The sequence below is a fragment of the Podarcis vaucheri genome (genome assembly GCF_965113315.1).
Source record: "Podarcis vaucheri genome assembly, chromosome: 8".
NCBI lineage: Eukaryota > Metazoa > Chordata > Lepidosauria > Squamata > Lacertidae > Podarcis > Podarcis vaucheri.
In genome coordinates, this window is record NC_138766.1 from 35,956,021 (window position 1) to 36,077,916 (window position 121,896).

General features: G+C 42.6%; 3 protein-coding genes and 1 long non-coding RNA gene across 14 annotated transcripts; 2 read left to right on the forward strand and 2 right to left on the reverse strand.

The window, feature by feature from the left end:
- Positions 1 to 3,958: 3,958 nt before the first annotated feature.
- Positions 3,959 to 14,218, forward strand: GMNN (geminin DNA replication inhibitor). Of its 6 annotated transcripts, none has more exons than XM_082235069.1 (7): positions 3,959 to 4,123; positions 6,310 to 6,382; positions 9,784 to 9,897; positions 10,554 to 10,686; positions 12,182 to 12,264; positions 12,344 to 12,454; positions 13,788 to 14,218. In XM_082235069.1, exons 2-7 carry the CDS (start codon positions 6,329 to 6,331, stop codon positions 13,965 to 13,967), a joined length of 675 nt encoding a protein of 224 aa, XP_082091195.1. In that variant the 5' UTR covers positions 3,959 to 4,123; positions 6,310 to 6,328; the 3' UTR covers positions 13,968 to 14,218. The 6 variants fall into 6 exon arrangements, with proteins under 6 accessions (XP_082091195.1, XP_082091199.1, XP_082091197.1 ...); XM_082235073.1 differs by having other exon boundaries at positions 10,557 to 10,686; XM_082235071.1 differs by having other exon boundaries at positions 9,787 to 9,897.
- Positions 14,152 to 15,551, reverse strand: ARMH2 (armadillo like helical domain containing 2). The gene is made up of 2 exons (XM_082235075.1): positions 15,232 to 15,551; positions 14,152 to 14,907 (listed from the first exon to the last, which is right to left on the reverse strand). Exons 1-2 carry the CDS (start codon positions 15,428 to 15,430, stop codon positions 14,432 to 14,434), a joined length of 675 nt encoding a protein of 224 aa, XP_082091201.1. The 5' UTR covers positions 15,431 to 15,551; the 3' UTR covers positions 14,152 to 14,431.
- Positions 15,552 to 17,245: 1,694 nt separating this feature from the next.
- On the reverse strand, positions 17,246 to 117,226 carry RIPOR2 (RHO family interacting cell polarization regulator 2). Of its 4 annotated transcripts, XM_082234946.1 has the most exons (23): positions 117,008 to 117,226; positions 50,062 to 50,188; positions 48,248 to 48,403; positions 47,099 to 47,177; positions 45,938 to 45,961; positions 45,311 to 45,364; positions 41,444 to 41,593; positions 40,181 to 40,244; positions 37,150 to 37,193; positions 36,162 to 36,287; positions 34,525 to 34,673; positions 33,993 to 34,122; positions 33,370 to 33,516; positions 31,418 to 32,104; positions 30,362 to 30,543; positions 29,034 to 29,202; positions 27,816 to 27,951; positions 26,791 to 26,952; positions 25,064 to 25,222; positions 23,358 to 23,563; positions 21,741 to 21,824; positions 19,354 to 19,444; positions 17,246 to 17,965 (listed from the first exon to the last, which is right to left on the reverse strand). In XM_082234946.1, the coding sequence occupies exons 1-23, from the start codon at positions 117,090 to 117,092 to the stop codon at positions 17,865 to 17,867; spliced, it is 3,312 nt and encodes a 1,103-aa protein (XP_082091072.1). In that variant the 5' UTR covers positions 117,093 to 117,226; the 3' UTR covers positions 17,246 to 17,864. The 4 variants fall into 4 exon arrangements, with proteins under 4 accessions (XP_082091072.1, XP_082091069.1, XP_082091070.1 ...); XM_082234943.1 differs by lacking the exon at positions 33,370 to 33,516 and having other exon boundaries at positions 117,008 to 117,217; XM_082234944.1 differs by lacking the exons at positions 33,370 to 33,516; positions 117,008 to 117,226 and adding an exon at positions 89,530 to 90,088.
- On the forward strand, positions 71,242 to 89,520 carry LOC309539180. Of its 3 annotated transcripts, XR_014222744.1 has the most exons (5): positions 71,242 to 71,347; positions 80,795 to 80,906; positions 82,310 to 82,486; positions 85,443 to 85,589; positions 88,053 to 88,395. It is a non-coding gene; the product is annotated as an uncharacterized lncRNA (long non-coding RNA). The 3 variants fall into 3 exon arrangements; XR_014222743.1 differs by lacking the exons at positions 80,795 to 80,906; positions 82,310 to 82,486 and adding an exon at positions 89,382 to 89,520 and having other exon boundaries at positions 88,053 to 88,180; XR_014222745.1 differs by lacking the exons at positions 80,795 to 80,906; positions 82,310 to 82,486.
- Positions 117,227 to 121,896: the final 4,670 nt, after the last annotated feature.

Genomic DNA, 121,896 nt, shown 5'->3' on the forward strand with positions numbered 1-121,896 from the left:
TGGCAGCCTCTAAACTGGAATTTCCCACAGAGGTGTGTCTAGTATCTTCATTGTACAACTTTTGTCACATGCTGAAGACACACCAGTTCATCCTGGCCTTTGACAATTAAGGTATATTTTGTGGGACTTGCCTCTTTTGCTGAATGTGTACTGTTTTGTTCCATTTGGAACAGCTTCACTACTGTAGTTTTTTTATCATTACAATGGTTTTGTTGTTATAACTGTATATTATTATATAGGGACGCGGGTGGCGCTGTGGGTAAAAGCCTCAGTGCCTAGGGCTTGCCGATCGAAAGGTCGGTGGTTCGAATCCCCGCGGCGGGGTGCGCTCCCGCTGCTCGGTCCCAGCGCCTGCCAACCTAGCAGTTCGAAAGCACCCCCGGGTGCAAGTAGATAAATAGGTACCGCTTACCAGCGGGAAGGTAAACGGCGTTCCGTGTGCTGCGCTGGCTCGCCAGATGCAGCTTTGTCACGCTGGCCACGTGACCCGGAAGTGTCTCCGGACAGCGCTGGCCCCTGGCCTCTTGAGTGAGATGGGCGCACAAACCCCAGAGTCTGTCAAGACTGGCCCGTTCGGGCAGGGGTACCTTTACCTTTACCTTAACCTGTCCTGGGACATGGTGAAGGCTGGGTAAGAAATCTTACAAAGGGTTGGAGTACTAAGATGCTGAGGGCTAAATGCGCACCATGCTCTGCTTGTGATGGCATGCTGTCCTGTGGCAAGTGGGCACTTTGCCCTGCAACCTAAAGCTGACAACTTTCCATATTACCACACTCAGCTACAGGTTTTGGAGGGTCGGGGCAAGGTGCCCCCCTCAGCACTCAGTGGACCTGGTTTCCCTGATTTGTTTCAGAGGGGCTACATGCCTGCCCACCCATGGTGGTAGCAATGGCAATGCTGAACAGAACTCCGGGCTGTATTTTTATTTACAGCTACATCAGAGTTGGCATTATGTTGACAGTTACCACCAAGTTCAGGCATGCAACCTGGAGAGCCACTCAGTGAGGCTGCTGTGTCCCTCCAATTTTTGCTGCAGACCGTTTGCCTGGCAGCAGCACTGATCTGGGCCATATGCCCAGATTCACCAGCAGCACTGCCTTATTAATGCTAGATCTGCCCCTGACATACCCACATTGGGGGCAGGACCACCACAATTAGGAAGACAGCAACAGCGCTAGGGTGTTCAGGTGTGCTGCCCAAAGCGCCATTCAGGCTTGCTGCCATACCACTCCTAGTCTTCGCTGGCTGCTCCTGCAGCAACAGCAGTTACACTTGAGCCTCAGCAGTTGGCTGCGTGCTGGTGCCAGGCCCGCATATCACAAAAAAACAACAACAAACCACTTATTGCCAGAAACCCCACGGTCAATGGCATATAGTCCATTGCAGTCATGGTACTACTTGAACCAGGGCTTTTTTCAGCCGGAACTTGCTGGAACTCAGTACTAGCACCTCTCAGGTGAGCACCATTGCCATTCTAAAAGAATGATGGAGATGTTCGTTGTGAGTTCCGGCACCTCTTTTTCTAGAAAAATAGCACTGACTTGTCTCCTAGGATCAAGCAATACTCTGCCCACTGGATAATTTTCAAACGATAAAGCCTGGTTGGAAATAGTTTATTTCAACAGAACTTCCTATATTCAATTCTGAAACTTTGTCCTAGATATTGGCTATAATCCCAGGATGGGGGAACACTGTATGGTTATGGAAGTGTCACTACTATCTATTACTCTAATCAAGTGATTCTGTTCTTATGTTCTGGTAAAAAAAAAGAGAGAAGAGGGCATTTTGTTTTCCATAACTCTGCATTTTTTTTAATGTTGCCTTCTCATGCAAAACAAATTGGCTGACCTCAGTGGGAAACCTCACTGTTTGTTCAAGAGCCTATTGAAGTGCAAACGGTCATAACATCAGAAGTATTAATTTGTTTTGAAACAGATAAACTGAACCCATTCTGATACGCAGCAGTAGAGAAAAGAAATATTGAGATTGGCAAAATGTTTAAATGAATGCAGATGTCACAACATGTTTTTATATGTGCCAGACCTTTGTGCTCAGCAGGCTGAAATAAAGTGATGTAACCTGAAACCTTTCTTTTGGATATCTAGGATTAATTATATATGGCAGTTCCCACAAATGAGCCTCTCGTCTAAAATGATTGAAGGGAAATTATTTCAGTTCTGTAATGAGGGATTCTTTACAAATCCCTCCAAGCTAAGGAAATTAAGAACACTGATTGAATCATAATGGTGCACAATAGGAAACCTTTTCATCAGGTAAAGAAGGAGTGGTTCCATTATTAGGAACACCTGGTCAGCACACATCCACAGCCAGAGGCAAAGTAAAGGGAAAATAAACAGAAATTCAGGCTTCTAACATTAAAGTTATCATATTGCTTATTTCCAATATACAAATTTTAACTAAGTGATTGTGGAACTCACACAAGCAATACATCTGTGGTTTCCAAATATTTGTGAAAAGATCTCAGCTGACCTATTTATTGTTTGTCCTGTCCTGATTTGTTTGCAGGGAGGTTTCAGTCACATTGAAACAAGTGTAACCCCACACTTTCCAGTGCATTTCCCAGACACTTTCCTTACTGCTCTTTTTAACCCAAATTATCTACAATTTTTGTTTAACCCACAAGAAAGAAGGTTTGCGGGTGTGGCAAAAGGAGATAGGATCTGCCCATGTGATGCCCACCTGGTGTAAACTCTAGCTCACATGGCCCTTATATGTAAAATGTATGATGATCTCCGCCAACAGTTTTTAGACCATCTATGTATCCCAATATGGAAACCAGGGAGAGAGGTCATACGCTCCCTATTACAGGGGAGAGATCAGGAGCTCACGAAGACAATAGCTAAGTTCCTCTATTTGATTTTTTGCCGCCAAAATACGCTACAGGGCCCTGCCCTTGCTGGAGACCCATAGAGGTGAAATAGAGTGCTTGCCACCTTTTCTTCCCTTTGCAAATGACTTGTCTATCTGGCCATCAGGTCTTTCTCTAGGCTATGCCCTCTCTCCCCCCTAAACTATTCTGCAATATTTAGTACATAACTGACTTCCCGTGGTAAGTGTGAGGTTGTCAGGGTGGTGGTGATGATTGTGCACTGATTTTGTGTTATGCCAGGCACCCCACAGCAGCCATGTGATGTTATGCCAAGATTCCCTATAACAGCCATTTTGTGAATGACGCCCACATGACTTTCTCAAATTCAAAATGGGCCCACTGGTCCAAAAAGGTTGGGCTTTTAGTTTGGTTTTCGTTTTTATTCTTTTTTCTCATCTTCCCTGATGAAATGCCTGCTCCCATAGAAAACAATTCAGGGATCCGGGATTTGTGTAGCTGTGATGGGGAAGCAGTGTGTCAACAAGAAAAGAAAACGCAGCATAGATATAGGAGCTCATGCTCTTCCTCACTCGGTTCATACAAAAACGTGATTTTCTTCTGAGTTTGTAAACATTTAAAACAAAAGCTCTATTATTCTGCTGCAGGTACGGAACCCATTTACTTGGGAGTAAGCCCTGCTGAAATGACTGAGGACTAACGGCAATCCACTGCCACTTACTTCTGAGCAATTATGCACAGGACTGCAGTGAGCTCAATGGGGCTTTCAGGTAAGCATGAAAACTCATTTTAGTCGGGAGTAAGCCCCACTGAACTCAGCACTCAGTTTAGGTTTGTGGCTATAAGCGACGCTCTCCTTTGCTCCGCCTTAGACAGCCTCCAACTGCCCCCCCCCTTTAAAAACAACAACTCCCAACCCCAAAGCTCCTCCCAACAGCTTGTTATGCTGCTAGCGCGCGCGGGTGGTGGGGCGGCTCAAAGGAAACGCCGGAAGCAACCATTGGTTACGGCTTTCCCCAACCCCCCGAACGTGATTGGCTAGAAACTGTTCGCCGGAGGACAGGGGTACAGGCGGAGAGCCCGCCTGACGCAACGACGCTCGCCCGCCCACCCGACGCCGCGATATATTTTTACGGCTGCGCGCGCGCAAGAGAGAAAGGCTTTTCCTCGTTCAAGCGAGCGCGCGGGATTAACGTGCGAGGGGAAAAAAAGGCGGGCAGCGGTGGCCGCCGGGAGTCTTGGTCGCGCGGGCAGCTGAGCGAGCATCGAGGCGGGTGAGTTCAGGGGCGAGAGGGTCGTTATCCTGAGGGGCCACACACACGTACCCCTCCACAGACGCTGGGAATTGTAGCTCGTGAAGGGTGGTGGGAGTTGTAGTTCGGGGGTTGAACTACAGTTCCCAGGTTGTGGTGACGATGGAGTGAAGGTGCTTTAAGTATATGGTGATGTCAGCCATTTCTAAAGCGGGGAAGGCTCCCCTCTTCTGGCTCCCCCCGCCCCGTTCTTCAAAGAGGGGCTAGTGCTCGCGGTGCTGTGGCTTGTGCTTGGTTATTATCGTTTGAGAACCTCGCCTGCATCTTTGACCCGACTCGACACGTGAAGGAGCTTCCCCACATACTTGTTTGAAACGAGAAGGGACCCCAAGCTCAGCAATGCAACTTTGGGGGCAGTTTGGAAGTTTGCGCCCTTCCACGTGGAAGACCTTTTCCTTGCTTTTGGTGAGGGAGCACAGCCAGAGGCCCTCAGTATTCATTGACATACACAGAGTGAACATGCACATTTCCTTTTTGGAGCTACCCTTCAGAACAGGCCGAGCTCCTGCTGAAAGGAATCTGGTGTGGCTGCGAGAGGCACACAGGTTATCTTTTCATGGGTTTGGCAAGGACTACTTGATAATTTTTTTAAAAGATCTACAGCTGCATATGATATTGCAGGCTTTCCATGTCTGAGGGGAAAGCTACAGATGCTTAACTGTATGTGGGCTGCTTTAACTCTTTCCTGAGTTATTTCCTATTATAAGAATAGTGGTCTTGGTACCAAATGCAGCACTTACCTAGCCCTCACTTAAAAAAACCCATATTCCAGCTGTTCAAGTGCTCTGGATATTTTCCACAAACTGACAGCCACATAAACTACTACTGATAAATGTTTAAGAACAGATTCGGTTCAAGAACGGACTTCAGGAATGGATTAAGTTTGTAAACCGAGGTACCACTATATTAGCTTCAGAAGGAAGGAATATGTGCTGTTTGGGTGTGATTAGAAATTGCCTTTATTCTTGCATATAATGCAAGAGGGGTGGGTACCTTTTACAGCTTTCAAGGCTCTTCAGGGATTTAACTGCAATATTAAAAGTTGAATTAGGTTGTGGCCAGGTCAGAATTGTCTATTGCCTTCTCTCTTTTAGAGGATAAAATAACATTTAAGGTGCACATTTGAGAGCATTTATTGAAGATAAACTATTACTTGCTATGTTTTAACCATCCTTTACTGTTAGTTTGCCTTCTTATTCCTGCAGGTGCAGTGGAGATTGTGCATATGAAGCCAGTAGTGGTAAATAAAGTGGAAGAGGATAGCATAGGAATAAAACTCTGTAATCACAATTGCAATTTGTCTTTAGTGCTTTGGAACATTGAAATGCTAAACGAAATGGAGACACGTAAAATCACTGTAGATAGAACATAAGATCTTTGAATAATGGACCACCTTTGCTACTTAGGGAATGTTTAGAGGTCCTTTCCATAGGACAGTTCTAGCACTTTGCCCATGTTTAACACATTACTTCCATATACAAGTTTGCTATTTTGACATTGTAAAAAAGATGGTCCCAGTTGGTGATAATACAGGCTCAGGGTTATGCTGTAACACAAAAGAGTCTTAATACTCATTGCCTTCCGACTCAGAAATGTGGTCAGCTAAACTGTGAGATTTATGTATGTGCATTTTTCAAAATATAACCAATAAAACCTTTGCCATGTAAAGCTGAGGCATCCCAGGGCTATCATAAGGACACATTTCTTAGCTCAGATTAATCATTCTAGCATTATAACAATCAGCTGGAATGGAAATATGGTGTCCCTGCTTTCCTTTTCTCCCATGCCTCAGTTTAGTCATATGGAGTAGCTGCTTGTGATATTGAAATTGCTGGTCCTGCTATTATGACTGGAGGTTATAAGGTGTTAAGGTGAACTTCAAAGTTAGGAAAAAATATCTCTTCTGATATTCGCTTGGTAGATGAAAACTGCTGTTAGTGAACCATAACTCTGAGGGCTATGCAGATGATTGTAAGCTCAGTTTGCTTTATGGCTTTTAAACCCAGAGTTAAATGGAGGTTTGAAACTGCTTTCAGGAATTGGGAGAGAACCATCCAGACCTAATGTATGAACTCTTTTGATTTGTCGCTGCACTGGACATCCCTGCTTACTTTAATGTGCTGCTTGTACATTTTATGCCCATATAGGACTACTTGAAAGCAGACAATGAATTCTAGGATGAAACAGAAACTGGATGTTGAGAAGCCCCTTGCTACAAAGGTAATATTGATACTTGCCAAGGTGTAATGACAAGAGGTGATGTGTATACAGCGCTATTTTCATAGAGTTCATAGATACGAAGCTTGTACTTCTTTTTATAAATAGACCAAGACTGAAGATCTGTTCAATAGGTTTAGTGCATAACTGGCTTCAAACTAATCACATGATTCCTACAGCATAGGAGCCCTTATCATATGTTACTTGCAATATGTATTCAGAATTGTCTTCAGAACTGTATAGATCAAATATTGCCGAGAACAGGCTTCCCCAACCTCGGCCCTCCAGATGTTTTGAGACTACAATTCCCATCATCCCTGACCACTGGTCCTGCTAGCTAGGGATCATGGGAATTGTAGGCCAAAAACATCTGGAGGTCTGAGGTTGAGGAAGCCTGGCCTAGAACCAACCACAGATACCTCTGCAGCACTACAGTCTATGCTACTGCCTTGCTTATTGTCACCAGGATTTGTGTTTTACATATGAGACTGAACCTAATTGAGTTATAACAAGGAGGTTTGATGTATAGTGTACCTCGGTTTATGAACTTAATCTGTTCCGGAAGTCCATTCTTAAACAGAGGCGTGCTCTCCCTAATGAGGCCTCCCGCCGGCGGTGCCCTTCCACCATTCGGATTCCGTTCTTAAACCGGGACACTATGTCCGGTTTTGCAGAGTTTGTAGACCGAATCATTCTTAAACCGGACTGTTCTTAAACCGATGTACCACTGTACAGTAATGGTGGTAGCCTTGCCAAGGGATTTGAAGGATTCTATGGCAGAAGCTATAAAATGTTGCATTCATAATACTGTTTTTGTTTAATTGGAGAGTGAAAGGTATGAAAATACGGTAAGAGAGGAAGCACCTGTTAATAATAATTAGGTGCTATTCAGATGTTTTGGATAATATGTCTTGGCCAGTACTTAAACGTGTACAGACATTATGTGTGTCTTGCCCTAGAGCAGTGATTTTCAATCAATGTGCTGTGACACCGTTGGTTGCCTTAAATGATGGTCAAGGGTGCCATGAGCAACACTGGCCTCTGCCCCTCTTCCCTTCCCCTCTTTCTCTGATGCCCTCACATCTCTGCCTCCTAAAGGCTTGCACAGCTGTTTGTTGCAGCAGCCCTGGCTACAAGCTCCCCAGGCTAATGGTGCCTCTGGGGCTGGCTAGGAGCAGCGGCAGAAGCTGCCCAGAGGACTCCCAATGTGTTTCCTGCTTGGCAGGGGGTTGGACTCAATGGCCCTTGTGGTCTCTTCCAACTCTATGATTCTATGATTCTATTCTATGATTCTAAGAGAGGAGAGGAGGCTGAGGGAGCATTCCACAAGGGAGGGTGTTTGAGAAAGCATGAGAGGCTGCCAGCTCTGCAGGCAAGGGATGATGTAACTAGGCTCCTGAGCCCCACAAGGGTGCCGCAGAAAGAATGTATTTGGTCAAGGGAGAAATGAGTTTGGTCAAGGGAGCCGTGGACTCAAAAAGCTTGAAAACCTCTGTCGTAGTGTCTTAAAATGTGATCTGCTCATAGTTGTGTGCAAAGATCCTATGCCCTTTGAGTGATGGATGTTCTGTGCTTTCAGTTCTACAAGGCATATTGCTTGGCAGCCAAGCCAACAAAGAGGACCCATTCCCAATAATAATAATAATTCTGGGCGGCTTCCAAAAAATATTAAAATACTATAATATTATATACTATAACATTAAAAGCTTCCTTAAACAGGGCTGCCTTCAGATGTCTTCTAAAGGTCTGGTAGTTGTTGTTCTCTTTGACATCTGGTGGGAGGGCGTTCCACAGGGAAGGTGCCACTACCGAGAAGGCCCTCTGCCTGGTTCTCTGTAACTTGGCTTCTCGCAGTGAGGGAACTGCCAGAAGGCCCTCGGTGCTGGACCTCAGTGTCTGGGTAGAACGATGGGGGTGGAGACGCTCCTATGTTCCTTGTAACTAGTACAAAGTTGCAATACACAGGTGGTTGATTTGCTCATCCCCTTCACATGCTTGGAGGGGCTATAGCTGTGTGGTAAATCGTAAGATTTGCATGCAGAAGGTCCCAGACTTGATTCCAGGTAGGGCTGGAAAAGCTTGCTGTTTGAAATGGTGTGGAGGTGCTGCTAGTCTAGACATGGGGTGTAGCTTGATACAAGACAGATTGGCATGTCAGAGATGAGACCTATTCTCTCATAGGAGGCCAAGGAGGTGCTTGTAGCATCTTTAAAGCACAATGTAGGTGTAAATTGCCTACCTTGCACCCATCTTCTAGCTTGTCCTTGTCACCCTTCACTATAAAGGTGTTTGGATCATATTTTGGCCCAGGGAGGCATGTTCTGCTGCACTTAAGGTCGTAACTGCTAAAGTGGGAGGAATACTCATCATGGTTTCCACAGCAAGCTAATTTGTGGATTCTTACCGAAGAGTGATGCTGCTCATTTTGGTAGAATAAAGGAAACTGAAGAGGGAATCTAAACTGTGTAGCGATAAAGGGGATTGTTGGGATGTTGGCTTCGCACCCATCTGTTCTTGACCCTGCTGCTCACTTCTCTCCCCCTCCCTCCACTTTGCCAACCTCCATAGTTAAATTTGTACTTGCTGTCTGGTTTTGCTGTTCAGAAGGCACTACCTCGTTAAACATAAAATATTAAAAGTAATAGGTTAATCCAAGCGATAGGCTGCAGTTGTCAGAAATATTCATTGGCTACTTCAACAGCAGTATTATTTGAAGTGTAGCACAGTGCTGGTTCCCAGAGTACCTGGCACTTGTCCTTTTAGTTCAATAGTAAAGCTAATTGGCAGTAGAAACTTTACCGTGGGAAAGGTGAGCTCTTGCCATGTGAAGTACAGTGTGAATCGCTAACTTTCTCACGCTAGTATGACATTATGTTCCTGCTATCCTTGTTTGATTATCTACCATTGTTTGCTATCTCATGGTGGCAGTGTAACATATTTTTTAAAAAAAGAACTAGCAGGAAATGGGTATTTACATATGACAAGGAAGGTGATAGACATTCTGTTCCTCCAAAACAATACCCTGGCTGGATCAGTGTGTTATGTCTCAGGCAAAGCAACTAGGCACCCAGCACAAATCAAAGGAAATGTGCACTCAAGTAATTTTTTTGTCATGTAAAAATGTGTGTGTCTCAGGTGCTCTCAATACTCCTTATTGGTTAAATGAGATTAAGCAGAAATTCAGGCCTGCAGTTAAGACAGAGTTCAAAAGCCAGTATTTAAGATGCAAAACTTGTGTTTAATATCATGTGAGATCCAGTTTCTGTATAAAGATGACCTGATTTACTGCATGTAACTGAAATGTATGTAACCCTTAAATGTCAATACAAGCTTTCTTGAAAATTTTGAATTGACAACCTTCAATCCTAGGTGAAGTAGATTAATTGAATGTGTTCTTTTCAAAGCAGGCTTCTACAAGCAATAGTTCTACAAGCAATAAAAGTTGCACATCACAAAGACAGACCCTTAAGATGATACAGCCATCTATTACAGGTTGTCTTGTTGGAAGGGCAAAGGAGGTATGTACTGCTGCTGGAATGCAATCTTAGCAATATATTTTTGGAAGCTAGAAAGCTTAAGTGAGCTGACAGTTAAGCTGAAATTTGCCTGTTCTGTTAATTTTCATTGATAATACAGTGGTGCCTCGCAAGACGAAAATAATCAGTTCTGTGATTCTCTTCGTCTAGCGGTTTTTTCGTCTTGCGAAGCAAGCCCATTGACGGATTAGCGCTATTAGCGGCTTTTATTGGCTTATCGGATCAGCTGATAAGCGGCTTAGCGGCTTAGAAAAAGGGGGGGAGGAAAAAAACCCCGCAGGAACTCGCAAGACATTTTCGTCTTGCGAAGCAAGCCCATAGGAGATTCGTTTTGCGAAGCACCTCCAAAACGGAAAACTCTTTCGTCTAGCGAGTTTTCCGTCTTGCGAGGCATTCGTCTTGCGGGGCACCACTGTATACAATTAGATTGCTAGTCTACACAGTATATAGGCTTGCATGTACCAATGGGTTTGAATGCTATGTTGAATGCACCTGAAGATCCATCTTCAGTCATTGAATCCCTAAAACTTTGTTCCAGATGACAAGTGGGAATATAGTTTTACGGTTAACTGAGTAGGTGGGTAGAATGGCTTGTTAAGACATGCCCGCTTGGAATTCTCAACTAATAAAACTCTCAGCAGGCCAAATCTTCAATCAAGAGGAAACTTTGGAGTGATCAGCTTACCTCAAAGGCTTCCAAACCGGAAGTTGCTGTTGAAACAGAATATAGAACTGTAAGAGGTGTTCAGGCTTCCGATCTTACAGTAAAAGGTAAGTTGCTTCTTAAGAAAAAAAGCAGTGACAATCTTCTAATAAGTTCTGAGCTGGAAGGTATATGTAAACATGAATTGTCTTGGTGAAAGAGCTCTGCTGGATATGACTCAAGATCTATCTAGTCTTGCATGAAGGCAATGGCTTTTCCAACTGGTATTTAGAAGTAGTCTGTCTCTGAATCTGGAGGGTAACATATATGCAACTTGACTAGTAGCCATTGACAGGTTTTATCCTTTATGAATTTGTCTGGTTTCCTTTTGCGTTGCTGTGCTGAAACTGTGTAACATATGGTAAATATGAACAAAATGGACTAGTTGGGTCAAATAGACTAAAAAGGGGATGAAAATAGGGCAAAACATTTTCTGCTTCTGTTCCTCTCCTCTGCTGCTTTCTTTCCCTCTCGATACTTTGCCAGTGATAAGCAAGTGTGAACCTACAGAAAATAGTATGGTACACACTTCTCAGTGTGGTTGCTCAAATGCACATTCTTGCATGCATAGGTTTTTGTTTCTGCTTTGACAAACTTGGGCGAGTTTGGCAGAATATGGAAAGCACTTAACTGCTGCACTGTATTGAAATGAAGGTTCACTTAGTAATAGTGCCACACTGCCTTTGCAGATGGCATTTGACTTGACATATCATGTACTGGGGCCCCCCAATACTCTTAGCTAGTTGAGCAGGCTTAGTCTAATCAAAAGGAAGCATGGAGATAAGCAGCTTGATCAGCAGCAATTCTTATGTTTAAGTCATGATTTGCTGTTCCTGTCTGCTTTAATGCTGTATTTTTTTGTGTGTGGATGGTTTTAGTAACTGTAAGCTGCTTGAGTGTTTCTGCAGTGGAAAAGTTGGCTATATATTTTCTTAATAGTAATAAGACTTGAGTCAAAAGTATGGGAAGGGAGTCCCAGAAATCAAATTTTGAATACCATAGTTTGCAGTCCTAGGAACATAGGAAGCTGCCTGAGTCAGGCCATTGGTCCATCATGTTCTATATTGTTCCATCAAGTTTCACTGACTGGCAGCCGTTTCCCTGTGCTTCAAGCCCTACCTGGAGATTCCAAGGATTGAACCTTCAACCATGTGCATGCAAAGCATGATCCACCAGCTTTGTTGCTGCACTTGTATGCCACAGTAAGCTATAGCTAATGGCTTGTCATTAATGTACAGATGGCTCCTACTTTGCTCCTCACAGTGGGAGAAATCAGTGATGATCCTTGGCTTATAAGGCATTATGTCTGAACTGGGGGTTGCAATTTTTCATTCCAAACAAACTACATTGTAAAGCCAACATTTGCTCTGGCCATTTGTGGTTGATTTGAGCAAATAAAGCATAAACTCTGGTTCAGACAGAATGCAAAAACCAAGGATCATGGCTTAATGCTCACACTAGGAGGAGCAAGCAGAAACTGCCTGCATGTTCACTGTAAACCAATTAACAGTGGTTTTCTATGATGTGCACATGGGGACTTTAAAATCCTTAATTTCTTTGCAGGCAATCCTTCATCTCGGTATTGGAAGGAATTGGCTGAGGAGAGGAGGAAAGCTCTGTATGAGGTGTTGCAAGAAAATGAAAAGGTAATTTTATGTAGTATCAGCAAAAGTATCAGCTTTTCACTACCATTGATGCTTAAACTCTGTCTGCTTTCCCCCCTAGCTCCATAAGGAAATTGAATTAAAAGATGGTGAAATTGCTCGTCTAAAAGAAGAAAATGAAGAGCTTGCAGAGCTAGCCAGCCATGTACAATATATGGCAAATATGATTGAGGTAAGCTAGAAGCTACAGCAATATTCTCAAACTGTATTCTGCATCTTGTCTAATCTTGCACAAGGGATTGTTACCATCTATTATCGGGGCTACTTTGCAAAAACGGAGTAAATGGTGAACAAATGTGGGTGGTGGAACATATGCTCAAGTGCCCTGTTGATAAACCCAGACAAAAAGTGTTATTTTGATCAATCTCACAAAGATCTTGTGCAGGGGTCAGCAACCTTTTTCAGCTGTAGGCCGGTCCACCATCCCTCAGACCATGTGGTGGGCCGGACTATATTTTTTTTTGGGGGGGGGATGAACAAATTCCTATGCCCCACAAATAACCCAGAGATGCATTTTAAATAAAAACACACATTCTACTCATGTAAAAACACGCTGATTCCCAGACCATCTGTGGGTCAGATTAAGCAGGCAATTGGGCCGCATCCGGCCCCCAGGCCTAATCTTGTGCATCCTGATCTAAAGTCTAAAAGCAGGATATCTTGGAACATGAATCCTTTTCTTCGCTTGTGCTTTTTTCACCGTTGTTATGACATTATGCTTATAAAATATCTCTTGGAGAAGATGCTTCTGATAAACAGTGGTTCAAAGTGCTTTGCCATCTTGTGTAAGAAGTCTAATCTGGTGTTGATATAAAAGCAAAATGTCAAATGTGAATTGTATTGTGTTCTACTTAGCTTTCCCCTTTTTAAATGTAGGCACCAGTTTTTAGGTCATATATTTCAGCTGATAACCTAACAACTGATACTTGTAGCTTGTACACAAGTAACATCAGTGTTGGGGTCTGTGCTTTGCAGACATCTTGTCTAATCTGAAGTTTGGAGGTCATGTGCTAGGACTCTCCCAGCCTTGCCTCAAAATTATTTTCTGAGGTAGTCTCTAGAGAAAGTGACTATAAAGTCAAAATTGAATATACTGTACACTTTTCTGCAGGTTAAAGTTGTATATCCAAAAAAATAATAATGCAGGATTCTGTGACTCTTAGACCTGGTTGAGACAGTGTGAACTTTTTTTACTTCATCTCAACCAGGTCTTAACAGCACAGAATCCTGTATTTTATGTCAGTCATTCACATCTTGCCTCTGCATTATTCTCCCTTCCCTCCCACCCCCCACGATTTGAAGTAAGATAATAATTCTTACCGCCATGTAAGATAATGTTATTAGGAGAATGTGCAAGGTGCTTTGCAAATTGTTGTATAAAGCATGTAGTTCTGGTGTAATATCTCTAAAAAAGTTAACTGCTGTATAATATATTACTTGGCTTCAAAAGTTAAATTCTACCACTGTTCTGACAGTATCACTAATGTCTCATCATACCTCTCTAGCGACTAACTGGACAGGCACCAGAAAGTCTAGAGACACTGAAAAATCTAGACCTGGAAGAAATTGCATATGAGGAAAGTGATTCTACTGAGGAGGATTTAGATGGAGAAACTGAAGGGGAACCTTCACAGCTCTCGAGGAATTCTACAGATCTGCTGACAAATGAAACAAGTAATCTCTGAAAGTATTGGGCCTCTGAAAGGGAAAATGAACTGCCCATGTGTCATGTCTGGGGTGGGGAAGAGTAGAATCCTTTGAAATCTAAAGATTCACTTGAAATTTCAAAGGGTGGGTTTTGCAGCGGTGGAAGTGTAATGGAAGTGTTAGACTTCATCTGGTTACTTGATTAAATGGGAATACTATGTATTTCAATTTGTAAATAGCTTTTTATTCATGTATGTGGAACTGCCAAATAAATTTCTCTGCACAGATATTACACAGTTGTAAAATGCTGTACTTTAGAACATATATTGCAAGTCTAAGCCAGCTATTTAAGAGGTAATGGACACAGAATAATAGTTCCCACCCCCTTTAAACCTTTGAGAACAGAAGTGTAGTACATATGTATGCTATACGTCAGCCCCAACCAATAATTTACTTAGTATTTCTGGATACTTCCCCAAACACCATTTATCACCTGGCACTTTTATTGCAAGCTGGATTTCTTAGGTCTACTTGTTAGTGATTCTTTTATCTGTTCTTGGTAGGCTAGAAGCGCTAGCATTAACTTGGCATAGTTTTGCGGCCAGCTAAACCATTCCAACTTAGACAGGGACTCCAGACTTTTACGTAGCTTTTGGCCACCCACTTCATTAAATAACCTGAGATAAGGGATGTTGTTACAGCAGACAACAGTCATAAGGTAGCAAACCCAGAGCTTCATAGTGATTATATCTAGAGGGTCGTCATCTTCAGGGTCTTCATCTTCATCCAGATAAGCAAGGAGAATTTCCATAAGATGTCTGTCTTTGGCTTCATTTTGGTTTAAGTAGTTTAGGTAGCAAATGCCACACAACCCTTTTAATACATAGGTCCTCACTTTCCCAGAAGTGTCTGGCATAAGCAAAATATTAATCATATCCTGAATGTATTCTGATGCAAGCAAAGCAGCATTGACACCACCTGTAAAGGAAGACATGTTACTGATTATTTCACTAATATGCTGGAACACTGCTATGCCTGAATATTTGTCCGTTTTTAATGGCTAATGTAAATTGAGAGATTTCCTAGCCATGCGATGGAGTCCCTTGAATCCTGACACTTGAGCTATTAAACATACTTACAATCTTACTGCACATTTACTCAGTCATATCTAGTGTTGTTTCTACTTGGACTAGGACACAATTAACTTTGGTCTCTTCATTTTAATGGGCCTAACCCAACTATAACTTAGTTGGACAATACACTTTTCTCAAACTGGCAGCTGTTGTCTATTTACATGCATACCTGTGTAAGTTAGAAGTCCAATATATAATGCAGCTGTGGCTCTGTCCTCCAGGGGCAGCTCTGGATCTCTCAGCTCAATGCCGTAGGTTTTGATTTTATGGTGGTGAAAGACAGGGTCTATGAGCTTGATTGCGGGTTCCCTCTCATGCTTGATATGCTTGTTATACCAGGCTGCTATTTTGCTAAACTTGCTTCCCATATTGCCTGAAGACTGGTTTCAGGAAAAATGTCTTTCTAAAGCTGTATTTCACTCTACCAACAGGGAAGTGTTGGGACACTGAAGTATTGATTCACATTTGACTCGCAAGCCCACACAGCTGGTAACTAGGCAATGAGTGCAGTAAATAGAATGGAAAACGGAGATAGTATGATGTCATACTTGCGTAGATTCTTAGCTATCCTATCCTGCGGTTGGTGGTGGGTTAAGCCAGTAAGTTATATTTTCACATTTCTTAAAAATTGAGATTTATCCTTCTGCCCCATGGGCCTAAATTATCTCTGTAAAGAAACTTGTTTCCCTCCACAACCAATACTTTATTGTTGATCATACCTTCTTACAGATAGAGCTATTTTCCCTTACCTGTCCAGCGGTGGAGGCTGGCAAATCCAAACACCACCTCTACTACCATCTTCCCAACAAACTTGCAGAAGGACTAGTTGCTCTCCAAAGTTTCCTGGAGGTAATTCAGCAACTGTCTGCAGGCAGCCCACTCAGACTTCCAGGTGTACTTGCAGATCTTTGCTGTAGCTTTAAAAACTCAAAAGAGAAGGGAGGCAGTTTTGCAGTGCTTTCTCCCTAGTGCTGAAACATGTTTTCTGCCAACTCTTCTGACATAATGATAGGCAAACAAAGCTGGGGTGGCAGTGTACGCGATACCTGGACATACTGTCATTTGAGGTTACTTGCTGTTTTTCTCTCAGAACTACCATCTTGATCAAGTTGGAAGTCCAGGTCTAGCACTGGTGGAAGAAATAAGTCAACCAAAGTAAAAACAATGCTATTTAGTATTTCAAAAATAATCTTTATTATAACTTAAACAGGAGCCGTATATATGAGAAGTACAAATACCACAAACCTAGAAGGCAAATGTAAGCCAAAAATCAATACAAAAGACGACAATGAAAGACTGTAGGCTTGTGGCAGCAATGTGCTTTAAAAACCAGAGCACAATTACTTATTTCACATTTCATAAAAGAGACTTTTCCCCTTCAGTAAAACCTTTGAGTGACTGTACAGCTTTTAATCAGAATATTTATAATTTATAATATACAGGTATATACAGTGTTACAACATTAACAATTAAGAATACTGGCTTGCCAATGCATTTTGGCAAAAAAGGGGGGAAAGACTTCTGTTAAATTTATTTTAAAAAAACCAACAACCAGCACTTCACAATCTGTATGTCTCCAGGGAGGAGTGCCCAATGGTTGAAGAGCTATGAGCTCTTTATTGTCTGATGAGGGCTTCAATAAAATACCTTCAAGTTACAATCCATGCATACTAACTTGGGAGTAACCACCATTGCACACTGGGATTTACTTCTAAGAAAACTAGCATCATAGCATGCTTTCTGTCACCTTGATTGTTGCAGATACCGTATTTTTCGCTCTATAACACGCACCCGACCATAACACGCACGTAGTTTTTAGAGGAGGAAAATCCGTAGGCATGCCACCCGTAGGCATTCCCTCCATAACACGCACAGACATTCCCCCTTACTTGCAAAAAATACGGTAGTGTGTGTGCGAACGACTCAATTTGAAGTACCGTAGTCCCAGAGATCACCACTTGTTCTCTTTTACATTGAAATCATTGTAGCTCCCAGCTACAAATGCACAAAACCTCATTCTTTTTTGAAATGTCAAGGAAGGGGAAAGGAAGATTAAATATTGGTGTTTTCATGTAAAAGTATAATGTGGCCATATGCCCTTTCTGGAAAAAAGGAAAACACCTATTTGTTTTATACAACCTGCACGATTGCTTGAGAATGTTTGTTTGTTTGTTTTTATTTATTTAAAAAAATCATTTGGGATTTATTAGAGGTCATTACTGGAAGCCAGAAAAGAGCAAGAATGGAAATAAGAAATGAGTCAGAATTACTAAAACCTGGAGTTTGCATCCTGCTGTTTCCAGAGTCAGGCCCGTCATCTGAAGATTGTTCATACTAAATGGTGCTACTGATAAGAAAAACAAGGCAGGAGATACTTGAAGGCAACTGAGGCACAGCACATATGGGAGTCATAACTGCTGTTAAAAGTCCTACTCAGTTTGCTTTTTCCTTTCCACCGATTTAGAGGAAGCATCACAAAGTTTTAAACTGATGCAATTATATTCACAGAAAACCCACCATATACAATTTAAAATGCCTCATTTATGATTACAAAACATCTGTTGTATTTGCCGAGGCTGACTGTATGGCAGTGACCTAGTTTCACTCAAAAGCAAAGCAATGCAATCTTTGACAAATCACTGTTTTCATTATAAGTTACAGAGCGAAGCTAGTAAGAGCCCTCAAATTCATTCTTCTTCTTCTTCGAACACCTGTGAATCTTCTTGCAGTTCAGCTACAGCACCGTTGTGGTTAAAGAAGACCAGCCTCTGAAGCTGTTGTGCTAATATGCAGATTAAACTCTTAAAAGGCTGTGGCTACCTCAGTCCCACGTCGTACACCAACCTTAACAAATTCACGAGGGAATTTATCTAGCTGCTCATATGCCAACCGTCCATCTTCTCCTGAGCAGAGAAAAATGAGAAGCAAGGCAAATGTCACATGAACTCAGAGGTTCTCCTGGCTACACTTTCAGAATAAAAATATGCTTGTGCCACACCAACTTTTAAAAAAGTGATAAATACATTGGAAAACAAAAAGAAAGAACTAGCAGTGGTTGATTTATAACATAGAACAGAACTACTTTATAACATGATCATGGGACATCCAGAAAATATAAAACAATGCAGCTACGTAAGAACATGAATTATTCCCAAAACAGTATACTGATTGTCCTTGAATCTCCTACCATGCTTGCCATTCTTTCCTGCTACACCCTTTGAGAACCACTGCATTAAGGGAAGGTTAGGTGCTGTTCAGTGGCTGCAAATTTATGGATTCAAATATTTGTAACGTTCCACTTTTGCAGACCCCAACAAAGAGGTATATATCATACAAAACAGCAGGAGCAACAAAAGCGTCTATTAAAAAAGCAATAAATGTTGGTTGGGAAAAAGAAATTTGCATTGCAAAGGCCTGTCTGAACAGCACTGCTTTTAGGAGATGCCTAAAGGAAGGGCAGGAATAATTCCTGCTGAACCTCTACCGCAGGGAGTTCTGCAGGGCAGAGCCTGCCACAATGAAGGCTCAATCCCTAATAAAGGCTGACCAAACCTCGGGTGTGGAAGAAGTGCCCCATCAAAGGATCTCGGTGATTAGATGGAGCATAAGGGATCTTAAGGGGGCTTTGAGAATTAGCAAAAGAAGCTAGCTCAGAAGCAAATTGGCAACCAGCAAATTGACATCTCAGCAGAGGAGTAAACACATTGCCAGTAACTTGCTCCTGTGAGCTGTTTGGCTGCTGTGTTCTGCACCAGCTACAACTCCTGAACCAGATACAAGAGTGGCCCCACATAAAGTGTGCTACAGTAATCAAGTCTTGATGTTACCAATGTGTGGGTCACTGCGGTTAAGCTACTGTGGTCCAGGAACAGTAACAGCTGGCATAGTAGCCAGAGCTTGTAGAAAGCACCCCTAGCCACAGAGGACTGCAGACTTGCTCCTTCAGAGGGAGTGCAACGACAATTAGAACAGGTGACAGATCTATCTTCCGCACGTAGGAGCCACCCACCCACCCACCCCTGTCTTCCTAGGGTCCAAGCTGAGTTCATTGATCATAGTCCAGCCCACCATTGCATCCAGCCACTGACTGAGGGCTTGCACTGCCTCTCCTGATTCAGATGTTATGGAGTTTGGGACTCACCAGTGCTGTGCTAGTGCTTCCTAGTTTCTCTTTGTCATTGCTCTTCTATTACCCACACCCCACTCTCTGCTTTTGTCCCATTTTTTCATCAGTTTGCTTTTACTGTCTTATTTATTTAATAGTGGAATGGCATAAAGTTAGTCAACCTACCAAGAGAAAGAAGGGTTTCAGAGGCTATCTTCCTGATCTCTTCATTGTCAGACTGGCAAAGCGTGACTAGCATTTTAATACTTTCAGTTGCCTATACCAAAAACATAAACAAGTTAATTATTTTCTATTCTCGTTCCAAATGGTTTATGATAATCACTGATTCTCTGTCCAGTTGTTCAAATCTGTGTGAAACATTTTATGAACTCATCTGGAGTTTGCTATTTCTCTGCAGAAGCCCAGAGCTCAAATCCAGAATCCCACATGTGTTGTGCAACAGAGGAGGGCTTTTATCCACATATGACTTTCCTCACTACGTGATTTCAGTGGGGACAGCAGAGCCACATGCAAAATGAAATATCGTGTGGATCTGCTCCCTCCATTGGGAGACACCTGATACATTTTGGTAGGGCTTGTGGCATGAAACTGAAGATGCACAAAACAGTCAAGGAAAAGATAAACAGCTCACATCAGCTGGATCCCTGCAGGAAATGCTGTTGCAGGTCCTAGGTTCTCTTTCACAAGCTTTGTTAACTTTTGTCTTATTGTCTTATGTACCTTATTGCATTATGAACAAAAGCTCTTAAAATGACTATTATTCACAACGATAGATTTATTACTATTAAACTACCACTATGCTACAAGAGCCACATTTGTCATAATTAAAAGGTTATTACTAAAAATCTTTAGTTAATTCTGTATTACAATGGCATTCTACAGCTGGTTTGGGTGTACACAGGCAAATTTCTATGGGTTTTTTTTGGTCATTTCATGACTTGCTCTTAATTCTGTCTTCCCTGAGATTAGGCAATGCACCCACAGGTTAAGCGAAGTTTAGGGTGCAATGCTATAGTCTCGGATATCCTGTAGGTAGTGCTCCAACACTAGTGAGGCCCAAAATGGGGAGTGTTTGGAGCATATTGGTGGGGGGGAGCTGAGGAACCTCAGAACAGGGGTGTAGGAAGAGGTGTGTGGGTCACCCTAGGTGTCATCCTGAAGGGGGGTGACATTTGGCACTACTCCCCCAAGCCCAGCAAGTGGCAAGCGGCAAAGCAGTTGCTGTGGCTCTCCCCCTTCCCCCGGCTCGCTGTAGGCTTGGGGGCGCGGGGGGGGCGCCGAATGTCACCCCCTTCAGCCTGAAGGAGTTAATGTTCAGGGCACCCCTGTGCTGAGATCAGCCCCCGGGGAGGATCATGCAGCTGCACCAATCGGCCCCGTGGGCAGATCACCCTGCCCCTTGGGAGGATCGTCCTCGCCCCCGGGTGCATGGGATGTGTGCTGCTCAGCTCCGCCACTGCCTCAGGATACTCAGCTTTTTCATTCTTCCAACAACCCCTTCCCAAACAGAGCTGGAAGCTAGGCCAGCAGTTATGTAGGCAGTGGAAGAGGAGGAAAAACAACTGGTTTCCCACCACCGCCATCACTTTCTGCCCTGGCTGCCATGACCCAGCAGGGCTTGGGAAATAGCAGTGGGTCTGCCCCCCACCCCCACCCCGCCCACCATCACTGGTGCAATTGCTCTGCCCCAGTACTTCTTGTGAACTGAAATGGTGCTACAATCTATGTGGTGGTTTTGTTTGGAAGTTTTGTTTGGGACGCGGGTGGCGCTGTGGGCTAAAGCCTCAGCGCCTAGGGCTTGCCGATCGAAAGGTCGGCGGTTCGAATCCCCGCGGCGGGGTGCGCTCCCGTTGTTCGGTCCCAGCGCCTGCCAACCTAGCAGTTCGAAAGCACCCCCGGGGGCAAGTAGATAAATAGGTACCGCTTACCAGCGGGAAGGTAAACGGCGTTCCGTGTGCGGCTCTGGCTCGCCAGAGCAGCGTTGTCACGCTGGCCACGTGACCCGGAAGTGTCCCCGGACAGCGCTGGCCCCCGGCCAATAGATGTGAGATGGGCGCACAAACCCCAGAGTCTGTCAAGACTGGCCCGTTCGGGCAGGGGTACCTTTACCTTTACTTTTACCTTTACAAAAACCACAACATGATAGCGATTTAAACAGATCCTAGTCCAAATGTAGGTGCAATGGCAGTTCTTGGTGGTACTGCACTGGCAAAGCCTCCCTTCCCCATTTTCCAGTGTTCTCCATATATAGTTGTTGTTGTTCTACTGCATAAGCATTAGTTTTCTGCTTATAAGTTAAGTCTGTGCACCTCCTAAAGGGGCAAGAGCTCTCATGCACAGTTTACACTTCTCATCCTGGAGATACTTCAAGATTCTAAATTACTTGTGCAAAAAAAATTAAAAAATCCTCACTTTTGCAAAGTAATATCAGGATGGCTAATGCAGAAGAACAAGACTCTGATTGTTACTGTTTGCTCAAGAGGGGCTATTGAAACCCTTGCTGTTGCTTGACCTTTTGTTGTGCCTGGGAAAGAAAAGAAGGCAAACTTTACCTGGAGGCATTTCAGGGCCAGACAAGCTGCCTTCTGCAGGTGGAGGCTGGGCTGTGCAAGGGTTTCACAGTAATAAATTAAAGCCTGGGAGGGGGAGAAAGAGGGAGGCAATGAGGAGGAAGCTGTAACTGCATGTCACAGAAAGACTTAAGGCAGCACTTAAGGCAAAGACTGAGAACCAGCAGTCCTCCCTATGCTGTTGGACTCCAACTCTGCCCCACCCAGTATGGGCAATGATGAAGTACGAAGGGCATTGCAGTTCAGCAACATGTGGTTCCCCACCCGAAGGAGAAACTAAAGCAGATTATGTGCTCCAGGGGCCATTCCAAATTATTGGCATATGTGAAGTGCATGCAGCTTACTTATTCCAATTCAAAACTATAAAACCAAGATAAATTAGGATTAACAACAATTATAGCAAAACCACCACCTAACTAATGCAATCCAAAAGCAAAAACAGAGGTAAAGAGTCTGAAAACCTTTACACCAGGGCCCTAATCCAAACTCACAATGAATCAATGCAATACCTGAAGCAGTGCTTCCCTGGGTGTAAAGGATCACAGAGTTGGAAGGGACCCTGCGGGACATCTAAGTCCAACTCCTTGCAATAAAGGTCTCTCTTGCCCAATGTGGGGCTTGACCCCACAACCATGAGATTAAGAGTCTCATGCTCTACCAACTGAGCTATCCCAGCTGGGGTTATATAGGGAGAGATGCTGTTTCTCTACATGCTGCTGCTTGGAACTAGGGCTAAACAGTCCTATAGTCCCAACCCCATTTCCTAACTCAGGGTGGTCCGGTCCTCAGCAACATTGGAGGCCCCTCCTCCAGCTGCCTTCTCAAAGCCAGTATACCTGAAGGAGCGTCTCCACCCCCATCGTTCTACCAGGACACTGAGGTCTAGCACCGAGGGCCTTCTGGTGGTTCCCTCACTGCGAGAAGCCAAGTTACAGGGAACCAGGCAGAGGGCCTTCTCGGTAGTGGCCTGTGGAAAGCCCTCCCACCAGATGTCAAAGAGAACAACAACTACCAGACTTTTAGAAGACATCTGAAGGCAGCCCTGTTTAGGGAAGCTTTTAATGTTTGATGTATAACAGTATTTTAATATTCTTTTGGAAGCCGCCCAGAGTGGCTGGGGAAGCCCAGCCAGATGGGCGGGGTATAAATAATAAATTATTATTATTATTATTAAGCAAGGCATGGAGCTTTAGGAAGAAGGCGTGAGAGCTCTGCCAGAGTCCTCGAGTTCTCCATCTTCCTTCCCAAAGCGAGGCTTTGGGAAGGAGGTGGGAGGCCTCTAGGACCTTGCCAGAGACTAACACCTCTTTCCCAGAGCCTGGTGCCTCATTCAGCTTTGGGAAGGCAGCATGAGGGCTGGGGGTGACGCATCAAATTTTGGCCTTGCTCCTCCCACCATACAAGGCAGCATAGGGACCATGGGTTCTGGGTCGAAGTACTCTTGCAGCCCACTTGATATGAAATGTTAGACCGCCCTGTCTAGCTAGAGAGTTCCTTCCCGCCATGAAGCCTTAATAGCCTCAGAGAAATGCCCTAGCTGAAATCTAACAGCTCTACCCCAGTACTCATAATTTTGTTACCGTTTCCCATCGCACCTACCTTTTCCCTGAAGTCCTTGTCTTCTGCTGCAGCCGACAACAAGGATGCTACAGCCTCGTGGGTCTCCCTTTTGGTTTCAGTCAGGAGGAGGAGAGCCAATGATTTCAGTACTTCTTGCTGAGGTGGGAGGCTGAAGGAGGTTAAAGTGGCTTTATTCTGCAAGAACTTTTCATCTCTTAAGGACTGCAGAGTCTGCACCATTAAGGCTGAAATGGAACAAGAATGTCCCTCTAAGTTAGGGCATGCTTAGGTTCACCACACAAAGACAGTGGCAACACAAACGCAAGATCATGTCACAAGCCCCCCTGGTTCAGCATCCTGGTCTCATAGTCATAGCCAACCAGGTGGGGTTATTGAACGCCTGCAAGCAGGACCTGAGTGCTTGTGATTCCCAGCAACAGGTGTCCAAGTTGTCGCATGTGTTTAAGCTACTCCATATGGTAAAGGCAAAGTCTAGAATCAGTTTGTGAATTGCCTTCATTGGAAGGCAGTGTCCACATTACTACCAGCTGCTACCAGGAAGTCTGGCAACTTCATCCACAAAATGAGGAGGAGGCACTCTAGGTGTCACTGCTACCACCTGGAGTGGCCAACATGTTGGGTCTTTAAAGCCCATAGCCAGAAATTCAGTGGTAAAAGGGACTGGCGGCAGAGGAGAATCAATACAGAGCATAAATATATCTTGCCAAATTTGTTTGCAACTGTTACCGTATTTTTCGCCCTATAGGACGCACTTTTCCCCCTCCAAAAATGAAGGGGAAATGTGTGTGCGTCCTATGGGGCGAATGCAGGCTTTCGCTGAAGCCTGGAGAGTGAGAGGGGTCGGTGTGCACCGACCCCTCTGCTCTCCAGGCTTCGCGGACCTCTCAGCAAGCAGCGGGAGCCCAGTGCTGGGCTCCCGCTGCTTGCGGAGAGTTGCCTGCACTCAGCGCGTCCAGGCTTCGCGGACCTCTCCGCAAGCAGCGGGAGCCAGCGCTGGGCTCACACGGCTTGCAGAGAGCTGCCTGTTTGGGGGCTGGGGTTGGGGGAAGCTCGAGAAAATTTTAAGGAATATGTGAGGAACCGGATCAACCGTGAGTTTTTCCAGCAGCCTCCATAAGTCAAAATTAGTTTAACAGTCACCTTACTTTCTTCAACCATCCAGGTTGTTTTGCTGGCATCTTTGATATGGGACACCTTGTGGCAAACTGCAGAGTTTTAGTTGTTTAGTTGTTTAGCAGAGTTTAGAGTTTACACAGGAAGCTTGCCTAACTATTGGTCCAACTCCCATCTAACTCAGTTTTGCATTGCACTCTTTCACTGACCTGTCTTGAAATGCTGAAATCAACCCTAGGACATTATGTGTTCTACCACCGAGCTATCACCCTTCAACTAAAACAGACTTTACATTACATCATTCGCAATGGCTTCAAGACTCTCGGCTAATAGAAGTTATGTGTTTGTGTGTAAATGTGTATGGTTTTTATGCGAATTAACACGTAGCAGATCCTGCTATTCAGGGAGAGCCCATTATTTGATCTTCAGATTTCCCCCAGCCATAGGCGTCGTTTTTGCCTTAGTTCAAAGCACACCGTTCATGTGTGCATTGTGAACCTTAACTTAAAACATACTCCTGGATTCTTTGGAGCAGCAAATGGAATTATTTCATGCTGTGCTTTTTTTTTTTAAAGATAACGTTCCCTAGGAAGCAGTATGATCATCCTTACCTTCTCTTGCAAGCTGAAGCAAATAATTTGCCAGATCGTGGACATTTCTGTTGGCAAAATAGTTGTAATACTGGAAAACTGTTATGATTTCCAAGGGCAGACTGGAGGAGAGGACAGGCTCCGCTCGATCCAAGATATGTGATACCAAGGTTTTGAACACTGTGCGTGACAAGATTAAAAAAAAAAAAAGCAGATTAAAATTCTAGGAGGCACTGTGCTGATTTAATAAGTTTGCAAGTTTGTAAGTCATGGTACAGTGAATGCGGATGTTGCTTTTGATTCACATTCCTTCCCTAGTGCAACAGAGCCTACCTTCACCCTGCTACTGGCACTCATGATAGGACTGCCACATGTCCAGAATTTCCCAGACATGGCCGGGATTCAGTCATCGGAAGCAGTGTCTGGGCAGGAATCACTGAAATGCCTGGGAAAATCTGGATGTCAGGAGTATAGATTTTGGCAAATTTACTTAACTCAAAATTCATTATTATTTTTCAGGGTTTTTTGGTGGTGGTGGGGTGAAGCTTAACTACTTTTGTGTCCAGATTTTCACTTTTTGAAACATGGCAACCCTAACCTATGACCAGCAGAAACAAAGAGTGCTTTATGCGCGCCTCTTCTGTGGATACGCCCCCAGCTCAGAGCTGCTCTCTACCAGCAGAGAGGCACCTCTGTCCCATCTTATTTACCTGCAGCCAGTGGATCAGGGCTTAGGATTGCTTTCTAAGTCACAGTAGAGCACAAGGGCTAAGGAACTGAGGCAAACGTGTTACATAAAAGTTGGGTTTTTATGAGGGATTTGAAGCAAATAAAAAGGTGGTAGCACACAGGCGGTGTGGGCAACAGTTACAAGCATACAGAAAAAGGCCCAAGTGTTGTAAATGAGAGTAAAGCCTCATGGAATAAACTTCAATGTAGAAAAACAGTGGACATGGGGTAGGAAGTGGGTGGAAGGAGCAGGATTTGGAAAGGAAACCAACAGCACCACTTTGACCCTCAGTTAGATCAACCTGTAGTAGCAGTAGCAGTAGCAGTAGCAGTAGTAGTAGTAGTAGTTCTTCAGTATTAAGTACCACATTCAACAGCTCAGTTATTGCTAAATGTGTGGCCATGCAACGAAGCCAGCCTGGTGGTATCTGTCTCTTGGGAGACAATGGAGGACTGTGAAATTAAACCATTGGAGAGTTACAGTGCCTTCTGTGGCTGTAGAGACTGATACGGGAGAGACATGTTTTGTTGCAGCTTGTCAACAGGCAATTCGAGAGGATCTAAGGCATTCTGGTAGGCCAAAACTCAGCTGTGAGCCAGCTAATGGGTTTTTGGGTTAACAGGAGCTGGCTACTTTTGTAAGGGAAACCTATATTTCTCCAGAATCTGATGGAAAATGCACACAAAGCATATGTATCTGCAAGTATTATAAAACAAAAGATGAGTAACTGGAAGACTGGAGCAGAGTAGCAATTTTTGCCTGACTGGATACGCTAGTTTATATAAATCATCAACTAAATCAATATTTGTGCTTCAAAAGCCCTTTGTTTGGGTTAAGTCATTTTGCATTTTGGAAAATATAACAAAATATTTCAGTGTGCTAATGTCAGCAAGCAACTTTGAAAGACTTAATATAGCTGTCAGTAGCCATGATTTCTGCTGCAGAGATTTCTTGCAGACATCATCAATGAGACCGATGCTCTTTGCTCCTACTATAGAAACACACTGGAAAACTGTACCTGTTTCTGCAAGTCCCGGGCACTCGTCATTCAGCGTTGTAGCGAACATGGCATCCAGTTGCTTGATCATCTTGTCAGCAGAGATGTGGTAGAACCCAGAGGGATTGGTACATTTACTCCAGAAGGAAAGCAGAGAGACCCTTTTCTGGAATTCCGGAATTGCTGAATGGAAAAAAGATCACAAAAGATCACTGCTTTCAGTATAAGGAAGATAAATATTCTAATCACAGCTGAATGTTTGCAAAGCTTAAGAGGCCCCACTGAAGGAACACGGACTGAAAATGCCAATTTCGTTTGAAATTATAAGGGGTTGCACTGGCTTTTCGGAGTGAAAAATCTAAAAGGCAAAAGCAGATTTGTTCTGATTTGAAAAGGATAACTATAATTCAATTGCTAATCACCCTTTGTATACTTTGGACATGGATCCAGATCAATGTAAGCACCTTTATCCCATTGATTCCATGGTTAACCATGTACATTTCTATTGAAAATCAATGGCTCACAAGCTTGACTGGATTGTATGTGCTTACAAAAGAAACTGTAATTTAGGGCTATTGCTTTTCTGCACATCCAGGCACTATGGTAAAGGGTTTGGTTTCTTAAGAATTTCAGATCTCGTTTTTAAAAAAGGAAGAAGCAAACTTCAATCTAGCCCACATGGTGGCAGAGATATGCATTGATAATACACTAGGAAATGTTTGTGAAAATGCATTTCACTTCTGAAATGAATAATTTCTTTCAGTTTTCAACATTTCTGTTTCCTAACCTATGACTAAAGCCTATGATGCATGTTGTAGGGGAAACAGAAACTGCTAATCTGTTTTATAGTCCTTAGAAATATGGCTGTTTCAATGATCTGGTGGACATGAATAATCCAATTATCGTGAACACACTTTAAAAACAACACACCCTGAATAAATACTTGTGCATAAATGGATACAGGACTGTATTCCACGCCATGCTTAAGGAATATTTAAATAGGCACGCATCCTTTCAAAATGGAAACTGTCTATGCCAGGTCTTACCTTCGCATACAGGTCTGATGTTCCCAGTATTCTCATTGCTGATCTCTGCAAGACTCTCAATCACTAGAACCTGCTGAGACAGCTTATCAAGGAGGTTTCTTGTCACAAAGGGAGTTTTACTGGAGAATACAATTTGCTAGTGAAACAACAAAAGAAGAGCAAAATTTTAGCACGTTATGTATAATAAATTCTCTGGATAGAACTTACATTAATTCTGCTGATGTGTGTAATGCGGAGGCATGTGTATTTTAGCAAGCAAAAATAGTATTTTATTCTACAGATGGGATCCGCAATGAAGTGTTGCAGTGTGAGGTTGTCCTGCTCAGGATTCCATCCAGTCATGCCATCTTTCAAGATATCCCACCCCATCATTCCAAGTTTTCAATCCCCTCCCAAGAAAACACACACACACATGTTGTTACAGAAGTTGGGTGCCTCCCCCTCTCTGCCAAGCAGTGGCAAGAGCCCATGGGGTTCTAGGCACTCACAGAGGTTCTGTGGGCCTTTGGAGAATTGAGACACGATGGCATTAAGAAATATGTTTTATTTCTATTTCTATTTATACCTTCAGTCTGCATGGAGGGAGTCTAGATCTCATAGCATGGTCATTTCAAGAGGGATTTGTCTCCCACAGCAGTGCAGCTGAGAGGATCAAGGCATTTCCCCCGTCCAGCCTGCAGCCAGCCTGCTCAAGATGGATCCCAGCAGCCCTTGCTCAAGATTCTTTTCCTGTCACCTCACATCCAGTTACCCTGGCAACCTTACAAACCCGCAGTCTGCTTACATTGCCAATGGCCCTACAGTGGTACCTCGGGTTACATACGCTTCAGGTTACATACGCTTCAGGTTACAGACTCCGCTAACCCAGAAATAGTGCTTCAGGTTAAGAACTTTGCTTCAGGGTGAGAACAGAAATCGTGCTCTGGCGGCGCGGCAGCAGCAGGAGGCCCCATTAGCTAAAGTGGTGCTTCAGGTTAAGAACAGTTTCAGGTTAAGAACGAACCTCCGGAATGAATTAAGTACTTAACCCGAGGTACCACTGTATATTGTTTGTTAATGGCTTTAGCTTGCCCAGGTCGTTTTTTGCAAGGCCAAGCCCAGGAATTCCTCTGCAGCTTGTATTTCCCCCTTCACATCCCAAATAATCAAAATCCTAACATTTTTTAATTTCTAGGGTTTAGGGGGTCCCCTCCCAAAAAAACACCCCACTGTAGGTACCTGAATAAGCTGTGTGCAGTACTGTAAGTGCTTGACTATGGTGATATCAAGGCTTTCGTTCCCCGTGGTCAATGGAAGAGGGCTTCCAGCGACACTGGTACCAACTCCTGTGTCTTCTGTCAATGCTTCGCTGAGATGCCCCCTGGCTTCTGGGTGTTCTGACCTGTAACTGTTCATGCTGGGAGGTAAGTGAGTGGTTTGGATTTCTTTTTATGCAAGCTCAACATGACTAACACCATGTAAAAGAGGGATTGTTGAAAGCACCGACCTGTAACCAGAAAGCCCTCACGAGGCCAAAAGGCTTTTAATGAAAGCATCATACCTCAAAACTGGCAGTGGCACAAGGTAGCCGGTGCCAAGTAAGTGTCCACATTTAAAGGATATATGGCTTCCACAGTGGCCTACTTGTTTCTCTCAAACAATGCCCCTTTTGTAAAGAGCTCTCGCTGTGAAGTCTTTGAAATTGGCCTTCATTAGAACTTGCTTTCTTAAAAAAAAATAATTTAAATGCACCAGCCACCCTGATCTGTTGACAACATGGTTTGCCAAACTGTTTTGCAGATTTCACTGGGTTATAGATTAGTGGTTTTGAAAAGTTATACAATTAAGACTTAATCTGTCAGTGCTTTACTAGCACATGATTAATTGCCAGCCAAGAAATTAATAAACAACAACCCACAAGTCGTTGAAGCAGAAGACATGGTGATTTCATCAGGTGTTTCAGGCACAGAACTCAGGTTTCCCATTTATTTATTTACAGAATAATGCAAATCTCAATGTTTAACTGATTGTTTCACTCTTTAAACAATTTTATTTCTCAGTGGAAGGTGGATTATAGAGCATTTAAGAAAAGCTAAAGGGTGTCACTAGTTGTGCTATTTCAAAGCAGCAGCAGGGAAGCTACCAGGCTTTTCAGCATCTTCATCCAAACAACATCAGGTTCCTTAACCACCTTAAACAAAGAGTTATGGGTTTTATCAAACGAACTCTTACTCAAAGTAGATCCATTGAAACCAATGGTCTTAAGTTATTCATGCCTATTGATTTCAGTGGATCTACACCAGGGGTCAGCAACCTTTTTCAGCCATGGGCTGAACTCATGAGCCATGAGTTGGGGACATTTCAGCCAAACGGTAAATAAAATATGAGCAACACTGTAAGCAGTTCTTCTAAACTAAATTATAATTGCTCTGTAGGGAAATCACTTATCTATAAACCCCAATATTTAGTTTAATCTTCCTTTAACAATGTGTGTGTGCCAGGACTGAAAGGACAAGTCCGAGAGTTTGGGCTTAAGTAAGAAAAGTACAAGATATTGGCTTCCGTACCTGTTTTTCCCAACTTCTGTATCTGAGAATACACAGTCAGTGCCTCGACCGCCATTGCAAAGCTCGTCAGTACCACCATCATCTTCAAAGTCAGAGGTGTTGAGGAAATCAAAACTTTCCAGTGCACTCTCAACTGTTAGGCTTAAGCTGGATGACCTGCTGTGACTGATTGCTGGTCTGCACTGCAACAGGAAAAGCAAAATGAATATGTGAGGATGAGGGAGCTGATGAATCCATACACACTCACTCCCCCACCCGCAACAAAAAGGCATAGAAACATTTTTTTTTAATAACAAAGAAGAAATTCTCTGCATCTTCCTGAAACTACCAGATTCAACAATACAGTTTTTCACATTATGTGATGTAAATCTTCTCTTTCTAGATTCTTATACTGTCTGGAAGTTGTCTGCCAACCAATGAAATGACTTTTAGTTGACACTTGTTTTTAATTGTAACACCTTTTATAATATGTCAATATAAAAGATACAATTTTAGTATATTTGTGGGGTACTTTCTACCATTGGTGTAGTATACTTGTGTGAGCTGGGTGCCCGTTGATTTTAGTCACATAGATGTCTGGTATTCACTTTTAATTTATTTATTTACGAATAAAGCTACAGTGGTACCTCAGTTTTTGATCGTCTCCATTGACGAACATTTTGGAACGCCGAAAACCCGTAAGTAAATGCTTCCAATTTCAAACGCACCTCAGAAGTTGAACGGCTTCTGCTGAGGTACCACTGTATTTTTCTCAATTTTCTCTGTAAATTTGTAGACCGCCCTTTATGCATCGGTTTTCGAACGTTTCGGAATGGTCTTCCGGAACAGATTACGTTCGAAAACCGAGGTTCCACTGCATTTCTATACCGCCGTATAGTATACAAGGCAGTGTACACTATAAAACAGAAAACATCATTTAAAAGAAAAAAATACAGATAATCATTCAGGTGACTAATCAAAAATTAAACAGCTGCAAAGGCCTGTCAGAACAATAACAACAACAAAAGTATTCAAGAGATACAAGAAAGTTAAAAGCGAGGATGCCTGACAACTTACTTTTAGGATTTCGTCTAGGTGTGTTACTTCTTGGTCCAAATCCTGAAATTCTTTAAATTGTTCTTTATGAGGTTCAAGTGCTAGAATAAGTCCCTGAAATGCTTCTTCTAGGCTTCCGTCAACACAAGATTTATAGCCTTCCGATTCACCACTTATTGACCCCTCACAGTGCAGCTTCTCAGGTGTCATTGGGCATTCTCCTGAAGTGAGTCTTTTAACCAGCTGCTTTGTGATGTTGCCTTCAAAAGTATCCAGTTCCACAGGCTTGAGCTCTGACAACTCATCTGTGTCCTGCAGAAGTGATACCTGGGCACTATTATCTAAGAACAGGTTGCTGCTTCTTGAACCTAGAGACTTTTGGCAAACTTCAGAATCTATGCACGAAATCTTATTTTCCTCATTCACTAGCACATGCTCTTGTGGTTTTAAGTCTCTGGATTCAGGTGTAGAGTCTACAGATGAGCTTGTACAGATATTGTCCATGGTGTGAGTTTTTGATAACTTCTGCCCATTGTGTTCTGGGGGCGTGACAGTAATTTCAGGATTAGGGTTATCTATGGTGCAGGAACCCACTAAACTGGATGATTGGGTGCAATCTCCATTGGGAATATCACTGAAGCTGAACGACATTGGCCTTTTCTCATTTTCTGCCGTCCCATTTTCAAAGACGTCATCAGGTGAATTTGACTGCAAATGTAAACAAGAACAGTTAAAGATGGAAAGCGGAAAAACTTTCCACACAAAATTTATGCTAAGCCACTAGCAGGAAATGTAAAAGTGTTAAAGGTCTGTTGACTTATTTGATGCCTAGTTGTAAAAGAAACTTACCTTTTATTATACTGATTTTTTTTTAAATGAAATGATATGAACAGGAAGATATCAGTAGGCCAGAAAAAAACACAGCAAACAGAAAAGATCAGAGTTGGTCTATAACGAGCATAGGAAGGTTCTAAACCAATCCTGAACTGATGTTCTGTGAGAGGTACTGCAAACTTACTTAACTTCATGCACAAAACAGAGGAACAACAAGATTTGTGTTTGCTGGCCATATGCAAAATATGTATATGGAATACTGTAATGCCATGTAGCATGACTTTGTTGATATTACTACGTGTTGACAGATAATAAGTTAAAGGGTTAGAGAATATCTTTCTCTTCTTGCTCAGCATTTTTCACACTAAACTGAGGCATACTTTTAAAGTTTGAGGTTGTTTCTCTTTGGTATTTTGTTTCAAAGGGAAACAGCCTCAAACCCCAATGGGGCATAAATATGAACAATTAATTTCTAGTCTGCATCAAATTTATTTTATTTTATTTTCATCCTGCCTTTCAGTAAAATTGGTCCCCATTTAAATTTTCTTTCTATCCTGCATATAGAATATTGCCGGAATATTGTTTACAAGATATGAGCCCCTTCAATGTACATAGAGTCATACCTTGGGTTACAGCCGCTTCAGGTTGCATTTTTTCAGATTGCGGACTGCCAAAACCCAGAAGTACCGGAAAGGGTTTCAGCAGTTGCGCATGCGCAGAATGCTAAATCACGCTTTGCACATGCGCAGAAGCGTTGAATCGTAACCCGCGCATGCACAGACATGCAGATGCGGGTTGCGAATGCTGCAGGTTGCAAACGTGCATCCCACACGGATCACGTTCGCAACCCGAGCGTCCACTGTACATATATACATGATATGTATATATATGTCTTCTTCCGATGTTCATGTGTTTTCTCTTGACCTCTTGTCTAAAAAGAGGTTACAAAACTAAGGTCAACCATGAACAACAGTTAATTCCAAGTGTGAGTGTACAATAAATTCTTCAACACATGGTCAGCAAACTAGACAGATCTCACTGAGAGTATCAGAATCTGGGAAAGCATGAAAATAAGAGTAATTGCTTGAGCAATGCAGGGAGATAACTTATAAAGACAGCTCCCACCATTCAAGACTCACATAATGTTCTAGCCCTGCTCTAGGTCTCAGCCTGAGAGACAGCAGATCACTAAAGGAACGACTGCGGCGAAGCTTGTCAAAGAAAGCATCCTGCAGAGGATCTAAAATGGAAAGCTGGAGCCTGTCTTGTGGAGGATGCATCCATTTCTTCAACCATTAAGCAAAAAGGAAGCAATTAGTTCAACTAAATCACTTTTATATGAGACTGTACGTTATAGGAATCTTTGGCTAAAGCAACTCTTGGAAATTAGAACATGTCAAAGGCCTCTATAGGGAGCTACAACAGCAATAAATGATTCATGTGCAACGGTTTATGAATAAAACAGTAGATTGTTTACAAATAAAGAATACACATATTAAGGTAAAATGTTAAAAATATTACTGCAACTTGGGTAATAGCGAGGGATCTATTAACAGCCGCTATCATAGTTAAAGGGGACAGGTATTTTAATAGTGGTTATTAGGAGTTAGAAATAAATTTGTTGTGCTTTGAAAAAGCTTAGAAGAAGATTGAGGAGCATCAGCACTGAACTTACGTAATCACAAAGTGGTGTGAAACTATGCATTGACTATAACTGTTATTTATCCACTGAGTCCGTATTAGAGAGGCACATTGAACTTACAAAGAATGAGTGATCCTTGAAGGTCGGGGTTTCTGGAGTGCCTTGGCTATACATGGACACTCTCCTTTGGAGAGCAGATGCTTTGTTTGTGTTGCCTGCGGATGGGGTCAAGTCCTCAACATCAAATGGGCTGTAAAAAAGAAGAAAGAAAAGGCCTCTCATTAGACTGAATTACTGTTACAAGGCACACTTGTTTTCTGTTCATTTTTAGGTCACCAGAGCAGGGACCTCCATCATCTTCCCAGTGAGTCTCTGTGAACAACACATTCACAGGATAGCCCTCTGGTACTCTGTGTTAATTAATCTGGAATAACTATGACCTACTGGTTTACATTTTACAGTCATGGAGGGCCAAAGTACATATTGAAATATGAAACCTTATGGTTTTTGTCTCGTATTACTAATCTTAGTTTACACAGCAAGTCTTTTCTTCAGTCTCCTTATTAGAGAAGCAAAAGACTATGGGCAGGGAGGCAGGAACCCTCTTGATCTGAAGCACCATTCGCACAACCACCAAGTCAGCTTCACTTACTGCCAGGTGATTTCCAGATTCAGCTTTATCGTGCCGAGGTCATTGATGTCCACAGCAACAACTTGAGGCTGAGCAGCAAACAACTCTTTTGTCTCGCAGGTAACACTTCCCACCAGGATGTGAGTAGCAAGGCCTTTAACTTCTGTGACCTTCAAAAGCAACACATGTTAATAATTAGAAACAGAATAACTATGTATTATGAATGGCACAGTAAGTCGGTAGCAGTGCTTAGAGTCAACTACAGTGGAATCTTGGTTTTCAAGCTTCTCGGAAGCCAAACGTTTCGGAACCTGAACTTCGAAAACCTGGAAGTAATTGCTTCAGTTTTTGAACACGACTCGGAAGTCAAACGGCTTCTGCTGCGTGGTTTTCTATCTTCTCAATGGAAATTGCTGACAACCCCTTGCGCCTCAGATGTTGAATGTTTCAGAAGTCAAATGGTCTTCCGGAACGGATTACGTTCGACAACTGAGGTTCCGCTGTATTCCACATTTTTCTACAGTGGCCTTGCTACATAATATTGCATATTTTCTGAACCGGAAGATGGAACAATCAGCATTTGACTGTTATGTCCATGAGCAATGATATGAAAATCTGCCTTTTAAGAGACATTTGTTTTATCCACGACAAGAAAGTAGGCTGCCCTAGGACACTTTTGTTAACATATGCCATTTGTGGGGTTTTTTGGTGCACCAAACTGCGGCTTTCATATTACTACCTAGGATTCAACCGCCCTTCACCCTAAGGTCCCAGGATGGGTTACTGTATTGAAAACAATATTAAAAACACTTTTTGAAAAAAGAGTATGGTTGAGAAGGGTAGTGATGCACTGACAACCGAGTTCCTTATCTGACTCAATATATAAAATCACTGCAGGATACCTGGAGTCTCTCACAAAAATTAAAGGCATCCAGGATATGGTCTGAGGGCACATGCACCTTGCTGAAGCTAAGCTCAGCAGGTCTGAGTTTGGTCAGTGACTGGGTGGGAGAACCACATGCACATTGCCTATTCAATAAACTTTATTTGCGTAGCCGACAGGCCATAGCATCAAAGGACAAACACATATAAATATAACCTCGGAGGGATGGTCAGATGCAGATAAATTAATAATCTCAGTACTTAAAACTTGGCAGAGGTAATAAAATAATAATAATAAAACATAATGATAATAATAATAATAAGATCCTAGGCGAGGAATCCGGGTGGCGACACTGATGTCATTCAGATAGCAGCTCTCAGTCTCATTGCTCTCTCGATAAATTTGGCAACCTTCTCTGTTGTCGAGCTGTTCTGGTCGGCTAGGAGTGAGAACAATTTGGCTTCACAAGAGCGACCCGGGATGGCAGATAGGAGCGGCGTGATGGTCTCGTCCCTGAGATCTTTATATAGGGAGCAAGACAAGAGAACGTGTGACACAGTCTCCACGTATCCAGCTCCACAGGGGCAGAGCCGTTTGCCTTTGATTCCAAGATGAAAAGAAGGTGGGATTATAAATGTATGAAGATAATACACATAAATTCAATTAATAGCAGGAAGTCTGAATGGCACTGCTTACTACCTGTAGAGCAGCATTATAGTCCTACTTGGCTAACATGTGGCTAGTTAAATGAAAACCATGATACTTATACTGATACCTTAATGGAGATCAACCCAACGATAAGAGGGAAGAAGACCATTTCTTCTCCATCCCAGCTTTGCTTGCCATTGACTTCTATTTTGCCTTTCAGTTTCCATCTCTGACGGCCATACCTCATGAAAATCTGTGAAAAAAGGAAAAGTTGTAGTGTGTTCTCTCAACTCACATATTTGTACTATCTGTTTCTCTCACACTCTGTCTCTTTGAACAAATCATAGTGAGAAGGATAATAGTTTTATCCAACCTAATACACTGTAGCTACAATGCATGCACAGTGACAGAATACCACTATGCATTTTACAGTTCGACCTCTTTTTTGAAAACGACAATGGCAATGTAAACCATAGCTTTTCTAATCTTCCAGAGAGCATGCCGAATAGATTTGTACTTTGTAGTTCCAGAACATTAGGAAGAAGAGAAAGCTAAGGAGTGGTCACTTTTGTTTAGGGGTGCTATGGAAGTTTGGAAACCTTGAATGTCAATGCAAACAATGTGTTTTCATGCAGCGTCACCAGCGCACCCCACTTGAGCACAGACTCACAAATTGTGGCCTGGCCAGAGACAAGTGATTACGTTGTAGGTCCTACTTGTTGATGAACTTACATCTCTCTCCTTGAGGGGGGAAAGAAAAGCAATGAAAGGGAGAGAGAGGCTGGCTTGAACTTTTCTCATTGAGTCAGCGTGTCCTGGCTGGATATGGGAGCCACAAGAGGAAGAAAACCTATGCCAAGAACAAAATATGGAGAGGCATGCTGACACCCTTCCAAAACAAAGCTAAAGAAAGATCTGTTGTTATCTTGCTAGCCATCCATCAGCTCTCTGGGACCAATTTCATAGTCTTTACGTGGGAAAGGCTCAGAGTGCATTCATCCATAAATAGAGAATAGTGGGACCTTTCTTGCTGTGCAGGATATGAGAACAGGAAGAAATGCCATGTGGAAACCTTTGAACGTGATGGAAAATGCCATTTTTACAAAGTCACTCACCTCATACTGGTCTCCAGGGCAAAGTCGAGCAAAACCAGCCAGACCTAGGAGCCAACAACATTTGAGATCCGTTTCAGAAGAAATGCTTATGCCCTCTCTTTCTTACAGCAGTGACTCTATACTTGGAACTTGATCACCAACACTCCACAATGCTGCCAAAGCTCTTATGCCATTGAGAGAGCAACTCTGAACTCTGAACTCCATCCTCCTCTCTCGCCAAAGGAGGAGGATCCAAGCTGCTCCATCCAACTCCTTCAACTACTGCTCCTCTGAAAATGGTAGTGATGGATGCCTGGTTTATTGTTTCTGTTACTAGGGTTTATTATGGGATGCATGGGGAGATTGTTGGGGTAGTTGGTAGGTTCATTTATTTGGGAGCCCTGAATGCCTAATTTATTCTCTGTTCCCTGGCAGGATTTGTTTGCTGACTTCTGACCAGGCTCTTTAAGTACAGCTCGCCAAGACAGATAAAGAATCAAGCTCATCTTCAAATAAGCAATGCACTGGGCAGCACTCGGCTACTGCAAAATCTTCCATCTTACATTCTCCCTCCCCATATGCCAGGCTTTGCTAGATTATATTTCTTGAAAGGCAGAATTATGAGGACAATCAGTTACCTTCCTTTCCATGTAGTAACAGCAGCTGCTACTATTACTACAAATAAAAAAAAGGTAAAGGACCCCTGACAGTTAAGTCCAGTCGCAGATGACTCTGGGGTTGCAGTGCTCATCTCGCTTTACAGGCTGAGGGAGCCAGCATTTGTCCGCAGACAGTTTTTCCGGGTCATGTGGCCAGCATGACTAAGCTGCTTCTGGTGCAACAGAACACCGGAACCAGAGCAGTGAATGGAAACGTCATTTACCTTCCCGCTGGAGCGGTACCTATTTATCTACTTGCACTTTTTTGCTGTGCTTTCGAACTGCTAGGTTGGCAGGAGCAGGGACCGAGCAACGGGAGCTCACCCCGTCGCGGGGATTCGAACCGCCGACCTTCTGATTGGCAAGCCCAAGAGGCTCAGTGATTTAGACCACAGCGCCACCTTGCAAATAGTAATTAATTAATGAAATAGGGAGCATTTTCCTGTTAACTTTTAAAATCCTCACAATTCTGAACCAGAGAGGGCTACTCCAAATATGCTCCCTCCCCGCACATTCCACATACAAAACACACATGGTATTTGACTATCCAGAAATGTAAGATAAGGGGTCAGCTCACTGTTGTGAAGGGTGAAAAACTGTTTACTAGGTGTGCTCTTTACTGGAGTGAAATGGTAACCCCACTCAGGAATATCAGAGCACACGTGGGCCTCTTGACTGGGGGCACAGATTTGGGACATTCATTCTACATGACAGGCAGAGCATGAAGAAAGTAAAGATGAAGGTTAAATGAGTGACAGTCATTCTTATCATTAATCATAAGGCACTCATAAAGCTGCATGATCACACTGGCACCCAAGACACACTGCTGCATTATGAACAGCTCACCTTAACTACTGGTTTTGTTTATGGAATCAGATGGCAGTGGCCTAAATACATAGGAACAGCAAGGGGAGTGTAGCTGCATGGCATTCCTATTTTCATCCCATTGGTGGCAGCAGCTCCTCACAAACTGTGCTGACTTTTCATGTATTTAAAAGGGGTTTTGGAGAAATTATTCATTTGCGGTCTACAAAATAATTATTCCGGAGCAACTTCACTTAAATAACATACTCAGGGAAAACCTCGTACTGGCACAACAGCCGGGAGGAGAAAAGGTGCTCTGTTTTAATCAATGAAAACCTGCCACAGAAATCCTGTGTCAAACTCGGAAATAGGACACAGGACTCTCCTGAGTCCCAGTATCCTTAATTCATGGGAACTGGTTTCCTTTCTGCTGTCACATAGCATTTATTAAAACAACATTATTTGGGGCAAATGTCACTCTTGCACTAATGGCTGGTCTAACATATATTGACGCGGCTGTGCCCTGTAGCTTCATTCTTATAGCTAAGGGGATCTTTCCCTCTGCCTGTGAAAATAAAGACATTGTTTCTCCTGCCCTCCTCCCACACTGCTCCAACTTCCAGAACAATGCAGCCCTCTTTCAGGTTCATATTACCTCCCACTTTCTAATTTATTTATTATTTATAAATAATTTAAATTTACTAGCACGCTGCCATTGGCTCCATCTCCCTTTTGATGCCTTAGTATAGGACAACTTGATCTCTGCAGCCCATCTCCCCTGTTAAACACATGGGGCAAACAGAAGCAGGTGAAAACAAATGAGAAATGAAAAACTCTTAAGGCATTCCCAAAGTGCCTCTGCATCAGTTCGCTGTGCTCCTGCACACATTGGAACCTAATGAAAGTCTATTACATCCTGTCATATGTGGTTAGGGTTTAAGCTCCAGCTTCCAGAAACATAGGCTCCAAAGTGTTTTTTCCTGGTTTAATCCCAGCACCTACATTCATTACTACTTTCTGGGGTAACCTTTATTGTACAGATTTATTCGGGTTCACAGGCAAAGGAGAACCAGGCTTTTGCAACATCAGTATGCGGAATGACAAAATCTCAATTGCCCAGTTTGTGAAGGACCATAGCTCAGCGGCAGAGCTTGTGCTTTTAAGAATCAAAAGCTTGATTCTGGGAAATATATTACACTCCCATTATAATCTAGATAGGTATTAAAAAATACTCTCATTCTTTGTCTCAGAATCCCTGAGAGTGACAGCATTTCTTAGCTCTCCCCCAAACTTCACCCCAACCATATCACTTTGAAGAAGAATGCATGCTGAAAATCTTAGAAAAATGTGCTGTAAATACTTGATATTTCACCATGTACAATTGCTGCCTGTTGCTTTGAATGTTGAGCAGAGTAGCGGGGTTCTTAAGCATCCATAACCAATGTGATGGGAGGAGGAAAACAAACCTCTCATCTAAATTGGTTTGTGCTCTCAGTGTTTTCAGAAACACAAGCACAGAGAGAGGGAGAGAGACAGTGCTTTCCCTGTGCTATTTGTGCAGTGAAAGTAATGAAAAGTGAGCCAATTACCTTTCATCTTAATGCAGAACTCTCCCATTAGATTTTCCAACTCTCCTTCAATAGTACACATGTTCTGTGTGGGGAAAGAGGAGACTAGTATCAGTTCAACTATCCAAAATATAGAAGTGCCTTAAAATATACTATATAACTGGGTTGTTGTTGTTTTTTTTAAAAAAGTAACTATATGTAGAAAGTTCCAACGCAGTCCTGACTCTTGCTGAAGCTTGGAGAAGGCGGAAAGGAACAGGGAATTAAAGAATGAAAATATGCTCCCAGAAACAGATATTTTTTCCCTTATTGTCCATGGAGTCAGGAGCTTAGCAAGTCTTCCCCAATGTCTAGACTCTAGCGAGCCAGGCTGACATCGTTACAAGTCATGAAATGCTGGCGCAAGCAATCCTTTGACTTTTGGCAGGGCTTAGAAGTCATTTCAGGACTTCTAGAAAGCCATGGCCAACTGTAGCTCTTCCAGGGCATGTACACACACTGAATGCACACTTGTGCAATTTTCACATGTGACAATTTATAGAGAAGCTTTACACCAATTTCCATATGGGAATGCTTTCCAAGTAAGAATTTTGTAACAATAACTTTTTGTAACAGCCCGCAACCCTCCAGCTCTTGGTCTCAGACAAGCACTTGGAAGTTTCTCCCAGTCCTTCTGCACCTGGGAATGAAGTCTAGCTCTGCCTTCAGTACTCCAGCTCCGCCCCCCCTGCAATTCTCTCTGGCCTGCAAGCCTCATCTTCTGTCCCCCAAGTCCAGAACTCTCACACAAGTGTTTCTAAAGCTCATTCTCTTCCACGCAGAAATGGGCACTGGAAGAATTGAAGTGAAGCCCCTGGTAGACAATTTCACAGACAATTTCCCAGCCTGTTAAACCTCTGTTCCCCCAGATACCTTTCAAAAATTCTGGAATTGAAATTATGACACCAGTCAGGATTTCCTTGGTGAAAGAATACTTCCTTGCCAATTACTTCCATGGTAAAGGAAGAAATCAGTTCCAATATCTGTTGGGCAGTTAACACTGAACAAGTGTTGGTCTTCTTGTAACTCTTGAGTTAGCAAGATGAGGTCCACAGTATGAACCTCCACTCTGGGTGGTAGGATCCACAAGGCTGCACATGTATGAAGCTATTGGCAGCCGATTCAATGCTTTGATCAATCCATAATCTGTCTTCTCAGCACTATAACAACGCAATCAATGCTCCCACCACAAATTAGTGGTAAATTTAACCTGCGGAAGATTACGTGCAATGGGCCATCATGTACCTCTGTGTATTCTTTGTAGCTTTTGTTGATTTCTGTCAAACTCTCCCGAGCTGCCCTACTGGCAGGGGACAACCCAAAAGCTTGTTTCATTTTGCTGGCACCATCGCGGAGCCGCCTTTGGATACAATAAGCTTCAAGCAGTTCGTCAACCTGAGTGGAAAAACCAAAGACCACTGAGTTTTGTTTTAAGGGAAAGAAAAAGGAAAGTTAACTGAAAGGAAGTTAAATGAAGCAATCCAGACTATTTTTCTATACACAGATTGGTGTGTAGACGACTTCATTGCTGATGCCACCCCTGCCTTCAAATTGAAAATAATTCCACTGTGGAAAAGGCACCTTCCTATTTACAATGTCATGATGACAACAATGAATTCATCAGCAGCCTCTCGTATCTCTGTCACTGCCTCATGCTTTTCTATAATTTGTTCAAACCTTCCCTTCTCTCATTAGGCTTTCTTTAAAAACTTACAAAAGATCCCTGCTTATCAGCTTTCGTTGCTTGGATTAATTATCAGAATAAGAAAAATGCATCAGCAATATGCCACTGTATTGCACTGAAGTAGCTCCTCGACAGAAAGTTCAAGCTTCTACATTCATTGGCCCCTTCATGGATTACTGCTTTGTCATGGCAAAGGGGCTTGAATAACTCCAAGAAGCTGAGCTATGCCGTGCAGGGCCACCCAAGACGGACAGGTCATAGCCGAGAGTTTGGACTAAATGAGATCCACCTGGAGAAGGAACTGGCAGACCACTCCAGTATTTTGCCAAGATAACTCCATGGACATAAAAAAGGAGAAGCTTTGAGAAGGAAGTGAGTTTCCAAGGCATGCTCTGGTTCATGGGGTCACGGAAAGTCAAACACGACTAAGATGACTAAACAACAACACGTTAGTTGGAGAAAGCTCATCCATCATTGTCAAGTAACACTGACAATCCTTGCAATATAATACGCTTCACACATTGTCCATGCCTAAACTGGCCAGCTGGAGAAAAACCAGAAATTAAAGCCCAACCCTCTTCATTCCTAACGGATAAAATGTATTGCAGAATAATCCTATGTGTGTATGGGGTGTTAAGGGAGGTGTGTTAGGGTAGTACTTCTGGTGGGGAACACATTGTGCTTCTTCTGGGGTAGTCTCTCCACCTCTGGTCCCCACCCTGCATGCAGCTCTCACCTGTGGCTCCTAGAAGCTGTCAGCATGCAACAGTGGCCACACCCCGGGAAATGTCTTTGACTGGCTGGCTAAACCAGGTGAGGATAACCAATGGGTCACAAACCTTTGGCGAGTTAGGGATCCTGTGTGTGAATACAGGCTCTGAGAGTTTGAGCCGGCAAGACCAGTAGTGGGTCCAACAGTCAAGAAGGTGGTTTCTGCACGTGCTGTACAGGGAAGTGAGGGGCAGATGGGGCTCCTCAACCTGGGAGGGGAGCCCATGTAGGAGAAGGAAAATTCTGATCCTTAATCTCCTCTGTTTTGAGGGATATCTTCGGGAGAATAAAAGGCAAAGGAGCAAACCCTACAGAAATCCAGAGTGGAGTCTCTAAGATGGTTGGATAGTGCCTTGTGTTCCGGCAGCTCCTGCAGCCAAGCTGATGTCAAATGTATTGCTGTGCTTTTCTTTGGACCACATTAGCGAGACCAAGAGAGGGGTCTTGTCATCTAAGCAGCCCAGGGCCTCCATACACACTGCCCAGGCTTGTGTCCCAGGGAGGTCACTTTGGTGCTGCTAATGCAGCTGTTTGACTTCACCCCCAGAAGTGCACTCCATTCTCTCTTGAGACAGACAGATGTCAACAGCAACAACTAGTTAGCCAAACCTGCTTCATTAAAAAATAAGATATAGATGCCTACAACACACATTACAGCTAGTATTATGTTAAGCACCAATCCTCAAAGCTTAGTCCTAGTAGAGACAGTTTAGAAAGGCTGTAAATGGTATAGCACTTGTGGGTCAGGCTACTGTCTCCATCCTAGAACCCTGTTAACAAGGGTGTTAACAAGGGTGTGGTATGACATTTGCACTCTCTTTCTCTTTCTGAGTGGAATTATCACAGACCCATCTGATGTGCTACAGAGCTACACATTAGTTACCACATTTCCTGTTTTCCTTGCTTTGTTTCCTGTTCAGAGTATAATTTCGAGTCACAGCTCTCACTGGAAGACCAGCATGCACTGGTCCTCAGACATTCAGCTTAAGTTTTGCTACTTTCCATTAAAAGGTTTCCATGAGTTAGTTGCTTACATTCTGGCCTCATAAAACCTTGCTTCACATGAAGTCCCTTTTATTTGTCACCATGGGCTACAGAACAGAAAGCTAATATGCTGAACAATTTAGTGTGGAATTAGCTCTGTAGCAACTCACTCTTCGCTAAAAACACCGAAATCACTTGGCTCTGAGTGGGAGGGACTTGAACAAAAAGTACTCTGCTGCATGACATTTTGCTGGCAGGGAACATATTATTCTAGGAACTATTTTCTTGATGAATATTTGATCCGTGAGTATGGGAATAATGGCTGTGTTCTGGATGCCCTAGCACAGAAGATTTTAGCTGAAAGCAGGCAAACAATTCCTACTTGCTGCTATGCTCCTCGCTATAAGCAAGGGCTGCCCTTGGGGACACAACTGCAGTGTAACGTTGGAATGACACTGCTAGCACAGGGCCAAAGTAACTATACCTAAGTATCTTTAAGTTGTGTGAATCGTTGCAAAAATGCAAATAGCCACTGCAGGGGGCCTAATCAGGCTTTGCAAATCAGGGGAGGGAGAAGAGAATTTAATTTATCCAATTATTTGGTCCAAAGGATAGCCTGGCATTTACTGACACAGCCATCAAGTATAAAGGTAAAAGGTAAAAAATGTAAAGGACCCCTGGACTTAAGTCCAGTCAAAGGTGACTATGGGGTTGCTGCACTCATCTTGCTTTCAGGCTGAGGGAGCCGGCGTTTGTCCACAGACAGCTTTCCAGGTCATGTGGCCAGCATGACTAAACCACTTCTGGTACAACAGAACACTGTGACGGAAACCAGAGTGCACGGAAATGCCATTTACCTTCCCTCCGCAGTGGTTCCTATTTATCTACTTGCACAGGCATGCTTTCGAACTGCTAGGTTGGCAGGAGCTGGGACAGAGCGCTCACTTCGTAGCAGGGATTCGAACCACTGACCTTCTGATTGGCAGGCCCAAAAGGCTCCGTGGTTTAGACTACAGCCCCACCTGTGTCAATTATAGGAACTCTGTGGTCCATGCAAGGTGTCTCTTCAATTAGAGATGCAGTGCACCCTCGCCCTCAAGAATCAAAGCAATGCACAGGCACTCTCTCTAGGAACGCTCTCATTAAAATGGCAAGAATTTACTAGTATTATATGAATTAGTCACCTAGTCAAAATGGAAAGGATTAGCTAAATAGCATGCACATATTTTAACCTGAAGTGGATATCTTTTGTTTAATATTTGCAGGTTCACTTGATGGCAGAGAAAAATGTCCCGTCTCCTGCTGAAGTCCCCTTGGCAGGTTTTTTGCCTAGCAACTGGGCGGAAAACTGGACTGCCTGTATCAGGCCTTGGAGCATGCACAGAACAGTGGTGCCTGTGTTGTGTTTGCTGGGCCTACCTTCTCTTGCAACATGCCTCAGGGCAGTGCTATGCTGAATTGTTGGGTGGTGGCAACAACTGGGGGCACATTGTGAACTCCCTTGAATCCCCACACCCCACTTGCAGCTGACATAAGCAATACCACCTAACCAAAACCTTCTTGAAGAGGTCTTTGTGAGGAGATCTCTGTGGAATAAAGGAGAATGCTAGACTGGCTTTTGATAAATAGGTTAAGAACAAAGTTAAAAGCAAGATGAAAGGACAGCTGATTACCTTGCTGATGTGGAACTCCAGCTTTCTCATATATCTTTCAATTGCTTTCATTTGCTGCAAAATAAATTAAAAATAATTAGAATGGGAAGAATGACAGGCAATTGAGATGAACTGAACTGATTTGGCCTTTTTGCAGAACTGTCATATTCTCCTGCCAAACCAGTTTGGCATTCGGAAGGAACACTGCTTTTCCTTAAAGGTGAATACTTTTAATTTCATAGCTGCCTTTTTGTAATTAATAATAGAGTCATGTACTTGAAAGTACATTATTTTCTAAAAGAAAATGTAAAAATCAGTGAGGGTTTGGACAAAGAGGGGCTTTTTCAGCCTTTTACCGGTTTCCACAAAAATACAGTAGTAGAACTATTACGAAGTCTGGGTCAAAAACTTGCTGAGAGCAATACTGAGTTCATATCACAATCCTCAAACCATTTTCTCTGAAGTAATTATTCTGGATTAAAAGTTGCTGTTGCAAAATGAATGAATAAGGACTGGTTATGCCCATCCTTCTACTGTCTCCTTGCATAACTGTAGCGCAATCAGAAAGGTTCCCTTGCACTTATAGTCTGCTGCCACATAGACTGGGTTTAACATTTATTTTTGCAGATAAGTTGCAGATAGACATACCTTGTCTAGATCATACAGCACCCCCTGTAATGAATGAAATGAAAGGATTAATAGTTCAGTAGACATTCTCTCAAGTGTGATGCTGAATTGTTGTCTTGGGCTTTAAGTTAATTTAAGAAGGCAAGTTTTCCCTCCCCAAGATGAAGCGACTTTTGTAGCTGGCCCTGAAATGTGTGGATAGATTATGAAGACTTCTAACGGTGGAAGAAGATTGGAAAAAATTTAAAGTATATCTTCAAAAATACTCTAAAATTAAGGACTGTTAGAAAGATGTTGGAAAAAGAAAATTAGGTAGTTTTGGTAGATATGATATAAAGGATTAAGTAAAAATGAATTGATGAAAGTGATGAAAGAGAGGAGGTTAAATTATAAATACTTTAAATTAAATTACTTAAATGAAAATAAGATTGGAAGGATTTGCTGGAAAAAATGATCTGAACTAGAATACAAAATTGGGAGGTGTGAGGAGGTCAAGGAAATAAGTTAGGGAAGAAAGTTATGTAAAAAGGTTTAATCTGTTTTTTTTCTTATTTTAACCGAATGTATTTTTATATCTTTTTCTTTTTTTCTTTCTTTGTTATTGTTGTATTCTTTTTTGTATGTTGTATTGTTCTTTTTGCTTTTTGTAACTTTAAACTTTGAATAAATATTATATGAAGACTTCTAAAAGTATTCAACAACTTTTGGATTTTTTATCATCACCATATGCCTAGCAATGCAGGGTTTTCTGCAGCGCTGTTTGTGAGAGAACCACATGTGGCTTTGCACAAAACAGCAACTAGTAAAGAAAGAGTGAAACTGACCGAATGGATCTGCCTTGGGTGATGATGTGGATGGCAACACGGAACAGTACCAAACAGTGTGGGTCAGGCACTACTTTGTGTTGTTTTGTACTTAGTCAAATGTAGCACAGCTCCTAAAGTGCAATGCATTCCAGCGGTGGGATCATCTATCTGTGACAATTGCCACCACATCATAAAATCGCAATATCAGAGGGAAGGTTCTACCCAGACAGTACATTTTAAACATGTGGACACTTTAACACAAATGCCTCCTAGTCTGAAGTCTTTGGTTGTGGAGACCTCATGGGGGGAACTGTACCACTTGCATTACAGCTACCTGAACCTCCTTACTCTTTTGAGTCCTACGACAAAGACATACCAGCCGTGAGTTTCTTTTCATGTCCTTTAGCTGAGCAGTCAACTTATCCAGCTCTGTTTGATGCACTTCCAGATACTCACTGCAAAGATAACAAAAAGCGAAACATCAGCCCTGTTACGTTTCAGTAATGAAGTGCCGATTGCTGATTTCTGTGGCAAGAAAAGATGTTTTGCTAAGTTTTACTCTTGCCACGAACTGCTCAACCAAGTAATTAACAGGGCAATCCTGTCCACTCAGAAGCATGTCCTACTGAATTCAGTCAGACTTGCTCACAGGTAAATGTGTATAGGATTGCAGCCTTAGAGAGCAGTCTACTTCCCCCTTCAAGCCACTACACTGGCTGAACAGTTTTTGGATGCAGCTAAGGTTTCCCTCTGTACCAGATTTTCAGGGCTTTGCTGGTGGGGATGCGGACAGTGCCTTCACCACCATGGAAGTCCTTGCTGCATCTGCCAAAAATGTGGGCAAGTGAAAGCTAAAGTCAGCAGTATGTTCCCACCATGGTAGGCAGGGAAAGAGTGGAGCTGGTCTGGGTAAGGATCTGCACAATCTTAAATCAGAAGATGATGGGATGCTTTCATTCTTCTTACCTTTAAAAGCATTTTATAGTCAGGGGGCAGCTGCCCAGACATGCATATGGCTTCTGATGCTCATTTTTTAATTATTTTAACATTAAATTTATATGCTCCTTTTCTATAACAAAAGTATGCTCAAGTATTATGCTTTTTAATCAGCATTGGCAAACTGTTTTGTGTTTGTTTCTCTCTCTTAATAATAAAGAAAATGTAAAAGCAGTTGTAAAGCACATGGTGAGTGTGTGCGCAAAGAGAACTGTGAACTTCACAACTGAAGTACTGTAATACACACAGCTATCTAAAGTCACCCACCCCCTCGCCCCAAGTAAGCCCATTAAGTCTAGCATCTAAAATCACCCAGCTGTACCACTGTGGCTGAACATCTAAAGATTCTGCAGATCTGCCCTGAGCTGCTAAGAGGAGAAGCAGGAACTCCTTGCTTTTGGGGAGCTGATAAACCTATCTTTGACATCAGAAGTTAAAGTCTTATTCCTTCCAGGGGGGCAACAAGTTGTTCTTCCGCAGAGCAGTAAAGACACTTTTAGTGCTGCTCCAGACTTATAAAAGCTCTTACTCCAGTCCATTCTTTAAGGCCCTGTAAACCTCTTCCATCCTTTCTGGCTGAGGCTCTTTAGCAGCGCTGTTACTCTTGTGTCCCAGGTTGTGCATCTTCTTCACTTTTGCCTGGGGTTTCTTGAGCACAGAGGAATTTTCAATAAAGGAGTTACACCTGCAAAACGAACATTAAAGGAGAGCAAGGGGTGGAAGAAAAGGTATAAATCGTGATTATCTGGTTATCTCAAAGGAGCATCACCTAAGGAGCTTTCCCTAACTTAATCTTTACCGACTCAAAGAAATCTGCTTACTGTGCTGCCTGCCAGAGGACGGAAAGTTTATGGGTTAATAGGTCTGAGCAAACATGACATTCTATCAGCACCTGATATTCCACTCACAGAAATGTGCAGTGCCGCTGAATTTGATTTAATTCTTTTGGTTTATTTAGACCTGCAGTGGGTCTCCTTGCGAAGGCTCAGTGTGAGTAACAATAGATTTAAAATGTACCATGCAATGAAACTAAATAGAAGAAGAGAAGGGCAGGTTATTGCACTGTGGATCTTTCAGGTCGTTAACCACTTTGATTCATATTTAGGCAAGATGTAATTAATATTAAACAAAGGCACAATCCAAACGAGCTAAGCAGCTTGCTCTCTGTCATTTTAATGGAGCTCTTGCAGGAGACTGCTCTGGTGGCTTAGGGCCTTAACTCAAGTCAACCTGCAATGAGCTCTTTGCCTTTATGCTTTGTATGCATATGGAAAAAGTTAATATCAAGTAAAGACTATAAATAAAAAAGCAACCTGCAACAAGCTTAACCCTGGCCACAGAAGCCACCTTAAATGGGGGGAGGGGAGTTCTGCAACATTGCTGAAAAAGTTAATGTGTAATAGCCATCTGTCCCTAAGCATCATTAATACCAGAACATTATTATATGTGACGTAAACTGCAGATGGTATTCAGCTATAGAGACAAAACGGGCACAGAAACACAGGATGGAGACAGGGACAATTTCAAGTTTGAGTGGGCCCTCAGCTAAGCACCCTCTGATGGGTTTCTGCCTCCATCAGTGGGGCCTGGTGGCCAGCATAGCTTTGGCAGCACCAGTGTTTTGTTTATGTCCTCCATTTTCAGTTCCCACAATTTTCTCCAGATGAACTGCCTTTGGCAGTGTGGACATTGTGGTGTTGTGGTAACTAGATCCAGATGCTCAGCACTGCCCAACAATGCCAGGTTGCTGACTTTGATCCTAGGAAGAGGAGAAAAAACGGGCTGCTGCCTATGCTTGACTTCTTGCTCCAACCCTGGCCTACACTCCTGTTTAAAAATATATATGTTAATTTCCATATTCTGGCCTTGTGGTGGTGAGTGCACACTGTCTTGAGAAATATTGCTACAAACAGCATGTCTGAACCTACTGCAGCAGCAAAGAGAATCCATGAAGCAGTTAAGATTAAACTGGATCTAAAGCAAATCAGACTGTTTGACACATCTGTAAGGGAAAGAAAGGGCTAGACCCTGACTGCATTCCCTGTGGAATGGTTTCCTTTGTTTTATTATGACTGCGTGCAGCTGCTTCCCATCACCCACCCTCAATTGTAAAGCCAATGAAAAACCTTGCTGAAGTCTTAAAAGACATGATAGGTCAAGGAGATAACCTTTGGTAAAGCCAGAGCTGTTTTCTGTTTGCTTAGTTTAAATTTCACCACAGTCAGGTCTATAACAGAGGCATCCTTTGCAATAGATAACAAAGGGATAACAACAACAGACCCCAGCAAAGCTTCCCATCCCCTATTTACAAGCTGAAAGCCTGGCTTTGGAGCTGCTACTTGCCTTGATCTTCTTTCCTGGAGACCGCTGAAGCCAGCAAAGGATTGACTTCTAATAATCCCATTAGGGCCTCCTGGGGAGAACGAATGTGATCCTACTGACATGATTTCTGGGAATCTGGAAGATATTCCTGCAAGGTAAGAGTAAGGAGGTCAGGTGCAATGGCAAGTTACAGGCAGGTTTAAGATACAGCTTCCCAAACTACAGCTTCAGGAAAATAAAAGGTAAATTAACTACACGACTTGTGAGATCATTAAAGATATTCAAGTCTCTAAATACTAAAGTTGCATTTTCTTTCAGCAACCAGAACTCCCATTTTAGGACCAGAGGTATCTCTGTAAATAGGAGTCTGAGAAATGTATCCCTTTATTTCCATGGATTTCCCCCCTCTTTGACTCCTTTGCTCTCAGACACCCACGGAAAGTCTGCTGTGTCTCGGAGATCTTTGTGTTCCAAACAAAGCTGTGTGCATGCAAAGAGAACTTTGCTTCTTGCTCCTGAAAAATGAATTGGGCAAATGAACATGGATTATAGTACAGTGGTACCTCGGGTTAAGAACTTAATTCGTTCTGGAGGTCCGTTCTTAACCTGACACTGTTCTTAACCTGAGGTACCACTTTAGCTAATGGGGCCTCCCACTGCCACCGTGCTGCCACCGCACAATTTCTGTTCTCATCCTAAAGCAAAGCGCTTAACCCGAGGTACTATTTCTGGGTTAGTGGAGTCTGTAACTTGAAGCGTCTGTAACCTGAAGCATCTGTAACCTGAGGGTACTACTGTACTAGGCTAGCACATGTGTACTATTGACTTGGTGTATGACTGGTCATGGGAATGCAAAGTCCAATGTGCTTTATTATTCTAGCTTGTACAAAAGTCTACATCCATTTACTAATTATATTGCTTCCCCACCCCTGTCAAAAGTACAGTTGTACCTCGGGTTACATACGCTTCAGGTTACAGACTCCGCTAACCCAGAAATAGTGCTTCAGGTTAAGAACTTTGCTTCAGGATGAGAACAGAAATCGTGCTCCAGCGGCACGGCGGCAGCGGGAGGCCCCATTAGCTAAAGTGGTATTTCAGTTTAGGAACAGTTTCAGGTTAAGAACGGACCTCCGGAACAAATTAAGTTCTTAACCCGAGGTACAACTGTAAATGTGATCGAACCAAATATGAGGAATATTTGGGGCAACTGTCTGCATGAGTAGAAAAATGATTATCTGTATCAGAAATGAAACCTGGGAGATTACTGCCAGAGCCCTACAAGCATCTTCATTCAGAGGAGAAAGAAGCACAACAAACGAAGAGAAGTGTGGGTACATTTAGAGGCTGGAAAGGTAGAATATTATCAGTGTGGTAATTCAGGAACCATAAGTAAAAGTATGCAAACTGATTAACAAAACTCTTTTTTCCAGTAATTAGGAAAGCAGACAATTTTTGCTCTTTAGTCAGAAGCTCTGAATTATGGAATTAATACAAAATTGTGTCTTACATCCAAATACTATGCATGCTTATTCAGAAGTCTCGTTTATTTCACCAAGTAATTATTGATGCTGCTGAAAAACAACATACTGAGCTTAAATGCTTAAAGAACTAAAAAGTACATGAAGAAAATTCTGTATCTGATTATTTTAAACATCAAGGTACCTGAGCCATACCAGGAGGAAATTTATAAACTCTGGAATAAAATCAAAACTCTTTCCATACCTTAGTACCTCAGAGCTTCCCTTATTATAATAATTCAACAAAACTGAATTATTGTGCCCTTGAGAAAAGTTTCCATTGAAACACAACAGAGAACTTACTGTTTTATTAAAGTTCCCTATTTTTATTGTTTATTTTGAGGCTTTCCTCCTTTTCTTTCTCTCTCTCTCTATGGTATGGGGCTGTCCTCTTTCTGTCATTTATTTATAACAGCACAGTAGCAGAGTGTTGAACTTCTTCAGCTCCCATCTAAGTAAAACAAATGCTTAAAATCAGGACCAAATACATGTTTCTGGGCCCTGCACAAAGTGAAACCATTGATTGCACCTGAGAGCAAAGGCGTCCGAATTTCTCTCAGATCTAGCAATCTGGAAATGAAACGACAGCTATGTTATCTTAATGTGCATTGACATCATTTTGCAAAATGAGATACTCTACTTTTGTAATTGATTTTTTAAAAAAATTACAATTCACGCAGTTATTAGCCACATACTCCAAATGGGTTCAAAAGGCGAAGCAATGGGAAGGTGGGAATTATACACTGATAACTGTTGACTTTGCCTAGGTTATGTTAGAGGAGTTACGAACCTTGAGGATGAACTTAAGAGATTGCTATTAAGGAAAGAGCTCAGAAACAGTGGCAGGCATATGGGGTTCAGTGGCAAAAACATTCTACAGCACATCAGACAGCAGAAGGATAGCAAAGACTAGTGTTAATTATGAGGAGTTCATTTGCATATGATGAGCTGCTTCTTAGTCAAAAGCCTCATCCTGTCAAAACAAAATAATACACTGCCAAGTTAATATATTCCATCAGGTCCTTGTTAATGCACACAGGAGTCAAAAAACCCCAAAATTCTGTTATTGTGGAATGCATATGTGTGCCAATCTCAAGCAAGATAAATCATGCTTCCAGCAAATTTAAAGAGATTTTTCACTAATCACAATTAGGAGAAGAAGGGAACTTAAAATTCTGGTGACCAGACTGATTAAACCATTAGGGTTACCCAAGAACAAACCTTGGCTACAGCTCCCCCCCCCCAAAGTGGGGAAATCCAATTTCTGCTGTGAGCACCTGCATGTATTGCTCACACAGTCACACTTAGCCCCCCCACCCCGCACCACCCCTCTGCTCTCCATCAGTAAGTGCCAACAACCCTTTACAAAACATTTAATCCAGGAGACAAAGAAAAATATAACACCACAAGTATTTTCAAGACTGCACTGTACATTTTACACACTGACACTTATGCAGTGGGTTTTCTACTGAGACTAATTTTGAATGTGTGTTAGAAGACACTGCATGCTAATAGAGGACTTGTTTAAGCTAGGGTAATACACCTGTGCTCTAGCACAAAGGTTGCACACTATTAAAAGCATCTGTAGCTCATGAAAAAACATTTGCTCCCTGACTTCCTTATGCAAAAGCAACTGAAGCCAGTTACAAATTCCCATTGACCTTAGTGGATGTAAAGTATCACCAATACTATAAATGCCATTTCCTTTGGAACACTGCAACTCCTTATAAAGCTGAAATCACCAATGATGATATGAAAGAGAACACATTCCAGAAGGCTGCAAAAGATGCTAAATGGTTTAAGGATGAATGATAGTTTTTAACATTGGGAAGAAATGCTGAATAATGTTGGTTGTTTTTTTTCATTCTGCATGATCCTCAAGATGGATTCACTATGAAGGGAAAGTAATTCTTCACCCAACACACAGCTGAATTATGCAATTTGCTACCACAAATGACCAACAGCCTGGATGGCTTTGCACAGGGGATTAGAAAAATTAATGGAAGATAAAGGTATCAAAGGCAAGTAGCCATGATGGTGGTATATCACCTTTAGCATGAGAGGCAGGGCACGTCTAAATGCAAGGTGTTGAGAATCAGAACTGGGGATGGTTCTGTTGCACTGTGGGTGCAACAGAGCCTAGGGCTTGCCGATCAGAAGGTCGGCAGTTCGAATCCCTGTGACGGGGTGAGCTCCCGTTGCTCGGTCCCTGCTCCTGCCAACCTAGCAGTTCGAAAGCACATCAAAGTGCAAGTAGATAAATAGGTACCACTCCGGCGGGAAGGTAGACGGCGTTTCCGTGCGCTGCTCTGGTTTGCCAGAAGTGGCTTAGTCATGCTGGCCACATGACCCGGAAGCTGTACGCCAGCTCCCTCGGCCAATAAAGCGAGATGAGCGCTGCAACCCCAGAGTGGGCCTAACAGTCAGGGGTCCCTTTACCTGTTGCACGTGTGTCTCTTGGCAGGCTTCCACAGACATCTGGTCAGCCAAGGTGAGACAAGGTTGCTGGAATAGATGGGCCTTTGAGCTCTCGTTATGTTCTGATGAATGACTTTCTATAAAATAAATCCCAAAACTGCTGCCCTCCTGATAGATTTAAGTATCATTTATGATGCATGGGAAGCCCACAAAATAAAATTTAAAAAAATGTAGAGGGACAGCTTTCATTTGGATTAATTACATCAGGATAGAAATAGGCAGGCTTTTGACTTACACAGAACTATTCGTTAGGCAAAAAGAAAGGGTTGTGGGTGACACAGCGTGACATGGAGAGCAAGGTCAGTCATGTATTTTTATTTTTATTTTGTCAGTAACTTCTGACAATAGTGGCCTAGTATCTTTTTCAGTTCAAATTGATGAGCAAGAAGTTTCATATTACTGTAACAGCTCGAGAACATGTTATCTGAGTTCAGCACACTGTACTTTATATTAAGAGTGATGCAACATTTGAACTGGGAACCATGACACTGTAAAAGAGGTAGCAACTAAGTGCATTCATTCAAAGAGTCAGCATACAGCCCTGCACCTAACTCCCAGGGTTTCTGCAAAGATTAAAATAGAAATTGGCATTTGGTTGCTCTTTGACGTGATGTAAGGACAGAATGGACACTCAACCTTTACTTATATAAAGCAAATATATTTTTAGTATCAGGCAGATTTCAAAAATCCCTGTGTGTGTGGAGAAGGGCTTCCAAGTGGTTTTTAGGATATCTAAACTCACCATAAACAAAGGCACCAGGAACTAAGAGCACAAACAAGAATAAAAGAAAAAGACCAATGTGTACACTGCAAAGCTCATTCATAACAGAGCTCATGCTAGCAATGGGATAAAACCAACTATCCAATGAAGTAGTTCCATTTGTGCAGCGGGATTTTCTCTCCCACTGCATTATCTCTGCATTCAGCCCTTAACCTCCCCAAATCTGCTCTAGAGGGTTGAGGAAAGCCCCAGAACCCATTTAGGGGACATGTGGGTGCAAGTCACCCATAATTCTTGGATTCCATAAAAATCAGAATTAATCCAGATTTGACTAAACTGTGCCAAACATGGGAATCTCTGGGCTCAGTTTATGCTAACAAGGAAGACTAGCCTGGCAGAGCTCGCTGAGTGTGGGTGGTGAAGAGGACAAAAGAAGATGATGGCCAGCCATTAACCCATTGACAAAAGCTATCAACAGGACAAAAGATGCTGCTGGACACAGAGGGGGCAGACCCAGCCAGTTGGGAGGGAGTAGTTTCCAGGGATACAGTGGGTGATGAGGTAAGCAAACAGGAAAAAGTGTCCTTTTTGCAAGCTGGAGAGGTGGGAGGCCAGAGCACAAGGCGGACAGTCTGTTTATGCTATTGCGAGGGCTAGACATGTTCTTTGGGGTCTCTTGGAATCCATGGCAGGAACCGGACTTTCTTGGGTTGTGAAAGCTCTGCACTCTCTCCATCTAGACAAGGGTTGTATGTATGTGTAAATAAACCATGTATCATAAACACCCCAGATTCCGTGGTGCCTCATTGTCCCCAAAGAGAACACAGACCCTGGTAAGTGCAACTGCAACCCCTGGAATCCCACACTGCTCATGGAGATTGGAGTGGAGTGTTAATACTATCTATTAAACCGCAATCCAAAACCAGAACAATTCATGTTCCAAACACCTGGACAAACCAAAACATCTTGAGCCTTTGTTAAAAGGTGTCCACTGTGGTGGGAAGACTGAATGCTTCCTGGGAAGGAGTTCCATAGATGGAACATAATGAAACTGAGTCGGCAATTGGGCTTAGTTAGATCAGCATTTTAGGAATTAGGAATGAATTAGTTTAGATTTTGCCCTATTCAGGTTACCCTTCAATGCAGTCATGGGGAAATTTGGGCCTGCCAAATGTTGCTGAACTACAACTCCCATCAGCTTCAGCAAGCATGGCCAATGATCAGGGATGATGGAAGTTGCAGTTCAGCACACCTGCTCCAATGAAAGGTGCATGCTAAGTCTTTGCCTCTGGGACTTCAATTTGACCATTTTCTGCTGAATAAAGTTTTTTTCAAATCCATAATATGCTTCTGCTTCCTGGGGAAAATATTTTAATGCTTCATTTATATATATTTATCTTAAAGTGCTTGTGCATAAATTCTTGTTCTACAAAATATTTATCTTGAGGCTGAATGAACCACCCATAATGTGCCTTCTATATAGCAAAGTGTTGAATGAAGAAACCATTTTGTTTTGACAACAGAAAGTGCTACAAAATTGTAACTAATGAATGATTGCAAATAGCAACTTGCCTAGTTGCCTATAATGAGTAAGGCAGCATCTTAGATAGAATAATTTAAAATGTCTTGTGATGTGAACATGGGTCTTTTCTGCTAACCATAAACTCTGCAGTTCGATAACTCTATGTATACCTAGTACAACTGCTTACACAGAAAAACCAAAGCAGACTGTTGAATGATGCTGAACATGTTTAGATAGGAACTAAGAAACATTATGGGGGAAGGAATGTGCAGAGTGCTTGTTCATGGGGAAAAATACACATACTGAGAAGACACTATTCTATGCATGCCTTTCTGTCTTTTGGTTTCTATGGCTGTATTTGAACTTGTGCTTTACTGTGACTGTGTTCAGCTGGTGAAGCTCTCTAAACTAGTTAAATATATTAATTCTGAGTTCTTTTTCCATCTCCACACTTCTGCTTTTAGTTAGCAGAGACCCTGAGGACAGGATTTGTTTCGTGAATGGATTTGTATCCCCCTGCCCAAATGCTTTAATGTGATAAATTGAAGGGGCTCCACTGGTTCCATCGCTTATGCAGATGTTTATGTTCTGCTGATTACAGACTAATTAGCAGAATTACAAATGTAAAACTCAGGGAAACAAAATCCTTCTGAGAGATCTGAAGAACTGAAAATGGTACACCCATTTACATTTACATACAATATAAACATCCTGAGCTGGTCAAATTCAGGTGTCTGCTACAGGTGAGGTATGTGCTCCTGGAGGTAATTCTAATAATAGTAATAATAATAGTAATAAGTAATAGTAATAGTAGTAATAATAGTAATAGTAATAAGTCAGGGACGCAGGTGGCGCTGTGGGTAAAACCTCAGTGCCTAGGACTTGCCGATCGTATGGTCGGCGGTTCGAATCCCCGTGGCGGGGTGAGCTCCCGCCTTTCGGTCCCAGCTCCTGGCCACCTAGTAGTTCGAAAGCACCCCTAAGTGCAAGTAGATAAATAGGGACCGCTTACTAGCGGGAAGGTAAATGGCGTTTCCGTGTGCTGCACTGGTGCTGGCTCGCCAGAGCAGCTTCGTCACACTGGCCACATGACCCGGAAGTGTCTCTGGACAGCATTGGCCCCCGGCCTCTTAAGTGAGATGGGCGCACAAGCCTAGAGTCGGACACGACTGGCCCGTACGGCCAGGGGTACCTTTGCCTTTACCTTTAATAAGTAAATAAAAATTTAAAAAATGTCCAGTAGCACCTTAGAGACCAACTAAGTTTGTTCTGGGTATAAGCTTTCGTGTGCATGCATCAGACCAACACGGCTACCTACCTGAATCTAGTAACAGTAATAGTAATACCCTGCCCATCTGGCTGGGTTGCCCCAGCCACTCTGGGCAGCTTCCAAACACATATAACTTTCTCATCTACATGAACAGATGGGCCAAAATTCCACATGTGCAAAGGGATATGTGTACATAGCTGCCTACTCTAGTGAAGCAATGTGGAAAGAATGCCTGTATAGGAGCTTCAAATGCACCCTGGTATAGCCTCAGGTCTCTGGTTTGAAGAGATCAGATCAAACTGATAATGTCGTTAAGGAGACAGATGTTGGACTAAGCTCTGAAGTGAGCACAGAAGACCCAAGGAACAAAATCATGACACAAAGAATAACAACTGAGTGACATTCATTCTGCTCTTCTTCAGCAACAGCACATTTGTTGTCCAAAACGGTAGATGACACGTTCCTTCAGGAAAGATTTATCATATCATATTTGAAGAGGAACAAAAAATACCTTACCATTAGCCAGAAACCGTACCATCGCCTTCAAGGATCCTCAAAGCAAACCTACTCCCTTGAAGGAAAGGCCACAGAGCTGAGACACACTGGCTTATGCAAGTTACCAGCATCTGTGTCCTTTTCAGTAAATCTTTAATAAGAAGTAGAACAGGTTTGAGAGAAGATCTTTCATTCTTTTGAACTTTTCCACTGCTGCCATTTGTGTGTCAGGAATGCTGTCACTGCGATTGTAGAGGGGCCCTAAGCTTATAAAATGATAAATCTAAGTTTGCAACCTTCAAGGCGCCTTAACAGCTGCTGGAAAAATTAGAAACAATTTTGCAAAATCAAATGTGATATGCTGCTATGGGAGTCACCCACAGCTTTAGGGCTATTCCAGTCATGTATACCTTGCATTGAATTGTGCCTGTTCCTTTCAGGATTCCCCTGATGTTTTTTTCCTGCCCACAGCAACAAATACATTCCATGCAACAGATTTTGACTGCCAGGAGACATTTGCACATAGTGCAAAGCTGCAGTCTTCACATCCTCATCTGAGAATAAGCCTCATTGAATATAATGAAACTTACTTCTGAGCAAACATGCATTGCAAGTTGTTTTACCTCTACTTTTTTACTTGGCCGAATTGAATAATCCATTTTGGGTGATTTTACAGCAGATGCTCCAGTCATGTGTTTCTGGCCAGCGTTAATTGGGAAGGGCCATCTCAATGGCAAAAATCAATAGTCCATGCAGGAGGACTCAGGTTCAATTCTTGGGGTCTCCCATGTAGAACTGGAAAGGCTTCTGTCTGAAATTCTGGAGAGCCACTGCCAGTCAGTGTAGGGAACAAACAGGGGTCACCAACCTTTTTGAGCTGTGGGTACATTTGGGGACCTGTGGAAGAGTTGTGGGCACATTAAAACACACAAACAAACCAGTCACACACATACATGCACGCTCATTCTTTGCCATGGCCTTTGGTGTATGTGGGGTACTGCAAGACTCCATCTTGTCTCCCATGCTTTTTAATGTTTACATGAAGCTGATGGATGAGGCCATCTGGAGATCTGGGCTGAATGTCATCACTATGCCAGTATCACTCAGATTTATTTCTTGTTTCCATCCTTCAATCTCAAAACATGGTAGACACCCTGGACTTCCACCTGAAGCTTGTACTGGAGTGCATGGCAATGAACAAAATGGAAGTACACTTTGTGAGATATCCAGTGGTTTTGGTGTAAATGTATAACAAATAAATAATGAAGCAAGAGCTTACACTGGGGTGCATTAATCATCCTTCTCTATAAGTGTTTTGTCCATGGTTACTCATGTACTTCTGGTCATAGAATCATAGAATCATAGAATCATAGAATCATAGAGTTGGAAGAGACCACAAGGGCCATCGAGTCCAACCCCCTGCCAAGCAGGAAACACCATCAGAGCACTCCTGACATATGGTTGTGAAGCCTCTGCTTAAAGACCTCCAAAGTAGGAGACTCCACCACACTCCTTGGCAGCAAATTCCACTGTCGAACAGCTCTTACTGTCAGGAAGTTCTTCCTAATGTTTAGGTGGAATCTTCTTTCTTGTAGTTTGGATCCATTGCTCCGTGTCCGCTTCTCCGGAGCAGCAGAAAACAACCTTTCTCCCTCCTCTATGTGACATCCTTTTATATATTTGAACATGGCTATCATATCACCCCTTAACCTCCTCTTCTCCAGGCTAAACATGCCCAGCTCCCTTAGCCGTTCCTCATAAGGCATCGTTTCCAGGCCTTTGACCATTTTGGTTGCCCTCCTCTGGACACGTTCCAGTTTGTCAGTGTCCTTCTTGAATTGTGGTGCCCAGAACTGGACACAGTACTCCAGGTGTGGTCTGACCAGAGCAGAATACAGTGGCACTATTACTTCCCTTGATCTAGATGCTATACTCCTATTGATGCAGCCCAGAATTGCATTGGCTTTTTTAGCTGCCGCGTCACACTGTTGGCTCATGTCAAGTTTGTGGTCAACCAAGACTCCTAGATCCTTTTCACATGTACTGCTCTCAAGCCAGGTGTCACCCATCTTGTATTTGTGCCTCTCATTTTTTTTGCCCAAGTGCAATACTTTACATTTCTCCCTGTTAAAATTCATCTTGTTTATTTTTGCCCAGTTCTCTAATCTGTCAAGGTCGTTTTGAAGTGTGATCCTGTCCTCTGGGGTGTTAGCCACCCCTCCCAGTTTGGTGTCATCTGCAAATTTGATCAGGATGCCCTTGAGTCCATCATCCAAGTCGTTGATAAAGATGTTGAATAAGACCGGGCCCAAGACAGAACCCTGTGGCACCCCACTAGTCACTCTTCTCCAGGATGAAGAGGAACCATTGATGAGCACCCTTTGGGTTCGGTCAGTCAGCCAGTTACAAATCCACTGAGTGGTAGCATAGTCAAGACCGCATTTTACCAGCTTCTTTACAAGAATATCATGGGGCACCTTGTCAAATGCCTTGCTGAAATCAAGGTAGGCTACATCCACTGCGTTCCCTTCATCTACCAGGCTTGTAATTCTGTCAAAAAACGAGATCAGGTTAGTCTGACATGACTTATTTTTCAGAAATCCATGCTGACTATTGGTGATCACAGCATTCCTTTCTAGGTGCTCACAGACTGTTTGCTTAATGATCTGCTCCAGAATCTTCCCTGCTATTGATGTCAGACTGACTGGGCGGTAATTATTTGGGTCCTCTCTTTTCCCCTTTTTGAAAATAGGGACAACATTTGCCCTCCTCCAGTCTGCCGGGACTTCGCCTGTTCTCCAGGAATTCTCAAAGATGACTGCCAGTGGTTCTGAGATCACATCTGCCAGTTCTTTTAATACTCTTGGATGCAGTTCATCTGGCCCTGGAGACTTGAATACATCTAAACTAGCCAAATATTCTTGTACTATCTCCTTAGTTATTCTGGGCTGTGTTTCCTTTGCTGAATCATTTGCTCCAAATTCTTCAGGTCGGGCATTGTTTTCTTTATCGGAGAAGACTGAGGCAAAGAAGGCATTGAGGAGTTCAGCCCTTTCTGTGTCCCCTGTTTGCATTTCACCATCTTCTCCTCTGAGTGATCCCATTGTTTCTTTGTTCTTCCTTTTGCTACGAACATACCCATAAAAGCCTTTTTTGTTGCTTTTAACCTCTCTAGCAAGCCTGAGTTCATTCTGTGCTTTAGCTTTTCTGACTTTGTGTCTACACGTGCTGGCTATTTGTTTGAATTCCTCTTTGGTGGTTTCCCCCCTTTTCCATTTTTTGTACACATCCTTTTTTAATCTTAATTCAGTTAAAAGTTCTTTAGATAGCCACCCTGGCTTCTTTAGGCACCTTCCATGTTTCCGTCTCATTGGTATTGCCTGACGTTGTGCTTTTACTATCTCCCTCTTAACAAACTCCCAGCCATCATGAACTCCCTTTCCTTTTAGTATTGTTGTCCATGGGATCTCACCCAGCACTTCCCTAAGTTTTATGAAGTCAGCTTTCTTAAAGTCAAGAAATTGAGTCCTAGTATGCTTGGCTGCTCCTTTCCGCTGTATAGTAAACTTCAGAAGAGCATGATCACTCGCGCCTAATGATCCTTCCACTTCTACCCCACTAACCAGGTCATCAACATTGGTTAGGACCAGATCTAAAATGGCTGTTCCTCTTGTTGCTGTTCCTCTTGTTCCTCTTGTTGCTGTTCCTCTTGTTGGTCATCATAACATACTTTCTATGCAACTGTATCCACGATGAGGGCAAATGTCTGTGAGCCTGAGTCCAAAGGAGATTATGTGGAGACCACATTGAACCAGCGCTTGGTCTTGCTGTTTTAACTTCTACATACATAAACTAGAAATGCAAGTCAACCTAAATCTTACTGCAATAAATAAGAGCTCTAGACACTTCATGGCTCCTAGATGTCGCAGATGGCTTCAGAACTGGGTAATAATGAGTCCGGTCTCATTATTTAAATTTCTGCATTTACTTCAGGTTGACAGTTGGCCTTCAAATCTGTCCTTATTCATTGCATTATATGCGCTCGTGTGTGATGTACAGTCGTGGTTTAAAAAAATAAGATTGCATTAATGGTGCCACCCAGTGGGCTATATGCCAACTTAACTATAGCGGCATGTGGAGCTGTGCCTGAGGCAAGTGGCACTGTGATGACTGAAATGGGTTTAAGATAGTGTGTGTGAGATGTCTTCAGTCCTACTATGACCATGTGTGTTATCATCCATTATCATCCACTCAACAGCTTCCATAATACTTAAGCAACTTGAGCAGTAATGACTGTTGTTCCCAGTTTGATATATGATTCAGCCAAAGCATTTTCTGAAACTTTACCACAGAAGCAAAGTACTGGATATAGAAAACAGTGGGTGTAGTAGAAGCAATTCACACAATCAATTTTTCCGTATGAGAACAATTCCAACAAAATACGTTCATTTTGTGGAAGTACAATATTTGAAGTTACATATATGGCCAGTAGCTACTCCCATGACAGCTGCTTCTGGAACAGATGGTCCCAGAATCACAGGAGTTTCTGTCAAGAACATGTGTGACAGACTACAAAAAGGTGGCCAGTTTTCTCGCTGCTTGTTCTGCATCAGTATTATAATGCCACAACTGCTGGCGTTGCCAATATACAAGTGTCTGGGGCTCTGAAGATTATTTCTTGATCACAGCTCTCACTCAACAGGTACAGAAAAAAATAAAATAAAATATGGAAACAATAGAGGAACATTAGCTGTGAAGGCAGGGAAAGCAGGTGCAACCATGAAGGGAGCAAAATCTTTAGGCCATTTTTCCCAAGAGGAGAATTGCACTTTGGGTGTAAATGCTAATGCATGCGAATGTTAACAGATTTAGCAGCCAGTGCATGTGTAAAATACAGCTGATTTGCATACAGACTGAGGAGGAAAAACCAGGGTGTGACTGGATCAGCAGCTGACAAGAGAAACCAAGATAAGGCATTCTTTGAAAAAGTGACTATCTCCTAGTTTTTACTGTCCTAGAAACTAAACAGATCAAACGATCAAATCTTGGGCCATACCCAAGACGAATAAAAGGATGAATGGGGGATATATTATCCCTTTCTTATGCTTTTGCCACATTTGCATAATTTGCTTGCTAATCAAGCATTAAAAAATTGAATTATGTGTGCGCTGGCTGCTTATTGTGTCACTGACATTTAGCCTGATTTAATGATATTGCTTCAGGTTGAAGATGATGAAGTTAGACTTCTTTGCTTGTGTCTGGAAAACGAAACCAACATTTTAAGCTCTGGCTTGCGCTGGCAAAGGAAGAATCAGTATTCCCAGGCTTACCAGTATACAACACACTCTCAAGCCCAAGACTTGTTAAAAATATGGGTGGGGTGTTTCTTTATCTCTTTTACTGTTCCTCATTTTGCAGGTCACAGTTCCTCTTTACAGAGTCTGGATCAGGGAGAAGCATAAAAAGAAACAATTAAAGATATTGCTGCTATTACTGAATACTGTGGTAACGGCCTATGAAAGAAGCAAGACAGGAACCCTAAAACACCTAAGTTTCATTAAAAGCTAATGGGAATTAAGACACATAAACTGAATCACTATAGCCTTTTATAATGTAACTAGCTAGATTTTGGGTTTTAATTTTCAGTGGCGAGTGCCACTGAAGATAAGATTGGGTCCTTGATTCAGTAATTATGCTCAAGCCTGTTAATTTAAAAGCAACACACTCCATTTCAATTGCAGATTTACAAAAGCCTTCAAGTTTAAGAGGCTGGCACCATATTCTGCACATCACAGGATTAGTAATCACTTAAATCTTTTCAATATAGAGACATAAGGATAAACGAAGCTTGGATTAACCAGATCTGAAAGCATTCGTTATCACTGAAAGACAAAAGTAATTATCATTTATCTCCTTTCCTTGCTTACATTAAATCTGTATGAATTAGTAATAACCACTTCTCCTCCTTTCTCTCTCTGACCACATTCAAGCTTTGTTCTAAGCCATAAATCATATACCTAGCTCACTATGCATAAGCAAATTATGTCCATTTTGCTCCTCTCCCTGCCACACCCCCAATAGTGCACAGAGGAAACAAACCACAACCCTTGGCTTAGTGTTACATCTAAACCAGAAATCATGGTTTGTATGGCTCCAACAAGATATTATCCATCAGCAAGAACAAGCACTAAGGAAGGGATAATGGTTTGTTTCATTTGTGCACTAACAGGGTGGAATGAAGAGAAGCAAAGTAGGCCCAGTTTGTTCATGCTTACAAGGTTGTGTGACTATGGCTACATATACACACCTAAAATGTATTTTTTGGATTATCAAAAGTAGGACAGATCTTGTAAGCTTCACCCCCCAAAAAAAAATTATATGGAAAATATTGTTGGATTATCTTGGGAGAGGTTTGGGGCCATTATATCACTGTTGTGGCCCCATAGCATGGTGGTCTGAAGGCACATTAGTGTTTGCATGAGAAAACATGAGGGAATCCTATGGATGTTTTCCTAAGTTCTGTAGAAGAAAGGTGGAGTATATACCGTATTTTTCGCCCTATAGGACGCACCGTCCCATAAGGCGCACCTAATTTTTTTTTGGGGGGGAATAAAGGGGGAAAATTATTCCCCCCCCAGGCACGGGGCTGGGGCGGGGGAAGCCCGAGCTTCCCCCGACCCCAGCCCCCAAACAGGCAGCTCTCTGCAAGCCGTGGGAGCCCAGCGCTGGCTCCCGCTGCTTGCGGAGAGGTCCGCGAAGCCTGGATGCGCTGAGCTCAGTGCGCGCAGGCTTCAGCGTGCGGGCAACTCTCCGCAAGCAGCGGGAGCCCAGCGCCGGGCTCCCGCTGCTTGCGGAGAGGTGCGCGAAGCCTGGAGAGCGAGAGGGGTTGGTGCGCACCGACCCCTCTCGCTCTCCAGGCTTCAGCGAAAGCCCGCATTCGCCCCATAGGACGCACACACATTTCCCCTTCATTTTTGGAGGGGGAAAACTGCGTCCTATTGGGTGAAAAATATGGTAAATTTAATGACAAATGAAGTGATAATAGTTTATTGCTCACTGCCTATATCTAACAGAGATCTTTTGAGTGGTTTAAACCTCGACCTATTTAGATTCCTGAAAAAAATATGACAGCATGACATTCTGGTCAAACAAAACAGCAAAAATACACCCTGCTCATTCCTGCACCACTTAAGGCAACAAACAAGGTGGCATATTTCACCCAAAAGATATTTCAGTTCCCTGAATATAGAAGGCCTTCTGAACAAGTTGTTTAGATTAAAAAGCTTGATGCAAATCACAGGCTTGGTTGAGTGTGCTATATAATCTTCCAGGTACTTATTTTGCTATCTGGGACTAGTGTATCACACCAAGAGACAATTTTCTAGACAGACAGAGGGTGGGGGGGGTGGAGAGGCAACACTAACTTTGTTGAAATTAAAATATCCTGTATTTGCTTCATTGCATCTCCCCCCTTGGGCTCATGATCTGCCTAAATCCAAGGTTATCATGCTCTAACACATTGTAATCAGTTGGGGTCAGGTTTCCCAATTTCTAATCTAGCCTACCTGAATAATTGGGAGCATATAGCTCCCCAGAGGGATGCGGGTGGCACTGTGGGTTAAACCACAGAGCCTAGGACTTGCCGATCAGAAGGTCGGCGGTTTGAATCCCCGCAACGGGGTGAGCTCCTGTTGATCGGTCCCAGCTCCTGCCAACCTAGCAGTTCGAAAGCACGTCAAAGTGCAAGTAGATAAATAGGTACCACTCTGGCGGGAAGGTAAATGGCATTTCTGTGTGCTGCTCTGGTTTGCCAGAAGCAGCTTAGTCATGCTGGCCACATGACCCGGAAGCTGTACGCCAGCTCCCTCGGCCAATAAAGCAAGATGAGCACCACAACCCCAGAGACGGTCACGACTGGACCTAACGGTCAGAGGTCCCTTTACCTTTACCTTTTTAGCTCCCCAGAGGTAGCAATGCCCGGGGGGGGGAACTCTTCAGGCATCCATCTCATCATGATAATGGATTTGTGCTATGAGACTTTCTATCACTGTGACTCCACTGATCTGTGAACCAGGATGCCAGAACAGAGTGTCTGGATCTTGAGCTGATCCCGGTTTACCATCTTTCATTGTCTGAGCCATCTGCTGGCCAATGAATAGAAATAGCTAGGTGCCAATCTAATCAAACCTTATTAAGTTAGGTATGAAAAACTGAGCAATTATTACAGCCCATCTATAACATAAATTCAAAGGGACATATAACATGCAGGGGCAGACTTTGATAATCTTTCATAACATGGCGCCCTGTGTAAGGCTAAAATTTGGTGCCCCCAAATGGATCTTCTCAATTATGGATGTTCTCAATATTGCACTCCCTCATCTTGTCGCCCTGTGCGGGGGAACAGCCTACACCATCAAAAATCTGGTGCTGATCACAAGGACTGTGTAGTTATTACTATATGGTTATTGAGTTGTAAGATGCTGGTGATGCATAGTCTCATTATGCATAGTAACCACAAGTGAAAATGCATATGCATAATCTTAAGTCTTTAAATATTTTGATAAGCTATTTCCTTTTTGATAATGGTGAAAATAAACTTTAAACATTGGCTTCGTTCACACATAATAGAAAGTCGGTGTTCAGTCATTCATATGCATGAGCCTCAGCTTGAATACACTCTTCCTCTTCTCCCTTCATGCACTGTGAAAAACTTGTGCAAAACACAGTTACCATTAACTGAACTGTAGTTTGCACAAATCATACTTGGCTGCAAACCAGAATTGGACATGGTGCAGTGAGGCAGCTAAGTGGCTCAGTTATGAACCAGGAAGTACTGTATCTGGCTCCCTTATCACCTCTGCCATGACATTTCTGGTGTTGGACTTAAGCAACTCACTTTCTTATGGCCTAGCAACTTCCTCCCCCATCTGCAATATGGGATAATAATACTAATGCAACTTATAGAGGTTTCATAAGGATTGCAACAGGGTGATGTATGTGAAGCTCTTTTAACATTTGGAAGATCTTTATAAATGTTAAGAGTATGCATCATGCTTTCTATTCTGATTTGTGCAAAACACAGTTTGGCTGTTAAGTGCAGACTTTGGTTTGCATAAACAAGGGAAGTTGAGCAAACATGACAGAAGAACCTAGAGTTGGTTGACCTTTCTTTTAATATGTATATATAAAAAAGGCGGGGCACCCAAAACCCCCTACAGTTCACTAAGAGAACCATGCAGTGAACATACCTTGAGGCTGACATTATAACTGCTTCAGCAGAGCTACTGCACTTCCCATCTACTTTGAGGAATGTCTTGCCTGTGCACGCTTGGAGGGCACTGCTGCATTCAGGTCCTTCATTGTCTATTTTCAGCTGGTATTTTTCGCTGGTTCAATGCCCACAAACACAAGGGGTCTATCTTGCAAACAGAACAGCTTAGCATGGCAAATGAAAAATAACTGCAACACACAAGCAGTTCACAAGTGAATGGTATTCTTTGCTTTGGCAGTTTGCAAAGTGTTCTCTCTGTGTCTGTCTCTCTCTGGTTCCATGAAATTTAATTTAATTTAAGTACTGTAAAGTTAGAAGTACAGGCAACAGAAGAGAATACACAGCAAGATCACTGAAGAAATAACTCACTGATTACAATCCTTAGTATACAATGGATATGCTTGTGGGATGACTACAACAAAAACAGCCTGAGGAAGAGCCTCCTTTTGGAAAGATTGGATAGGCAAGTTGTATAACGTGTGTGTGTGTGATAAGAATAATTGTCAGGAAACATATAGACATCTGGAGTTGATTAGAAACTAATCAAGAGTTTTGAGTTTCCACATAGAAAATAGACAGAAGCCATGATGCCAAAATATCTGTTTTTAAATTAGGATTCCTTGCTTGCTGTGTTTGCTGAGAAAGTCTGTACATAATCATAGGCTTCCAGATTTTCTCTAATCCACAATTTTGGAAGAAATGGCAGGCAAGTCCAATACCTATCTTCTTTTTCAATTATTACAACTTCTCAACTGCAAGTAGTCACTTGTGACAGTCATCCATTCTCCTTAACTCCTGTGGAAATGACGCTGCTTCTTATTTAGAGTTCAGTGCAACAAGAAGCAATGAAGAAAAGGCTGCTGGTATAGGTACATGATCACAGTGTTAGCAGTTCCATTCAGCTTGATATATGAAGAGCTGTCAACATGTCCAAGGCTGCGCTTCTGACCTGTCACTCTGAGTGTTTTGTCCCCTGGGGCAGCAGACAGTGGAGCAATTGCAAAACAGGAACCACAATTTATGTAGATATAATAGCCAGGTTCAGGTTTACTTCAGGGCTTATTTTATTAATTATTATTATTATTGCCCACAGTCTCTTCAATGGGAGATCTTAAAGAGATCTTACTAGTATTACTGTTCCCAAGAATTATTGAGCAAGGACAGAAATGCCCAGGTTGGGACATCTGAATGCCAGTATAACGCTACAAGCTATTATTGCAATTTATGGTGTACTCCTCTAGGTACTTAAATCCAGTGGTAGTAGAATAACCACCATTTCCCAGTGTTCAAAGTTATTAAGAGGAACAAACGTGCCTTCTTCTCACAGCAAGGGTGCTTTTCTGCTACTCAGTTCAGATTCCTTCATAGCCTGGTTATATTGGGAGAGGTTTTTGGAAGGAGATACTCAGAAAGCATGACCCTAGTTTTGCCATTAACTTTGTACGGATGCTGGTGCGTGGTGCACCAAACCTTTTCCAAAGTTACTACCCCCCTTATTGCCCTCCCCTCCATGCTACTGGGGGAATGTAGAGCAGGTGGTTCTTCGAAGAAGAAGAAGGAGAAGGAGGAGGAGGAGGAGGAAGAGGTTCTTTCCTCTACCTGGCATGCACCCAGCTTCCTCCTGATCATGTTCATCAAGCTGTTTCAATTCAAGAGAAGGAAGAGGCAGGGGCATAAGAGTAAGAAGAGGAGGAGGAGGAGGACGCTTTTGTGTTCCTGTTCCTCTCTCGCCTTCCTGGTGATTCTGCCAAGCCAATGCTCAGAATTGGTAGGAGCAAAAGAGGGCTGGCAAGTTACTTTGTGCCCACTAAAGGGGTTGGATTTGGCCCGTCGACCAACAGTTGCCAACCTCGAGCTGCATATAAAACAATGTGTCTTAGCCAGGTCTGGCAGTCAGCACAGAACAGCTACCCTAAGTGGAAAGGAACTTTCTCTCTTCCCATGCCACCCTCACTGAACACATCCCTGCCTTTGTTAATTCAAAAAGGAAGGTCTGGTTCTGAATCCCAATTAGCTGTGGGCAAATACAAGTAATAATGTTTCTAATTGGGACTGTTCTTTGCTGAGGTCTCCTGGTGTGTGGCAGGCAGCAGCGAAATGATGTGAAAGCAATGCTTTTGAATATGTAGCTTGGGGGGGGATGAAGACTGGCATTTTGAAGGACGCATGACAATGGAGGCTATAACCACCACTAACACTACAAGTATTTTCCCAAAGGCAGGAGAATACAAAAGTCATAGGAATCAAATATTGCACAATCAATTCCTTTAAAAAGTACAGACTATTGCAACTCTGTTTCAATGCAATGCATTTGCTTCAACTTTGCTCAGATGCTATCCCCACACCGAATGGAGGGGGGGAGTGCAAAAAGCTTTTATCCACATTGTAATCAATAATATCCTAAAGGTTTTTTGGACAACACACATAAGGAAAGCCTGAAATGTTTCTGGAAGCATGATTTAAAAGTGCCACTCAGTGATAAAGCAATACGCATACATTTCTCTCTAGAAAAGCATCCTTGTTTTCAAAGAAAGCATAGTATATGGAAGGGACTTCTTCAAAGACAAGTCAGGGCACAATCCACGGAGATGTTCTGCTACTCAAACTGTGCTGAAATGAATGGGAGCTTGAGCAGGATCTTTTGGCAAACTGAGCTCAAGATGTGGAAAAGATTGCTTTAAGCTCCTTCAAACCCCATGAGAGTGCTCCTGAAAATGACAGGGTTGTCAAGGGGCACTGAAGTGCTATGATAAGTGCCAGCTCTACGGACTTGTAAAAAACAAAACAAACAAGCCAGGGTCTGTCAATAACATTTACAGGACTATAACACTCCAAAGTCAGGAAAAAGCCTTTCCACTCAGGAACCAAGGTACATCTGGCAACATTACAGTGGGGTGAAACAACAACAACTGATTTTTATCAGTGTAGCCACAAACCTTACTGAAGCCACAAACTAAACTGAAAATACAATCTTGATTACTATACAACATAAAGATTTCAAATATTTGTTTTCCTTCTTATGATACCTGTGCTTCCAGGCTTTCGGAGTTAGGTTAGCACTCAGCATGAAAAGGCAACTTTGCTAAACTCAGTAGAATCATTTCACATTACTAGCTTCAATGTTACACACCAGTTATATATTTCCATGTTTTACTCCCTTACTCAGAGTACTAATCAGGCTCAAGATTCTGCTGCATTTAAAAGAGGAGCATCGGACTAAGGATTTTGAGACACAATTAATTCAATAATATTTCACTCTATAGTACAGAGCCTAGCCCTATACCAACACAACTGCACTGAAATGCCATGCCTGGCGGATTTAATGGGGACAATACTATTTAACAGTTTAGCAACAATTTCCTTAAGCAACTGACATCCAAATGTTGCAAAGAATCAGTGTTAAGAACAAACCACCCTGTAATAACTTTATGACCGGGGACAGATGACACAAAAAAACACAGGGCAATATAAAACACTACAATATTTGGAAAGAACATGCAACAATATTAGTCCTCATGAGTCTGAAAATTAAAAGGGGGAAGGGGAAAGCACCCACCTAAATGCACAGACTCAGGCGTATGGTAGGGTAGCTGAATACACTGGTTTGCAATCCCAAAGCTCCTCTTCCACAGTCAATCCTCATAACAGCAGCAATAGGATCTGAGAAGCAAACTGTACTGCTCTCTACTGTGCAGCCAGCAGTGGCTTAGTTAGTGTTTCTGATTTAAAGAAGGGGGGGGGGAGAGAGAAAGACTGAGAGGGGAGGTGGAGCAGGGAGAGAGAGCGAGAGCGCATCAGTTACCAGCTTGCTCTCAGTCATTAGCTGCTCTGACTCACTCTTCTGCCAGCAGAAGCATCTACAATTCTGTTACCCTGGTAAAGTTACAGTAGAGAAGAGAGGGAATGTGTGTGAGAGGGAGGGAGGGAGAGAAGTGGGGGGGGGGTCGCAGCGTCTGACTCCAGCGTCATCCGTGCTGAGACTATAGGGATCAGTGAAACAGCTGCTTCTCCGAGACTTAACTAGCTGCTATAGGTGAGGAGAGCTTTCCCTTTTCCCTTCATTTGATCACTCTGGCATTCTTGTTTCCTCTGCAAATATTTATGTAATGCCGTCTCCCATGCCTCAGGGGAGACAGGAGTTTATTTTCTGCACCGTGGCGAGAGTGAATGCCGCAGCAGTTTGCCAGGTTCAGTTTCTGACGCGCTGTTGTTCCACCAGGGTGGGTAATTATCTAAAGCCTTCCTCATGCCCAGTTCTATCCAACCTGGGTTTGTTTCCTTTTTTTGGGGGGGGGGGGGACTGGTAGGTGACTGCAAAACCAGGCGCTGTATATTCATCAAAATGTGTTTCTGTGCGTGGATGTTTATAAGCACAATGTCACTCTCAACAAGGTAAGCAGAGAAGAGTTCTGTGGAACCTTAAAGACCAGCATAAGGATTTGCGGATGAGAAGCCCCTAAACCATATGATTCTGGAAGTTGCTGCTTTAGTTGTTTAGTGCATTCTGGTGCGCATGAGCAGCCCCGTTCATATCTAGTGCCACTAATCACACATAATTCACACTACTAAGGCTGCATATGAACTATACCTTGAACATACATTTGAAACACATCCCCACCCCAAAAAGGAATTCTGGGCACTGCAGTTTGTTGCTGGGAATTGGAACTCTGCCCAGAATACTCTGACGGAAAGAATGCGCTTCAGTTGTGCCTTATGGTGTACACACAGACATAATCTGGATCAGGGCATATATGGGTAGTATTAGCGCTTCTGTTTTGTCACTAGGTGTCATTATATCGTTGATTAATCACTACCATCAACAGCGTTAGTGGTACACCTCGTAGATGAACACAGCATTAACCTTCAGCTGTGCGTTGAGCAGTGTCTCTAATGCAGGGGTGCTTAACCTCAGGGTTGGGGAGCAAACATGCCTCTCTATGCCTTTCTAGCCCTCTAGCCTTCCCTGGTCACAACTGTCACTGCCTTTGCTTCACACCCTCCTTGACAGTTTTCAACTTTCGATGGCTGGAATGTATGTTTGAACTTGCTTGGCTGAAATCAAGTGAGGTGTGCTCATGTAGAAACCTCTGACTTCTTCATGCCTGGGACGTACAACTGACTCCCCTATTTGGATTTCCAGAGCATTTGGAATCTCCAGATTTAGGGGGCAGAAAGTGTAGACAACAGAAGTAGTTGGAGGAGACTTCTGCATGGACAAGGGGGAATTAAAGGAGGCACAAGGGGTTCACAATCCACATTAAGGCAAGCTATGGACAGGCCTTTAGAAGTTTTGCCCTGGTGTAATATTATATTCCTGTCATTTAGAAGCACCACTTCCATCCAGGGGCGAAAGTAGGCTTTATTTCACCTGGGTCAAAGACCCAGTTTGGCACACACATTTGTGTACATACACACATAGGAAGGGGGGCTGAATGTGCCCCCCAAGGCTTCATCTGGGGCAAAAAACCCAGCTAGCCCCTCTCTCCCAGTAGTTATGTCACTGCTTCCACCAACACAACAATTTCAGTTTGAGTTTGCTTTTGTAGACCTGCTGATAGCTGTGAAATGGGAATTCTGCTGATTTGACCTATAAAAGTATACTATATTTTTTATTGCTACTTGCACACCTGAAATGCCTCAGTTTGTTATTGGACTTTTAAAGTATGTATTCGACATGCACAAACTTTCCCTGGGCTATATATATTCCAGGAAGCTTTGGGGTGCTCACCTTCCTAATTTGTATCTATTCTACTGGTGCATATACAACTTACAAGCTATCTCTGGGGAAGTTTTCAATATAACTTTGCAGTAGCAAATGCAGAAAACCAATAGGTCCAGTTTCATCCTGTCTTCCTTTATTTCAGTGAAATCCCCCCCAAACCTCAATAGCTATATAACAAACATCTGACTACCACATAGGCTAGCCCTAACCTGCCTTTCCACATCATTCAGTGTCCCTGATGCTGCATTTGAAAGAATCATTCATATCACATGTATCTTGTTTTGCTAATTCAGTAGAAAATGCCAGAGAATGCTGCCTCTCTCCACAATTAGACAGGCATAAAAGCTTCTATTGTATTGCTACTGTGATAGTGCTACTATACCTATGAATTATTCACTCTATTGAAGTGTAATCTGCCATTGCATTAAAAATAGGTCACCCAGGATGCAGCCAAGTACAAAACACATAATAAGAACCACAAAAGCAAGGTTTGCCTTGGGCAACTGAAGGAACACCAATCTGTGTTAACTCTGGACTGTATTACATTTACATGAACACAAACGGATTCTTCTTCACCAACATCATAAAAATGTAATATTTCAATGCTTTGCATGTATTAACTCTTCAAATAATCACATGGGTGCTTAAAAGCATCCTACCTTTGCAATCTGTGCTGCTAACGCTCAACTCTCTTGCAATTTTTGCACAGGGGTGAGCATTTAGGACACGTTTGCAGATGCATTTCCCTTGAGGGCACAATATGTGATAATTCTTATGAAAATCTGGGAAATGTGCAATGGGAATAGTAATGGGAAAATATCTCCTAACATTAACAATACAATCTATTTTTATTACTACTAACAATTTACTCATTTCTTTATAACATACCCTATATCCACTCCTAATGGCAATTCTCATAATATTAAAAAATGCATCTTGCATTCAAGCTACATAAATTACAGTGCAATAAAACACACACAAAGAAAGTGCAGACACACCAAACACACGAGTGGAGTGGAGAATCTTGTACCCTCCGTTTTATTTGTAGTCCGCCTTTCCATAGTTAAAACGATGCTCAAGGCGGCTTATAACATGACAAGAATTACATAATTACCAACATAACAAAAGTCATAAACAATAAATAAAACACATCAAAAAGTACACAACCAAATAAAAAAGTTTCCACATAAATCATAAAATCTAAAACTAAGAATACAGAATTAATATCAATCACAATTTAAAATGACATAGATAAAAAATAAAAGCAACTCAAAAACAAAAAGAAAACAAAAACAAAAATGGAGCCCTCTCTGCCCAGCAGCAGCAGCAGCACTCCTTTATGGAGCCTGTCAGGCCCTGCCCCAAGCCAGGTGGAGAGAAGCAGGGCAGGGCCATTCAGGCTCCCAGCAGGTCAAAATGCACCCTTCTGCTCCAGCTAGCATGGACATGGGTCAGGGATGATAGAAATAGTCCAGCAACATTTGCAGGGCACCAGATTGGGGAAGGCTACTGTAGAACTGGGAGGTAGACTGAGGTGCGCTATCATATCCGGGAGAAAAAAGTCCTGTCGTTTATTTGCTAGTTTTCTAGCTGCTGTAGGGAGTTCTGAACAACCTTCCACAAATATGCTTCCCACCTGTCCAGTGGCGTAGCAAGGGGGGGCACAGTGGCGGCTGTCCCAGGCACAAAAATTATTAGGGGTGCAAAATTTCAACAGCTGGTGCTGCCTCAGTACAGCTGTGCTCTTCCATTGCTGGGCTCTGTTGAAAATGGCTTCTCCATGCAAACCAGGAAGTGACCTCTCCAGACAGCGGAACACTGGCTGTGCAATGGAATCTCGTGCTACGTACCATCCTCCTTGCAAACGCTTCGGCTTATGAGCTCCGCTAACCCGGAAGTAGATGCTCCCAGTTGTGAACTTTGCCCCGGGATGTGAGCGGAAGTCGCGCAGCAGCAGGGGGAGGCCCCATTAGCAAAAGTGCGCCTCATGTTACGAGCAGTTTCGGCTTAAGAACGGACCTCTGGAATGAATTAAGTTTGTAACAGGAGCTACTACTGTACCTGTTACGCTACTGTACCTGTCCAGGGTTCTCCTTCTTTAGTCTATCCTTTTGCTCTTCTTAAAGGGCCTTGGCTCACCAATAGTAACAACTGTAAGAGGCAGGCATTGACCCATTTGGGAGGTTACAATCCCTGGCATGCAGATTTCTAGAAGCAGCTGCCAACTCTGCTTTGGGCACACTCCTGCCACGTTCGCCACTGAAATGTCACATTTGAAATACGTTTCCACTTCTGACTTCTCTCACAAACTGTCAACCACACCAAGAGACATTTCTAGTCATTCTTGCATACTATTTCTCTCAACGCCACCCCCTTTTCTATGGCAGAAGTAAGGAGCTCACAAATGGGCTTGATAGAACTGTACATTCCAATTTCTCAAAATGCTTAGCAACCAGAACTGGCTGTGCAGCTTTTCTACATGTTGTGTGTGTGAGAGAGAGAGTGCGTGAGAGAGTGAGTGAATTCTGTGTTCTCTAATTAATACGCCTAAAAAGCATCTGGAAACCTGTTATGTTTTATTGCAACAGTAAAAAGAGAGAACTGCAAAGATTAGCAATGCAAATGCAATAATGGGATCTAATGCTAGAGGTACTATAGGTGGCAAGTATATGACTCACTCAGCATAGCCACTGAAACTGATGGACTTATCATTCTTTCTTCTTTCTTTGTAAGAAGTAGAGAAAAGTAGAGACTTGTGGGCAGGACATAAATGTTTCTTATCTGAGTCAACCAGAGTTGTGTATATTACAACCACTTAGGTCAGTGGTGGCGAAACTTGGCACTCCAGATGTTTTGGAACTACAAGGACCAGTGGTCAGGGATGATGGGAGTTGTAGTTCCAAAACATCTGGAGTGCCAAGGTTTGCCATCACTGACCTAGGTGAACATGATGCATAATATGTATAATATGTATATGAATCCAGACACAGAGATCTTGGTTTAAAATGAATTCTGGTTAGTTCAACAAGTGAGTTCCCTAACCCATAGTTTGAGGTTGTGTTGCTATGAAATTGACCATAGTTAGTTTAAAACCAGAGTGTCTGGTTAGGGCTGCATTTTTTCATGGCAAAATTCCAGGGACCACATCCACTGTTGAGAGGGGCTTGATACAATAGATGTGACTCATTGGCTACTGTACAAAGGGAAATTTCAACCAGGCAAGTCAGAGGTTTCTACATACACTAGCCCCCTTCTCCACCCAGGCAAGCAGGAGACGCATTACCACATTGAAGGACACACTCCAGCCAGTCAAAATCTGTGGTCCTTCCCATATGTTTTACAGACGCTGCACAAAAAAGTTTTGAGGATCAAACTCTTAATAATTTTAAAGAGACAAATTGCAATGTATAAAATTAACAAAGCTTTGCATACATTGGCATTCTTTAACCTACCTATCAGAAAACAGATTTTCTATTTATTATTTAAAAAATAGCCAATACAGAATGAGAAACAATCCATTTTATTTATCATCTTTGCATTGATGGATATATCCAGTTTTCTAACTTATGACCCACAAATGCTATTATTGGCATTTGAAGCGATTAGGGATAGGTAGTTGCTATGCTAATCATCAGCTTGTGCTCTTTTTTTATTAAGCTTGCCTCTCCTGCTTTGTGGTAAGTGTGAGGAATGGGAAGGGACAAAGAAAGAGAAGAGGGAAAGAAACACCTTGGATACTGAAAAAAGAGGGAGAGAGCTACGCCACTGGATGCAAGTTCAAAATTCTCAGTAGTTTTAATTGGCCCAGACTGTGCCCATTACACTGACCATGTTCCACAAAAAGAGAGTTGTCTGTGTACAAATTAAGTGCATGTCCAATCCGCATAATTCAAGCCTATAATTCTGTACTAAAGCAGTGCGACCTTTGCAACTAGAAAAGCCAACACATGTCAAATAGCTTGTGCTGATTGGACAGGCACTAAATTTGTGTACAGTGGTACCTCAGGTTAAGTACTTAATTCGTTCCGGAGGTCCGTTCTTAACCTGAAACTGTTCTTAACCTGAAGCACCACTTTAGCTAATGGGGCCTCCTGCTGCCGCCGCGCTGCTGCTGCATGATTTCTGTTCTCATCCTGAAGCAAAGTTCTTAACCTGAAACACTATTTCTGGGTTAGCGGAGTCTGTAACCTGAAGCGTATGTAACCCGAGGTACCACTGTACCTTATTCAGCTCCCTTAAAAAAAAAAAAAGATTTGTGTGAAATATGGGTTTCTAATTTTTGGGTGGGAGGCCAGGATGAGATAATTGATGCTGGGCGTCTAGTATAGGGACTGCACCAAGGATTCGTAAAGAGGTACATGGAGAAGAGCTTAGCAGTGCCACCCCATACTTTGTGGAAGCTATATAAAATGAGGCCATGCCATTTTTCCCTGGGTAAACTGGTATGCATGAAGGATATTTTTTCCCCTGCACATGTCTGGGAATGCTAGTGTGTGGGTGGATAAATCGGGGTTGGAGACAAATAACAGTTTTTGTAGGCTGTTAAAGGTGATATGAAATACGCTCATGGTGTGCACACTCATTCCAATGTCATGTCTGTTTAACAGGCTTTGCAGGGTTTTGTAGTGCTTCAAATATTTGCAGAGACTGTTCAATCAGAGTGTGCAATGGGATAAGTATGCACAAAAAGGCAATGACTGCCTCAATCATACTGTCCTCAGCAGTCTTAAAAGTAACTCCAGCCTGGGTATCCCAAAGTCATAAATAAACTTGGCCTACCACTCAAAATAAATGTATTAATAAATCTTTCGCAAGTAATGATGAAAGGGCGAGTTCTCTTGGCATTGCACGCATTGTCTTACCAATGCCAAGATGTCTGAGTTATCAGCAACTGTTCTGTGAAGAACCACTGTGAATTACATAATTATCAATGACTGGGCTTTTCTGAATTTCATTTTCTTCTGACCTCACAGTTTACAGTACCCCCTCCACGTGTAAACAGGAATGCCAACAGGATTTCCCTGGGCCTAGCATGCTATATATATGTGCCTCGGTGCCTGGGCACACCCACCCCCAGCAATCTATTCGCAGGAACTGCTACATATATTAAGGTAGCCTTGCCAACCTCACAGGGCTGTTACAAAGATAGAAAGGGTTATGAAGACAACCCTGGTAGCAAAAGCAAGGTACAAGCATATAGTGTCATTCATCTGAAGAAAAGTCAGCATTCACAAAAGCAGAACAGCTTTGCTTTAACAGCAACATTTCATAGTCCTGATATTTTAAAGCAAAATGCCAAAACATAACAAAAAGCTTGCAAAGCACCAGAGATCTAAAAAATACTACAATGCCCCCCCCCCCAATTCAATCCTTCTACCTGTGGTCTTGTGTGTGTAACTCAGGATAGCACTTTGTGGCTCTAATGAAGTGGATTGTAGTTTGCAACAGCTTATGCTGAAAGAAAGTGGTTAAGACTCTTTGCTTTGTGTTTTGTGTTTTGCTGCAAGAGATCAACATTGTTACACTTCTCAGTCCTTGCACAGTTTCCCTCAACTGAGTCAACATTATAACTTATTGAGGCTTCTCACCAACAACACAACAATTTTGTTCAAGGAGACAAAAGAAAAAAGAAAAATCATGCTATGCTTTTTCACCATGCCATCTCAACCAATAACATCTCTACAATTTAGATTCCCTTATGTGGCAGAAAGGAATCTAATTAATATAAGAAAGCTTTTTTAGTTGTTGAGCTAATGCAGATACATATAACCATTTGCTTGTTAGTATATCCAACAGATAATACAATTATAATGTAGGATGCTGGGTAAGATGATTATGGTAGGCTTTCTAGAAATTAAGTGCATCTTAATAAATAATGCAATTTCTTTAGATTTTCATTTTTGTAACTCCACTCAGGCCTGTTTTCATAGCCATGGAAATAATAATAATAATAATAATAAATTTTATTTATATCCCGCCCTCCCCAGCCGAAGCCGGGCTCAGGGCGGCTAACAACAATAAAACAGTACAAAGGTACAACATAAACAACATTCTAAAATCATTCATTATAAAAATTAATTAATTCAAGCCACTAGCAACCATTGGGCCAGAGCTCTGCGAAGATTGCCGAGGGAGGGAGTCAGGCTGTGCCCTGGCCAAAGGCCTGGTGGAACAGCTCTGTCTTGCAGGCCCTGCGGAAGGATGTCAAGTCCCGCAGGGCCCTGGTCTCTTGTGACAGAGTGTTCCACCAGATCGGAGCCACAGCCGAAAAAGCCCTGGCTCTAGTTGAGGCCAGCCTAACTTCTCTGTGGCCTGGGACCTTCAAGATGTTTTTATTTGAAGACCGTAGGTTTCTCTGTGGGGCATACCAGGAGAGGCGGTCCCGTAGGTACGAGGGTCCTAGGCCATATAGGGCTTTAAAGGTTAAAACCAGCACCTTAAACCTGATCCTGTACTCCACCGGGAGCCAGTGCAGCTGGTATAGCACCGGGTGAATGTGATCTCGCAGCGAAGACCTCGTAAGGAGTCTCGCTGCAGCATTCTGCACCCGCTGGAGTTTCTGGGTCAGTCTCAAGGGCAGCCCCACGTAGAGCGAGTTACAATAATCCAGTCTGGAGGTGACCGTCGCGTGGATCACAGTGGCTAGGTCAGGGCGAGAGAGGTAAGGAGCCAACTGCTTAGCTTGGCGGAGATGGAAAAATGCCGCCTTTGTTATAGCTGCAATCTGCGCCTCCATGGAAAGGGAGGTGTCGAAGATTACACCCAAACTCTTAACGGACGGTGCTGGCACTAATTGCGCCCCCGCAAGAGATGGGAGTTGCCCCCCCAATCCCATATCGCCCCGTCCCAGCCACAGGACCTCTGTCTTCGAAGGATTTAGCTTCAACCGGCTCCCACGTAACCATCCAGCCACAGCTTCCAAACATCTGGTCAGTGTGTCTGGGGCCGAGTCAGGATGGCCATCCATCAACAGATAGAGTTGGGTGTCATCAGCATACTGATGGCAACCCAGCCCAAAACTCCGAACAAGCTGGGCGAGGGGGCGCATAAAGATGTTGAAAAGCATCGGGGAGAGTATCGCGCCCTGAGGTACTCCACACACCAAGGAGTGGCGCGATGACAATTCCCCCCCAAGCGCCACCCTCTGTCCCCGACCAGAGAGAAACGAGCGCAGCCATTGAAGGACTGTGCCCTGGATCCCCACGTCGGTAAGGCGGAAGGGCACGCGAAAGTGGCTAAAGAGTAAAATTGGATTTATGCTGTGGCCGACTTATGCTAAATCCACTCGCTTCTCGGGATTTTAAAGCAAATACTATTAAATAAAAATATTATGGGGGAATGCGGTACAAAGAATTGAGACAAGCGAGGATCTCGAAACACACTTTAGCTGAAACCCTCAAAAAGGTGTCAACATGTGACAATATGATGGGCACACATGATGGGCATATGGCATAATATGCAGGGTATTATAAGATGAGCAAGATTGGCATGCAATGATTTTGAAGCTGCCACAAGATCTGCATAAACCTAGAACCAATGAAAAGAAAATGGGTGTCCCCATTAAATATTTGGTAATCTTGTAGCAACCCCCTAATTGCTACATCCGTATCTTAGCTTAAACTACCAGTCTATGCAGTTCCCATAGCAGAAGGGTGAGGAAATGTTTCTGTACTCCTATTGCTATCACTAATCCCATGTAACAAGACATTTTGCACTCAATGTTCCTATTACGTGCTGTCATGGAATCTAATGTTGAAGGAGGAAGGGCTGTGGTGGAGAGAGTTGCAAAAGGACTTCGCTAGAATTCAACACAGAACTGAACTAGTTGCACAAGCTAGCAATGGTGCAACTATATATTGCTACAGTTTAGGTAAGTGTATGTTGTATTTTAAGTTTTCTCCAATAAGACTCCCCACTATGCTCAGATATTGGGAGATGATACTCCCTGGGTTCATTTTACCTTGTAAGTTACATGTGGTAGATGTTTTTTAATGAATGCGCTTCCATTTCTGACATTTACAATGCCAGGCGGAAGGCGCCAAGACCAACAGCTTCTCTTATGCGGTAAATAGCAATTGTCAAACATATGGAGGAACAGTTATAAGAACTATTTGCCGTGTGAAATTGAAGAGGTATGATAAGCTAGCAATGACTTTACCACACTGAAAGTGAATACGTGGAATTTGGGACTCAGATACTCAGCAGGTGGTGGGCAAATGCTAGGAACAGAGAAATCAACTTTTTCATTTAGAGCATCCTCTTCTTCTTGTGCCTCTCCCTTTTCTCCTTTCCTCTCACGTTTCACTGGCACTGTCCCTTCCCTTTCCCTCCAACATTCATAATGCACCCAGTAAACAACCTTGCAGAAATCCAATACCCTTTCTCATCCACAACAAATTCAGGCGCTGAATAGTGTTGGGGATGCTCTCCCTGTAAATGGCTTGGGTCCAGAACACCTACAGGAATGCTCCTCCCGCATGAGCCCGTCTGTCCTTTTAAAGTATGCTCTAGGGCAGCAGTTCTCAGCCTGTGAGTCCCCAGATGTTGTTGGACTACAACTCCCATCATCCCTGAGCTCTGGCCTTGCTAGCTAGGGGTGATGGGAGTTGTAGTTCAACAACACCTGGGGACCCACAGGTTGAGAAAGGCTGCTCTAGAGGCTCTCCTTCAAACATCTCATCAGTGGCAGATACAAGATGGATTAGGATTCAAGAGATGGCTTCTTCTGTGGCCATGTTTGCAGATCTAGGATTAGATCTGAGGCTCCTCCAGGAAAAATGCCCCTTGCCTCCCTCCTGGCAGCTCCTGTGTGCTTTCCCTGTGGTACCACGTCCCAAAGCACCTCCTTAGTGGGGCCTCTAGATTGCAGGGTGGGGGGCAGGCAGTAGCAGGAACAAGCAGAAAGGACATGCTGCTGCATGCACTGTGCCTGACACTTCTCCTTTCAGTGTCAGTTGCCTTGGAAAATGTCATGCCGGGCTGTACAGGCACTCAGTAAGCTAGCTGGGAGAGCCCAGTATGGCTCCCCTCTGGGGAAATAGCTTCTAGGTTGTTGTTTTTGTTATGTCCCCATTATGTCCCCCTGCAATGCAGGAATCTGAGCTAGATCACACATGACAGATGGCCATCCAAGCTCTGCTTTGAAAACCTCCAAGGAAGGAGAGTCCAGCACTTATTGTGGACATCTGTTCCACTGTTGAACAGCTCTTATCATCAGAAAATTCTTCCTGACATTTAGTTGGAATCTATCATTAATTACTGGTATTGTTATAGATTTGGAACTAAAAAAAACCCAACAAATTTGTATCAGATGAGATGCTACGGATGAACGGTACCAAGGGCTGTGGCTTAAAGGATTAAACAAAATGAAAACACCCAAACAACCTTGGCATTATCAGCATCACACCGATAAATACGGACTTGATGGCTGATCAATGAAGTAATCAAATGGTAATAATTAGTGCCTAAGGTATGACTTGTTGGTGAATGGTTAGAATAGAATGTCCCAGCAATATCAGCCCATTGCGAGCTGCTTGGAAGGAAAAAACCATTCCAAAGGTGTGTGGTGCCAGCACACAAAAAGCCACTGACATTATATATGTAAATGTCAAGGGCCTGGTTCATACATTCCCTAGGACCTTTGTGAGGCGAAGGAACAATGCGGTCTATCCCCTCTACCCAACCCAAATGTTTGAGTCAGGGTCTCCATGTGAAGGTCTGATCACATGGAGGCTCAGTCCCTCCCCCTCCCTTTTTGTGGGAAATAAATTATGTGAGAGGCATTCAGCCCAGACAATCCATTAATCTCCATGATGGAAGGGAGGAGGTTTATCATTCTCCCCCCTCCCCCCCCAATGCAAAGACATCAAGTATAACAATGCATGAATCAGGGCAACATTTGTGAAGAAATCTATTAAAGACTAAATAAAATTGTGTTCGTGTAAGCCTTCTCTCAAGGGACAGTGCTGTTTTTCAGCAAGTGTTAAGCTAGGAGGCATAAAGGGCTTTGCACACCTCTTAACTCTGTGGGAAGGCTGTGGAAGAGGAGTTCTATCAAATCAATGGTGGGAGACACATATAAGAGAAACACCAACTTCCCCAGAGCTCCAGATTTCTCTCAAGGGGCTGATGTACAGCAGGAACTTAAAAAAAACAACACTGCTATGAGAAGTAAATTCTATAGGAAATTTCAGTTGCCTTGGTGATGAACCAGAGAGAATTATCCTTTCTTTCCACCAGGGCTCAGGGAGTTCCATGTGCATTCATGTTCCCTTGGAGTGGGAGATAAACCAAAGGGGATAGGCAAAATAAATGAGCTGTGAAAGCTTTCATGAGAAGTTGCTCTCAGTCTCCCAACAAGTAGAATACCTTGCAGACTGGGCAGCTACAGAATCGTTACCAAATAATACATGGTAATATTCCAATGTTTTTTTGGAGGAATGGGAGATGACTGACTTGCCTTTTTAAAATGAAAAAAGAAAAAATATATGAAGGCGTGTCTGTTAAAATAGAACAGCGCTTCCCATAAAATGCGTAGAATTTGCAATATTTATTGCATATGTTTATTTTGAAGCAGTATCGTTATTAAAGGAAATCATTATGAAAGGGAAATGCAAAATTTCAAAGAGGATATTTCCAAAAATTGCTTGTTGATGGCATTGTTGGGGTAGGGGAGAGATTTAGGATCCAAGTTTGAGGGTGGGTTGTACTGAAGAAGTGATCTATTAATAATCAGGTTTAAGTACAAAATCAGAATCCTTTCCATGCTCTGCAAAATCAGAATAAAGTCTCCATTGCATAGTCTGTTCTGTTCTTATAATACTAGCCAAGCTTAAATATATTTAAACTATGGAAAGTTTCAGTACAAAAACTATAGCTTAAGCTGAAATTCTGAATTCCCTTACTAGGAAGTAAATCCTACTGAATATAGTGGGACTTCCTTCTGAATATAGCAATCATAGGGTTGTGTTTTAAGACAGAAAAAACATGGTCAAAGGCAGTGTGTTGCCAAAGGAAAACTTTTGAGAAAGGTTTGTGTGGTAATAAAGTTGGCATTACCCACCTACCGGCAATGGCCTCACAGGCATGAACATTTGGGTGGTATGAGGATGTGGCAAAAGCTGAGGTGCTCTCAAAAGTCAGTGTCCCTTGGCCTCCTTGCTTACCAGTATGGGTTTGGAAGGGACACGAAATGTGTATGAGATACAAACACAATCCCATTGCATTTTCTCCTTTGCAAAGGAAATCGTTTGCACATTTCCCCCTTCTACTCCGCTTGCTTTAAAAATTGGTAGGGAAACTGGAGGCTAGATAAAGTTGCTCTGCGGGGAGAGAGCTGGCCTGTGAACTGCTAGCTGATCATTTCTGGTCTCGAGGATTAGAAGAGACAGGCAGCCATTACTGGGTCATGCAATGTGTCTGATGAACCCTTAAGGGGGAAAAGTTGTATATATACACACACATTCATAAATTATGTATGGCTTTGTGGTTACTTACGAGGGGGAAGCCCATTTAATTTTATCTCTCTCCCTAATCTATTTGTGCATTTCAGTGTTTCTCTTTTAATCTACAAGTTTGGAATTTTAAAGAAGTGTTTTGTACATTTTAAAGAGGTCATCTCTGTTTTCTTAAACCCTTATGGAATGTTAATGGCCTTCCTGAACAACACTATATGTTCATGTTTTATCCCTCCAGTGCTCACATTATGTATTCCATCTGTCTGCCCTTTCACTTATTCAAAGCAAAAGGTACCCTTTCAATGTACTGTCTTGATAGCAGTGCTACTTGCACCTTCTCTATCTAAGAAAGAGTATTAACCTATATACATATAATGCTTCCTGAGCTTCAAAAATGGAGTTTATAACATGCACTGGCAGCAGCTGTGGGAGGGGGAGGCAGAATGCAGCTTATAAATTTTTAAACCATACCATCCAAATTCTATGCAATTACAATTCTAGAAGGAACATCTCAATAGAAGGCAAAGCAAGATTGTGGCTGCATGACCCAATAAGCAAATCAGCTCTAGGCAATGAATTACCTGTGGGGATTAGAAACAGGGTCCCAAGGCCTCTGGAACACTGCCCCACAGGGACACACAGGTGCCCAACTTCTGACATTCAGAAGTTGTTGAAACATTCCCTGTTCAAAAGGCTTTTACAGCGCAATCCTAATCACGTCTATTCAGAAGAAAGCCACATTGAATTCAACGGGGCTTACTCCCAGGTGAGTGGGACGCAATGGGTATTTTTACCTGGCTATGGATATCAACTGTTCACCAGAATTAAAGATTTAATTGCAGTAGTTATTCAAATCAATATGTGATTCTTGGCATTTCTCAGTTCTGTAGTTCCTAGCCACACGTAATTCTTCTTTCTGTTCATTTTGGCCTTTTGTCTCTTTGCCTCAGGTCTTCTTCTCTTCCTGTCATTGCCCTGAACCTTCTTCCCAGCATTCCTTTCCTCGCTTCTTATTTCTTTTACTGTCTGCCTCGCCCTGGCTATCTCTCCCAAGCAGCAAAACCAAAGGCAAACAATGTCGCTCAGAATCAGAAGAGGTAAGCCCAATGCCACCAAAGGCTTTTCTATGGCAGGCAGGCCGTGCAGCAAGTTACTGTTGCTACCACAATATCCACCTTCTGTATAACATTTTTTAAAGATAAATAAATAAAAGTGTTTAGGGGTTATATGCACGTACGTAGGGATTTGTATGTCTTTACTGCAAAGGGCAAATGGAAAGATGATCTGAATTGATTTAAAGGAGAATGATGCAATTAATATTCAATAAAGTAAACACATAAATAAATCAGAAGGATCTCAGAGATTCTTGGTGGCAAGTTTCAGGCTCACTATTTCCTCAAACATCTTTGAAGTGAGATATCTCTACTGCTGTGGAATGTTTGAGAAACTCTGTGTCATCTTAGCAGAAACAGCCGAAAAATGGGTCATGTAGCATAAGAGCATCCAAGCAAGTTACTCAGCTGGAAAATGGAAAGAATGGGAACAATTAAGGCCCTAAAGGCAAGCATAGGCATGGTGTTGGGTGGCTGTCTCATGGACATTGCAATAAATTAGGGGCTAATATTAATTCATCTCTTATGTCTTGAGAGAGATCTAATAACCCCCGTTTTACCTGGGTATAAGCCCTGTTGAAGTCAATACAGCTTACTAGGTATGATTAGTATGGCACTGTAAAGTATGTGCTTTGAAGAGCCATTCCATTTTTTAGGCTATGAGATTAACCCCACCCAATGGACCAGAATGTGGTCTAAACCTCCCTTTAAATCCATATCAGTGAAAATAAAAGAACGCTCTCTTAAACTCACTTACAGGTGGTACGTAACACCATGGAAACTAACGCTAATTCGCCCAGGAACCTCATCAAAATGCTGGAGAAGATGCACCTCCACAGGCACATGTGGTGGGAATGTCCTAAAATCCAACGCATCTGGACATCAATCATACAAAAAATATGCAAAAGAACTAAGCAAGTATTAGAAGTCATCCTAGAACTGGCCCTACTACACATCTTCAAAGATAATCTATGGTGCTTTTTAATCATAATTTATTTTTCTTTGTAATTGGCCAATGACTCTCCAAGTCAGGCTCACTGGAGGTTTTTAAGAAAGAGGTTGGATGGCCATCTGTCATGATTCTTTAGCTGCGATTCCTGCATTGCAGGGGGTTGGAATAGACAACCCTTGTGATCCCTCTCAACTCTACAATTCTAGGATTCATTGTGCCAGCACTGGTTCACATGACACAGTAAACCAAACTATGGCATACTGGGACTGCACAAATCTGCCGACTTCTGGGGAGGTCTTAACTGATTGTCTCCTCTCTGGTCCTTTTTAGTACCATATTGAGCTCAGCAAAGGTTTGGATTAGTGTGTCATCCAAACCTGGACTCATAGTTAAGTTCTCTCACCACCAACCATGAACAGTAGCAAAGAACAAACCTTGGCTACGGCTTGTGTTTAGTGAAGGCAGACCTTAACCACAAATCCCAGTTCGGATGGCATGCTAAGCCAAACCTTATCTCAGCATGGCAGCAAAGGGACTGGGAGGAGCAAAGCAGCTATGAATTCCTCTCCACTTGCTGTGCAAACCAAGCCAATGTGAAATAATGGAAAAATCTTAGCTGCAGCAGAACCTCCCATCAATATATAAAAAAAGGGTGACAGGCTTATGCTTTCAAGAAATATACGGAAAGGTACATTGACTTTGCTAAATGCATTGGCACACATGTGGGTGTTTATCTGACCTGGAGATATTTAAATTGTCTTCTAAAGAATGACAGCAGGTGGAGAAGTACAGAAGTGTTCACCATGTTTTGCTATAGAAATCAAACAGCGCCTCTTTCAATAGATGCTCTTTCTCTCCAGTGACTTCACTCTGCCAGAATGCTATGGTGATAAAGGCAATACAAACAAAACAACCTTGGAGCAGTTTACCACCTGCAGCTTATTCAGGGCCTGCTCCAAATCATTTGGCTTGTGTAGGTGTTTTCACTTCTGATCTTACAATTACTCTGTTTGAAACCAGAAGTGAGTGGACGCTGCTGACAGGCAAAGCAATTCAGAGTAGGAAAGAAACCTGTCCTACCCAGCTAGGTAAGGGGATTGTTTTTGTCAGCTACTTTGAGTATCTCTAGCTGTCATACACACAGACTTAAAGGGGGGATGGGGACATGTGAAATCACCAGCTGTTCAAAAGGAAGGAGAACCAAGTTGTTTGTATAAACTGAATTCTTATGGATTATGCATACATGATTAATCAGGATAAAGATGCACAGAGATCCTTGGCAAGAATAAAATACGTAAGAACCCAGTAACTAAAGGCATATGCTCCCTTCTGCTTCATTGCAAACAGATACACCTGTTGTGGTAGGGTAGCAGTAAGTGACTCAGTTTCACCACCTGTTGAGAGATGTTAATGTGCTGTTTTAAAGATTTGGTGCACTGCAGAGTTCTATTCAGCCTCCACTTTTTATTGTCATGAAACTGTTGTTGTATCCACAGCTATGCTTGCCCATCATCAACAGCCATTCCAGTTGCCTCCAAGCTCCATCAGCTCAAGACCAGCTAACTTTCAAATTAGAAAGCATCATACAATGAAAAAGAAATTGGATGGATTCTTGGATTCTCTGGTATGTACTGCCATGCTGAATGTACTGTCCACTAGTGAATGAATCAATACTCCTGTGCAAATCTACCACACCAAAGATGTCATACCAATCAATGAAATATTTCAGAGCAGCCGATGAGACCTTCACTAAATTTGCTTCTAATGACCCTTCACAATCTCAGGCTCCAAAATGTATGACCTTTCAGCAAGTTGTACACACGCACACAGGCCTCTGAGCCCCAATGTGGCATTCTGGAAAAATTAAGATGGCATTGGCTGCGCTTTTCTTACAAGTCGCAGGCAGCCCACTGCCATTATTTATTTAGTTACTCAAAATATTTTTACCCAAAGGTTCCAACAACAGAATGCACAATTATGAAAACAGATAAAACCATTGCAATTATAAAACAAGCAAAACTGTTCCAAATGTTCCAGACAGAAGAAAATACAAATTCAGCAAGAGAGATGGGTCCCACAAACATATACCCCACCCATCCTACCTCCCTACCATGCTGTTATCAGGATATCATGGGTGGTGGGCCCAGAGGGTCTCTTACATTTATGTAGCAAAATCCTGGTGTTCCAGGTACACTGTAAAATAGGTCAATTTTATTAGCTCCCTAATATAGACTGGAGACTGAATGCTGAGGAAAGGTTTGTGGCCAAGCCGAGATTTCAACTGGGAACTGCAGCTTGCAGCACATGAGCTAAACCACCCAAAGGTTCATTGAACTTCGTGCTATAGTTCTATGCAGATCCTAACATTATACAACACAAGAAAAGCTGTGACAGGATAGCAAAAACAATGATAGACAGATAAATCATTCTCTGTTGCTTTCACAGTTTTATAATCCAGCTTCTGGAGATGTGGAGACATGATCTACAACTGCTTAAGCCAGCCAACCCGCACTGAGGTTGATTTTTACTTGCATGCTAAAAATTACATCAGTAGGAGTTGCAAATGTTTATGCACATGTGTAAGGTCAACGACTTTAGTGACATGCGACCTGCAACTATAGATTTAGTGTTATAGTTTTCTATACCTTTTCTATGCATATTTGGTAGGGTGTAAATCCCTAACTCTACTTGTGAGTAAGCATGCATCAGACTAGGGCTGAAGGACTAGCTTAAAGCCTACTGCCCTCTTTTGCAGTAAGCTTTCTCTGTAACTAATATGAATCTCATTCGTTATATCACATCCACAATGCCTTTTTATTTAGCAGGAGAAAGGCATCCCTTTGTGGTGTGTTTTCATCCCTGCAGCTTCCTGACTCTTCAAGAACACTTGATCCTTTAAGAAATATAATGTGGACACCCTATCTTCAACATGTGACGGCAAAAGCAGCAGCAGCTTTGTTAGAGATCATTTACCTTCACAGAAGATATCATCTGCTTCATCAGAGACAGCCAGATCCTCCTCTTCCATGTGCATCTTGGGCATGAGCTTGCCAAACAACTACTGAATTGAATGATAAAGCTGCTTTTAGTACTACAGCAGGGCTGTTTCCGTTCACCAGTGACAGCGGCTTCCGCATCTGCACAACTTGAAACAGCCTCATTTACATGAACATGATAGCCTGTTTTGTTTCTCTCCCTGCCCCACCTTGGGTGTAGCTTTTGGGATCTGAAGCGGGGTATTTCTTAATGGGTGCAGGAAGTCGAAAAATGAGAGGCAACGTGTAAGAAAACGCACGGTGAATTCACTTCACCACATCAATCTACTCTTAAAAGGGCTCTGAAGAAAAGAGTTGACTTATGTGCATTGTTTAAAGGAAGGAAGTGTGGCTAGGTTAATTCTGCAAAGTTCTGTAATGTTAAGAAGTTTGCACATACAAAGAGAAAATGATCAAGTGTATTCAGCAGTGGAGCAAGCTGATCCGGCGCCTGGGGTGGTGCGCGTGCCCTGCTCCCAGGGGTGGGGCCAGCCACCTGCGGGGTGGGACAAGCTGGGGCAGGATGCTTTGTGGGGCCTCCGAGGAGTCTGCCTGCCTCCTCCCACTCAGCTACCCTAAAGCTGGGTGGGAGGCAATGGGCAGACCGTTTGTGGCAGTGCGGAGCCTGCGGGCGCCCAAGCCACCACATCACTCCCAGGCATGGGTGCGCTGCAGGCCCCGCGGTGAGTAGTGCCTGGCATTTTGTCACCCCTCTCAGTGGTGACACCTGGGGCAGCCGCCCCCACCACACACCCTTCATCCAGCCCCTGAGTGTATTACCTTATGTAAGGCCACTTCCATGCTACGGATTTCCCACATGGAAGGCATCCCATTGTATGAAATGGCGTGCAATGTGTACTTGCCCTTTTTGTGGCGTGTAATTATGCTGGGAAACTACATGGACTTTTCATGGACTTGCCATGAAAAAAACTAAGCATGCCATTGTCAAGTGACAATCTACATTTGACTTGCAACTTATTTACTACATTGTTACAGAGCCCAGTTCTTATCAAAGAAAATAAACATGCAAGCTCCAGCGAACAGAATATTATTTAGCATAATTGTCTGCTCTATTAAGCAGGTTCTTTTGCAAGAACTACCTTGCAGAGTAAATCCAAATTCCAGCTTCTCCAACTAGATGCCTCTTGTTTTTCCAGAATAACCCGGAGCAAAATGTAAGCTACACCTCTGAGAGTCACAGTTACTTTCCATTTAGCTATGATAATCTGTTGCAATTTATTGCCTAGAGGCTGGATAGCAAAGTTGGCTGCAGCACGGTGCTGACAATGTCAAGGTTGCAGGTTTGATCCCTGTATGGGACAGCTGCATGGCCTAGACAATCTTCAGGGTCCCTTCCAACTCTACAGTTCTATATTGTATTATGATTTTTGTAAATTGCCCTGGAAGCACTGCTGAACTGCAACCCTACTTCTGTTTCACCTACCAATTGTAAACCATGGTCTGTCCATCTAGACTTTACACTAAAGCACAGTTTAGCTTCCATAACCCTGGTTTAGTGTGTAATCTGAATTGGGTCAGCGAGTCATAGCTGTGGCAAAATTTGAATCAAGGTTTTCCAATACACTGTCCACTGGCCTTAACTTATGCCTTTGCATTTCTGATTAATGCTACAGAAACTGTACTTTAAAATTGCCATGGTGACACAGAAGAGCAATGAAAGCATATTCCTTCTTTGTTCAGCACTGTGCAATGCACAGACAGTGCACATCATTTACAAATGTAGTATAAGAGATATATTGTGCTTAGCCATATAACACTGTTTCTGAAACATTAAAGAATGGCTAAACAGTGTTCTTGTTGGCTCTTTCCTTCTTATGCCACTCAGTTTTTCCCTTGGATTTAAATTTGTTTCCTTGCACACTGCTTTCAAAGCACTACATCCGGATGCCTTGACAGTCCTTGTTTCTTTTATTTTCAGGAATTAAAAAGCATCAAGAGGCTGTTTTCTTTCGAGAAAACAACTGTCACCTAAATGAGCACACAAACTAGCCTGGTGATGAATAATAATGACTCAACCTTCACTTCAAAGGCCCCTAAGAGAAGTTTCTCTGATTGCCACCCTTTCACCACTTAAATGGCATCCTACGAAGTATATTCCAAAAATACACGGGGAGGATGCGGGATGTCTTTATTTGAGATGAAACATGGTTTCCCATTTGAAAATTATAAATAAATTGGTTAATGCTGCCCCCTTTTTTATCCTTGGTCTGCTCATTTCATTAGTGACTGTAATTTGAATCCTAGCAACTTTCTCTTTTGTCTGCAGCAACAAGTACTATGAGGTTGTAAAGTCAAAGTTAGGGTGGTGGTGGTCCCAGATACAAGGCTCTTAGTGCTCTCTGACAGTGGCTTTTCCTCTTTTTTATTGCATCAGGAATGGCAGCAGAACATTTTCACTTAGGTGTGTTTATGTATTCTGTTATAGCCTACTCATGCAACAGGCATGGGTCTCTTCTCCTTTCTCCCAACCTCTTGCAGGTGCTTAACCATTGCTACAAGGTGAGCCAGCAAAGGGGCTTACGCTCAGTGACTTTTCCTCTGGTTGCATGTTGTCCACGCTGCCCTAGGAAAGTTCAGTCCCCTCCTTTTGCAGCCTGATTAATTGAACACACACACAATGGGAAACGATATGACTCTAATTACAGAGGGAGGGGCAATTATATTAGCAGAAGTACAAAGAGGAAGTAATTAATCAGGCAGAAACCAGGGGGAGGAACCTTTTAAAAAGAAGAGAAAACAGTGAAAAGAAACTCCCAAACCTGTGGAGTATTTTCTAATGTTTCATACTTTAAAAAAAAAAAACAACAGAGAGAGAAGTTGAGTTTTCTGTAGCAGAGGAAAAATATAGAACCATCACTGGGAAAACAAAGCCTGATTATACAAAGATGGTGGTTTCTTAGGTGAAAAGTACTTGGGGAAAGCGCTGGGAAGACACCCCCTTGGCTCCTGTATCCTGTGCAAGGCAACCAGTCATGCTGCCCTAAATCTACCTCTGACAGTACCCTAAACAAAAAGAAGTAATCATAAGGCTCTTAAGAACTAGGTTGCACATTAGATTTACTAACAGTCATAAGAGCAACCCTGTTCTTCATGGATGCTCTTCAACCTGTAAGCTGAGAAAGCTGGAGGAGAATCACAATCACATGTGCAGAGAAAGAAGAGCTGCTGGCATGCACCCCCCCAGCACCTGTTCTTTAGCTCCTCTTATTTATTTTTAATTGCTATTTTGCCCCCTAAAAGTTGGAAAGGGAAAGTCAAGGAAATTGGCCTCTAAAGGGAAAGAGGGGGGAGGTGAAGAATGGATGGAGAAAGAGCATTGGGTCTTCCTTCCTTATGTATGTGGACATGGTCCCTTCTGGCTTTCTCTGCCTCTAGGGAAAATAGCTTCCCGAACAGGCAGAATGACATCATCACTTCATTCCTAACAGTAAGAAAATTCCCAAGACTCACGTCAATTTGCTTGGGTAGCTGGAACAAAATTTTCTATCTCAATGCACTCTGCATGTACACACATGGTATACATTTAGAGAAATCTAAGGACAAATGCAATTATATTCCCAATGGCACATGACATAAATAAGCACGGTGCCTCCGGGGGGGGGGGGGGATGGACTGATTGGTCATTAAAAAATATATATGCTTAGATGCTTCAAAATATGCTTCCATTTAAACGTTTTAAGACAACATCACTCCATTTTATACATATTCTGAATATTTTGCCCCAGTGTCTCCAGGACCTATACTTTGTTACTATGTATTATTTCTTTAGAAAATGTATAGTTGCTATGTATTATTTATTTTAAAAATGTTTACTCAGCTTTTCCATTTGCAAGGGTTCTATGGGGGGGGGGGAGAGAAAATGATTTAAAACATCAAAGCAATAATAAAATATGACAGTTGCTGTATCTAAAGTTTATTCTCAAATCACAAAAAACAGATGCAGCTCAGGTAAACTCCCAGCCTGTAAAAAAAGGGACAAACAATGCAATCCTATACTGTACACACATACTCAGAAGTAACTCCCCTTATTTTCAGTGTAGCTTACTCCTGGGTAAGAGGGTATACAATAGAAGCCTAAATATTTATAAAAACATTTTTTAAAAGTTTCAAAAGCACACTTCTGAGAAGACCACATTCTTACCCAGATGGTAAGAAACGTTATAGATGTGAGACCACAACTGAAAATTCTCTATCAGCCTTATAGACAATTCAGCTTCTGTTGAAGAGACTTGTGACTGGGCCTCAATGGTTGGAGAGGTTCATATTGGGGCAACACATACACTGGAGCTGTAAACGACTTCAAAAGTAAGAACCAGCAACATGACAGTCTAGAAACCAATATAATTCTTACAGTATTGCAGTTATTCCCAGCAGCAAATATCTGCCTCATGAGTTCTGCATCAACTGAAGCTTCTGAACTGGCTCCAAGGGCAGACACACATAAAGTTCAACGCAGTATTTCAGGGTCTCACATTTTCAGGAAGGTGGAAAGCTGACAGATCATGTCCCCAACCACTTCTTCCACCTAAAAATCTAGATGTTGACTTGGCTCAAGGAGATGAATCTCGCCCAGAACAGGTAATTCCATTAATTGTCTAGTTTTAAGACTATCCACCATGAACTACTCCATTTTGTCTGGATTAAGTTTCAAAGCTGCTAATTCCAGCCCTCATGCTGTCATTCAAGGATGACACCACCACATCTGGTACAAAAGAAAAGTAGAAATAGAGATCCCACTCAAAAACTGCAAGTGACCTCTCATGGTGGCTTATATAGATATGATGTCCCACAAGAAAGTTAATACAAGATCTTTACTACAAGTACCAATACATTCTGGAATCTTCAGGAAAGGTAGGAACCATAGAGCCACAGCAAAACACTGCCAACCAAGGATGTCATATGAGTAAGTATCAAAAGCTGGTAAGAAGTCCCAGATAGTCAACATAATCACTCTTCCTATCTATCTCCTAGTGAAAATAAACAAGGACAACAGCTCAGTGGCAGAGCAGATTTGCTGCATACAGAAGTTTCCAGGTCCAGCCCTCAGCATCTACAAGTAAGATTGGTGTCCTAACCCTCACTGCTGGACAAAAAACTAAAACTCCCAGCTTTGTTTCTGCCAATGGCTTTAATGCATATATCAGACTGGCACATGGGCAAGATATAAGACAAGGTGCAGGAAATACTCAAGAGGTTTAGACTCATGGCTGAGCACATGTTAAGACAACGATGCAACAAGTGCTGTTCCTCTGCACCTTCCTTTTGAAAAGCAGAGTTAGCACAACACTTAGTGCAAGCAGCTGGAGCAGGAAATGGGCACTCATTTGAGAGGGTTGGGTCTGCAAAGTTTGTTCACACCCATGTCTCCATGTCCTTGGAAATGGAGGAGGTATTAGTGCAGGCTCAACACCTGATTTCCACTCATAGTCACCTCCTCAGAAGAAGGCTTCTCACCGACAAGAGGAGAGGTGGTCCTTGTAGTCTTTGCCCCATTCCCACATTTGTACTTGACTTCCAGGTAGTTCTTAGGCAAAATGTTATTTCCCTATACTTGCCAATACTTGCTACACCCAATGTCAGCTTTGTACAGAAACTTCTGAACAATTTCAACAGCAAAGTTTCCTTCCTTTTTCTCAAACCACAAGATAAAGAGGGCACATGGGAACGGAACCCGCGGGGAGGAAAAGCTGACCACAAGCAATGCCCACCCAGCTCAACTTCCACTCTGATAATATGGCCACAGTGCATCACATATGCAGGAAATAGCTAACATCCAAGGTCACAGCAGAGTTACTAAAGCAGGATTGCTCCACTCTCAAGGGTATGAGCAGCAAAACCGCTTCTTAAATATATACTGCAAAATACTATTTTGAAATATTGTGAAGTAAAGGGAAATTCAGAAATGGCATGGTCATCCCCACAAATGAAAGTTGAAAACAGGAAAGTGTTCATATTGTGCTTCTTTTCACACCTAGCCCTCCTTTACCTCAAAGAGACAAGAGGTTTTACCTTTAACTAAGTACAATGATGCAGGAATGTGTTGGTTTGGTGCCCACAAAAGAGACACTGGTACTGATTTATTGAAGGGAAATAAAGTTCATAGATTTCTGGACAATGAGCCCATTTCCCTTCACATTCTTTGATTTCTTTATTTGCAGTCTCCTCAACCTTGGCACTTTCAGCTCCACATTCCAAACAACTGAGTTACTGACATTTCTACAGCTTTAAGGGTGGTAATTCAAAAAACAACAACAAGAACACAGTGTCAACTTGGAATTACACCTGTTTAAGTCCATCAGGTCTTTTCTACTGTTTCAACCTTAGCATTAGCCACAAAGCATTAGAAACAAATACTATAGCCTGTTCAAAGAATGGCTGGTCATGCAATCTTCCTTTGAAGTTGACTATAAAAACTCTCAAAATGGCTCTCAAGCTGCGGTTGGGGATAGGTGCAAGCTCTGCAAAGAAGGCAGGGGTCACAACTGCGGAGACTCTGACAGAGATCATTTGCTATAGAAGGGAAGCACCCTCTGTTCCTCATCTCTCTCCCCAAGTACTTACATAGTGGGCGCAAGTCCAGATAGACACTACAGGGCTTATCACCATTTATCTCCTGAATACTCTTCCATTCAAACAAATTGCCACTGCCTGGTTTCTGCCTCTGGCACTACTGCTACCAATACTCCCTCAAGGCACAATGGAAGGAAGAAAAATATGCAGTAACACTCTTGGGGACACCTGTGTTGGACATTGTTAGGAGTCATGGACAGCATCTCAAAATGGAACCCATGGGAAGAGCGATAGCTCAGTGACAGAGCATCTGCTTTGAACACAGAGAGTCCCAGGTTCATCCTGGGCATCTCCAGGTAGAGTTGGGAGAGTTCCCTGCCTGAAACCCTGGAGAGCCACTGCGAGTCCGTGTAGACAGTATTGAGCTAGATGGACCTATGGTCTGATTCCATACAGGGCAGCTTCCTATGTTCCTAGCTTTATAAAGTCATTAACATTCTGTCTGTGGTGGCCATGTTTCAATGACGTGATACTACTGTCTCATCCATTAGGACAGCTGCAAAAGAACCTGCAGTGGCCCAGTCTTCTCCTGGCTTTGCATGACTGATATAATGCAGTAGTAGTAATAGTAACAACAGCAACAATCCCAAACATACCAACAATTGCTTTCCCCTCCTCTAAACAATATTTACTTAAGTGCTATTATTTCATACTCTTGAAAATTCTCAACTCAGTTCCCTCCAAGGCCTATTAGCAAAGGGATTATTCTCATATTACATGCCTATCAACAACATGTACAGTAAGAAAAATGTGAGCCAGAGATCTTACAGCCTGTTACTTCACAAATAATTAACAAGTTGTTATAGCTGCAGCGCCACAGGATTTCTAAATTGACATGTAACCAGAGCCTGGCTACATTGCAAGGATTTCACAGTGACAGCTAAACTGATTGAGAACATTTTTTCTTAATCATCCTCTCCCCCCACTAAGAATCATGAATCCAACAGTTTGGGTAGCTGTCCAACATCAGCTGTCTGGTATAAGCTGTCAGTCTCATAATTAGGGATGGAGGGGATATACACACATACCAAACAAAATTTGGATGACCAGTCTTGAAGGCAGCTTACAAGGGTTTTCACTGGATTTTGAAAATATTTGAAATAAATTAAATCCACCATCAAATTGTTTTACGGTAATAACCCTAACTTAAAAAGGAAGCCTGCAGTTGAAGAAGTAGACACAGTGTAAGAAATATGGGACAGATACAGTGTGAAAACTGTTGAAAATTTGGTACCCAACACATGAAATACATAGCATTTTTAAACACTGGAAATGCAGATGTGATTGCAAAGAAGAAATGAAGAAACAAAAAAGCTGAAGCAGACTTTATGAACAGGAAGTTACACTTTTCCATTTCAAAACAGCTGTCATGATGAGAGCAGAAATGAATTCAATGAAATGTTTCACAACAGCATCTCACAACAGGAAAGAGATATTGGGGTTGAGGCAGATACAGTCAATGAAAATGTCAGCTTGGACCAGCCAGTGAAAAAGGCAAACTCCAAAATGGGGATTAGGTAAGAGTCAAAATGGAACCTTCAGCCCTGCAATGCCCTCATCTATGGTGCAACCACATTTGAATTTTTGCGTACCATTCTAGTTGCCCCATCTCAAAAAAGATATTGTAGAGGCATATGGTACAGAAAAGGGCAGGAAAAATGATCAGGGAGTTGGAGCACCTTCCCTATTAGAAGAGACTGCAGTTTATATCCCCAAAGAGGAACATAATAGTGGTTTATAAAAGTGGGCATCATGTGTGGAAATGGCAGACAAAAGAAAATACACATAATCAACTTAAGGAAATGAGTTTATAATCCTAGACACACTTACCTGGAGAACGTCCTGATGAACAATGGAACTTAGGTACTACTGAACAGACAAGCATAGGATTGTGTCGCCTCTGCTGCAAGTTGTGGCAATGACCACTAGCTTAGATGGTTTTAAAGGGGATTAGACACATTCATAAAGAGCAAGTCTATCAACAGCTATTAGCCATGAGCATTTTCTTGGAGGCAGCTGGCTGGTCACAGGTGTGGGAAACAGAATGCTAGACTCGTTGGATCTCTGGGACTCTTATGTTCTTATGCTCATAATTAAATTTTGGAATAATATTGGTTCATGGCATATGGGTGAATTCAAACACACATTTTATCTCTTAATAGTTGCAACAATAAGGGATAACTTCCAGATGTAAAACAGCTGCCACAGACCAGAATACCCCAAACAAGTTTTTATATTATTTAAAGGAAAGAGTTTTGAATTAATGCAGTTTATATGTTCGTATGTGAGCCATTGAGAAGGCAATCCTATATTCAGTTACCCAAGAGTTAAGTCTCATTGTGTTCACTACAACTTACTTCTGAGCAGAAGGATTGAACTTCATGTAAATTAATATCAGGTAGAGCAAGTGAGGAACCTGTGGACCATCCTTGTCAGTGGTCAGGGACAACAAGAATTGCAGTCCAGTAACATCTGGAGAAAAGGGATGCGGGTGGCGCTGTGCGTTAAACCACAGAGCCTAGGACTTGCCGATCAGAAGGTTGGTGGTTCGAATCCCCGCGACGGGGTGAGCTCCCATTGCTCAGTCCCTGCTCCTGCCAACCCAGCAGTTCGAAAGCACCTCAAAGTGCAAGTAGCTAAATAGGTACTGCTCCGGCGGGAAGGTAAACAGCATTTCTGTGTGCTGCTCTGGTTCTCCAGAAGCGGCTTAGTCATGCTGGCCACATGACCCGGAAGCTGTATGCTGGCTCCCTCGGCCAATAAAGCGAGATGAGCGCCGCAACCCCAGAGTCGGTCACGACTGGACCTAATGGTCAGGGGTCCCTTTACCCTTTACCTTTACCTAACATCTGGAGGGTCTGTTTCACCTACCAATTGTGAACCATGGTCTGTCCATCTAGACTTTACACTAAAGCACAGTTTAGCTTCTATAACCATGGTTTAGTGTGTAATCTGAATTGGATCAGAGAGTCAAAACTGTGGCAAAATTTAATCAAGGTTTTCCAACACACTATCCACTGGCCTAAACTTACCCTCTTAGGAACCAGAGAATCATCAACAAATATACAAGCACATCTGAATCAATGTAACACTTTGTTCATTTTGATAGCTAATGGAAAGAGAGCACAGACACTTATTTTAATTCTGCATGACCTGGAAACACCAAATATGGCTACACCACCAGAATTCTAAGTTCCGTTATGAAAATAGAAAAGGACTGCTTGTAATCTTGCCGTAATGGATTTTTTTTCAAAAAATACAGATCTTTAATTAGTCCTTTTAAACATTAAGCTCATTTAGAAACTTAAGAGCTACAATTCTCTATCAAACTTGACATGCATGCAATTATGTTCTCAGCGGATAAAAATGTACCAGCAGGAAGATCCGTTCTCCTAATGTAATGCATCCCTACCACCCAGGAATCTGAAGCTCTCATCAGAATTCATAATCCCCAAACATGAAGCCCATGTTTTCATAGTTTCAGATTTGGAGCTCTTGCGAGGATTTGAATAAAAAAACAGCTACTTCCGAAACATGACATCAAGCTCAGACCATGAATATGTGACATCTGCATTTTCTCTCAGTTGCTCATAGGTTTATATTTCTTATTAAGCCTTAGCTAAGATTAGAGAAAGCTGGCTCATATTTCTAACCTGACTAAATAATGTCCTAGTTGCAATAAGAACCACAGTTCTACATTTCTTTATTATTGTTCCATTGCCATCTTTTTTGCTTTTTGAAGCCAGTGTGGCGTGCAAATCTATGGACTGCACCTTACAAAATGCTTCTTTCATCATAATTCTACAGCTGTTTGTAATAGCAAAGGACCAAATTCTAAACATGCATGTAAGTGCCATCTATCTCAACACTATTCAGTGCAAACAACTGGTTGATGAAGTAACGGTTTATTAAATATTCAAACGATTTACTTCCATTCACCAGATTCAGATTGGTACAGTAAGGGTATGTGTGAAGCATAATCTAATTTGGGGAAGAAGATACTGTCTTATCCATATCCTTAATAGGTTTCAAACAAGAACTGGCATGCCTCTTACCCACGTTCTATATCCACAAATTATTCTGAAACTTGTTCAGAATTTATCTTGAACCCTTTTGTATTCCACTAATCTTCTTTTCAGTAAAAGTTAAGACCTTGGTGAGAGCTCATTCATTCATATTTTACATTTCCCCTTTCCTGTCTGATAAATGAATGATACAATGTTGACCCCATTATGTATTTGATTCTGTTGGGGGCTGAGTTTGAATTGCAGGGGATAGAACTGTTGGTAATGTTATATTTATTCTTTTACAGAGCAATAAATGCTACTTAATTAAGAATCAGAGAATTCTCATGTTGTGGAACAGTTGTAGTTTTTGAAATGTTAACCATTGAAAGACTCCACACACCAGAAGTTGTGCTGATCTTCATGGCACTACACCCCTAACACAGCTCCACCATCCTCCAAATATAGGATTTTATTATTGGACAGACTAAATATTTAAGTCAGATAACTTTTAAAAAAAATCGTTTCAGAAATTTAAATTTTGCTATTTTTCAGAAATTGGAAAACTTCAGGCTAATGTGTACACATTAGCGGTTTAACACACAGTGTGGTTGTTTCCTTCCATTACGTTCCTAGTCACATTCTTACCTTGCTGTACACACCTGAGAGGGAGCAAGTGTGTCTTCAAGCAATGTGCACTACCTGATTTGTTTCATCACACCCACAACTTCCCCAACTCCTATTCAATGAAGCTGTGGCCGGCACATTTTCTGCCATGCATGCCTGCACAATGGCTGTTTGAAGTGGCCCCCACCTCAGCTTAACTGCAGCTAATGTTTTCAAATTGCATGGAAGCTGGCTGGAGGGAAAATGCATCAAACAGGGGTATTGATCAAAAAATGGCAGGATCTGTACAGATTGTGCCTAACACCATGTGAACTCAGCTTCAAACACCAGTAGTGGGAGCACACTGGAGACGTTGTAGACAGTAATGTGTACACAGCCTAAAACAATGTTGTCAGTGTAAGGTGTTATTCTTCCCACAAACTATTCTTGTCATTGCATGGCTAGCCATAACTCATTGGATACTGCTTATGATGTCACCAACAATCAGTAGGCCAACATCCATGTCCAAGGTCTGCTATTTTTTAAAGGAAGGGGGGGGGAGAGATGAGCAGTATGTGGAATATCTGCCTGTCCAGTACGTTTTCTCTGCGCAAGCCTCTGTGGAAAACGTCTTCAAGCAGTAGCAGAGTTCAGCAACGGTTGCCTCTGTGTGAGAAGGAGGAAAGGAAAGTCCAGACACTGTTCTTGCTCTTTCTAACAGCGGCAACGTTGTGAGGGAGAACACACCTAGAGACTCCATTGAGCTCATCTTCTGCATCGCCTCATGCCATTTGCTAGCTTCTTCCTGAGGCAGCTTCTGAACATCCTCAAAGGTTTCAGGTTCACACCTAGCCACAAGACTATCTCCATTGATTGTGTGTCTTGATTTCACTTCTGGATGCACCTCTAATTATCCCCATAACCAGAACCATTTTAAAGCTACCTCCACAGACCCTAATTCATAGGAAGCTTAAGAACTGGCCACCTGCCAGTCTTAGGCATCTAAGCTGCCCATGACAACTCCTGGTTTGAGTTGCAGCCAACTGGCTTGGTTTAACCCTGACCAGCTATTTTTCCCACAGAGATCCATTTGTACTGAGACATTTCTTCATTCAAATGGTGGGCATCAGAACATTTGCTGTACAACTTTCATCTAACCACTCCTGGAGACAAAAAGTATACACATATGAGAAGAGAAGTCACCTTATGATGTTCCAACGAAGAAGAATAGAATAGAATGTATGCCATTTGTGTTCCAATACTCCTGAAATGCACTTTACTGTAGAATAAAGCAAGGCTCTTTCTTTGTCTTCTTTTATAGTAAAAACAACCTTTTTCTCCATGGTGTCAAGGCAATGTTTTGAGTGGGGCTGAGATTACTTTTAAAGGGATGATTGAGGGTGGAAAACTCTTTCCCACCCTCTGCTTCCTTGCTCAGGTTGCCTCTTAGCTTTCAACTGCATGCTTATGTTTTTCTTATAATGCTCCATTTTATTAGCTAAAAGTACCTAATAATATTTTTTATATTAAGGAGCAATAACATGCCCATCATATAAATGATAAAAATAACTTTGATTTCTTTTACATAGCCTTGTAAAACCTTTTTTTTTAAAAAAAAATCTCATTGTCTCCAAAATAAGGCTTTTAGAGCTACAACAATACCCCCCCCCCCCGCAGATAGTTTGAATGGTGCCAGACCTGGATCTTGAACAAGCCCCCCTGGAATTTAGGTTTCAGTTCTACAAATGCAAAGTCATGACTTCATACTCCTGAAGGAGATAATCAGAATGTTGTGTTGCTCACTAGATGAAATGTTCCTGACCAATGCTACAGCTCTGTGGAAACTTTCCTGGAAGTTAAGGTCCACTAAAATTATAAGACTTGCTTCTGAGCAGCTATGCATTGCACTGTGAGATCTAAATGCCTGTGTACTCTGCACTTTCGAAGCCCAAATATTTTCTTTTAGCAGACTATCCAGTTGTTGCTATTCTTCATTCCTGAAGCAGCTACATTTCAGCACAGATATGTGTATATATACTCTGAAATGTTCAGTATGTATTCCTGTTACTATATTAGAAGTGGGGCTCCACAACAAATTGTTGCAGTGCATCCCTGGTGTGCATGTGTTACCTGAGCCTGTGGCTGAGGGGGCTGTTGCCTCAGGATTGCAGAGGAGGTTCTCCCTCTGAACAGGAGCAGTGACACCCAGCAGTTCCCTCCTGTATGTGATAAGAGTGTCTTCTCAATGGGTTGCTCAACATTAGGAGAACCACAAGTCCCTTCACTGTCCACTTCACCAGTTCTCTTCCCATCTTCTCTGACACTCATCCAATCTTCTTTCTCCACTCTGCTCCTTCCTCCCACTTTCTAGCATGTCATCTAAATCAGGGCTTGTGGGCAAGCTCTTTCTTTGCTAGGAATGAATGGAAACAAATGCTTGTTCTTGGTTTAGTTCATCATCACAAAGCAGTGTGAGCCACCCATAACTAAGATGGCCGCTCCAGAAGGATACCATGGTTGATGGTATCTAAAGCCGCTGAGAGGCCAATGAGAATTAACAGGCATGCATTTTCCCTATCTCTCTCCCAGCAGAGGTCATCATACAGGGTGACCAAAAAGGCTCCATGAAGAGAGAAAGGGTGCTCAGGGGTGATTGTGTCAATGGCCCAAGCCATTTGGATGTTCCAGAGGCTGGCCGGGGCTTTGACAGGAGTGCCAGTCGAATTAGCATGAAAGTCATCTGGAAACCCATTGGATCCCTCAGCCTCTGAGAGTAAGGTAAAGGTAAAGGGACCCCTGACCATTAGGTCCAGTCATGGCCGACAGCGTACAGATTCCGGGTCATGTGGCCAGCATGACTAAGCCGCTTCTGGCGAACCAGAGCAGCGCACAGAAATGCTGTTTACCTTCCTGCCAGAGCGGTACCTATTTATCTACTTGCACTTTGATGTGCTTTCAAACTGCTAGGTTGGCAGGAGCAGGGACTGAGCAACGGGAGCTCACCCCATTGCGGGGATTCAAACCACCGACCTTCTGATCGGCAAGTCCTAGGCTCTCTGGTTTAACCCACAGCGCCACCTGCGTCCCTTCCTCTGAGAGTAGACCATCCTAATAGATTCCCCACCTCTGCAGAGGGGGAATAGTGCTGAAAGCTTTGGGTTAGCTCAGTGTGGTGTGGCAGCAAAAAGGATCTGGTAGGAGCAAGCTCTTATCTGGGAGCCTGCACATGGTTCTGCCAAGCCATAGTTTGGCACAATGTGAACACGCAAACCAGGCTTCTGTAGCTACTTCCACTAAAAAGGATCTCCACACACCTTGTCCATGGAAGCAGTTGTGTGTGGTCTTATTCTCCTCTAACACCACACTATTTACATTAGCTAAAACAAACACATCGAATGCATAAATTAGCTTCAAGAGTTTATTTTCCTCTCTGGCTGAAAGTGCAAAGGCCCACCTTAAATGGATTAGTAAACTTATGGCCTTGCACTCTCCCCCACCCGCCCTACCTAAGATAAAGCAGTACATTGGGTAAGCATGTTGTATTATATATGTGTATATGTGTTTTATTATATGTTTGATTTTATATTCTCTTTCATTTCCCTTCTTTCAGAATATTAATGAGATTTGCCTTAGGCTACTCAAAAGCAACAACCTAAATCCCCATCAGTGTAAAAATGTTGGGTTCTACACCTAAGAAAACTACTCACTAGGAAGGACAATGATAAGAGTTGGAAAGGCGTTTTGTCACATAAGAAAGAGGACTATAGGCCAGACCAATTCTAGAAAAGCTTATCAATCTGGATATAAATAAATGAGATCCAAGAAGGTTGACAGCTATCCTAAGTGAAGTTTCACTGTGAAAGATAATTACTCAACTCCTTTTTTGTGTTAAAATTCATCTTTCAAATAACTGTGAGTGCAAGAAATAGAGAAATAAAACTTCTGGAAATTTTGAAACTATGGGAGGGAAACAAGATTTTTTTAAAATTAAAAAACAACCATAAATTTCAGGGGGAGGGATTGAAATATACATTATACCTACTTTTAAAAATTAAATGAAACCTAAACTTATTTTACACCTTTAACAACATAAAAGGGAGCATTTATAATTTAGGATATAAAATTGTCCTTTTGGTATATAAATGAAAACTATAGATGCCTAGTTTTGTATAAACAAAATTATGAATATATCCAGTTCAATACATCTTTCTTCTGTGGGTACAGTGGTACCTTGGGTTACATACGCTTCAGGTTACAGACTCCGCTAACCCAGAAATAGTACCTCGGGTTAAGAACTTTACTTCAGGATGAGAACAGAAATCGTGCTCTGGTGGCACGGCAACAGCAGGAGACCCCATTAGCTAAAGTGGTGCTTCAGGTTAAGAACAGTTTCCGGTTAAGAACGGACCTCCGGAACGAATTAAGTACTTAACCCGAGGTACCACTGTATTTGTTAGACCTCAATTCTCACCCAACATTTCAGATTGTTCCTCTTAAGCTTTGGCATACACAACAGTTCTTTTGCAGTTTCTGCTCTAACACCTTCTGATATTTTTATTCTCCAGCAAGACTGGGCAATAAGCTGCTTAAAAAAACAACAACCCACAGAAAGGTATTTGTGTCAATGAGGAATAGGTGATAGGTTTGACCAGAAGGGAGGACCAAAGCCAAAATGACAGCAGAAGCAGAATATTTGGCTTGACTGTCTCCAAATCAAACCAAAGGTCTTTGGAAGAAGACAAGCAGCAATTCATGCTCTTCTCACGAAGATGGCCATGTCCTCTAGGTGGAGAAATCAAATCTTCATTCTGATAGTTGCATATGTCACAATTACCATTCTCTATTGTTTTGATTGATAAATCTTTAACAGCATCTCAATCATTCTAAAAAAAGATTGCTTTTCATAGACACGTTTTCCAGTGTCCCCCAATATTTTCCCACTGGAAAACATGATATAAAGTAGTTAGAAATAAACAAGGAGGGGAAGTTAACCTGTTTATTTTTTTACCCTTCCCCTGTGCCGGCTACCACATCTCTACTGATAAGTATGCTGGCTCATCTATAACAATCTGTCGGGCTATGACCTATGTAATAGCCAGTAAACATAAATAAGAAGCCAGACCACAAAGAATATAAAATCTTCAAATTAAATAGCAGACGTGTGCTAGCTTTTTCTCCTCTCCATAAAACCTTCTGGAGATGAAAGAAGATGACATGTCCTAAATAATATCAGCGAAGAACAAAGGCAGCAGACACAGATGCTACACCACAGCAACTTTTGTTTCCTTCAGGCATTTGAAGCTCCTAGGCTTCCAAGCAGATGCTGTTTATAGCACAGCTGAAAATTGCTGAAAGTTTATATGAATGGAAGCTGAGATGCCGAAGCACCAACTTGGAATGTGAAACATTTCCACCACTGGGGAAAACAGTCACCCTGTCAACCTCAGTTACTTATTGCACCATATATGTACTCCAGGAAAAGGCAAATGAATCCAAACTCAACAGGTTTCTTCAGAAATTTAGAAGAGCTATAGCATACTCCCAATTGACTAGGCTAACTGATGTACCAGTACATACTACATCCACGATCACAGGCACCACGTCTCCTAATACCATTTGCTGATGAGAAACAAAGGAAATGCCTATTGCCATCATGTACTGCCTGAGGGTTTCCCATAGGCAGCTGGTTGCCCACTGTGGGAAACAAGATGCTGGATTACTGATAGCCCTCTGATCTGATCCATCACAACGTTCATGCAAGGCACTGAGCTGAAACTGTTCTTTCTGCATAGCCCAGCCACTTCACCAACATAACTTCACCCTGGGCTCTGTTTCTTGGTCACATTAAATTGTAACAGGACCTAGGAATTTTCATACAGTTGCCTCTGTTGCCATTTTGCTGTATATTTTTGGAACAAACACATAATGAGTGCAAATGAAACCTGACTCAACACTGGCCTTTCTCCAATTCACAAAGTTTTACTAACATTTCAAGAACAAAGCGCTGTCTTCAGTAGCTTGTAAACCCTATATATCTACAGATTCTTCAAGGCATATAGATGTTCAGCAATGAAACAACTGCTTTAGTGATCTTTATTCACATCCAAGGCTCATATTTTATTGGAATTCCTCTATTGCTTTCATCTGTCACAGCAAAAAAAGAGATCTTGCAGCAGAACCCAGGATTGCCTCAAACCAAGTGGGATGGCAGAGTAATTTTGCATAGCACTGTAGCCATTTTCTTTCAAGACAAAAGTTACGGAAAGTGTTCCAAAAACTATGGAAAGAACTACTTAAGCGAACAGGTAGAAATGGCAGAATATTATTCTTTATTCGTTTTATTTATATACCACCCTTCCTATCAATGGAGACAAGGGCAGTGAACAATGTAAATAACAGCACTTGTACACAATGATTAGAAAACTAAAATAAGAAAACATGATACAGCAGCACAACAAAACTGTTAAGACCCAGAGGAAAAAATATGTCTCAAAACGAACAAAAATGTTTTCAGTTGACATCTAAAACATGACAACATAGGGGATGATCACACAGGAAATTCCACAGTTGAGGTGCTTGCCACCAAGAAGCGCCCATCTCAAGTCATCACACACCACGGGTCATGTCCATTGCCAGGATCTTAAGCAGGATCTCCTTGGCTGATCTCAAAGCATTGATTGATTGGTATTGGAGGAGGCTGTGTATTAAGCGCATGGGTTCTGTACCAATTATAGAGCATTGTACACTTGTACCAATGGTTCGAACTGGACCCAGTAGCTCACAGACAGAGAGTGAAGAAGTGCTTTAAGAATTGGGGTTATATGATCCCACCTAGCTGCCTGCAACAAGTAACCAATGGGGAAAGCTTGAGTCAAATCTTTCTCACCTAGGTCTCAGTAATACACACCAGTTTACAGGTAGCTCTTTCATCAGCAGTCATGCTGCAACAGAGTGTTGTTTTGTTGTAGACTGACCTGGTGTTCACTAACAGCACCATCAGGTGGGAAGGTAGGTTGGCCTGACTACCCAAGGCTTGCTGGTTGGGGAAAGACAGAGTTTCCAGTGTCTTATAGTGCTACTCCTGAGATGACTAAATAAATAATCCTTGGCCATTGGCCAAGCTGGCTAGGCCTGATGGAAATTGTACCCAAAACATCTGGAGGGCTACAGATTCCCTATCCCTGATCTAGAACTTCAGTGCTGCTTGAAGTGTGGTTACTGCTGGTGAAGTTCCTGTGTCATCCTTGACAAAGCAAGCAGGGAACGTCTTGCAGTACCATCTCTTAAACGAAAGCACATTGCAGCCCGATGCTATTGAATTTCAGGAGTATAGAGTTGCATTTCTGTAGATCACTGGTGCAGTGGTGGCTGAAAGGCATTTACAACAACATGAAACTGAATCATTGCGAGTCCTGCCTTGGTCCAACTCTCCATGCATCTTCTCTGCCTACATTTCAAGGCTGTGTGTGGTACAAACATTGTAGGGAGCCAGCTCAGTGCCACTAGCACCTCCAGCAGCAATGGGAAAAGGTTTTTGGATGCTACTGCAGCAATCATTGTGTTGGGATTTTTGCTATGCACTGAAAATTCTACCTCAGGACACCCTCATGAAACTGGGAGCCCTGCTGTAGTGCAATCATAGTCATTCTCTGTGCCAGACAGACTTATTTTCTTTTTTTGCTGGACTCAGGGCATAGCAAATGTTGTATCGCTGCATGAAAGGGGAGCAGTGACTATGTTCCCACTATATTCCACTACATCAATCACCTTTTTCCTCCCATTGTGTAGCCCTTATTCCTTGCTTCTCACTTTTGGCATGCCATGTCAGATACAAAAGAACTCATTTCTGGAGCCTAGTCACACTGCCACTTAGTGGACAATATAGATTAAAAAATATTAAAGCTTCCTTCTTCCTCTGCCCTAGTTTATTTTTCTTCATCACACACACACACACACACACACACACACACACTTTGTTGTATCTAACAAATAGAACCAACACATTATTACAAAAGCACCATCTAAATAGATGTCATCATCACAATAACACCCTGGTGTGCAAGTGCATTTGTAATGGGAAGGAACTCAGCCTCTATCTCCAGGGAGCTCTAAAGCGTGTCCACTGCCTGGCTCACGAACCACAGTAGTGCTAACAGCAGTTTTCTTTGTTCAGTTAGTTTTGTGAGTGTGCTGGTGCAGTCACTTCATGGGGCCGTTCTGCTATCACCATGTGTTCCTTGGTTCCACGTATGTCTAATGTACAAACACTGTTAGTGTGCACCACCATGAATGATACCACATACGTTGTAGGGGTGTCTGCTGGTGTTGGTATCTTTTTTCCTGCTTAAAATGCTATCGTTTTACTGATCATTTTATTGCAGGAAGTACATAGGATCCTAACTACATTATGCTGCTTTTTGGCATAGCAGCGCCTCAGGAATGCCCCTTAAGCCTTTGGCATTAAACAGACCTCAATGGTTTTGGGTTTTAAATTGCCCTTGTTCTTTGCCTTCTGAAATATCTGAACTTAATACTTCGGAAGATTTGCTCCATGTATATATAGCCGTCCTTGAATATAGATGTTTTGGCATCTACTATATAGCGGAGGCACCACATCAAAGCTTGTGCCATCACTTTTTTCCTGTTCTGAATGTAATCTACTTAACTAGGTCAAATATATATGGCAGAAAAATATGTCACCCATTTTACAGAAGAGTGAGCTAGCCACTGGAGATTTCAGCAAAAGAGCAAATGTCACGCTATCCAGTTGACTGGGTGGAGAATGCACTGAGTCAATTTACATACTGCTGTTTTTGTTTGTTTCCAAAAGATATTAAAATAGATCAGCAATGCCCTTTTTCACTGTGGGTGAACTAAATTAAAAGCACCAACCTAGAATTTAAGTGACAGCTGTGTAAACCCAGCAGTTCTCCATAATTAGATTCTTTAGTGATCTGAATTCTATATGATCTGAATATAGCACAGAGGCTGCCTGTCACATGCAAATGCTGTAAAAATATATCATAATGATATTTCCTGCACCATTTATAAAACTGAGCTTATGTGTAACATGATAAAACATAACAGAAGTGATTTAAAATGAAGAATGATTATCTGAATTTTAAATGCCAAAATTTATCACTACAAATGGTTCCTCTACAGTTTCACTCAACCTCATCTGCAGCTGAGCCATTCACTAATTTAAGCCCCCTAGACCCAACTTCAAACAATATTATATTTCTGGTTAATTTTCTTTTTGTTGGATACTGACATTTAATGTTCTATTTGGTTCTCTGGTACATTACCTTTGATTGTGTTAGAAGAGCATTTCAGTCATCATGTCTCTGCTGTGTACCACAATTTGTATAAAATCCTACAATTCTAATGAATTCATAAAAGAAAGAAAGAAAAAAGAAAAAACATTTTTTCTAGCATAGGAAGCTGCACGATGCCAACTTAGACTGTGGTCTGATTTTGCACATAATGCTAAGCTAAGCTATGGATTCTTCAGACTAACTATGGTTTGTTTGAAAGTGAAAATCCAGCCCACCAGAGTAACAATACCAACAAACTATGATGTGGTTTGTTGCTGGCTTAGGAAACATGACTTGCTTTAACCGTGGTTTGGCAGTATGTCTGAGCCCAACAGCTTTGCTTAACCATGGTTTGTTTGTCCACCCCACAACAGGCACCTATCAAGCTACAGAGACATACAGCAAGAGGATTGTGAAAACAAATCAAGCTTTGAATAAACAAGTCATGCTTGCTCATCTGTCAGATGACTCACAGTTTGTGAAGCAAACCATGGTTGTAACAAATCATGGATTAGCATAATATGTTAATATAAATTAACATATCTCTAACATTTATATGCAGTAAATAAATAAAGCATGGTGATCCAAGACCCATTCCAGCAGGATACCATGATCAGGGATACTGGAAGTCACAAAACATGTGGCAGAGCCAACAGAGACAAGCTCTTCCTGTCCACCTCCTGGTATAAGCATCTTTAACAGAGCAAACAATGCTATCTCTGTCCTGTTAAAAGACTTGTGCTGGATCTGTACTAGCACATAAGTTCATTCAGGCACCTCCTCAGACTTGAAAGACCTGGGGAAAGCACAGCTCTTTTCCTAGTACAGTGGTACCTCGGGCTACATACACTTCAGGTTACATACGCTTCAGGTTACAGACTCCGCTAACTCAGAAATATTACCTCGGGTTAAGAACTTTGCCTCAGGATAAGAACAGAAATCGTGCAGCGGTGGCGCAGCGGCAGCAGGAGGCCCCATTAGCTAAAGTGGTGCTTCAGGTTAAGAACAGTTTCAGGTTAAGAACGGACCTCCAGAATGAATTAAGCTCTTAACCCGAGGTACCACTGTACTTTAAGGCCATACAGTTGCAATAGATCTGCATTTGGACCCCATTACAGCTGGCTCTCCTTCCCCAGCCTATCAAGGCTGCAAGAGAGAGCAGAGATAATATGTTTCCTGAAAGAGACGGACAAGTATTCTAGCACAATCAAAGCCTTGCAGAGGGTTCTAGCCAATGTAGCACACAAGGGTTTCTGCTTGTGCAATGAGCCCTCCTTTCTCTCTCCTTCCCCTAAACCTGATCTGGGGGTTCCCTCAACCCTCTAGTGAAGGTGCGCAGAAGGAGACCCAAAAAATGTTGTTGCACAAGAGGAAATCCCTGAACGGATGGAGCGTGGTAGTTGAATACTGCCCATACTTTCCAGTTTATTTTAAATAATGGAATCTCTCCCCACCACTACCCACCCTCCCTGCCTTACTGCTGCAACACTATAGCCTAAAAGCACAATGGGATGATTTGTTTGGAAGGTATTCGTATACTGTATCTTCATTCGCAACTGTAGCTGTGGAGTTGTGTGAGTTGAAACAAAGTAAAGGCAATTTGGAAGAGAAGAACAAGAAAGCAGGAAGGCTAGCTGGTTTTCCAGTCATTTAAATGCACCAGGGAACAAAATGCAAGTACTGTACATGAGGAAAGTGAAGCTTGCAGTAAGACTCAAAAAGGAAATGACTGATAATTTAGGTGTGTTGCAACATTTAGCTACACACCAAGTTCTCCCCATATTGCATACTAAATATCACTTCAGGGAAGCCAACACCATGTTGCAGGAATATATGAGAACCTCTTATTGAGCTGCTCTTCTTGTCAATGAGTTTCCCTTTAGCTACACGGCATATTCATCCTGTTAGCTACCCAAAGGGTGGTAAAAGCTGTTAGTCTGTGTTGTCATAGCAACCACCCTATGCACTACTGTGGGTTCAAGAGAATCTAAAGTAACAAAGCCTTTTCAAGGGAGGTTGAATGCAATGTGAGCAGCCTTGTCAGAGGAAGGAATGCTTCTAGGGAAAAAGAGAGTGATAATGGCAGAATCTGCTGCAAAGTCAAATGGACACTTTAAAAGGAGCCCAACAGAAATTGTGACTCGCCAAACTCACCACAGTCCATCCAGCCATGCAATTTGGCCTGCCATTTCATAGTCCTAGGCAGAAAGTCCATTGTGACTTGCCATACATTGCTAATGGGCTGCATTTGGCTTGATGGGGCAAAGGAAGATTATATACAGGCCCATTTTAAAGTCTCCATTTTGTTTATTCGGAAATAGTTAAAAGGGGAGAGCCTGAACAACAATGAACAGTCAATGTGCATTATTTTAGAAGTTGATGACAACTCATATAGGCCTAAAGGATCTACTTCATCAACAAAAACTGTGCCTGTCCGGGCTCTCACTGCAATATGAAAGTTTGCAACTCCCAGCTCGAGTTCTGCTAAAGACGATAGTGCTCAAATCAGATCGGTGCATAAGGCATAGTACTGTACAGGTTACAAGGTTCAGCAGGTACACAACAGGCAAGAATACATGCCTCAGCACCAGCAAATACATTGATCCAACAAGCAACATTCCTCCTGCAGCTTCATTTTAAAGTAGGGGGCAGACACAGCTATTTGCGCAGCAAGCATCCTGGGACTGGGCAATCAAATGGGCACTCCTCTGAGCAGCTATGGAAGGCTTGTTCATGTTGCCACTGCTGGCATTGGAGATAGGGTGGATCAGACACCCCCCTGATGCCCAATTTCAGCTCCTCCATCATGTTAGGAACCTCCCCTGGGTCCTCTGTCTGCAATTCTCCAAGCTCCTCCCTTTCCTCCTTGGCATCTGACCATCTCCACAGGGCTCATGACAACGCAGATGAAATATGATGGTTGAAGAGTTCATCTGTGGGTTTGGTCCATCCTAAGTAGCTTCTATATTAAATTAAGTTTAAAAGGGCACATAGGGAGAGCTGCTTTATACCAGGCCAGGTTTTTACTGTCTGCTCTGCTTGGCATCAGATTCTTCAAACTTTCAGGCTTGGACCTTTCACCATCAACTGATACCTGACATTTTCAGCTGGAGGTACCAGGTACTGAACTTGCAACTTAACTGCATTCAAAGCATGTGCTGTGGTCCCTCCCCAGCCTACATTTGTCACAAGAACACAAGGAAAACAAGCAATTACAAGGAACCCAAAGCACATTTGCATTCTTCTTAGAAGTCTTCTATTACAGGTTTCTCTGACGTTTCTGGGTTACATGTTTGGAAATCAATGAAATTGCAGCCAGCGCTGCGGTTCCAAACAATTGAGGCTTTCTTTATAAAGCAGCCAATCCACACCCATCCACCCACCTCGCTGCCCTTCCATCTCAAGGTTTGCAAGACCCCAAAGTCTTTTCAGCCTCACATTTAACCATGGATAAGTAGGTTAATGCTGGTTCTTGCAATTATTGTATATTTCACAGTATCGACTCAAATGATTGCCTCAGGCTTAAGCCAGGCTGTCATGGCAAATAACCTGCTCTCGCCCATCAGCTACTGCCTCATTTACAGTTTTTCACTTGTTGTGTGCATTAACCAGCTTCTCAAATCAAAGGTCCCTCTCCACAAATCTTGTTCCAATATTGAAGAAAACAACAACAACAAAAACATTTGTCTTGTTCTCTTCATCAGGGTTTAAGACTGTCATGCAGCATACAAAGTGATCTAAAGTAGCCATCCTTTGATATAAAAAACATTACAGCCTAACTCACTGTCCCCTTGCCAGAGGGGCAGGAAGGATGACAGGTTATCCATTTATTAAACATGCACATAGCTGCCTGTCTAAAGAGTTTGAAGAACATGTGTATCTTCATCAAGTTAAGGCAAAAGGAGGGGGGGAATTGTGCCTTGAATAATAGTTTTGTGCTGAAGCACTGCTACTAACTTCACTGGGTCACTCATTTTCAGCTCATCCCTACCCAACTTGGTAATACATTTTACAGGGCTTTTGCCATGACTTGAGGCTTGATCCAGTCACCCTTCACAACCTCCCCATCACCTCTATGCATGCATGAGAATTTTATGCCACCAGCCCTTCTCTCAGCAGCCCTAAGAGAAGGATAGCTGGCTGCACATACATACATATTATCCATTTGGATAAGCAATGATCTGCGCCAGACCAGCACAGGCCACCTATGTATTGTGGGTACCCACTGATAAAAGTGGGCCTGATACAGAATTTCCTTCTGTCTAAAATTGGGCTGTGGAACCTGTTGCCCTGCAGGTGTTGTTGGACTATAACTCCTATCACCTCCCCATACAGTTGTCCATAAGGGTTGGGGCTGATGGGATTTAGAGTCCAGCAACATCTGAAGGGCCACACTTTCCTCTTCTACTTCACAGCTTCCCATTTCCTATTTTGCAAGGAAATAAGAAATAATAAAATAAGGAAGCATGCATCTTCCAGCATCTTCTCATCTCTTGACAGCATCAACCATGATGTGGCATGTTTTACACTGCTGCTAAACTTGGTTAGCAAACTGAATTTGAAGCTAATTGTATTAGTTTTCCCCAGTGAAGGATGTGTGGGAGAGAGGAGAGGAGCCCTGGTTTAAGAGATCAGTAGTGTGATGTGACATTTGCACCAGGCCTGGAAATATATTCTGTTAGCAAAGATAAAAAAACTCCACTGAATTGAAGTATCAGTGCAGTGCTAAAAGCAGAGAGGTCTTCACCTTTTGGTGAAGTGTAGCAGCGCTGTTGCTACTGTTATTTTGCTTTCTGATGGAAACTTCAAGTGCCATCAGCAGGCTTTGGCAGTGGGTTTGGTGGGAAAAGGGCACTGCAAGCATTAGGAGAAAGCCAGAGGAACAACAAGAGGCTTACTTCTGAGTAAGCATGCATAGAATCAGCCTTGCTATGATCCAAGCAAGAACCACAGGTTTCCATTTCCTCCTACTTTCGATAGGAATATAGGAAACTGCCTTATATGGAGTGAGACCAATGCTCCATCTAGCTCAGTATTGATAACACTGACTCTCCAGGGTTTCAGGCAAGAGTATCTCCCAGCCCTATCTGCATGCAAAGCAGATGCTCTGTCAATGAGCTACAGTCTTCCCCAAACTTTTTTATCTGACCGCAAAAATCCAGGGGGGCTGTATTGTATGAGGGTTGCAATTAAGTTCTACGCAGAGTTAGCCAAACCTAATTCTCCATAGGACTAAGGTGGTGGCTTGTTTCCATTGGAATATAAATTATTGGACTCAGAGAGCCCGATCTGCAAAATGGGTACATGTTTCCACACTTGATTCCTTAATAATATGTAGCATATATTTGTGTTTGTGCATGTGACTTAACCTGCACACTACAGCTGTAGTCAGCTAGTTGTCATATGCCCCTTTCCTTGTGCTTGTGTCCCAATTGAAGTCTGAACTGTGTAAGGATTATCTGTGTTACCTAAGCGTTATAGATGGATTTGGTGGCAGGGACTTTCTAAGCACATCAAATGCCATACACCTCAACATAGCTTTCTCTGTAAGCTCCACACACAGGTGCATGGGCTCTACCCCTTTACTGCTCACCTCTGTTTTGGGTGCATGGCTTTTAAATGGGTTCTGTGCTGTGGAACCTCAACCTGGATAAGTTCTTGACAAGCAGAAGAACACTCTGCTAGAGAATCCAAACTAGTCTTTAAAATTTCACACAAGGCTTGCAAAAGCATGAATGCAGCAACTTATTTAGTAGAATTACAGCCTAGCAGTCCAGGCCTAATCATCAGGGGGCAGCCCGACCTGTTTCACTGCCTAAGGTGAAAGGGAAAGGTGTAGCTGGGGTCGTGTGGCTTAGGTTTTTTGCATGGCTTCCAGGTTCAGGTGGCACCCCTGAGGAGCAGCAGCAGCAGCAAGATTTCACAAGAGTTTGCCAGAACCTGCCTCTGCCCCTTCTCCTTGCTTCTCTGGAGCCAGATGGGGTGGCAGCAGGTGGGGGCACCCATGGTGGCACTGCCCCAGTGAGGTTCTGCCACCTCCGGCAGCTGCTTCAATGTGCCTCATGGGTCGGCCAGCCCTGCTAATCATTCATCGGTTTAGACTACTTAAGCACAATGGAATCATCTGGAAATGTTTCCCTGATTTGATTGTCTTCCTTGTAAAGTTAGTGAGGGGCAGGGCATGGGCATTTAATTAATTGATAGCCAATCAATTGTGTGACTACTCAGCATGTTCTTCCATGCTGTAAAGAAGCGGAGCCACTTCATCAAGTTAGCTAATGGAATTAAATTCCATTGTGCAGACAAAAATGCAGTCAGTGATGGGGGTTGATCAGGGAGGATGTGCTATGAAACTAATGAAGTTGAAGTTTCGGGGCCCATAATCCCGGAAGGGGCCCAGTCACAAGTGACTTCAGCCCACATTGCTTTTAAAAAATTGCTTTAAAAAGTGCCTTGTGCATGTATATAACATTTCCCTAATTTTCATCCCCCCTTTCACGGAATCACAGAATAGTTCGAAGGGACCACAAGGATCATCCGGTTCAAATATTTCACCCCACATGGGATTTGAACCCATGATCTTGAGATTAAGAGTCTCATGCTCTACCAACCGAGCTATAACTCAAAAACTAGAAGGCGTTGGAAATTTTCGTTCATGCCACTGACTTTGACATGTGAGATAATCCAGTACTGTATAGCAATTTAAAGATGTACAGGAGTAGCTATTTTAAATAAATAAAATAAAATAAAAGTGGTGATCTTCCTGGAGCAAACCCACTGAAGAAGAGAACAGTGGTTTACAGGTCTCTGGTAGAGAGGGAGGCAGAGGGAGGGAAGGCAGCAGAAGAGGAAAGAGCAAGCCAGGCCCAATCCAAAGCGCCCGCCTGGCAGGCGCACTTACTCCTGAAAGGCCCCCGCTTGGTCCTGCGCCTCCAAGGCCGGTTCCTCAGCAGGCAGCGGCAGTTCAGGCGCGCAGGGAGCTCCATGGTCACCAGAGGCTGCAGCTCGAAGCGGCGGCGGCGGCGGCGGCGGCGGCTTCCAAGGCGGCGCGCGAAGCGCTGCGTAAATCCACGCGCCCAGGGGCCGCGGGCCCAGCGGGAAGCGAGGACACCCAGTTTCCTCTCTGGCCGGTGGGGCGTGGGACCCACCAGCACCAGCAGCAGCAGCGGCAGCGGCTCTGGGGAAGCCCGGCGACGCGGGACAGGCGGCTCTACTGCTGGGCTCCGCACGGTCGCCCGCCGCCTCCCCCTCCTCCTCCCGCGCCATGTTTTATGCATGAGGGCGAGAGGCGCGTAATTTCATCCAGCCCGGAGGCTCGGCGTGTGGGCGCGAGGGCAGGTTCCAGGTTACCTGTCGGGGCGGGGAGAGGCGCGCGCGCGCCCCGCTCACCTGGCGCGCGCCTCTCAGAAGCCAAGCTCCTGGGAAGAATGGGGGCTCTTTTTCCTCAGAAAGGTCTCTTGGGGAAGGGTGCGCAGCTCCACTGTGCATGCAGACTTTTTGCACCAGACAAGGAAAAGAAAGCCTCTCTCTCTCTCTCTCTCTCTCTCTCTCTCTCTCTCTCTCTCATATTTGTGCCTTGTTATAGTTACTGAGGGATGGACCGGGGCCAGATGGTTGTATTGCTGAAAACTTTGTTCAATAAATAAACATTTATTTTAAAACGAAGAAGAAATGGAAGCGCTGCTTCCACATGTGAAGCCAGATTATTGTAGAATTGGTGCTTCTCGTGCATGTAATGTTTCTGGGCCTGATAACAAGCACCAACAAACCTTTGGCCAACGCCCGATTTGCAGTATTTACAATTTTTTTTGTAAACTGATCCCTCTCTGTCCCCTCTGTCTGCAAGCAGCCTAAGTCTGTGGCAGCAAAAACAACACAAGGTCCCTTGCAGACTGTTGCTCTTTTTGGGTAGGATTCACATATAGCAAATGCAGGTTGTGCCATTAAAGTTGATTTAGCACGTCACCAAAATTAGAGCTTTTTGCAATAAGGAAAGTGATTGGAAATTACACTGGGAAGTATCATTTTGCTTGACAAACAATTGCTAATGGCTGTGTACACAGGACATTTTATTAAAATCAATGGAGACGATGTACTTGTTTTTTTGTACCTAGCAAAAGCAGTATATTGCAGACTAGCACAAATGATTCCCTATTGAGAAGTACTATATTTTTGTACTATGATCAGGTTAATGTGTACTTAGCCAATGTTCTCTAACTTTCCTGCAAACCTTGTGAAAACAAATTTGGATGAATGCTCACCAAACAAATAATCTGGAAGTGACCTAACATGGCTAGCCCACTGGAAATTGAAAAAACAACAATCTCTAACCAATGTAGGGTTTATCATAGACTGATCTGAGCACAAATCTACTTAAGCCTCACATGTGAAAATGCTTCTAGCTGGTGTTGATTTTACATCCATTATACACCTAGTTAAATCTCACTGTTAAAATACTCCATGTGCATTAGCATCACCACTCACACCCATTAGCAGGCAAGTGCCGAAAGGAAGTGCCAAACAAGCAGACTGTGGTCTGGGAAGTTTCCATTTGGACATGTCTCAAGTAGTCTATTATTGCAGACTTAACTTTGGATGGACAGCAATACATGTCATCACAGGCATTAAGTGAACTGAAAGCATGTCAGGTATGCCTTGGATGTGAAGTGTAGTGAAGGGTGGACAAAAAAGAAATCCCACTCTTCCCTCTGTCCTCTCAGTGCCATCTGATTTGGAACTGTAAGCTCTTTGGGGCAAGGACCTTTTGCTTAGCTGATGTGAAGAGTGATATAAAGCAATGAAAAGTGCTATATAAATTATTAGCTGTAAAGCAATGGGGCTATTTTAGGACTTTACTTACTGATGATGATGATGATGATGATGATGATTAGATTTATTACCTATCCACTTGTCCATTGAAATGCCATCTTGAGAGTATTATTATCAAAGTCCAACCTGGCACTTGCAGAATTTGGGGTGAGTTGTTTGTGCATAGTGAAAGAGCAATAATAAAACAACACGTTTCCAGTGGCACAAAATATGCACCTATGAATAAAAGATCCCATCATGTCTAAATCCAAGGCTCTTCCTTACCTATCTGCAATAAAATATTCCTTCCTGTCCACATCCAAGCCTCTCACTAAAACCATGTGCAATAATTTTACTTGTATATTTATCTGGAAATGTAATTGTCAATCTCCTGCTCTAAAATGCAGCTAATTAAAAAAAAAGTTCTCTCCCCTTTTGCAAAACCTGACTTCTGTGCAAACCTAGGACAGAACTCAGACCATTTGCTATAAAATGCTTTCCAACATCCTGTTTCTCAGTTATTTAAAAATGCAGTATAAACTGTTGAGCTGAGCAGAATGTTCACAGTGAAACTTGAGAGCATCACAGACTTGATTGGCTTCACTTTTCAATACTAGAAACTCACACCAGGTTCATTAAAAGGTCCATTGTCCAATGGTTGTTTCTGTATTAAAGTCAGGTACATTTTGCATTTTCAGCATTAAGCTAGAAGCCATGCATTGATACACCTCCCAACAAGAACTGAGTGCAATCTTTAACATAGTAAGAACACACTAGCCTATTTAGTTATGTTGATTTAGACTTAAGCCAATTAATATCAATTACAGTGTATAAGACTAGGTTTCCCCCCTTAAAAATATTGTCAAAAATTAAGGGGCATCTTACACATGGGGCCATCTCCATTTTCTTAAATCTGAGCCCCCCAAAATAGGGGGCGTCTTATACATGGGGGCGTCTTATAGCTGGAAAATACGGTAATATCTGCAGTGGCTCCCTGTCTATGGAATGCTCTCCCCAGGGAAGTTTGCGTGGTGCCTTCATTATACACCTTTAGGCACCAGGCAAAAACGTTCCTTTTTAACCAGGCCTTTGGTTGATCTTATTGAAATCCAACACCCTTTTAGAATGTGGCTTTTGGGGGGAGGGTTATTGGGTTACTGCTTTTGATTTGATTTTGTATGTTGTGGTCTTGTTGCGAATTGCCCTGAGACCTCCGGGTATAAGGCGGTGTATAAGTTGAAATAATAATAATAATAATAATAATAATAATAATAATAATAATAATATCATGATCCCATACCTGCTATATGGAAGCAGTTTAATATAAACAGTAGAATCTTCTTTGTCATTTCTGAATTTACCGTATGCATAAGATCACTTTAGATGTCTACCATTCTCAGATACCTCCAATTTGTCTGTTTTCTTAATCCGCCCTTGGAAATTGCTAGATTCATTGCTACAGCATTTTAGCTCAGCTTTCCTCAAGCTAAGGATAATATATTCCCTCCGGAGGTATTGTGCCTTCTCATTTTGGATAGAATTTACTGATCCAAAGCATCTCAGTGGAGATGACTTTGGCTTTTATATTTTGCCCTTCTCGCCCCCACATGCCCCTCAAAATATTTTTACCCATTTCCTGAATTCCCTGCTGCTCCCTTCACACCCAACTTGTACCTTATTCCAACCCCCAAACCACCAGTTTCTTTCCTCCCTCCTCCTAGTTCCTTTTACATTCACTTCTTCCTCCTATAACAGCTTTCCTCTCCTTCACCTTCTTAGTTTTTGCTGCTGCTGCTGCTGCTGCTATGAAAGCCTGTGTCACATGTGTAGTGGTTAGAGTGTCAGACTAGGCCCAGGGAGACCAGGATTCATATTCCTACTCAGCCACGAAGCTCACTGGGTGACCTTGGGCCAGCCAAGCCTAACCTACTTCACGGAAAGTGTTGCTGTGGAGATTGAAAGAGGAGGGGGATAATAACCATGAACGCAACCTCGAGCTCTTTGGAGAAATGGTGTGATATATATGCAATAAATAAAAGGTAGGTTAAAATATTAACCCTTTATCTTACTTTTTAATTTCCTTCCACACTTTTTTCTGGCCCTCTCCCCTCAGAGGAAGTAAACTTTTCCTCTGTAGAGCATGGAACTCTTAATCTCAGGGTTGTGGGTTCGAGTCCTGCATTGGACAAAGAATTCCTGCATTGCAGGGGGTTGGACTAGATGACCCTCATGCTGCTTTCCAATTATATGATTCCTTCCTTCCCTGCACTGGTATAGTCAGTCCTGAGCTAGATGGTCTAGCTCAATATAAGGCAACTTTCCACATTCCCATTCTTCCCTTTCTGATATATCTGTCAAAAGTTAGATTTTAAGTGTGTCGCCACAGGGGCCTGCCTTTTTGCTTATGTCATCCTAAAGCACCATGACCATTGATGACTCAGGATAAATAAACAGGCAATAATTTAACTGGTATGTGACAGACAGACCGCGTCCCTTTCTCTCTTCTCCCAGCTCGAAATTATTATTTTACATCTCCCAACTTATATAAAGTGGGCTCAAAAGACCCCCACTGAAAGGCAAAGAGGAACTTTGCATGAATGAAGCTCTGCTTCTTTAATTAGAACGGGGGGAAGCCACTTTCTCTTTTCATAATTCGCTCACGGTTGCTTTGAAAAACGAAATTTACATGAATAAGTGAGACATAGCAGCAGGCGTGGGGCTTGGGGCTGGGAACAAAAAATGGATCTGTAATTAGGATGGTTGACAGGTATCGTCCCTTTCTTTTGTTCGTGTTATGAACATTGCCGGCAATATTTTTTAAAGGGCTGTCACAGGGAAGAACGAAGCAGATGAAGACAATACTCAGGTTTGGCTTGTGTTACATATTTATCTGAAGGCCTCAGGTGCTCTGTGCCATGAACTGGAGATTTTTCTTGGTTTATTCTCATTTCCCCCCAGCCTAACTACTATAATTCCTCTCCT

What these genes read in the sequence shown, in the direction of transcription:
- GMNN (XM_082235069.1), top strand. Translation starts at nt 6,329, where the DNA reads ATGAATTCTAGGATGAAACAGAAACTGGATGTTGAGAAGCCCCTTGCT. An exon ending in TTGTTGGAAGGGCAAAGGAG is followed by an intron (nt 9,898 to 10,553) that starts GTATGTACTGCT and finishes TAAAACTCTCAG; the next exon opens with CAGGCCAAATCTTCAATCAA. An exon ending in TTCCGATCTTACAGTAAAAG is followed by an intron (nt 10,687 to 12,181) that starts GTAAGTTGCTTC and finishes ATTTCTTTGCAG; the next exon opens with GCAATCCTTCATCTCGGTAT.
- ARMH2 (XM_082235075.1), bottom strand. Translation starts at nt 15,430, where the DNA reads ATGGGAAGCAAGTTTAGCAAAATAGCAGCCTGGTATAACAAGCATATC. An exon ending in TGGACTTCTAACTTACACAG is followed by an intron (nt 14,908 to 15,231) that starts GTATGCATGTAA and finishes CTTCCTTTACAG; the next exon opens with GTGGTGTCAATGCTGCTTTG.
- RIPOR2 (XM_082234946.1), bottom strand. Translation starts at nt 117,092, where the DNA reads ATGGAGCTCCCTGCGCGCCTGAACTGCCGCTGCCTGCTGAGGAACCGG. An exon ending in CTCCAGGAAAGAAGATCAAG is followed by an intron (nt 48,404 to 50,061) that starts GCAAGTAGCAGC and finishes TTCGTTTTGCAG; the next exon opens with GTGTAACTCCTTTATTGAAA. An exon ending in AATCTGGAAATCACCTGGCA is followed by an intron (nt 34,123 to 34,524) that starts GTAAGTGAAGCT and finishes TCTTTTTTACAG; the next exon opens with CCCATTTGATGTTGAGGACT.